Source organism: Pleurodeles waltl, chromosome 5 (genome assembly GCF_031143425.1).
Source record: "Pleurodeles waltl isolate 20211129_DDA chromosome 5, aPleWal1.hap1.20221129, whole genome shotgun sequence".
NCBI classification, from domain to species: domain Eukaryota; kingdom Metazoa; phylum Chordata; class Amphibia; order Caudata; family Salamandridae; genus Pleurodeles; species Pleurodeles waltl.
The window spans coordinates 1,310,847,905-1,310,992,083 of NC_090444.1; the positions used below are offsets into that span (position 1 = coordinate 1,310,847,905).

Consider the following 144,179-nt stretch of genomic DNA (forward strand, 5'->3'; position numbering starts at 1 on the left):
GCCTTTGTTCTGAGGAACAGCAGCATCCCAAGTGTGATGGCCCAACTAAAGAGGCACAGGGTGTGGCTAACAGGTGAGCCTTGGTCCACACCCACTGTTTGTTAGTATATGCCTTCAGGTGTTACCCCCATAGGATTTTGTAAGGCTAAATGTGGTCCCTCAATACTTGTAGGTGACTCTGGCTACCCAAACCTATTGTGGCTGCTGACCCCTGAGAGGAATCCCAGGACGGGGCTGAGGAACATTATAATGAGGCAGATGGGTGAACTAGACGGATCATCGAGAGGGCCTTCGGCCTCCTGAATGGCAGGTTCAGGTGCCTCCATCTGACAGGTGGATCCCTGTGCTACTTACGCGAGAAGGTCTTTCAGATAATAGTGGCATTCTGCATGTTGCACAACATGGCCCTCAAACGACATGTAGGAGGAGGAGACTAGAGATGCCCCTGTGGCAGCAGTAGACCCTGAGGACAGTGAGGATGAAGAGGCTGAGGATGAGGACGAGGACAGCAGAATATCAGTTATCCGTCAATACTTCTAATGACACACAGGTGAGACAGAGCAACTGACCATTCCTGTGACTATTGGTGTATTCTGTATGGCTGTAGCGTGATGGAATTAACTTCCTTTGCATCTCAACTTACTGTCACCTATGGCTTGTCATTTTACTGTACTGATGTACTGACTGCAGACAGCTACAGGTCCTTATTTCTATGCTCTGACAGTGTTCAGATCATTTGCACTAGATGTGAATGTTTCCATAAATCCACATTTTCAAAACATAAAACTAGTAGTCTAGTTGTGTTCAAGGGTGTTTATTGTAGTGCTAAGAAAATGAAGGGAAAGTGCAATGGAATGAGGTGATGATGGAGGAAAGTCCAGGGTATTGTTCCAGTCTGTTTGTAGCACAGGTCTAGTGTCACAGTGGCCAAATGAAGGGGAGCAGAGGCAGTTCAAAGTGGACAAGGTGACTGTGTAGGACACAAGGGGGACAATCAGGAGAGTCTCATTTCCTGGCGGTGGTCTTGGCAAGTGTCTCTGACTTCTGTCTGGTCCGCAGGGAACGTTTGCAGGTTGGTTCACCTTATCCAGTGGGAGGGGTGCTGATGGCACGTGGGTCCTGTGGTGGGGCCTCCTGCCCACTAGCTGCAGTGGAAATGGAGGGCTGGTCAATGGACTGGCTAGTGGTAGGGGCCCGCTGCTGTGCTGTTGCCTCCCTCATGATGTTGGCCATGTCTGCCAGCACCCCTGCTATGGAGATCAGGGTGGTGTTAATGGCATGCAAGTCCTCCCTGACCCCTCCTGCAGCCGCCTGTTCTCCTGCACGTTGTCAAGGATCTGGCCCATCGTGTCCTTGGAATGTTGGTAGGCTCCCAGGTTCTCGTAGAGTGCCTCCTGGTGAGTCGGTTCCCTGGTCCTGTCCTCCCCCTTGCACACAGCAGTCCTCCCAGTGTCTCTTATGGCCTGTGCCTCTGTCTCCTGAACGGTGTGCCCATTGCCACTGACCCCAGGGCCCTGATTTTCTTTGGTATGAGGTGTGGACTGGGGTCCCTGTACAGGTGGACACACTGCTGATTGACGTGTCCTGGGGACAGAGGTGTGGGTACGCTCGGTGGGTGCTGTGATGTTGGATACTGATGGGGGATGCTCTGTGGTAAACTGTAAGTGGGCTGGGATGACCGACTGTCCAGTGGTCCATGATGGGCCAGGTTGCTGGTCCAGATCCTGAAGTCCAGAGTTACTGTCATCACTGGGGGCATCTTCTGTTGGGGGACTGAATAGTTGTGGCACCTTCTCTCTATTGACATCAGCTGGGGCACCTGTGGGGATGTAAGTGTTGTATTATGCTGCATGTCTGTGGCATATTGTATATCCCTATCTTCCCCTCAATCGTTGGTGTTGCCCTGCCACCTTTTGCTCGAGTATGGTGATGTATTGTGTGACTGTTAGTTTCCCCATGCTGTGCATGCTTTTGTGATGGGTGTCCATGCAGAGCTGGGAGGGTTGTCCATGCATTAGTGTAGCATGCAGGACTTGGCATTGGGGTTAATCATAAGTGTAGGTGCAGTATGTGGTATGTGGTGGAGTGATGGAAGTGAGTGAGGGGGTGAGATGGCATGCAGGTATGGTGGATGATTAGTAGTACATATGGAGTTACCAGTGTCCAGTCCTCCGACTATTCCAGCGAGTTCCTCAGGATGCAGTAATGCCAAGACTTGCTCCTCCCAGGTTGTGAGCTGTGGGGGAGGAGGTGTGGGTCCACGGCCAGTCCTCTGTATGGCAAGCTGGTGCCTTGCTGCTATGGAACGTACCTTCCGCCACAGGTTGTTCCACCTCTTGCTGATGTCTTCCCTTGTTCTTGGATGTTGTCCCACGGCATTCACCCTGTCCACGATTCTCCGCCATAGCTCCATCTTCCTTGCAATGGATGTCTGCTGGACCTGTGCTCCAAAGAGCTGTGGCTCTACCCTGACAATTTCCTTCACCATGAGCCTTAACTCCTCATCAGTGAAACAGGGGTGCCTTTGTGGGGACATGGGTGTTGTGTGGTGTGTGTTGAGTAATGTGGTGGGGTGTGTGATGTGGGGTGCATGAGGGATATATGGGTGTAAGTGGTATGTGTGTCTAGTTGTCGCAGTGGTCTTGGTGTCAGTCTGGTGGCAATAATTTGTATTCGAAAAGGGTTGTGGGCAATGTGGGTGTGTGTTTTATAGTGCTGTGGGTGTGTGGGTGTGGTGTGTGTATGAGTGTGGTGTGTCTTTTTAGTATTGGCCAATGTGGTGTTGTTTTGTATGTGGGTGTCCATTCTGAGCGCATCGGTATGCACTGCCAATGGTTTACTGCCGTTGACTGTCTGCCGTGGTGATTTGTGGGTCATAATATGATATGCGTTGTTTAGTTGGCGTAACGGTATGGGTGTTGGGACCGCCACTTTTTCACTGACCTTTGGGCTGGCGGATTTGTGTATGTGGCTGTATTGTGTCGGATTGGTGTGTGTGTGTCATAATATGGCAAACGGATATTTGCCACTGCAGCGGTATGTTGCTGCCGTCACCGCGGTGGTAAGCAGGATTTACTGCCAATGTCATAATGAGGGCCTTAGTCTTTAAAAATGTTTTATCTTTGCTTGTATATGTTGAATTTTTGTCATTTTGGTCTTCTTTCACTCAAATAAATATTGGCTATTTTTCTATACTGGTGCGGAGTAGTTTTGTGGTATTCTCACTGTGCTACTGTGTGTGTCTACAAATACCTTACACATCACCTCAGAGATAAGCCTAAATCTCGTTCCTAGCTACCAGGGGGTGGCCATGGGTTATCTTAGCTGTGGCTCCCTTAACCTGACTAAAGTAAGGGTCCCTACTTGGACAGGGTGCAAACCACTGCCAACTAGAGACCCCATTTCTACCACTGGTGATCATCCTTGAGTATTGGGCTTTTATTTGTATTTTACGTATAGTGATTAGTGTACACTACTTCCATATCGGAGACCATTACACCCCAACATACTGGTTTAATTTTTCTCTTTTTGCAGCTTTTGAGTTTCAATCACAATGATGTCTCATTCTGGTGAACCATCAGTTGGAGCTGCAGTGTTTGAGCATGAGAGGTTGGAGACCTATTCAGTGCCTCAGCTCAAAAAGTGCAGCAAGGAGCTCAAATGTCCAATTAAATTCCCCACTAAAAAGGAGGAGCTGCAAAAGGCGCTGAGGGCCTGATTGTCAGCGAAGGAAACTGATGAGCACAAAGGGAGGGGAATGATAGTGTGGAGGGAGAGAAAAAAAACTTGCAGGATAATTTTGTGGAGAATCAGGATCTACCTGGGAGGAAGGCACCTTCCACGGCAAGCGGTAGTGTTTCCTCAAGAGGTCTGAACCCAGAGGAGCTTAAGGACAGGCTGGAGGCTAGGTGACTTCATATGGAGCTGGAGAAGCTCAAGCTGAAGCATGAGATGGAGCTTCAGTTGGAACTAGCCAGGTTCAAAAGGGAGGCAGAGAAAGAGAAAAACACCATGGAGAAGGAGACAATCACCATAGAGAAAGAATATCACCATAGAGGAGAAGAAAATGCTTTTAGCTCAAGAGCTGAGAGCAGTGATTCAGGACTTACGTGGTGGTGCTGCGGATGCACAGGGTCCCTAAGAGAGAGTTGAGGGCAGGCCTCTGGAAGTATTTCTGGATGGATATTAGTAATGTATAAGACAATAATTGTCCTCAATGATTAATTGATGTTTTCATGTGAGATATATTTCTATATACATATCTATCCCCTCTGTATATTTATCAAGGTGCACCGCTCTAATGTAGGCAACATGCCCACAGATAGGACTTCTTCACCTACGTAGGACTTCCTCACCTACACAGGAAGGATACCTTCATAGAGCAGAAGGACATCATCACTAGACATCGCCACACCTCCAGGACTCCTCTGAAAAAGATGTATGAACATGAACTCTCCAATCCGAGATATAAGTCAAGATCCTCGCTCAAATCATAGCAAACAATATAAGACACTCCAAGGAACAGTGGAGAAAAGAACCAAAGTTACGTTGTCTATACCTACTCGCTTTCAAACGTTTATAAGTAAATCACCCTATTTTAAGTTCCTAGTGCGATTGGCCACAGGCCTTAAAAGTTTAGCCCACCAGTTGAAAGGTAGTAGCAACTTATCTCATCCACACATATCAATTGTAACAGAACCTTTGACTTGCTTATCATCATCTATTGTGGTGCCTCTGCAGGAGATATCCTCTGAAGGGGCATTCACAAAGCTTGGCAACTGCCATCTATGAGATAGCCTTGAGATGGTACTAGACATTGTCAGAATCATGGAGGCCTCAACCATGAATAACATTCTTCATCCTTTGGTGTTATGGTCCATGAATGTTAACAGCCTAAAATCTTTCAGCAAAAGAAATCTCTTACCCACATACCGCATGGGAAACCAGACATAACACTCCTTTAGGCAACTCATCTTACCTCGGAAATGAGAGCTGAGCTCAAAACAGATTGGGTGGGAAGGGGTACACCCTCAGACTCAGCAGGATTGTGCAAACCAGACCATATCTCCAAAGCATCACAAGCACTCTGCACGAAGAGTGGGGTAGCCATACTCGGACACAAACAAATACAAGGATGAGTGGGTGTGATCTGGGCAGATCCTGATGGAAGATATGTAATTGCAAAACTCTCCGTTTAGAACCACAATCTCATATTCAGTCCATGTACTGAACACTAATAAACTGTTATTTTGCCAAGCTCAACTGATTCATTACAGAATTCAGTCATACTCCACATTTAGTGAATGGGGAGTGGAAGGTTACGATTGCCCAATTTTTGATAAAGTCTGGAAAATCAAAGACTTCTTCACCTTAGATGAACATTCCTTAGAGTCACCACATATTTTATGGGCCTATGAAAAGCTTACTGAGGTGCATAATGATTGAGAAAGCTGTGCAACACAGGAAGAATCTTAAGGAACAAAAATAAATTGTGGAGTATAAAGTTATAAACCTACAACAGCAATACAGGCATCTGCATTAAGAAGAAACTCTCGGATTGCTAAGTATAAATTAAATGCTCATTACTCCCTTGAAGCAGAAAATGTTTTACAACTCCTTTGACATGAACATTATGAAAAAGTAGAGAAGTCAGGCAGACTACTAGAAATGCAGTTAAAATAGGGGTTGGCATTCACAACCATACGAACAATACTTAACTCTGATGGCATGCTACTGACAGATCCTATGAAAAGGTGAAAAGCCTCGGGACATGATAAGATCCCATGGAAGTTATATTTATCTGAACCCACTGTATGGCTCACCTATATAAATATATTATCAAATGCCATAATTGCAGATGAGGAAATTCCTGAATCTTCAAAGGGACGGAAATTGTCCTCATACATACAAAGGAGAGTACTGATAACCCGCAGAATGCAGGCCTGTAAGTTTGATTGACAACCTGCAGAAAGTTTTCTGCAAGCACGTTTTATCTAAATTGAATGATTGAAAAAAACATCCTGACTGTGTTACAGGCAGGATTTTTGGCAAATGTAACTGTGCTTGACTAGCTTCCAAACATTACACTGGAAATATATAATCCTTAAGCAGGATCATCTCTATGTAGTTTTCGTTGACATGATGGCTGCTTTTACTTTAGCTCCTACGACTCTACTCTGGGAAGTGCTAAAGAACTACGGCATTCCAAAGCATTTATTGCGAACTTTAATGAAACTTTACACAACAACCCATGCCAGATTAAGATGAAGGGAAATCACAGGGAGATCAAAGAAGGATTCCTATAAACAAGGGTGTCGAACAGGAGTGCGTTTTGGCTGCCCCCCTTATTTAATATTTACATCAACGGGAAGGTGGACTGGTTGAATAAGTGTCAAAATAACACTCCCAAATCAGGGACTTTATCTATCCCTGCCTTAATGTTCACTGATGTGACCCTGGCTAATATCAAGAGCATCTATGGGGTTGCAAGCATTGCTAGATCAATTTTCATACTTTTGCTCCTGTCAAGGTCTTGATATTAAAGCAGTGAAACTAAATATATGGTTTTGAACCCCATTGTTCTTACAAAGGAAGGATGATGGTTGAGGGACTTTCTTTGGAGAGAGTGAAGAGTTTTGACCACTTAGAGTAAAGCTTGCTGACACTCTGTCTTGGGATCCATAAATAGACAAAAGCAAGATATTACAACATACATCAATGCTAGTAATCAAAAGGTAAAAACCTACATCATGCAGGCAAATAATTTATCCTGTCCTGTAGATTTATAGGGCAAAGGCACTAGGAAGGGCTTTATGGGGGCTGCAATATGGGGTTACAGGAACATGATGTCTCTAAAAGTGTTTGAAAAATATTTTATAGAATCATGTTTTAATCTTCCCGATAGCGTCCAACTGTTTCCACTACGCTTGAACCAGCCTTACACATGGTCGACCCTATGGCCAATCTTAGACCACTGTAGTACTGGATAAGGATTTGGTCTGTAAATAAACTTTAATGACATTGAACTTCTTTCAGGGATCTCATTTGCCTGGACAAACATTGCTCTACCCCTCGACTCAGGTTTATTAGAGCATGGTTATTGAGGTTCTACCTTATGGGAAAACCCAGTAATCATAAAGGGAAGCTTTAGGCTAAGGATGAAGATCTGTTACTGACAGTATGTTAGGGAGAAAACCTGTACTGAACAGAGAGCTGGAGGGCTAACTGACAAATCTTCATTTTACAAATGCACTCCAGAATTTGATCCTATATGATTAGAACTGTACCATATAATGCAAAAAAAATGCACATAAAATTTGGAATAGGTATTTTGCCAGTCAATTCCTTCTCTGCAAAATTGTCCAAATAAAAAGTGGCAAAGGAGATCTGCCCAGTTTGTTTCACATCAAAGGAAACTGAAAATAATTTATTCTTCTTCATCTGCCAAGCTCATCGTGCCCTTAGGAAAAAATGCAATATTGCTATATATGGTTTAATGAGCGTAAAACACATTTGAGAGGCAATTAGACTTTTGAAAACAGATAACTGGGAAAAGATTGTTTTTATTAATTGTCAAAAATGTTAATGTGGGCTTGGTCAGTGTGTGTGTGTGTATAAGAAAATCTTAAGTTGAAGCACTGTACTTTGCTTCTAGGTTCTAGTGGGCATTTTGGATTGCATATGATAATGTGTTTTAGTTTTACCATTTTTAAAAGTTATTTACATTTTAAAATCAGGATCTTTGATCTTGAAGTACATTCAATGCACTTTAACAGTACCTTTTAATTTACAATTTTATTAAACGATTTTTATGATTGTATAAATTGTTGAATGTTTTATCGGGAAATACCCGAAAATAAACTATTTGTGATGTTGACAGATTCAATGCACATAACAAATGTATGCCACTTATTACATAGAATTGTTTTAATCATAAGCACCAAATGATACAACCCAAGAAGAGGAAATCTTCTAAAGGCTTTGACTATCAAAACTCTCAACAGATCTATGACTGGGAATGGACAAGCCTATTAGATAGGAAGCTGTCACCAAGGCCGTATAAGACATGAAAAGCCCCAACTGAGGACAACTTCTTGTTCAGCTTTTACAAGATCACAGCAGCCTCGACGATGCTGCTGCTGACCCATGTCTACAAAGAGACGCTAGAGGCAGGGTAACTGAGACTGGAATTTAATCAAGCATATGTCTCCCTTATCCCAAAACATGGGAGAGACCCACTCAACTATAGACCTACATCGCTCTTAAATTGCTATATAAACGTTTGGTGGAAATTATGTCCAACAAGCTAAAGAGGGTACTACCTTGCATTATACAGAAAAAAAACAACTGGGATTCATCCCAGGCAGGTCTTTCTGGAAACATCTCAGAGCACTATTGCACTTGATGTGGCAAACCAGATGCAGCAAAGAAGAAACTGTGGCCCTCTCCCTTGAAGCAGAAAAAGCCTTTTACTGAATGGAGTAGAACTACTTCTTCGGAGTGATGTTTAGCATCGGAATTGGAAAACCACTTATAAACATGGTCCATATCCTGTACAAGATACCCTCACTCAGGTCAACAATAGCAGCTTTCTCTCTAGGACTATTCTGATGAAAAGAGGGACAAGAAAGGGGAACCCCCTTTGGCCACCTTTGTCCCTAGTTGCCTTAGAACCAATCACCATAGCCATTAGGGTAATATAAAATAGAAGGAATAAGATCAGCAGCTGGGGAACTGAAGGTCATGCTCAATTCAGACAACATCTTGATAACTCTGACGTCCGCAGACTCCTCCGTCCGGGAGCTTATTTCCATAATTTCATCATTTTCAAATTGCTCATTCTATAAAATAAACTGAACAAAATGTGGCTTCATATCAATGTCTACTACTATTACTGAGGGAACTCTGAGGAAGTGAATATTCCTTCAAATGGGACCTATTTAAATTGAAATACCTTGGCATACTGGTTAATAGCGACATAAAACACATGGTACAAGATAATATGTCAATAGTAATGGACCAAATGCAAGGGGATTTAGCAAAATGGAAACAGCTATAACTATGATTGTGAGTCAGGGCCCAAATGTTGAAAAGAGTAGTTTTTCACGGTTAAATTTTCTCTTTGGGAGCTTGCCTCCACTCATTCCATGCACTTAGCTAAAATTCATAGAGGCACAGTTAAATATGCGATGGAGACAGATGCCGGCCTGCAAATGTCAATACTCTACATCAATAGGAGATCAGGAGGACTATGGCTTCCTGAGATAGAGGACTACTATGAAGCACATCAGTTATTGCAACTCCAATACTATTTTCATCCTGAGCTGGAAATGTCAGATGGCTACTGACAGAGAGTTATCTTCAAAATAATGCTAAGGTTCCTAGCATTCTGTATAGAAAGTTTACTGACACCAAAAGACCAACAAAATCAGATGCTGCTGTGTACATTCCATGCTTGGAAGTCACTTCAACACTCTCTTAAACAGCACCAACATGGGTTTCTCCATATGGATGTCCCCCAAGTGCACAATGCTGAATTAGGTATTAACAATTCACCCTTTTTCTGGATGGGCTGGTACTCGTAAGGATCAAGTCACAAACAGTTAGGAGCACACCTGCCTAACATCCCAGTAAATGATCAGCCCCATTGCATCATGATAAATGTAGTTTCCTCAAAAAACGAACTCCATTAATTTTAAATATTTCACCTCTAAATAGGTGCAGCCTTTGCTGTGCATCTCTGGACACATATATGTGTTTCTGGGTTAATCCCTTCTTCAGCAGAGAACAAATAAAGCACATTTGCGGGGTGCTGGAAATGCTGCCATTAATCATCCGGTTTCAATACCTCTTCACTGGCATGCCGGTGCCTGCTCCAGAGCTCGTCAGCCCAGTGGCTCAAGGGAGCCTTTTTAAAGTCACAAACAGTTAGGAGCACACCTGCCTAACATCCCAGCAAATGATCAGCCCCATTGCATCATGATAAATGTAGTTTCCTCAAAAAACGAACTTCATTAATTTTAAATATTTCACCTCTAAATAGGTGCAGCCTTTGCTGTGCATCTCTGGACACATATATGTGTTTCTGGGTTAATCCCTTCTTCAGCAGAGAACAAATAAAGCACATTTGCGGGGTGCTGGAAATGCTGCCATTAATCATCCGGTTTCAATACCTCTTCACTGGCATGCCGGTGCCTGCTCCAGAGCTCGTCAGCCCAGTGGCTCAAGGGAGCCTTTTTAAAGTCACAAACAGTTAGGAGCACACCTGCCTAACATCCCAGCAAATGATCAGCCCCATTGCATCATGATAAATGTAGTTTCCTCAAAAAACGAACTCCATTAATTTTAAATATTTCACCTCTAAATAGGTGCAGCCTTTGCTGTGCATCTCTGGACACATATATGTGTTTCCTGGGTTAATCCCTTCTTCAGCAGAGAACAAATAAAGCACATTTGCGGGGTGCTGGAATGCCAGTGAAGAGGTATTGAAACCGGATGATTAATGGCAGCATTTCCAGCACCCCGCAAATGTGCTTTATTTGTTCTCTGCTGAAGAAGGGATTAACCCAGAAACACATATATGTGTCCAGAGATGCACAGCAAAGGCTGCACCTATTTAGAGGTGAAATATTTAAAATTAACGGAGTTCGTTTTTTGAGGAAACTACATTTATCATGATGCAATGGGGCTGATCTTTTGCTGGGATGTTACGCAGGTGTGCTCCAAACTGTTTGTGACTTTAAAAAGGCTCCCTTGAGCCACTGGGCTGACGAGCTCTGGAGCAGGCAACGGCATGCCAGTGAAGAGGTATTGAAACCGGATGATTAATGGCAGCATTTCCAGCACCCCGCAAATGTGCTTTATTTGTTCTCTGCTGAAGAAGGGATTAACCCAGAAACACATATATGTGTCCAGAGATGCACAGCAAAGGCTGCACCTATTTAGAGGTGAAATATTTAAAATTAACGGAGTTCGTTTTTTGAGGAAACTACATTTATCATGATGCAATGGGGCTGATCTTTTGCTGGGATGTTAGGCAGGTGTGCTCCAAACTGTTTGTGACTCTTAAGGATCAAGACTATGTGTAACTTGATATCTGAAGGCATATGGAAAACATTCCTAAATCTGCAAGAGGGGCTTGAAGTAAAACACCAATGTGGGTTTACCTGGTTGACGAGCTACCTAAAGAAAAACACAGGGCAAACACCACAAGAGCTTGGGACCTCTTTTATTCATAAACATCTTATTAAATGGCAAACTGATAAAAAGCTAATCTATGGAATATATAGCTTAATCATTGAGCAGCTTCATTAAAAACCCACATGATTACATCTGAAACAGATCTTGTCACTATTAATTTAAAAAGTCGTATACGTAGGAAGACTGGTACACCTTTTAAACACCCATGATAGAGGGTTGAGAGAGGCCAGGCAGACATCCAGTTGTAGCATATGACCCTCTGGAGTTAGCCTTGCTTCAAGACATGAGATTAATACACATTGCAAAAGATGCTTGGGCTCAGCACTGGCGACAGCTAAAATATGTACATTGTGTAAATGGACACTGCTGACCGTACTGGAAAGTTATGAATTGATTGCTGCATTAGCTGCCTTTGAAAAAACAATCTATAGGTTTTATGATCAAGCACCCTAATTTGAGGAAGTCTGGATCCCTTTCCTTGACAGCCTTTCCTGATCCTGTATCCTCATAGCGTGTTTTTGAGCTGGCATCTAACGTGACTGGATAGCTGTATAAAGAAAGTGATACCAAGATTACTATGGCTTTATAAATACTTCTACCTGGGGTACTTTAGTTGAGATAACTGTGTTTACTTATGACTGATTTTAGATCTAGAACGGATGGGCTGACCACTGTTTCCCAGCTATGAGGAAACTCAACCTGACCCTTAGCCATACTGGTTAGTAATGTTGATAATCTTGGCCAGGTAGAACTAATCTGAATAAAGACTGTGACAGTATACTGGATACATTGGCAAAAAGACCAGACACTCTCTCTCTCTCTCTCTCTATATATATATTTATATACATACATCTCTTTTTTCTAGTTTCATAAAATGTAATCTTTACCATTACGTGAAATACTACGATAATGTTATGTTTATTGATACAACTCTGATTGTAAAAGGGTGTTACAACGAAACTGTAAGAAAAATATTCCAACCAATCATATGAATTACTGTCAACTGCCCTGCCACCACAGCTCTGGCAGCATCTCTGCGCTGCATGTATCTGGCATTGATGGCAGCTCATAGAACTTCCTCCACTACTCATGAGACACGGTACCCACAGTTTAATTGTCAATTCTGGAGGCATGCCGTGCCTTAAAGACAATATTGTGATTTAAACAAGCCAAAACAAAACGCAGCAACTTAAAAACTCTCAAGGATGTCCTGACTGTCTGTTCACTATCTGCGCCACTGCCATGTCGTCCACTCTGAAAGCCACTTTTTTTTCTTACAATGCTTGCTCTAAGGCATCAATGTCACCAGCAGAGGAAAAAAATCAAAAAATTAAATACTCCTACTTTCCTTCAGCCAAGACTCTATCCACTGTTCATCACACCACCTGCCCTGACTAAAACGCCTACATTCAGCTGCATTTCAAAATATTTCAATACTCTATTCTGCTTTATCTCCCAAGTTCTAAAAGGACCTGGCATTGAAATGTTTCAGGAAAACTGTCCAAATTCTCAGATCAGTCATAACTCTTGCTAACAACTTCTCCCTGTGATGAAGAAGAAACATTTTCACCACCAAAAATCCAAGCCCCCTACAACACCTCCGGATATGCAAAATAACAAGCAAAATTGAGGTGTCATAGCAGCACTTGTGTGGATTGTGCCTTCACTTCATTTCCATTCCAAATATCCTGTAAAAATGTAAGCATCACTAACCTTTTTCTTCCTATGCAACCTAGCCTCCATCTCACAGAATCCAATTGGATGACTGTAAGCTTGCTGTCATTGGACCAACTGATTTTTCAGGTGCAAAATGCATCCCCAACTCTCTGAAACACATTTAAAATCTTCTGACAAACCTGATCCTGTGAACCAATGAAGACAAAATCACATTAATAATGCCTTTCTAAACTAGAAACATTTACAAAACAGAATGACCATAGTAAAAACATACTGAACTGTTCAAACTATGAGCATGAACTGAAACACCCCACTTGGCCCTGAAGGTACATACCTAGCAGCTCATACCCATTTGGATGTACTGGCAGAAATCGTAAAGCTAATTTTATATCACTCTCAGCCATGTAGGCCCTGAGCCCTGCTGACCTCACCAGCATTATGGCTGCAGTGAAGCATAATGCACCAAAGTCAATTCTACCATTATAAAGTCATTTTTTGGCTACTCTCCCAGGCACACTTAGGCCCTCGTTATGAGTTTGGCGGGAAACACCCCTGACCGCCGTGCTGGCGACCGCCAAAAGACCGGCAGTGTCAGCAGAATGCAGTCCGCTGTATTATGAGTACAAAGAGCCAGCGGCCAAAAATCTGCCTATCCTCACACACTGCCAGGGCCTCCGATGGCAGAAAGGTGGGACTCAGCAACTCCTCACCACCACACCATCAAAAATCTACCCACAAAATTATGATACACAAATCAGCCCCACGATTATTCAACGGCGGTACAGACAGTAATGGCACCCACCAGCAACAGCCGTATGCTTTGGGTACTTCAAAAGCCCCTCACCTGAGACACATATACACACACTACACACACCCACACACCACTATAATACACACACACACATCCCACTATCCTTTGCAACATCAATTGCACCATAGCTATTGCCATGAACACCATGCACACACTCTACAAACCTATTACCCAAGCCACACACACGCACACAAAACTACACAACCACTACACGCCCACAACCAGGACCCACATGTACACACACACACCACACCACCCCCACCAACTCACCCTCACAACACCACGCACAACACACACCATGGCACCCCCTAAGAACCCCTGCTTCACTGACAGGGAGCTAAGAACCATGGTGGATGAAATACTCATGGTCGAGCCGCAACTGTCTGGGGCACGGGTACAGCAGATGTCCATCTACAGGAAGATGGAGCTATGGCAGAGGATTGTCAACAAGGTGAACACAGTGGGAAACCATCCACGCACAAGGGATGACATCAAGAAGAGGTGAAACGACCTGGGGGGGAAGGTAAGTTCCATGGCATCACAACATCAAATTGCAGTACAGAAGACTGGTGGCGTCCCCACCCTCCACCTCCCAAATACAATGACTGGGAGGAGAAGGTCCTGGCTCTCCTGCACCCGGGGAGCCTAACTGGACTCACTGGAGGACTGGACTCGGGTAAGTCATATATTCTCCCCTACCATGTATCCCACCTGTAATGCATGTCTCGCCCTACCTCTCTCACTATCACTAAACATCCTATCCCATACACATCCAACGTCCCAAATACAACAGTACCCAGAATCCTTGCATGCCCACAACACCCCAAATTTCTGTGAGCACAATCACCAACTCCTGCATGTAATGGATGGTGCACTAAATCACCCACAAGCACCATCAATGCCTTAACTAAAAATGCATCACACCTATCTCGAAGGGCCCCTGCATGCAAGTGACTTGGAATGGAAGCACAACAAACAGGTGGCTAGAGCTGCAAGGGATATGGCAATGACAGCATAGGGGGCAGAAAACATGAGAAAAATACAACAATGGCAAAAACTACGAAACAAACATATATAAAATTACCACAATGCACAACACATTGCAGGAAACCAAATTCTCATTTATGTAACACACAGGTACCACAGTCCATGCAACCCGGCCTGAGATGGCAAGAAGTGCAAGTCCCCCACCAGAAGAAGAAGGCCCCAGTGAGGAGAGTGCATCTGCATGTCCGGACCAAGAGGAATACCCTGGCCCATCCCACAGCCCTGGGCAGCCAGCCTCCAGAAACCCCACCCAGGGCACTACTCAGACTTGTGTAAATGCACATTTTCATAAATATGAATGTAGAGTGGCAGATGAAAACTGAACTTAACAACACTAAGTGGCAGATGAAAACTGAACTTAACATCACCCACCATAGTGTCTAGGAATGTCAACCTGCCAGGATAACTGTCAGCCCTTGCCCACCACAAGTGTCACAGCCATGAAAACTTTCCAGATGAGCTACAGACAACACCCCGTCAGAGGTATGTTGAGAAAAAAAACATCAAAGTTTCACACAGGTAATGATGATGTGTAAAACTACTGTGACCACTCTGTTCAACACTCAGCAGAAGGCCAAAAGTGGATCCCCAAACATCCACACATACACTTACTCCTGGCCACACAGCACTGTGGAGGTACAGTCTCCATCTGCCACTGACATCCATCCCAGTCTAGCTAATATCACCGTGCAACATGTACCTGAGAGTCATTGGAAGTAGAGCTGCATTAGCTGGGTCCTGGAGTCAACTTCACCCCCCTCATCCTCTCCATCACTGTCATCCATCCCCTGAGATCCTACGGGTGGCAGTCCGGCATCTTCCTCTTCCAGTAGTGGAACGTTTCCTCAGAGCCTAATTAAGGAGCATGCAGCAGGCCACTACAATCTGACACACCTTGTCAGGGGCACAGCACAGCGATCCACCGGACATGTGCAGGCAGCAGAATCTGGCCTTCAGGAGCCCAATGGTCTACTCAATCACCCTTTTTGTGCGACAATGGGCATCATTTTACCGGTTTTCTGCATCTGTCCTTGGATTTTTCACAGGTGTCAGGAGCCACGGCATGTTTGTATATCCTGAATCACCTGGGAAGAGGGGTAAAAGTTAGTCCAAAACACACTTTACTGCAATGCAAACAAGCTGACAGTCATGTATGACTGGAAATCTGTGTCACACACACCCACCAATTAGCCAGGCTCTCCCACGCCCCTGTAGTTGTGTCATCATGTGTGGCACACTGATGTTCCTCAGTATGTAGGCATCGTTGACAGATCCAGGGAATCGTGCATCCACCTGTTAGATATATTGATCTGCAAGACAGACCAACTGCACATTAAGGGGGTTATTCTAACTTTGGAGGAGTGTTAATCCGTCCCAAAAGTGACGGTAAAGTGACGGATATACCACCAGCCGTATTACGAGTTCCATAGGATATAATGGACTCGTAATACGGCTGGTGGTAAATCCGTCACTTTTCCGTCACTTTTGGGACGGATTAACACCTCCTCCAAAGTTAGAATAACCCCCTAAGTGAGTTGTAGTTTTTGTGATTCCTGTACACCTGTTCATAGGCTCTGGGGAAATTAGGGGTATGTGGGTGCTATCTACTGCACTAATCACATGTGGTATGTTGGCAATGCTATAATAATTTGACTTGATAGTAGTGAGATCAGGGCTTTGGGGGCACTGGATGTAACTCTGCATGTGTTGTAAGAAGCCAAGCAAGAAATTAGTTAGGATGCTGGTGAACATTGGCTGTGACAACCCGGATGCCATGCCCACTGTCACATGAAATTAACCAGTTGCAAAGAAATGTAGGACTGATAGTACCTGCAATGTTGGAGGGATATCATAGTGGTTTCTTATTGCAGGCATGAGATCAGACTCCAATTGGGCACACAACTCACGAATTGTGTAACGGTTCAGGCGATAATTCAATCAATCAATCTGGTGTTTATTAAGCTACTACTCACCCACAAAGGATCTCAAGGCGCTGCGGGAGGGCGTGCAACACCCATCAGTGAGGTGGTTCTTCGAAAAGCCATGTCTTCAGCTCCTTCGTGAAGTTGAGGAGGGAGGTAGTTCATCTGAGGTGCAGCAGAAGGGCGTTCCAGGCTGTGACTGTGAGGTGGGAGAAAGAGCATCCCCCTGTTCTAGTTTTCTGGATGCGGGGTACTTCTGCGAGAGAGAGCTGGCCTGAGCGTAGGGTCCTGTGGGGTACGTGGAAGTTGAGTCGCCTGTTCAGATAGGCTAGTCTGGTGTTGTGGAGGGCTTTGTGTGCATAGGTGAGGATCTTGAAGGTGATTCTTTTCTCTATGGGAAGCCAGTGAAGTGTATGCAGGTGTTGAGAGATGTGACAGTGTTGAGGAAGGTCGAGGACCAGTCTGGAGGCGGCGTTCTGGATGTTCTGTAATTTACAGGTGAATTTATAGTTGATCCCAGCGTACAGCGTGTTGCCGTAGTCCAGTCTGCTGGTAATGAGGGTGTGTGTGCCGGTTTTTCTGTGTTCGAGGGGCATCCATTTGAATACTCTTGCATAGGAGGCAGAGGGTGCGGAAGCAGGTGGATGTGACTGAGTTGATTTGGCGGTTCATTTTGAGTTTGGAGTCTAGGATGATCCCGAGGTTACTTGCTTAGTTTGTGGAGGTGGGCGGGCATCCGAGGGTTGGTGGCCACCAGGAGTCGTTCCACACGTTGTGTTGAGGGCCATTGATGAGTACTTCTGTCTTGTTCACGTTGAGTTGAAGGCATCTGTTTTTCATCCAGTTGGCGACTGCTCCCATGCCTTCGCAGAAATTGTGTCTGGCTGTGTTGGGTTCGTTGGATAGGGAGAGGATGAGTTGGGTGTCGTTGGTGTAGGAGACAATGTTGATTCCGTGGCTTCTGACGATGTCGGCAAGCAGAGCCATGTAGACATTAAACAGCTTGGAGCTGAGGGAGGACCCCTGGGGAACTCTGCAGGTGGTAGGTGTTGGGTCTGAGAAGAAGGGGGCGTCTCACTCGTTGAGCTCTGCTTGAGAGGAAGGATTGGATCCAGTTGAGAGCCTTGTCTCTGATGCCAGCTTCGTGAAGTCTGCGTATCAGGGTGTGGTGGGAGACTGTGTTGAAAGCCACTGAGAGGTCTAGCAGGATGAGTGCCGCCATTTCTCCCATGTCCAGAAGGGAGCTGATGTCATCTGCTGTGGCCAGGAAGGCCGTTTTGGTGCTATGTTTTTTTCTAAATCCAGATTGGGAGGCGTCAAGGATGATGTAGTCTTCGATAAAAGTGACGAGTTGGCTGCTTTCTCGATGACTTTCACTGTAAATGGGAGCAGGGAGATGGGCATGAAATTCTTGATGTCGGTGGGGTCTGCCGAGGGTTTTTTGAGGAGTGGGTTGATCTCCGTGTGCTTATAGTCATCTAGGAAAGAGGTGTCAACTAGGGAGCGGTTGATGGTGAATCAGAGCTTGGAGGTGATGATGTCAGCGACTCTGTTGAAGATGTGGTGGGGCATGGGTCCGTGGGGACACCGGAGCATGGACTTCATTGTCTTCAGTGTATCTTCTGTGGTGAGGGGGGTCCAGTTGGTGATCGTTGCTTTGTTGGTGTCGGGTTCCGGTGGAGGGGGTTCTGCGCCTAGGTTGTCCTTGTTGAAACTGTCATATATGATCTTGATTTTTTGGTGGAAGTAAGTGTTGAGTCTGTCGCAGAGGTCCTGTGAGGGTGGGATGTCTGTTGTTTCACTGTTGGGTTGGGCGAACTCCTTAATGATGCTGAAGAGTTCCTTGTTGTTGTGTGCGTGTGAGGAGATTCTGTCTTGTATTGCTTTTGTTTTGGTGCTTCTGATGAGTTGGTGGTGGGCGGTGGTGGCGGCTCTGAAGTTGCTTTGGGCTTCTGTGGATTTGGTGTTTCTCTAGATCTTCTTGAGGCGTCAGCAAGTGCCTCTGGAGTCTCTGAGTTCTGCGGTGAACCAGCTGGCTTTCTTAGTGCGCGTGCTGTTGCTAATTTTGAGGGGGGCTATGGTGTTGGTGCAGTCGGTGATCCATTTATGAAAGGTGCGTGCTGTGGTGTTCGGGTCATTGTTGTGTGTGATGGAGGGAGTAGAGTTGGCGAGGTTGGCGGTGAGCTGGTCATCGGTGATTCTTGCCCAGCTTCTGCGAGATGGTTGGTGCTGGGTTCTGAGGATGGTGGGTGCATTGAAGGTGAAATGGATGCATCAGTGGTCTGTCCATGGAAGTTCGGAGGTATGGCTGAAGGTGACGGAGGTTTCTGTTGTGAAGATGGGGTCCAGGGTGTGTCCTGCTGAGTGTGTTGGTTCTGTCACGATCTGTCGGAGCCCTATGCTGTGGAGGTTGTCTAGGAGGGTTGAGGTGTTGGGGTCTTGTAGGTTGATGATGTTGTGGCACTCTTCCATGGTAACCAGATCAACCAGGGGTCTGTAGACAGATGGAGCCCTCCCTCTCCACATGGGTCTGAAGCTATGGGAAAAAAGGTAGATGCATCTTGTGTAGGTCTAATTACTCTCCATTCACCTCTCACATCCATTGCATGTGTATTCCACACACAGGATACAGTATCAGATACGAAACTGGATCAAACCCAGAAAGGGCAATGTGTTGTGATTGCTGTGGAAGGGACATTTAACAGTGTAGGCATACTTGCAACCATTGTATGGGTAAAGGTATTTGTTATGTTACCTCTAGGTCCCTGACGGTAGGTGAAATGGCACTAAGTACACTGCCCCTTTCCTGTTTGGGTTCACGTTTGTTCACAAAATGGCAGCCTTCAGTCATATAGGTTGTGGAGAGTAGTAGGAAGTGACATCATCCTGCTGGCGTATATTGTCATGGCGGTAGGTGGTGTTCACCGCCGTGCAACTGCTCATTGGTTAACATTGTTGTTTATGGGAAACAGGGCCCAATCAGGATCACCGCTGGTGGTGACGGTGCACACCACCATGGTCTACACTGCCATTTTGGGTTGCCTATGCCACTTGACTCCTGCACCTCGAGACAGCCACTACTCCACTGTGTGTGCTGCTGTGTCCTGACTATGGTCCTGGAGATGGGGCGGGGTACAGGGGAACAAGCCCCGGCCTTCACATCGGGGGAGTTGGAGAAGCTGGTGGACGGGGTCCTATCCCTGTATGCAAAGCTGTATGGGCAACCAGAGGACCAGGTGAGTGGTATTCATGCATCCTAGGAATGTGTGCGAATGCATTGGATGGTTGTGCGCGTGACTGTAGAATGTGGGCATGGATAGGTGCAGTGAGCCACGTATGTGGAGATTTAGGGAATGGATGGTGATGTAGTTGGCCAGTAAAGTGGAGGTAGGTCAGTGCAGTGTGGGAGCTAGACCACCAATCAGAGGTACCTCCCTTGATATAGTGAGTGATGTTGACGGATAGTGTCTGGGATGGGTGGGAGTGCATTTGTGCCAACATGCCATTCAATCAGGTATTGACAGCCTACTTCCTTTTTATTTCTACCCCACCTCCCTGTGTTCTTTTGGCCTTGTGTGTATTAGCATCATCTGGCGAGGGAGCAGAGGCACCGGTGAGTGAGGATGCTGCTGCCCACGGGACCCAGGAGGCTGAGACCACCGACAGCAAGGGGACCAGTGGAATGGAGGGCGAGGGGAGCACCATGGGGAGGCACTACCGCTGCAGGCAGTGACTCTGACAGCTCCTCCGATGGCCGCTCCGTGGTGGTGGCAGACCCTTCTGGGACCACCGGATCTACAACATCTTCTGCCAATCCCCTTACCAGCACCGCCCTCTCAGTGGCTACCGCCCAAGTTGCCTGTGCCCGCTCACCCAGGAGGGGGGGCATCTCCTTCGCTGCAGGCACCTCTACCCCTGTCCCAGTCCGCTCTGCTGCCCTCAATGAGGAGGCTATTGACCTCCTGAGAACCATCTCTGTCGGGCAGACAGCCATCATGAATGCCATCCAGGGGCTGGCATCCCAGATACAGCAATGCAATGCCTACCTGGAAGGCAATTAGAACACTGGTAGTGCACCACAGTCAACAATATTTGAATGTCCGGTTCTTTATTGTAGTATCATTCAAATCTTCTCTTTATTCTTTTTTTCTTAAAACAGTACATATTCATAGCAGAAACAGCCAATGCATTTCGTCCTTAGCACAGGACTTCTTCATGGCTGTAATATAATACATTTAACTCCCTTTCAGTGTACACATACACATATATAACAACAAACATGACTAACAGAAAAAAACATTAAAAAACACAACAAAATAATACATATAAAGAATATACATATTTTTAAAAGACAAGAAACATATTCCTAAAAAGCTTTCAAACTTTACTCTTTACCCTATGACAAAAAGAACCTAGCAAGGGAATACTTTGACTTATACAAAACAGAAAATATATATACAAAAAACATACAAATAACATACATAATGACCTATTATGCATAAAGACAAACAATTTGACAACTATAAAAAAAGAATAAAGAAATAAATAAGTATACATATATGAACAAAGAAAAAGGCAAAAAACTACTTACTACCCAGAACCTATAATTAAAAGGTACCCACCAAGGATATCTTACATGATTTTAAACTAAATTTTTTAGAATTTGATTTTTTTTTTAATATCCAATTAATTTATATAACAAGGTTATAAAGTATATACTTATTATTATAAAAACCCTGTTTCACCCTCCAAAAATCTAAAACCCTTATACCAACCTAGTGCAAGAAACATATAATAATATTAGACTTTTATTCAAGCCATAATTAATTGCTTAAATAAAAGAATTTACACGTATCAAATAATTTGACTCCACTTCGGTCTACAATACTCAACAGATCATTTCCCATGTAATATCAAGTGCATCCAAAGAAAATGCCTAGTATAAGAAAAAAGGCTGCATCACGTTTCCAAAAGACAATGCTTACTCCTAATTATCAAAAGTTACCAGCTATGTTTGTTAGCTTAATGATCCGCCATCAATAATAAGAAGAAAGATTGAAACATCATTAATTCATTTGTCAAATAACACTCACTGTCCATTATGGCAAATAAGCTCTACATTTCAATCTATACAATACCAATTGTCTACCACTCACAATCCAATAAGATCATCAACATTATTCTAAACTGGGAGTATATCAACTGCTCATTATACTCATAAGAAACACCTTTAACTCACTTATAGCAGTTACGTATTATTATATAATGTCAAAGACCGAAAACAAATTACTCATGAGACAAGTTATATATGCATATAACAATGTTACTCAAAAACAGCCAACAAAGAAATTCTCACATGGCAAATTATAAATATTTTGTAACTCTCGCCGACAATCATAGAGCAGCAGCTAAATCCATACCTTTCCTTTATCACATATTACCATAAAACGTTAATATTTGCCATAAATTATTTTATGGTTAAAAGCCCTAAATGAAATTCAAAGTGATTAAGATATAACATTGTGCAAAAAGCTTTCACGGTGCCATGGCTGGCCTACAGAGATCTTTTCAGGCGCTGGCCTCCTCTTTGACGGCAGCCAGTGTCCCTGGTTCTTCCATCCCCCCTCCCACCTGCTCTGCCACTTCCAGCACATCACTCCCTTCACCCATCCCAAGCACACATACAGACAGGCATGCACCCAAGGCAACACACAAGAAACTCAAAGAGGAACACAGGCACCACATGTCCCACCATAAGCAGGCACACACCCAACATCCAAGTGCACACACAACAACATCCACTTCACCTACTATGTCGCCCACCCCCTCCTCCCTGTCTGTCACCTCACCATGCACATCCACATGCTCTGCACCATCAGTCACTGCTCCTTCCCCCATTCTCACAGTCACCACAAGCGCTGACATCCACTCATGCACCCCAGACACTCACCACAACAACTTTCACAGACACTTGCTGCACACCCACCAGACCTGCAGACACCTGCACATCCATCTACACTAGCTGCCTGTCTTCTCCCACTGTTTCCACCTCTCCACCCAGTACACACAAACGCACCCACTCATCCATGCAACAGCCATACACCAAACATCAGCAGAAAAAGCATGCACCTGCATCCTCTGATAGCACGCCCACAACACATACTTTCACTCCCTCAACCTCCACTCCCAAACCTGTCTACAAAACTCCTCCATATGCACCTAAGAAGCTTTTCCTTTCCTGTGTTGACCTTTTTGATCCCACTGGCCCACCTGTCTTGTCCCCAAATGCTCCCTTGGCCTCACCAAATCCACTCCTTCCTCATCAGAATCCTCCCCAGTCTTCCCTTCACAGCCCCATGCCCCTTCACCAGGGAGGAAAAGGACATGTAGGAGGCCTGATTCCACTCCCACCCCCGGTTCAAACCCACTCCTACTCCTTCCCAGGGCAAGCACAAAACCCCACCCACTCCGAAACCTAAGCCAAGGTACCCCTCCCTCCCAAGCCTGAGTCCTCACCCCCGGCACTCCTTACCCCTGCTCCCTGAGGTGCCTGCCTGCCCCATTGATGCCCCTTCCCTGTGGGGGCTATGTTCATGGTAGGAGTCAAGTGGGGGCCTTGTGGGCCCAATGTGACAATTTGAGTGGACTGGCCATGGCCTTGTCTTTACTTATTTTTCTGCCCCCAGTTTCTGGTTTAATATATCTGGCCAACAGGCATGTTGGCACAATGTTCTTCCATAGTCCTATGTTTTAATGTGGGAGTATCGTGTACACAGGTATGTGCTTTGTATTTTCTTTCTGTGCATGTGTCAGGTAAGTGTCTACCTCTACAGATTGTGAATCTAGTTTAGGGTTGTGTGTGTGTGCGTTGGGGTGTTGGGGGTGAGGGGGTGTGTGTGTGTAAGGGCGTTGGTGTGCATGTGTGTGGGCATGGTGGTGTGTGTGCGGGATGTGTGTGGCGTGTGGGTGTGTAATTGTCCCCTTCCCTCCCTTGTGTGCTAGGTGGCTGTACTCACCATTGTCATCTTAGTCGGCGGTCACAGTCCTGGAGGAATGTTGCAAGGATCAACACTGGGAAGATTTCCAGTTCACACTCCATGTCAGCGTTGGTGTCGTCTGTGTCCCTACGGTGAATGTTTCCTTATGTACGCCTCACTTCTGCCAGGCATAGCGTGGCAGTGGTTCCGGCCCGGAAATCCTGGCTGTGTGGTGTGTCGTAATACTGTGGGTGGGAAGGGCCTTTCTGCCGGCCTGAAGATGGCCACCGCCGTCATCGGCGGCTCTCCCGCTCTGGCAGTAGCAGCGGTGAAGTGGCTGGTCTGCTCACATTTTCCCACCAGAGTCATAATATGGTGGTCCGGACCGCTACCCTGTCAGTGGTCGCACCTCCACTACGGGCGGAGCAGTCCAAAACCTCCAAACTCATAATGGCCACCTAAATGTTGGGTTAAAGAAGTCCCCTTTTACGTTTTTAGGAACAGGTGCAAGCAGCAAAACTATCAAAACCTCGTTATAGGACCAGTCATCAAGAGGTCATTCCATACTACTGTCTCACACTTTCTTCAACAACTTTACTTTAATCACTTCTGGGTGCTCAATGGCAGAATACAAATTCTTGGCTGAACTGTTAACTCTAGGAGATTGGTAATCTAGTCTCATACCTCTGCAAAACCCTCATCTCACACAAACACATCTTTTTGGGTAGGGTAAAACTGTAACCAGTGCTGTAGAACCTCAAGGTCAACTGGAATATGAAACTTTTCCCAGTGGACCTTTTCATATACTCACATTCTGTTGCCAATGTCCCTGTTGTCTTTCCTGTGTATACCCCACTTGGTTGAAACACTGCAAAACTGGATGCTTTGTCACATATTTTGAACATTCATTCCTGAACTTGCAATACTCCCTGTTACAAAAACCTTTGTTAAAGGTCCAACAGGCTCCCCAATGTGTTTCCTGTACCTTTGAGTGCTATGCCCACCCTATCATGTGTGGACCATCCCTGAAAGGGGTGATGAAGGACTGGCATACCGCTCACTGAATAAGTTGTCAGTGCCTACCTAATAATATGTCATATGATAGATGTCATACACTGCAACCAAAGTTCTGCATTTAGTTTCCCCTCAAACCATCAGCATCTTCTGCTAGCCTCGTCCAGAACTCCTAATCATTTTGTACTCATTCCATCTATTCAAACATTATTTGCTTGTTTATTATGATACCAATGTACTTAAAAAGTGCCAAATCCCTTTTTGGGTATTTTTTGAAATATAGACTTGCGTAGATCAGGATGGCAAATATATAATTTCATTTGACAACAGTGATTTCCATCTCTCTATTCACTCAAATTCTTCCTCCTCAATGACTCTTCTTTTGCTGCCACCTCCCTATGTAAAGATTTGAATACTTCAACATATTCCCCTTTCCAAATCTTTCTGTTTGTGGCTGCCATCATATGGGTCCCAATGGTTTAGCCATTCCCATGTATGAACCTTTCTTGGTGCTCCTATTTGCTCAACAATTTACCTTTATTAGCTCAAACTACCTTCCTTTATTCAACTTGTCAGTACATTCTTCTCATCACATTTTGTAGCCTTGGGTACTTCGTCACTCCTTATACCTACATCCATTACATATGTTCCTTTTCTCAATTCCCCTTCATCACACACTGATACACCTACTTACCCACCTGCAACCAATCTTTTTGTCATAACTTGTCTTACACTTTCTATTGCTTTTCCTGTTACTTAGCTCCATATTTAGGGGCAATGTTGTTGCCAGCACCAAGGTTCGTCTCCCAGCAGAAATCTGTAATCCATGCTGTCAGCCTTTTTAGCACCAAAGACCTCTTGCTCTTTCCATCTCCAAAACACTAAGAAAAAGGCTGTGGAGGAAGATGAGATTCATAATAGGTTAAATGGACAGGCAACGGAAAGATAGAGTAGAGTGTAAAATCTAGAAAACAAGGTGCAGATGTTCCTTAAAAGGTAAGATGAGTTATTGAGGTGTGGTCAAATTGTGCCTATGATGTGTTTGAGGGCCAGGATATTTAAAATTGCCCATGAGGTGGATCCGAAAGTATGATTAAAAGGAGCTTTAGGTATTGCTTTTGATGCCCTAAGATAGGTTAAGAAGGGCAAGATGTTGTGAGAAAATGTCACTTCTCTGCCAAAAATGGCAGTAATAAGTTTGTTAGACAACTGCCACTGAAATATGTGGACTTAGCCAGTAAGCAATGGCAAAGGGTAACCATTGATTTCTTGCTCATTAAACATACTGTGGATGAAAAAATAATTTATATTAATTTTGATGGATTAGAATACAAAGCATGCATAAAGAAGCCCCCATGTAGTTGTGCTATAAAACCAAAGTATGGGTAGACAGAGAAAATATTTTAAAAAGTTGTTGCAAATAAGCAAAGGGGGTACAAACACATAGGGGGTCATTCCAACCCTGGCGGTCCGAGACCGCCAGGGTTGGGGACCGCGGGAGCACCGCCAACAGGCTGGGGGTGCTCCCTTGGGCATTCTGGTCGCGGCGGTACAGCCACGGTCAGAAACGGAAAACCGGCGGTGTTCCACCGGTTTTCCGCTGCCCTTGGGAATCCTCCATGGAGGCGCAGCTTGCTGCGCCGCCATGGGGATTCCGACTGCCATCCTGTTCCTGGCGGTCTTTGCCGCCAGGAACAGGATGGCGGTATGGGGTGTCGTGGGGCCCCTGGGGGCCCCTGCAGTGCCCATGCCAATGGCATGGGCACTGCAGGGGCCCCCGTAAGAGGGCCCCACCATGATTTTCAGTGTCTGCCATGCAGACACTGAAAATCGCGACGGGTGCAACTGCACCCGTCGCACCCCTTCCACTCCGCCGGCTCCATTCGGAGCCGGCGTCCTCATGGAAGGGTGTTTCCCGCTGGGCTGGCGGGCGGCCTTCTGGCAGTCGCCCGCCAGCCCAGCGGGAAACCCAGAATAACCGCAGCGGTCTTCTGACCGCACAGCGGTATTCTGGCGGCTCCCGCCGGCCCTGCGGTTACCGCGGCCGGCGGGAGTCAGAATGACCCCCATAGTGTCAGGAAGGCAGTGGAGATTGTTCATCTGACATGGAGGATTCATTTATTGTCAAGAAAGAGGGGTTGGTAAGAAAATGAAAAAGCAAGGAGTAGTGGATGTGAGGAACAGTGTGGTGACATTTAACGATCAATAACATGGTCAATCCTGTATGGTAAAAAGGGGTAGCAATTTTAGAAATGTTTATTGGCAAAAGACACTCTTTCCAATTCTGGTGATGTAGGAGATGACAAACGCACACAGCAAAGGTGACCTACTGAAGGACTCTCTCACATGGAATTGTCCACTGTTTGAGAGCTCTTTGTTCATTGTTTCGTGTGTCACAATATGTGAAGGACCAACCGGAGTCACAAAAAATTGTTAGACATGGTCTTACATACACTCCTTGGAGTCATGCGTCATCATTGGCCTTGTCACATTCACCAGAGATATTGCTAGTGGGGAGTACATTTATGAGAGGGGAGTTTAATGGAACCTGGGTCTAGAAAACGTAAAAATTCCTATACCTTAAAACCCAGGAATTTCAATTTAATATAAGTGAGCCTAAGGGATGATAAAATAAATATGCTGATGCATTAGACTGACCATTATCCCTGCATTGTAATAGGTCAACATGTTTCAGCTTTCAGAGTGGCCATACTCAGGATCCCATGCTTTCATTAGGACCTAAATCCTTACTTCGCTAACTCCTTTCTATGGTGATGTACATTCATCCATCAGTAAGCAACCATTCTATACCTATCAGCATGGTCATGCTTAACAATATTCACTGAGTCTATGATTTATGAGGGTCCTGTCAATTATGTAGAACAGGGAACACAAATCTTAATTACACTGGAGCAATGCACATATGTTAAGACACAACAAGAAAGACACATGTTAAAAATGACAAACATAGAAGGTGCCTGTTTCCATTCCCTCCTCATGAGGACTATTCATGTAATTTGTATATAACACACATGATAAGTGCATACTGCAAACAACTGCAGATCCATGCAGGTGATCAAGAAGCATGCTGTCCACGCTCATACCTGTTTTTTTCACAAATTTGTTTATTGGCATTTTTCAACTTTACTTTGCTTCATGTTTCTACATTTGTTTACGCTTCATACAACATGGCATGTGTTCTTAATTCATTACATAACTGACATTATATATATTATGCATTGCTGCAACATACCACTTGGTATACATTTGTAGTTATTCAGTTATACATTTCTGTTGTTACGACATCCAAGGTTATCACATCATGTTGTACCTGTTACTTGCTGTACTTTAACTTTATCAACCCCTTATAGATTTGCAGGAGTGGGGGCCCCATAGGGTTTCTGATGTTTATCAGCATGCTCATACAGTGTATGTTGATTTAAATTTAATTCTAGTATGTGTGTTCAATTGGAGTGGTCTGATTAGATACAAAGAGGAGAAAAGGACAGGAATCATGAGCTTCGTATATATGCTAATTTGAAATTGAGGGGGAGGGTGCAAAACAACAAGGGAGAAAAAGATTAACATTCAACATTTGCCGCCAATGGACACTTATGTGGAATACACTTATGTGATTATTTCCAGTCGGGATGGGATTATATTGTTGCGGAGTAGTTTATTAATAGGAGGGTTGGGTCAGGTGTCAGGTTAAGTAAGCATTGTCATTTTTAATTCCAGTGTCAAGGTATATCTGGCTAACTTTTCTTATTCAGTTCCCCCATGCATTGTGTTTTCTTGTCAGGAGGGCGTCTTCCTGTATTACTCCACTTCCTCTTCTGATGGGTGCATTCCCTCATCTCGCAGCCGCAGTAGCATTCCCTCCCAGCTAGCAGACAATGGAAACTGTCTCAGCCCCAAAACCTCCTCCCGCGCCAGTGCTATGCCTTCAGCTCCCGCCCAAACCTCGAAAGAACGTTTCCAGGCCTGTGTCGGTGGCGGGTCAGGTGATTTCCATCTGCGGGTCACTAATCGTTTTGCTACTATAAGTCCCAGGTCTGAGAAGCGTACCTCTGCTCTATGTTGCTTGCTTCTGGGAAATAAACCTAATATGTATGCCTCCCATGTAAAGGGTATTTGTAGTGCTATACAGTCGGATATGCTTTCCTTTACTGCTCTCCAGTAGGAGCTCAAGGTAGGACAGGACCAGAGCATGTGTAGTAAGGTGGTCATTACAACCCTGGCGGACGGTGTTAAAGATGCGGTAATACTGCAAACAGTCAGACGGACAAAAAAAGGGAATTATGACCCTGGCGGAAACCGCCAACAAAGACAGCCACTTTAACACACCGCCCGCCACGGCGGTACAGACAAGCAGCGCGGCGGTCACCGCCAACAGACAGGCGGGAGACAATGTACCGCCCACAGTATCACAACAGGCCAATCCGCCACCTTTTCCGGGGCGGATTCACCGTGGATAAAAACACGGCTGAAACAGCTTTTGCTATGGGAAAACGCTCACCTTCTACACATCCCACGAGGAATGACGACTCCATGGAGCCGGAACTCCAAATACTACCTGCCCTTGTCTTTCTGCTCCTTCACGACCAACAGCGACGTAGGCGCAGAAGATACCGGTGAGTACTGCACCTACGACACGGGGGAGGCAAAAGTTAGGGGGACACCCACCAAACACCCCCACCCTCGCATATCTCAACATACACACCAATGCAGTCACAAAAAGAACAGTAACAACCCACAATCCCCCCGGAAAAATGCAAAGACAATGCAAATTTCGGGCAAACATTATAATGTGCCAATATACATGTCATACAAAAATATACAAATATATGTATTCCAAAATCACTCATATTTACATAAATAATCCGAGAAGTATTGCAGATATGTACACAACAATGTCCGTGCACAAAGAGTCCAAAAATGCATGGGCGAGGCCCACAATAGATACCTGACCAAAATCCGAGAGAACACTGCCGGGGCATCAGATAGAAACACTACAGGCACCTCAGGGGGAAGGGAAGGGTGGCACCTCAGCCAGATGAATGCAAAGCCAGATCCACGACGGGGCTCCATGCCCATTGATGTATCCTGGGGAGTGCAAAGCCACAGTCTCTCAAGTCTCTACAGTGGGTGGCTTGCCCACTGTTCAATCCTGGGGACTGCAAAGCCACAGTCTCTCAAGTCTCTACAGTGGGTGGCTTGCCCACTGTTCAATCCTGGGGAGTGCAAAGCCACAGTCTCTCAAGTCTCTACAGTGGGTGGCTTGCCCACTGTTCAATCCTGGGGAGTGCAAAGCCACAGTCTCTCAAGTCTCTACAGTGGGTGGCTTGCCCACTGTACCATCCTGGGGAGTGCAAAGCCACAGTCTCTCAAGTCGATGCAGGTCCATACTGGTACTGGGGGGTGACTGGTGCCCAGACTGGATGAGTCTCCCCGTGAAAGGTAGTGTCCTGTCACTGTCCCAGCTGCACATGGGATAAGGATGCCTGATGTGGTGGGCCATTCATTCCTACCCGGTGCATTTCCCTGTTCAGCGGTGCTTTGCCATGGCGGTCTCTGGACTGTTCAGCGGTGCTTTGCCATGGCGGTTCTGGACTGTTCAGCGGTGCTTTGCCATGGCGGTCTCTGGACTGTTCAGCGGTGCTTTGACATGGCGGTCTTTGCCCTGCTCAGCGGTGCTTTGCCATGGCGGTCTCTGGGCTGTTCAGCGGTGCTTTGCCATGGCGGTCTCTGGACTGTTCAGCGGTGCTTTGCCATGGCGGTCTCTGGACTGTTCAGCGGTGCTTTGCCATGGCGGTCTCTGGACTGTTCAGCGGTGCTTTGACATGGCGGTCTTTCCCCTGTTCAGCGGTGCTTTGCCATGGCGGTCTCTGGACTGTTCAGCGGTGCTTTGCCATGGCGGTCTCTGGACTGTTCAGCGGTGCTTTGCCATGGCAGTCTCTGGACTGTTCAGTGGTGCTTTGCCATGGCGGTTCTGGACTGTTCAGCGGTGCTTTGCCATGGCGGTCTCTGGACTGTTCAGCGGTGCTTTGCCGTGGCTGTCTCTGGACTCCTCAGCGGTGCTTTGCCATGGCGGTCTCTGGACTCTTCAGCGGTGCTTTGTCATGGTGGTCTCTGGACTGTTCAGCGGTGCTTTGCCATGGCGGTTCTGATACGGACATTGGTGTGTGGCATGATGATCTCCATACTGGACATTGGTGTGTGGCATGACGTTCCATCATTGCCCAGTGGGGCTGTGGCATCCTGGCCCCTCCTTGGCTGTGTCTTGTGCGGTGGTCTCTGGACCAGTGACAATACTTGGGCCCTCCTGGGCTGTGTCTTGTGCAGTGGTCTCTGGACCAGTGACGATACTTGGGCCCTCCTGGGCTGTGTCTTGTGCGGTGGTCTCTGGACCAGTGACGATACTTGGGCCCTCCTGGGCACTAATTCTGGCGGTGGGCTATGGACCCATTACGATACTTGGGCCCTCCTGGGCACTGACTCTGGCGGTGGTCTCTGGACCCATTATGATACTTGGGCCCTCCTGGGCACTGACTCTGGCGGTGGGCTCTGGACCAGTGACGACGGTGCTGGCGGTTGTGTCTGGACCACCGGAAATGATGGCGCACTTCTCCGCCATGACACTCACAACAGGCTGGGCAGACTTCCTCGGGACCTTCCCCACCTTTTTTGGAGTTACAGCTGACTCACCAATCGCCTTCGATCCCATTTCACTTGTTGTCCCACCAGGAGTCATGACACGGTCCCGTCGTCCACTCTCCAATTTCAGAGCCATTACAGGGGGTGGGCTGCCAGTGCCTTGGCTCCGGGTCCTACTGCCTGCCCTGGTGGACGGTGCACTCCAAAAACCTGGAACACGCACCACTGGTACTGGTGGCTTTTTGGCTGAGGCGCTACGATGGGACTGATGAATTGGAGGGGGGTGGTGGGGGCAAAAAAGGTCAATTTGACAGAGGGACAGTTTCTGACGAACACTGGGATGGGTAGCTGGAGGGGGTCTGGGAGTGGAGGAAGAGGAGGTGGTTGAAGGAGGTGTCACTTTAGCTGTTTTGGGTGCAGGTGCAGGTACTGGAGGCTGTCATGAGGTGGATGGATGTTGGGTGAGTGATTGCCGGCGTTTGGGTACTTTGGGAGGGGGCGTCACAGACACACTGGGAGAGGACACAGGGGATGTGTAAATGGCAGTGGAGGTGGTGAGTGCAGGTGAGCGGCGTGTGGTGCTGGGTGTCCTGGTGCGACTCCTAGTGCCTGTAGATGTGGTGCATGCAGGTGTGTGTGTAGATGAGACTGGGAGGAAGGAGGGAGAAGAGGAGGAGGGGGACACAGTGGAGACAGTGGATGTTGCTGTGTCTGTATGGGTGTGATGCTTGTGTGAGTGCCTGTGGGATGTGTGGTGCCTATGTTTGCCTGAGCTACTTTTGGGTGTTGACTTGTGTGCATGCTGGTCTGTAGGTGTGCTTGGGATGGGCTGGGGTACAGGGGATTGAGTCTGGGTGGAGGAAGTTGGAGGGGGGAGGCTGGACACAGGGACAATTGCTGCCATCAGTGCTGAGGCCAGAGATTGCAGGGTTCGCTGAAGGACAGCCTGACCAGAATGAATGCCCTCCAGGAATGCATTACCGTGTTGCAACGCCCTTTCTACACCCTGGATGGCATTCACAATGGTAGACTGCCCAACAGTGAGTGACCTGAGGAGGTCAATGGCCTCCTCACTGAAGGCAGCAGGGGTGACTGGGGCAGGGCCTGATGTGCCTGGGGCGCCTGGGGCGAAGGTGATGCCCACCCTCCTGGGTGAGCGCACACGGGGCGAATGCTGAGGGGCTGCTGGGAGGGCGGTGCTGGTAGGGGGGGTGGCGGCTGTACCTGTAGAAGTGGGGCGCACAGATGGTGCCGCCACCACAGGGGTGCTCACATCGGCGGACGAGTCTGTGTCGCTGGTTGGTGATCCGGTGGCCGACGTGAAGCTCCCCTTGGTCCCACTGGTGTATTCAGAGTCTGTGGTGTGGCCCTCCATGGCCATGTGGGATGCAGCTCCCTCGTGCTCCGGTGCCACTGTACCTCCGCCTGTTGATGCTGATGTACAAAAGGACAGGGAGAGCAGGAAAAGGGGGGGAGACAGAACAAAGAGAGTTTTAGTGCATGGCATACCGCTACTGTTGGCGGACAAGACAGACGCAGCAGCCCCATGCACAACGCCGCACTCCTGCCCTCTGCACATGCAATTTCTGTGATATGGCCTACATGGCATTGGTGGAAATCTGCGCACATGGATGCCACAGGGGCAACTATACCTCAACTTGATAATTTACTGAGGTGGGATAGAGTGCCACATGGCCTACATTACGGAGGGGCCTTGCCTACCTAACTCGCCCTGGCCTAGGGACACCCAGAGCCCACCTCCCCCACCCAGACACCTCCACTGCACGCAAAGTCCGCAGAATGAGAGTGTACTCACCCCCTTGTGTCTGCTGTGATGTCCTTAAGCACCCATCCAACTCCGGGTAGGCCACTGCCAGGATCCGGAACATCAGGGGGGTCATGGTACGACGGGCACCCCTCCCACGTTGGGAGGCCATCCCCAGCTGAGCCTCCGCCGTCTTCTTGCTGCAGTGGCGAATGTCCTCCCATCTCTTACGGCAGTGGGTGCCCCGTCTCTGGTGGGCCCCCAGGGTCCGGACCTCCTTGGCGATGGCACGCCAAATGTCCCTCTTCTGGTGGGCGCTGACCTACATGACATGCACAAGGAAAGAGAAACAGTCATTACCAACTGCACCATCAATGTGAGTGGCCCCCTCCCTACTCTGACCATGTGGCCCATTTATTCCCATGCTTTACTGTAGTATGACTTCTGCCCCCTTCCCTCTTCCACCCAGCCCTGTCCACCCAGGCCTAGCCCCTACAACGTGCTCCCTGTGTACTAACCTGTTGGTCTGGAGGACCGTAGAGTAGCATGTACTGGGGGAGGACCCCATCCACAAGTTTCTCCAACTCTTGTGCAGTGAAGGCAGGGGCCCTTTCCCCAGATGCAGCAGCCATCGTCGCTTCCAGACCGAGGTCACAGGAGCACTAGCAGTGTAGGTCCTCTCCTGTCGAAGGTCAGGTATCTAGTGATTGAACAGATAGAAAATGGTGGTGACGTCCGTGGCGGTGATGTCCGCGGCGGGGCGCATCATAACCGCCGGCGCACCTGTTCATTGGCTCCTGGGATCCATACGGTCCAATGTTAACCAATGCAGCATTGCGCCGCGGTCTACGACCGCCTACCGTGACGGTGTGCAACGCCAGCGCTGTTACCCCACAATCCCATTGTCCCAGTTTAGAGGTCAGGCAGCCGCCATTTCAGGGGCCCACATGGATTCATTTTCAACTGCGTCACACATACTGAGGCCTACACTCAACACACATACAGGAAGGGTTTTGTGTCTGCTGTAGTCTTGTGTGTAACTGTGGGTACATACCTGGAGGAATAGTGACTGGTTCTTCGCTGTTGTCCTTCTTAGGCACCGTCAGCTGGGACATATGAGAAGATGGCGGAATCCTCCGGTGTACCGACCGCTGGTGGACCTGTTGACAATGGAAGAGAGACATTTAATCGTGACCTACCGGTTTGATCGTGCTACAATCCAGGAACTATGTACCCAGTTGGAGCCAGACCTGATGTCACCAATCCGCCATCCGACTGGAATCCCCCCTGACGTGCAGGTGATGTCAGTGCTCCATTTCCTTGCAAGTGGGTCATTTCAAACAACAGTGGCCATGGCATCAGGGATGTCCCAGCCTATGTTTTCCAACGTGTTGTCCAGAGTGTTGTCTGCCCTGCTGAAACACGTAAGGAGATACATCATATTCCCTCAGGTGGAGGATTTGCCTACAGTGAAAGGTGACTTCTATGCCCTTGGACATATCCCCAAGGTCACAGGCACCATTGATGGGACCCATGTAGCTCTGGTCCCCCCCGCAGGACTGAACAGGTGTACAGGAACAGGAAGAGTTATCATTCAATGAATGTCCAGATGGTCTGTTTGGCAGACCAGTACATCTCGCAGGTAAATGCAATGTTCCCTGGCTCTGTGCATGACGCCTACATCCTGCGGAATAGCAGCATCCCTGATATGATGGGTGAAAGAGGCACTGTGTATGGCAATTGGGGGACTCTGGTTACCCCAACCTTTCCTGGCTATTGACCCCAGTGAGGAATCCCAGGACCAGGGCAAAGGAACGCTACAATGAGGCCCATGGGCGGACTAGGAGGGTTATTGAAAAAGGGCCTCCTGTGTGATCTGGCTCCAGTAGCTGTTCCGGCGTGTGGGGGCGGTCACTGTTTGGTTGAGAAAGTTCTGTGTCAGATCCCGAAGGCAGGGGTGATGCACTTATCGTTGCTGCTGTATGAATCGCTTCTCTTCTCTCCTGAATTAGTTGTTCTAAATCTGGAGCGCATTTCGTTAAGTCAGTGCGGATCGAGTTTCTCCTCCGATCCCTCCTGATGCGGCTGCGCTTGGATCTAGATGGTGGTCCCGCTCATTCTGACGCTCCACCAGGTGACAGCTCAGATGTCTCAAGCCATTCCCATGCTGCCTCAGGGGTGGAGAAGAAGTGTGTTTTTCCTCCTGTCACAACACGTAGCTTGGCTGGAAATAACAGAGAGTAAGTCAGGTCTAGGGAGCGCAGCTTGCGCTTCAAGGGCAAGTAGGAGGCCCTATCTCTTTGTACCGCTAGGGTATAATCAGGAAATAGCAAGATCTGCACGTTATCTATTTGGGGGGGAGGGCCGGATCTCACCGCTCTTAGTATAATGTCCCTATCTGCGTAGTGGAGTAGGCGAATGATGAATGGGTGTGGAGTGTTGCCCGATGGTCTTGGCCGGGCCGGGCCGGGATGCGATGCGCACGTTCCACAGAGAAGAAAGGAGTCAGTTCGCCCTCCAGTACCAATCCCCGCAACCAGCTTTCAGAGTAGGTCACAGGGTCGTGGTCTTCAATGCCTTCTGGTAGTTTCACTACCCGAATGTTGTTTCTTCTAGAGCGGCCTTCTGCGTCTTCGACTCGACGTTCTAGAGCTGTGACCCTGGCATGCATGTCTTCCATTTCTGTCTTCAGTTGGCTGGTCGTGGGTATTAATTCGTTTACTGTGGCCTCAATCTCTTTGGTTCTATCTGTGAGATTGCGATGATCTGCGTGGAGAAGGACAAGGTCGCCCGCTACTTTATCAATTTTGGCTTCCAGTGACGTACGGGCGCGTTCCAGTGAGTCTCCGATACGTTCCACTGCTGCCAGCACTGTGTCAAGTTTTTGGCTGTCTTGGTTTGGCGAGTCTTGTATTTTCCCAGTTCCTGCTCCCGAGCGCAGTCGACCCGTTCCGGCCATGGTCCCGCTTATTTGGGGAGGGAGGAGCGAGAGTACTGCTTAGTCTCAGGTCGTTGATGTCCTTTTTGTCGGATATCGTATAAGCTTTGCGCTCTGGTTTAGTTTCATCTAGGCTGACAAGGGGGGGGGTTAGGTGAGTAGTTTGCCAACGGTTGTCTAGGGGATGACAACCCCCCTGCGATAGCACGCGCAGCCCGGTTAGGTGGTTCGAATGACTCCCACGAGTTCACAGAAGATTTTGCTTATTTATCACTTTGAGGGGCCTGGGCACCCGAGGGGAAGGATCTTCTTTTGCGTGAGGTGCTGGCAGCACAGGGTGCGCTTGTTTTTTTTCTTACTTGATTGCCAGGTGGGTGTTGCCTCCTCCCTCTATGTCAATTTCACTGGTCTCCAGGGGGGGTTTCCCGGTGGAATTTAGGCCCATATTGTGGCCCAGGACTGCATTGCTTGTTTTCACCTTTGGCCTGGCGTGCTTCACGGTCTAGTCCATTTATATGGTAATTTTGTGATGGGCCGCTCGTCCCTACGGATTGCCCAAGCTTGCATCTGCCTCTCACACGCAGTTCGGGGGGGTCCTCTGCTCAGGACCAGGACGCCCAGGCCGCTCCTAATGCCCCCTCTTCCCCAGGTGTCCCGCTCCAACTCCCAACATCAGATCGCAGCCCGTGCGGATACGTTCATTCACTCAGCTCGTGCTGCCTCTCACCTGGAAGCCACTGTGTCTTGTAAACCGGTCACAGCCCACGCGGACACAAAGCTGGTTCAGATGCCTTTTTATCCTAGGAGGCCACCAGTTCCTCAAGCATTCAAACCACTCGCCTGCGGTGTGGTCCTCAGAGGCGGAATATCGTTGCCCCGCTGCAGGCCCTCAGGTTTCCGTTCTTTATAACCTTGTAGCTCCGCTCCGATCTCGGGCCCTCGTGCGTTGTCCTCGCGGTCGACTCACGGCTTAGGGTCCGGTCATAGCCCGGTAAGGGACGCTTTGGTTTTTCCTTCTTCTTCTGACCCGCGAGGGTGTAGCGCTATCCAGCTATTTTAAAGCGCCAGGGAATCCACCGCCGGCATGTCCAGCACCCCAGATCCGTAGGGCCCGATCCTGCTCCCAGGCTCCAGACGGAGCCCGTGTCACGCGTCTCCTCCTCCTTCTCATAGCCGCTCCAGTTCACAGTTCAGTGGTCAGGTGTGGCTCGGGGGGGTCACAAGGCCACTTCTGTACATATTTAAAGAGTTCCTCGCTCCTCCAGTGCCAAGGCCCAGGGCCCGGGGCTCCGGCCTCCAGCGCGGCCTTCGCGGCTGCAGCGCCGATTCACCTCTGCAGAGCGCCGAGGGTCCGTTCACGGCGCATTCGGTTCGTCAAGCCTCACCTGTTCCATTTCGAGCCTCGGGGGAGTGGGATGCCCCCCTGCCCACCTTGATTTGAGTCGGATTATCCGGATGCGGTGCGGAGCTCTAAAAGCTCACGTCCGCCATGTTTGGCAGCTTGGCCACGCCCCTCCACACTCATACCTGTTGAGGCACATCTTACCCTAACTTAAAATAAAGAATCAAATCAAATCATTAACATTTATAAAGCGCGCTACTCACCCGTGCGGGTCTCAAGGCGCTAGGGGAAAAAAAAGGGGAGGTTAACGCTGCTCGAACAGCCAGGTCTTTAGGAGTCTCCGGAAAGCGGAGTGGTCCTGGGTGGTCCTGAGGCTGGTGGGGAGGGAGTTCCAGGTCTTGGCCGCCAGGAAGGAGAAAGATCTCCCACCCGCCGTGGAGCGGCGGATGCGAGGGACAGCAGCAAGTGCAAGGCCAGAGGAGCGCAGGTGGCGGGTGGGGACGTAGAGGCGTCTGTTGAGGTATTCCGGTCCCTTGTCGTGGAGGGCTTTGTGTGCGTGGGTGAGAAGTCGGAAGGTGATCCTTTTGCTGACTGGGAGCCAATGCAGGTGTCTCAGGTGTGCGGAGATGTGGCTGTTGCGGGGTACGTCTAGGATGAGGCGGGCCGAGGTGTTTTGAATGCATTGCAGGCGATTTTGGAGTTTGGCTGTGGTCCCGGCGTAGAGGGTGTTGCCGTAGTCCAGGTGGCTCGTGACGAGGGCGTGGGTCACGGTTTTTCTGGTGTCGGCGGGGATCCAGCGGAAGATCTTACGGAGCATGCGGAGGGTGAGGAAGCAGACGGAGGACACGGCGTTGACTTGCTTAGTCATGGTGACAAGAGGGTCCAAGATGAAGCCGAGGTTGCGGGCGTGGTCTGTGGGGGTCGGTATGGTGCCGAGGGCCGTGGGCCACCAGGAGTCGTCCCAGGCGGACGGGGTGTTGCCGAGGATGAGGACTTCCGTTTTTTCAGAGTTCAGCTTTAGGCGGCTGAGCCTCATCCAATCTGCGACGTCCTTCATACCCTCTTGTAGGTTGGTCTAGGCGCTGGCGGGGTCCTTGGTGAGGGAGAGTATAAGTTGGGTGTCGTCGGCGTAGGAGGTGATGATGATGTCGTGCTTGCGTACGATGTTGGCGAGGGGGCTCATGTAGACATTGAAGAGTGTCGGGCTGAGTGATGAGCCTTGAGGTGCGCCGCAGATGATCTCGGTGGGTTCTGAGCGAAAGGGAGGGAGGTAAACTCTTTGTGAATGGTTTGCGAGGAAGGAGGTGATCCAGTCCAGGGCCTGGCCTTGGATCCCGGTGGAGCGGAGGCGGGTGATTAGGGTGCGGTGACAGACGGTGTCAAAGGCAGCCGAGAGGTCGAGGAGAATGAGGGCGACTGTTTCACCGTTGTCCATCAGGGTTCTGATGTCGTCTGTGACTGAGATGAGGGCGGTTTCAGTGCTGTGGTTGGTTCGGAATCCGGTTTGTGAGGGGTCGAGCAGGTTGTTGTCTTCCAGGAAGGTGGTCAGCTGTTTGTTGACGGTCTTCTCTATTACTTTGGCTGGGAAAGGCAGAAGAGAGATGGGGCGGATGGAGGGATTTGAGGGCGACACCCTTGTAGTTACCCATGTAGTCTGAATCAAGCAACATATATGAGGTGTAAATGATTGGTTGATCTCAGGAAAAACTTTTTTGCCACTATAACACTAAGCGCTGTTTGTGTTTCTCTCTTCTTTGCAGACTGCTGACTTGACAGGTCACTACTGGAGTGGCAGAGGGAAGACAAAGACTGGAATGCTCAGAACAGATCATAGTGAAGAAACCAACCTCCCGTTCTTGAAGGGCCGTTAAGCCAAGCAACTATCACTGGGAAAGGGTATGCCTTCTGTAGTTCCCATTTCCTAGATAGCTTCTGGGTCATATGACTCAAAAAATCAGGTTGAAACCTTGTAAGATCTGATGGGAATTTCAGAGGATTTCAAAGAAAAGACAATTAGAAAGGTTATGGTTGACCAACAAAGTCATGAATATTAATTTGAGAAATTAGTGGTAATATAACTAGAATTTCTCTGTTGACAGGAATTAATATCTGAGTAGGATGCTTCTGAGTGGAAACATTTAGGGGTTCCAAAAAACTGGTACTTCAAGTTTCATGGTTCTACAGGTGGTGAGATGCCATGACACATGACATCCTGAATCAGATTGTTGCAGTATACCTGGATGACATACATTTCACCTCTTCATCAGCTGTATTCCAGGCTCTCCAAGTGCATTTTTAGTCATCTGTCTGTTTCATTTTTGTATTACTATTTGTATGCACACAACATTGGCATAGAAGAGGACAAGAAGAAATCAATATTGAAATGGTCAACAAATCAACTTATAATTCACATAATATGTTGTTGATTTTGTAGACTGCTTTTCGCTTTTCATCCTCTGGTTTTCTACAATCATAACCAAATTAGATAATCAACAAAAAGGGCATTTGATTAGTATTTGGCTTTCAACAGCTCTTGTCATTAGACATCCAGATATTTCTCTTATAATCATCATTTATTTAGATATATGTCTCCATCAAAAGCCATTGTTCTGTCCAATGGAAAAGAGATGCACATACTGAATCTTTTTAATTTTCTTGTACTAAAAGGAACTGAACATCACTGTAATAACTATTACAGTGAATTACTAGAAAGAAAATATATGTTTAGTCACTGACAAATTACTTAGAAGATACCAATACTGAAGTCCCCAAATGGATAAATCAAATAAATTGTGATTTCTTTAAAACCCCAGGACCCACTATACTTCCCGTAGCCCTACATTATGCAGCACCAGAAACCTTTAGGTAAACAGCAAAAGAAGCTCACCAAACTATCAACAAATATGGCTGGATAATGTAGAAATGCATGTGAGATATATTCTTCATGAAATGCTGCAGAGTCATGGTATGAGAAACTTTATGTTACTAAGAGGTTTCTGCAAGGCCATGTTCTACACTGGTATAATCATGTACTTTTCACAGTCCACCTTGGTCTTCCCTGCACCCAAAATATGATTTCCTGGTCATTTTGGAGAACCTGATAATAGAGTAAAGTACAAAGGCATGTAACCACCTGTGTGACTGGTACACAAGCAAAGAACGCATATTTAAAACTAGTAGGCCTATTACATCCATTATTAATGCCCCCTTAAGCAGTGTCTCCCTTCTCAATGGATATTAATGTGAATATCTGGCTCCTGTACTACCTGATGGGTAGTTGTTGATTTCTTTTTTTTTTACCAAGATGGAGTCTTTCATACTTTACATAATTTTGAAATTAGTTCGCATGCCTAAAGCACTGAGGCTAAAGCAGTACAGCAATTGTTCACCAGAACAGAAAATAGTATGAGGAATACTTCATGATTAATGATGGAGCTTGTTAGACTTGGGATCCCTGGCTTGGGCTCCCCTAACTTTTTGCCTATGCTTCCTAGGTTTTTGATGTGTGCTGGACCAGTGCTAAAGTGCAAGCGTTCCTATGTAAAATGTATGTGTAAATTGTCTTATCAATAATTGGCATATTTAATTTACTAGTAGGTCCCTAGTAAAGTGTACTAGAGGTGCCCAGGGCTTGTAAATCAAATGCTACTAGTGGACCAGCAGCACTGGTTGTGCCACCCACATAAGTAGCCCTGCAAACATGGCCCAGACCTGCCACTGCAGTGTCTTTGTGTGCAGTTGTAAACTGTCAATTCGACTTGGCAAGTGTACCCACTTACCAGGCCTAAACCTTCCATTTTTATACATGTAAAGCACCCCTAAGGTAGGCCCTAGGTAGTCCCATGGGCAGGGTGAAGTGTTTGTTAAAGGTGGGACATGTACTGATGTGTGTTACATGTCCTAACAGTGAAATACTGCCAAATTCAGTCTTCACTGTTGCAAGGCCTATCTCTCTCATAGGTTAACATGGGGGCTGCCTTTAAATAAATTTAAAGTTCAGATTTCCTTTGAGAGCAGATAGAAATATGGAGTTTAAGGTTCCTGAACTCACAATTTAAAAATACATCTTTTAGTGAAGTTGGTTTTTAGATTGTTTGTTTGAAAATGGCACTTTTAGAAAGTAGGCATTTTTTTGCTTAAACCATTCTGTGACTCTGTCTGTTTGTGGATTGTCTTTCTGGGTCAGTTTGACAGTTGGAATGTTTGTGACTGTCCTCTAGACAGTGACACAAAGAGACCTGTGGTGTAGCCTGCATATCCTGATGAGCCATGTGCTACGAGGGGAGGGAGGAGTGGTCACTCACACCTGAAAGGGCTGTGCCTGCCCTTACACACTGCAGTCTCCAACCCCCTGATGTGTGTCTGGGGCCTGGCCTAGGCAGGATCTTGTGAACAACAGAGACTTTCCTTTGAAGTAGGCCTACTTCAAAGGTAGAAAAGTGTATAAGTGTTGGACCCAAGCCCCCTGAAAATTAGATTACTTCTGGAACCAACAGGAACCTCTTCCAAGGAGAAGAGCTGGAGAGCTGGAGGAGGAGTACTGCCCCTCTGCCTGTGACTGTGCTTTGCTCGGTTGGCCTGCAGTAGCTGCCTCTGTCTGAATGAGGACAGAGACGGACTTTTGTGTGACTTCCCACTGGTGAGGAATCTCCAAGGGCTTGAACTGAGCTTGCCTCCTGCTGTTGAAGTCTCAGGAACATCAAAGTTGTATACCCTGCCCAGAAGAATGCAGGCAAGGAATTCAATTTGTATTTCCTGCCCACACTCTCCCAGGTATAGCAGTGTCACATGGGACGGGGTCCAGGAGACACTAATTTGATCATGCCCAGCGAAATGGGATCCCTGTGGCCGTCCATGGCTCATGAAGGAAGTCCTATGTCCCCCCCACTACAAAATAAAAGGGCCCCTAGAGGATGGTGTACCTGTGACCTATATGAGGCTCAGGAAAGGGGGTCAGATGCCTTCCCAAAACTATTAATTTGGACCCAGGGAATGGGGTCCTCATGGTCTTAAAGAGGACAAAGAAACAATGATGGATCAGAAAAACAACTGACAGTAATTATGATTTCAACCAGAACGTTTAATCATACTGAAATTAATGTAATAAGCTTGGGTTTTATTATTTATCAATTTGGTTGTCCAAGTGGGCCCCTGAACTATACAGATACTAGAATTGATCTATTTAAGTTTGCACCCAAACTCAAGTTGCAAAAATTACATTTGATGTGCAGAAAAAAGCAGAACCGTTATTTTTGTCAGCGGTTGATGAGTTCAACTTGTTGATTGCAGATATAGAGATATTGAATACATTGTAGAATTTGAGCCAGACCTTGATATTGACCCATTAGATCCTAGTTATCGCACTGTGACTGTTAATGAGTTTGGGATTAGTACTGACTTATCTGCAGGAACTAATTTTAAACCTAGATATAAATTAATTCCCCAGATAGCAAGGAACAATATTGATATATTTAGTGATTTGGTGATGAAAGATCTGATATAGTCAAATAACAAAAGAAGCAAAGGTAAACACAATCTGAGTTTTGCAAAACATCAGGCTGTACTTGCACTGCAGAATGACAAGGATAGAATAAGCAAACTCTTTGATGAGTTGGGAACATTGTGGTGCTATCAAGGAAACAATTTACAAGAGAGTATCTCAAACAACTGAATGTCTGAGTGTTATCAAAGAACTGACTTATAGTTCTATGTGAATCTTAAAAATAGATATAGAAATACACTAACTGAACGGTACAATGCAATCATCTAAGAATGGGACACATTTTTGTGTCTGAAGAATGAAACACCTATGATCCCATGCTGTCAGTTCTCTGGGTTGCCCTATTATTTAATCCAGAAATCACCTTTTAGCCTTTTGGAGAATATAGCTACCTACATGAATCATTTCTTACTTCCCTATCGGCAGAATCTTGCATCTTTTGTTAGTGATACAAAATACTTTGTTACCAAGATCCAGCATATTGAATGGGAACCATCACATACTTTGGCAAAACTTGATATCAGCGCAGTATATACTAGTACAAAACACACTTATGGTATAAGTGCCTGCAAGTACTACCTGAGGGCCAGGTGTATAAACCTATTATAACACACACATACACATGTTATTACAAATTATTACCATGTGCCTCAATGAAAATATCTTTCTTATGGAAAATCAACTGTAGGAACAAACACAAAGTACTGTTATGGACACCTGTTTCATCCCCAGCTATACCAGCTTGGTTATGTGGCTGATGGGAGATGCAGGTGATTTGGGAAATGTAGGATTATACTAACTGCATAGAATTATTCTTAATCTATATTGATGACAATTTCATAATTTGAAAGGGCCATGAAAAATAGTTGAATGCCATTTTTCAATAACTAACACCAATGACCTTAACCTTATATTTACTCAACGTTACATGGCACACATGACTGGATTCCTCAACTTCAGGTTAACTATTGTGAATTCCAGTATTCAAGCAAGTTTTTCAGAAAAAGGGGGACATTCCATATTGCATGTGCAGTGCAACCACCCTCCAAATTTTCACTGGAGCATCTTCTACAGCAATGTTTTTTAGAGCAAAATGAAAGATTCAGACATACAGGGTATATGGCAAAAATGCTCAAACAGACATCCAATTAAGCTGACAGAGCCGACAGGGATACCCTATTGTATATTTTCATTTCTTTGTCCCAAAAAACAGAAACCAGTCCACTTCAATAAAACATACAAAATGCAAGCCAAATCACTCAAGGGAAAACACTGGGATAATATCAAGAATAATTATCTTTTGAAAGACAGAGTCATTCCTAATCCCTGCATTCGATAACGGAGATGCCCTTCAATCTGTGACAGACTGGTACATAGCTACCTTACCCACTGGTCTATACCCGGTTAAACCCATCCAAGGGTTCTTTTTGAAAGTGGGCATTGTGAGGCCTATAAGTTCAAATCCAGTGTCAAGGAGTGTGAGTTGCTATTGAACAAACAGTGACATCACATTAACATGTACATCATGTGCAAAACTGAATATATGTCATATGTGTTGTCTTATGCCCTTGCCTCCAAATGATAGATTGGAAGCACAATCTTTCTAGTAGAAAAACATATACTGGAACACATTAGGGAGATACCTAATCATTTTCTGGCACACCTTACTGCCAAACATTTTTGAAAGTCGTGTAAGGACAATTGGAGAGAACTAAAGTATTTTGGGATCAATATGGTTGCCAAAAACTGTCTAGTGATGACAGGATAAATGCCCTAAACATACTGGAATTAAAATACATAATACAAGCTGGATGTACTGCACCTACAGGTATGAAGGTAAGCAAAAATTACATGTACATCTTTAGAAACAAATTGAGGATGAGTGCTGCACCCTGATTGTAAGTACATTGTTTACTATGTCATTTTAATGGCTATAGGAATATCTGGATTTATACACTGGGCAGCCCCTTTTTCATAGCAGTAGCACATTAGTGATTGATCACTCTACCTTTCCCTTTTTTGTAAGGCTCTTTTGTTATAAAGATTAATTTGATAGTGACATGGCAAAATTATATGTTGACTGTACGTAGATCATTCGAGGAGATTATTGACCTAGTTACGTTCCATCAGACTGAGCACCAGATCAACATTATGATTATGTGTAAACAAGTGATCAAAGGATAAGTCTAAGTGATCACTAGAGTCTCAGTCATTATGAACAGAGTATTGGTTGTAATTTGTTTGTGCTCGCTGTATGATGTACAATGATGAATTGTGACAATGTAAGCAGTAAATTACATACGAGTATGAATTACACAAAGCGGGTAGTCTTTTTCTATGCTTACATGTAACATTGTCACAGATCAAAAAAAGTTTAGAATTATGGTTGTTAGGTTGCCGAGTTATGGGTGACATAAGGGGTAGAAGGTCCAGATGACTATTTAAATATTTACTAGTCTAAATCAATGTGGATAGTGATTTGCCACAGCCCCCTCTTGCTCCATTTTTACAGTGGGTTTGGTGCACAGGGCTGATGTATTTCCCCAGTGGCGCTTCATGGCCTCATGCAACACCAGGATAAGCACCCCTCAGGCTGCATGATCCCATTATACTCAGTCCCTTGACAGGCCCCTTTCCAGAGCACATGAACCCATTAGAATATTCTGGTGCCATTGTTTAGTTTGTTTTTTGGTTTGCACACTTTTGAGGAATAGACGTGTTTCCTATTTATTGGCTCCAACTACCATGACCTATTGACTCCTCCTGCTATTAATTAATTCCATTTGCTTCTGTTTATTGGTTCCAACTGCCATGACCTACTGACTCCACCTGCTAATATTATTTGATTCCACCTGCTTCTGTTTATTGGTCCCAACTGCCATGATGTTTTGGCTGCACCCGCTGATGTTAGTTCATTGCACCTACATGCATTAAAGGCAAAAATCACTATGTTGACAGGTGTTCACTCCCAGGGCTTGTTGGAACCTTCCTCTTTCACATGTGAGCCACTTGGCTTTCAGGAACAGCCACACCCTTAGAATATTTAAACTGCAACCAAAACTTGAGTCGGTGCTTAGCCTTGGTCCCAAGCAAGCATCATCGCTGCACTCACCTCCTGAGTTGACCAAATTCATCCAACTTTCTAGTCTTTCTCAGCCAAGCCTCCCTGCAGCTCCTGTGATCATGACGCTGTTGATGCTTCTGCCATCTTAATTTCTAGTGTAGCAATTCCTCTTTGGCTCCCTGTGCTACATCTACGAAGACTTCCTCAGGATTCCAGTTTTAAGTAGGAGAGACAAGGTAAGTACTTGATCACTGGTTAGTGCACACTAATCCATGGATTAAGCCTAAGACGTTCTATAAGACTTAGCTCTGAATAGAGAAAGCTTGTTTTCCGGAAATCGGACACTATCTTTATGTTAATAGCTTTAGCACTCTGAATTCCTTTACAGAGAGGGTAATCTGGGCTTGAATTATATCAGAACTGAAATCCACCCACCTGTAATTCTTGACAAATTGTTGTAAAAAGAACAAGAGAAGATCTATTAGACTGCACTATATATGTATAAAAACTTATACAGAGAACTGAATTCAAAATGATTCTTGGGAGTGACAGAAACCCCAGCCTTAAATCTTGATCTGTACCTGTTCTCATGCAGTACTTGTGGTGAAGCTTGTAAGTGTACAATATTGTGAATATCTATGCAATCTGTGTCTTCTGAGAACTGTTGATAAACTATTCTTCTTTATTTTTTCCAGAGCACTGCATCCACACCAACACAAAAGGTCCAGGGAGTGCAGAACCTCTTATACAGTGTTGCAAGTCAACAGAGTAGGACTGGCACCCCTAGTCTATCTTATCATTTTTGTCCCAACCCCCCCTTCCCCTCAAGGGCAGTGTGGTTCCTTGATTGTGGGCTGCCCTCCGGAGGGATGAGAGGTAAAGCATTGCCTCTGCAGTTGGAACCACATGAGTGTGTGACATGAATGATCAATTTAGATCCTCGTGACTGGTTTGACTATCTACTTAATTATGTACAATGTGGGTGTTCCTTGTACTTTTTCAATGGGAAGTCCATGAACTATGTTGTTTGCACTATGTATGCACTTTAGCTAAGCAAGTGAAATCTGATCAAGACCTGGGCTGGTTGAAATGGCATCATGCTTGTCTGCTGAACGAATACCTCTATGCAGTATACTTTCGCTGGTGTGGCTTGCTTTTTCTATGTGGATCAAGTAACTGAAATTTTGGTGACACACACACACACACATCCACACACACATATATGTGTGTGTGTCACAAAAATGTCCTTCACTCAAAGCCCCACAAGTTCTTATTGATATATACACACAATCACTTGTGACACAAAACTTTCCTGTGTGTGTGTGTTTGCGTGTGTACTTATGGGGCTTTCAGCCTGCTTTCTTCATCCATTGGGCTGTAGTGTCTTTCACATTTTTGTTCCTCCTACTACAGCATACAGTATGGCCAAAAGGGTCAGCCCATGTCAGGCATTCAATGACTTAATTGTGAGCGATGGCATTCTGCTCTTTCACAAGGTGCACATCCACACACAAAATAGTTTCCCTCAGTAATGGGACTACTATGGCTATTCGTAAGACCAAAAATATGTTTGTAGCAAAATGTTTTATCTTGGCAAGTCCTGGCAGCTCCTCAACAATAATGTGTTTTTCAAAAATCATGACAAAACAAGCATTTACAAAGCCATAAAGGCCTTGTTGGTTTGCCAATGCGTGCTTTATATAATGATCTTCTAATGGTGAAACTGATGTGTGATTATGGAGTGTCAGCAGGACCTGCCAATTGAGTATTTTGCTACAGTGTGTACTATGGTTTTACAGATTTTGTTACACTGACATAAATATTAATGATTGGCACATTGACTGAAAGAGGATCACTGCTTCATAGACTACAGAAATATTTTCTGCATGTGGCCAACAAATGAGGTACATGGAATGGTATCTTTGGTTAAAAAAGCTTGTCTTCGTAATGAACTGAAGCTCGGGTGATTCATTAATGATTCTGAAAACTGCTGGGAATTTGTGTGGAATGTTGACTCTAACAGACAGAAACTCCTCTCCAGCCAGGGGATATCCTTGAAAGATTCATCACAGCGTTTGATGTCGCTCTACTGAAGTGTTCAGATTTAAATTTTCTAGCTACAAGTCCTTACCCCCAGGGAGCAACAATATTACATTTCTATTATTATTTTTTCACAATTTGCACCTTACCTAGTAAGTATTTCAAGGAAACATCTTATCAGTTCCAGTCCCAGTCCCCGCCAAACACACACTCTCTGTTATTCAAATTTTCTGTGACTGGCAGAAATCATTTGACCTGACAATCTCCTTACTCTATACTGCTTTAAAAAGAGGCTAAAAACAACTCGTTTCAACGCTGGAAAGAATCAGACACAGTCGCTATTTTGTATCTGTTCAGGCAACACACTAAAAACAGAATGGAAAATTCTCTAGCCTTGCAGCTCTAATGGGAAGTTTTTTTCTGCATCACATGAAAATCTACCAGATGAAGGTGAATCCAAATGTTTTCAGAGTTCTTTCGTAAAGCTTTCACTATCTATGCTGTTCTCTTTACTTGTACTTCCTGGAACCTATAGCACGAGGGGAGTCCTGTGCTACCTACAGTTGTTTCCCCTTCAGTATCCTAAGACTGTAAGTATACACAGAAGTGGAATAAACTGACATTGTATGATCACATTTTGCCTATTTCAAAACCACTCTGCTAGTCCCTTCTAAGTTGTTATATTTAACATCTCTTTCATGCAGTGTAATGTGGAGACTGACATAAGCATACAATGTGTTTTGCATTAAGGCCCCATAAATTCAGATACAAGGGTATTTCCAACTAATGCACATATAGCAGTTATGACATAGGCAGGTGACACCTGATGACATTTATCAAGTAAAAGGTGACTGCTAAATACCAGAATATGCAGAATTTGTGCAGGGGGGTTCTGGTGAAGTAGCACCAAAATCTGCATGTTATTTCCCTTTCAAAGGGAAAAACCTGTAACAGGTACTATTTAGCATAGGTGATAAATCACATAAACATTGGTTTTTGACTTGTAGTCTGGGGAACCCTAGGGGCCCGCAAATGTTTAGAAAATTAAATGTTATTAACCGAGGTGTATGCAAAAAATCAAAATGTAAAATTGAACATTTTAAAAAGTTAAGTAAATGAGAAGGAATTAGCCATTGTATGCTCAAAAATTGTATGTGTGTCTTCGGATTGGTTTGTGGGAGTAGTGCAAATGTGTCGATAAGAATGTAGTATGGACGATGGGTGGCCTCAGTTGAATTCAGAAACCCCCCACCTTGCCATTAAAGTGAAAACGTTGATAATTTTAAATACTTGTTCGTGAATATTTCATAATTTGTGTTTTTGTTTGATGAATACTTGTTTCTGTATCTTTGTGTATGGTTTTGAGGTTTAAATTATTGAAATTGCTTAAGCTCTATGCTCTGGCATCCAGTAATGACTCCATGGGCATCCCCAGATTCCAAAAATGATTCAGTGGAAGTTCCCAGATTCCAGTAGTTATGAAGTGGGTGGTCCACAGAAGCCAATTGTATCATTATTTATTAGGTATGAATATCACAATAAATACAAGTCAAGTTATAAGGAGGGCTATTGTGGCATATCAATGTAAGCCTGTGTTCTTTTTATGTTGTGCATTCTGTCACAACAACATATTTAACCAAAGGAACATGTGTATACAAGTGAGGAGACTACTGACCAATGTCTGCAAGCAAATTCCTAATTCTGAGCTTGTCTAATTTACAGCTCTACAAACATCCCTATTCTTTGAACTACATTCCCAAGAAAACGACGCACTGCTACATTAGCTGCATACCCTTACACAAGTCCCCATTGTTTTAGTCTTGTCTTACTTTCCCATTGTTTCCGTGTGCTGGTCTGATCTAACAGAATTGCTGTAGAGACCATGAGAGTAATTTACAATGTAGTGACCGCAGGGCAGCCGCCAAAAGGTCGGGGGATGCCCATCTGCTAAATCCGTGGCTGTCCTCATCTATTTAGAGCCAGTGGAAGTGCCAGGGTTCCAACAGTTAAGCCTCAGCTGAGTCCATCTGTGGAAACCTTTAACCAATGGCTCATCCGCCAAAAGTCTGTTGGTCAATTTCCGTCAGAACTATCACCTTATTTATGGTGGTTGTTCCCATGGACATGTTTTATGTTTGGGACCATTATGGAAAGTCTGAGGGTCTCAAACAGAAAACAAGAAGATTGACCCTCCCCCTCAACCACTCAGGCACTGGGAGAAAACTCCCTGTTCATCATGGCCATTTTTTGTGTATAAAATAACACCCTCCTGCTTTTAGTTTTTGCTACTAAAAATCAAAAAACATTGCCTAGGGGACATATTTACATGCTACCTGCTCAGCAAAGCTTCAGTGCCTTCACTAGAAGTGCCACAATGGCGGCTCTGCTGAAGGCATAGAGATCATTGCTTGCCTATAGGGGATCTCTAAATATGGCTAGTGGTCTGCCACCAGAGCAGTGGACATCATAACCCCTACCGAACTGGCATACCGGCAGGCCGTCTGCTCACTACATTGTAAATTACCCCCATGTTATTTGGTCTTCCATGCTCAAGTCTGCACTCTCAGCCACCACAAACATTTGGAAGACAACTTTACAAGAATTATTTTCAAAATCACAATTCTATTTCTTGTGTGTGTTTGCCTAGGGTGACCCTGCTCTGCCATGTCACACCCAAGGGACAAAGATATGGTGTGCCTTCAGCTTGGAATTTGGTGGCAAGAGAGTGTAGATGAAGATGTTTCTGTCTTTGCTTCCCACCCAGGCGATGGCGTCATGCAGCTGTAAACAAATCTGACTGAAAAAAACTCAGCCAGAGAAACACAAGGAAAAGAGAGGTCTAGCGGGACTCAAATATTATTATTCTTACAATCTGCGGCGGTATACCTTACCACTGGGACAATGACAACATTTTAAGGTTGAACAATATGCACAGTCGAATTCACAGTAATTGAGTGCTGTGTTCTTTCCAAAAATGAACACACATATTACAGACTTCAAATAAGTTGGCAGGGAATGCTTTCCTAGCACCTGTTTCCTTCCTGGCGTCCAAATCGATATCCACTTTAGTGGGTAAAACACTGCAGATTAATACTTCGAGGCGCGCTCCAACACTTCCTGGGCTCAAATCCAATGTTGGTAAACATCAAGGATCGCCTCGAAAAAATATACTGCGAGCCTATGCGTAGTAAACGAAACCCAACTGAACACCTAGTACCAGATTCGTCGACAGTGTTTCCAGCCCCTGGAAGAGCTGAGAAATGTCGTCACCATCGCATACATTAGCATATGCTGATTTGCTCCCAGTTCTTCTTCAAGCCTATTTTCCAACAAATATCTCAGTAACCATAAAATTAAATTCAGACTGCTCAATTCAAGGCAACTCTAGCGAGAAAAGAGAAAGGGTTGTAGCAGCTTTGCTGAAAAGACCACCACCCTCTCCCGGGTGCCAATAGAGGCCTAGTATCCGTGACGCCGTCCCATTCTCCCTCTCGGGCCTCTTTAAGCGGCCTGCCAATTGTCTGAGCTGAATTGTGGTAAATATGTGGTGGCATTGTACTGCATGACCCCATGAATTGATATGAGACCATTATTCACCTCACAGGGGACCCTTTACAGCCATCTGATCAGGACTCTTTTCAATGGCTGAGGACAAGACTGATTAAGTGCCACAGGTTGAAGTTCTGTGTAGGCCGCTGAACCGTACACTCACGAAAAGGGCGGGATGGAAGGCCCGGCGTCCTGGAAATTAGTGGAAAGTCGCAGCACAGCCTGCTCATATTAAGTTCCCTAATGCTTTTAATACCTCATTAGGCTAAATCACGTTTTCAGATTGGAAACCTCAGAACGTAGCATGGGAACAGGCGAATTCCTAATACAGAATGTTCTCGTGCCCGATACACTCATCTAAACTAACAGAGCTACTTCGGACAATGGTGAAAACGAAAGAAAAATAAAAGCATTGTAATGAGACATTTCTGTTATGGTAGCGCATCAAATACATTTACTGCACTTACGTCAAGTTAAAAATAAGTCTTCGTAAAATGCTGAGATTGTGAGCCTAATTAGCTGGGAATGTTTCACGTTTTATTTTAATATCGAAGCTGTGAGTTTTTAATTGCATTCTTAGAAATCAGGTCAAATGCATGTGCTGCAGAGGTAAATACAAAACCTAATTAATTAAAAAAAAAACTCGGATGCAAGTATTCAATTTCAGCAAGTTCAAACCATAACACACAATACCCTGAATAGATATAGAGTTTTTCAACCAGTTGCACAGAAAACTGTTTACAGCAGTTCCGTGACTTGGAGAACCTTTCACAAACCTAATGATTTTAACACTCATGCTTTCTTGAAGCCGACTGAGTTTATCCATAGAGACACAGCTACCCATACGATAAACAACTAAACATTAAAAAGCCATGACTTCAGATTTTACCCAAAAGACTAGAAGGCCCCCTTGCTGCTGAGAACAGTAGGTGGAGAATTCACTAATTTGCTGCTTAGTAGGAGGATTACCTCATAAAACTTAATCTCAAAAGTATGGTATTTTTGCCCACCTCATGGTGGAGCACTGCAAGTTGCATATTGACTGTTGGAACAAGAACAGTGAAGTACGGAACTGAGGGCTACATGTACGAAAGAATTGTTTTGCGAGTCGCAAAATCTTATGTTGAACAGTGTGAATGACACTGTTTGCGATTCGCAAGGGGGGTCACAAATGCCCTACCTCATGAATATTCATGAGGTAGGTCGCAAATTGCGACTCCCTTGGGAATGGCCACCATCACAGGGATGGTGGCCTGCTGGAGACAGCAGACCACTATGTCTGTGACTGCTTTTAAATAAATCAGTTTTTAAAAAAAATGCAGCCCGTTTTCCTTTAAAGGAAAACGAGATGCATTTCAAAAACAAAAAATGAAACGTTTTTGTTTCATTTTTTCAGAGCAGGTATTAGGACCACTACCTGCTTAGAAAAAACTGTTTTTACTGCCATTCACAAAAGGGTAGGGGTCCCACGGGGACCCCTCACTGTTTGCGAATGGATTAGCACCAGTGTGACACTGGTGCTAATTTGCGATTGTTTTGCGACCGCATTCGCGGTCACAAAACAATCATACATGGGACTGCAACTTGCAATTAGGAAGGGAACACCCCTTCCTAATTGCGAATTGGAATCCCTTTTTGCGATTCGGTAAACAGTTTACTGAATCGCAAAAATGGTTTTCAACATACCAAAGTGCATTTTGCACGTTGCAAATGGCTCGATTCGCAGTTTGTGATGTGCAAACGGCTATGTACATGTAGCCCTAAATGTCTGCCAGTCAACACACACCCTTTGGTATTTGAGATGCAGGACAAACCCATCAATAATCTCTTACAAGTACCTACTTCTACTATGAAGATCTATTATGCCAGGACACTTAATTATTGGGCCAAATGAGTTTGGAACTCATAATTTGGGAATATATTCGAGAATCAATGCTCACACACCGCTTTCCAAATGTTTTCATGACATTTTGGCCCATTTTGCCAGGTTTTTCATTCCCAAGAAAAAAGATCAGGAGCATTGCATTCTTGTCTTGCACACAATTAGCATCTTGGGGTTGTGCCCAGGGTACTTTGAACATATATGGGTTTTGCCCAGGATGCCTGTGTTTCTTAGTCAGGAATGCAAAGTATGTCATCAATGAGTTATATGTGTAAAGGGCCTGGCTGCTCTTCAGGAACACAACAGATATGGCAATGGTATTCCAGAGACCAACGTCAGTCTCAGAGACACACACACTCAACGTGCCATATCTATAGTTATGAACACCGGCCACTATTTCAACGCAAAATGTTCTTTGATACTTGAATAGGCTATACAGTGGACCAAAGCAAGCATAACTGCACTTTTATGTTTTTGATACGCTCACTCAAAAGTTCCTAAACGCTACGGGACCTGTCCTCATAGAGTTCTGGTCCTCACTGAGATGGTGTTTGTCTGGTTTTGTTAGATTTTACCCACAGTGTGAGGACCGGACCGCTCACATCTCTCGCTCTCACAAACACACACGCACACAGGCGCACGCGCACTCACACACACGCATGCGCGCACACACACACTCACAAAATAATCTGGGGTACACATACAGACAAACGACTGCACAGCAGGCACTTAGTAATGTATGGCACCGTTCACATTCCTGGTTAACAGGGTTGAACAGGCAGAGATTTTTAAGCTCATTTTTTTTGTAGTGCTAAACTGCAAATTTAAGAATGCAAATCTTAATTGGCTAAAATAGAAATAGGTATCAAAGGTGTCTTGGGGCACTCGGCAGCTCCGTTTAAGTACAACGCTATGCAAAAATGAAAGCAAGGAGAATTAAAATACGCTTGCAATTTATGATAATTTGCTTTGGTTTTTGCTTTCATGGATTGAAACTGTGAAATATACTTAGCGTTCACACTTTTTCATTGCTTTACATGCTTTCAGATTTGAAAGTATATAGATTTTTAAACATAACTTCCATTTAATGCTTACGATGTTAATCATTTCACGAAATGCCTTTTGAAATTTTGCCGGACCAATAGATGAAACACAAACAACCCTGCTATGCACACTTTTGTCATTGCTTTGACTCTTTTGGGCCATCATACTTTAGGGGGATCATCATACAAGACATTTGGCTCTTGTGAGGTGTTTTTTTCTCAATGCGAAAAGCAAGTCTTTACTTCAGAATTCTTGTCATGTATGGGAGGGAGCACCTGGTTGCACGTAACAGGAGATTTGGCTGTAAGGTTGGCTGGAAGCTATGGAAGACTGAGAAATGAAGCTAAGGTCAGGAACAGGGAAAATGTGTTTGTACATATGGCCCTTACTTCCAGGTTAAGAAATCCATTTGCAGGATAATCTAGGCAGGAGTATTATTTAAGGCTAGTCTGCTAACTTTCTGTTGTGCTGTCTGGCTTCCAGTTTTGACTAGTTAGGCACTGTGTTCCTGTCCCCCTCAGCCCTTTTGTTTTACCCTTTTCCATGTCACTCATGGAAGCAGGGCTTAGGCAGAGTTTACTTGTTTCTATACTTGCTTGTGCTGTCTAACAGCACCTGGAAGTCCTGGCTCTTTTCGGTGCCTTGGATTTCCACGCTTGTATCTTGTCTGGTGTGTGGCTGATAACAGCACAATCCACCAAAACGTTTGATAAGCAATTATAAATCTGACTTGACTTGGTTATGACTCTATTTCCTTACCTGATTGCCAAGTGCGTAGCTACAGTCATGACCCAATATATCTGCTGAGCTTGATGGCTTCCTTGTACTGTGGAAGCAGACAAGCGTCACCCGTCTCTCTCACCCTTTCATTTCCCCTTGTTTCCCTCATTCTGTCTGACTGATGTGCATGTGTCCATGTGGGATGCTTTGCCCCAGTAACCCAGGCCGCCCTGCAGGGTCTGTGGCCCCTTACGGAGCAGGAGGTGACAAGGATAGTTTTATGGAAGGGGCCCGACCCGCTCACCTTCATGCAAACAAGGCATTTATCCGAGAAATACATTGCGATGGAGGTGAGCAAGGGATAGGAGGGAGACAGTGTGCCTCTCCTCTTACTTTTCATGTATTCCTTGTATAGCTGTTATCATGCTGGGCAGCAACTGTAAAAGCAAGTGGACTATCAAGTAATGGATACCTAATGCACATAAGAACATTTGTATGGTGAACTGAAGTGCCTGTGACGCTATTGCAGCTATATGAAAATTAAGCGCTCCAGTTCAGGAAGTTATTTTATGGAACTGTGCATTATGGGAGTTGGAGTTTGGTTATTGAAGTCACATGACTGTGTATTTAAAAAGCACTGGCTCACTCACACATGCTCTTACTTACCTGTGAACAAGGCATGCTGTTGCCGAAACGCGTCAGGATTTTTGTCTTGCTGCTCAGAATTGCTCTTAAATGCTTGGATTTTAACATGGGCTGGTGCCTGGGCTTTTTGTGTTTGGGAGATATTTTCTGTGGGATGCTTCGCCCCAGTAACCCAGGCCGCCCTGCAGGGTCTGTGGCCCCTTACGGAGCAGGAGGTGACAATGATATATATGGATATATATATATATATATCAAAATAGAAGAATTACTCTCATGTTGTTGTTGTTTATAATTTAATTACTAAGATAACGACTGATGTAGAAACAGTAGAAAAAAGACAAGAAGAGCAGCAATAGCCAAGTAAACTTTTAGTAGTGTTGTAGGATATATGGCATGATATAGACTTCTACACTATGTTAACCACTTGGGAATTTAAGATTGTGATCTTATTGAAATGCATTGTCATTTCTGCTTCCCTAACAAAGAACAACAAGACTTACGAGGAAGAGGATTACGAGCAAACAAAGACTTGGCAGTCTCTTCTCTTATCCCATTCCCCTTTTGAACTGATTGGACCCAGGGGTAATTTTTTCTCTCTCTGAGTTGGAATGTTCGAAGTTGGGCACTGAGAGCTATCCATCAATCTGCTTCTGAGAAAAAAATATTCCAGATAGTTCCTGACCCAGAACCCTACCCTCTTTTGGGATTTTCAAGATGGCAAAAGTCTTCATCCACACTCCCCTTGGGCTCTGAGGGTTGGGGTGATGGGTGCTGTGGGGAGTGTACTATGATAAACCTAGTGTCCTCCCACATTTAATACTAAAATCCAATTTGGTGGAGCCATTGTACCCACAATAAATCCTTAGCCAAAAGACTGGGAGAAAAGGTAGGGTTTTCCAGGAATCAGACAGTGGATACGCAAGAATTGTTCTGGCATCCTGCTTCCCTTCCTTTCAAGTGCACCGCCAATGTTACATTTAAAACCCAGAGACAGGGATCTAGCATGGCAAAGGAGGTTTAATCAGCAACCAGACAGTGGACACACAAGAATTGTCTTGCACACCTGTTCTCTATGGTTGAAATGCGCCAAAGGTGTTATATGCAATCCCAGATGTTGTGTCAAGCACTATTTGACAGTCAAGCAGGTTCTGACACTGTAATATCAAAATGGATGCTCACATGCTACACCCTACATATTCAGTGAAGTTTCGATGAGTCATAACTGCCCATTCAAGTCAGCCTTTTGTTTGCTCCTGGGAAGCATTTCACACCTTTTCCACAACTATTGAACTGGTAATCCCTATTTGGTAAAAGTTTGAGAGCAAATGGAAATTAGCCTTTCAAAATGTAACTTTTCTTTAATATTTATAAAAAATCAAATTTCACCATCGAATTGGATGTTTAGGAACTAATAAACATATTTGTTTTTAATAATTTTTATAGCTAGATCCATTTCTGAGATACAATCTTAGGGTTTTAATCTGTACTCTGTTTTTTTACAGAGGACAGCCAGACCTGCCACAGCGAAAAACAACTTTTGGGTGCTAGTAAGAGCATGTTAACATTATACTTCTACATATCCTACTTTTAAATACAATGCATCCTGCCTGGTGGACTACAAGGCCTACATAGGTGAGACTTATATGTTGACTTTTCAAAAGGATGTATTTTGACAGGTTTAATCACAGTGTTAAAACTGCCACTGTCAGGCTACAGTGGTAGGCCAGAACTTATGTTTTACACTGTCACTATAATGGATGTCATAATAGGTGCTGCAATCTACTAGTGGCATTTAATTTACAGGCATAGGGTACATTTTTGTTCCATGTAAGGGGACTTATATGTAAGTTAAATACATCAATTAGGAGCATGCTAATTTCATATTGTTGAAAGGAGGAGCAAAGCCACTTAACCACTAGTTAACAAGGGTAAAATGCACATAGTTCTACAGCCAGCAAAAGCAGAAAGGGAAAAAAATCGTGAGGTACACCACTCAAAAGATGGTCATTGCTACTGTGCCTGTTTCTAAATGTAATCTGTTTCCTTGCTCAACTGTTCACTTAAGGACTACACATGCATTACTTCCAGATACGACCTAATTAAGTAGTTGTGGAACTGATTCCCAAATGGATAAGAGCTTCATTACTTAATGGGGAACTTGTAAAGCCCAGTAACAATATAACAACCTTGGTCAGTATAATAAATTGACTGGCCAATTTGCTGTCCTTTAGATTTGACTACTTAGGATGTATGAAAGCTAAGAATTGCACAGGTTCTGAAAAAAAACTAATGTGCACCTCCCGCAATTGATTGCTGTTAAAGGAGTGCTCCTTCCTTTAACTTATTCCAAACTTGCTTTAGTCTTTTTAATCTATTTTATGAAATAAGGACAACAATAAATCACTCTATCTACAGCATGTGCAAATGTTCATATTAATTTTAACTTCCCCTGAGAGAGATCCAAAATAGATTATGAAATTATGTAGAAACTTGAACACAATGAGCTTTGGTTGTACCCATCTTTTATTTGGCCCCTTACCTCAGTTTGGTCTGACTGCACCTGAGTGTATTCATTTCTAATGTTAATGGCAATTGTAAAATTCTGCCTTTTTTGCATTACCGCCACTGATTTTTTTACCTTTTTCCACACCCCGTTATTGCTGGTTTTAGGACCCTGAATCCTGGGACACCTCTATTCAGTCCACAGTGCATGTGCTCAGGCCGACAAAATAATACTCTTAAAATTGGCTTCCTTCAAATGATCTATTACCTTTCCTGTAAGGCCATGGTGTCATGTAGGTTCCCATTATCCTAATGAAGCTACTGGATTTGGGCGGCAGAATAACATAGATTGTGGGGTATTAAGTACAATTCCACACCATGTGACACCTGTCGGATGAATTTGGGTTTTCCAGATAACTAACAGCACCTCATCTCTACCCAAGAGCAGAGATGATTGCGGCAACCAGGCGCATGACAAGAAAGGCTCCTCAGGGGAATCGTGGTCTAACAGATCTCATCCCTTCCTCTTAGTTACATTAGTATCACACAGGCAAAGACAGACACAGGCAGAATATAGTTCAATAAGAGTTCATTGAAGTAACTGCATCTTAGATAAAATTACATGTATTACAATAACTAGGATGATGAAGCACAATAAAAGCAAGAGTGTGACAAGGAGAGTGAAACTTAAAGATAGTCCCACCATACTGTCACTTGGAGTGATATATAGTTCTCCTAAATGAGCTATGTTAGAGCACAGCGTAATAAGCCCTAATCCACCCCTCAGGTTACCCCCCTGAGAAGTCATCATCCCTCATACCTGAGTAAGGAAGCCTGTTGTCTAGAGAGACACCGTCCCCATGTAGGCCAGGGGTTCAGCAGTCTGAGCAAGAAGCTGAGTCGGGGCAATCAATGATCAGCATGCAGTCGTGGTCATCTGGCTGGAATCTCCCTCTAACGTGTATGGGACAAAGGAGTGTTTTATAATAAAACAGTTGACATTCTAAGAAAGGGTCCCCACATTGGAGTGTGAATGTTTCTGTGAATGTTGGAGACACAGCGTACCACTTTTGCCGGCAACCCTATCTGACTGCAGCCTTGAGGAAAGCACAAAGTGAAATGAATGTCCTGCTAGGAACGTAATGCTTTCCTAGACGAAAGAACAATTAGATAGAGAAAATAAAACAACACTGACAATGTGGCTATTGCTAGAAAAATAGAGCGATACTGAATAAAATGTAACTAGGCTAAAGTGCACAACGAAAGGCCTAGATTGCTAAAATAACATGTCTAATATATGGCTAAAATAGCAATACAACAATGGCAGATGGGGTAGAATTTGCAACAGTGTAATGGAAGTTAAATTCCATATTGGGGACATCAGTGTGTAATTACACCATTCAGACAAAAAGATAAGCTCTGGAAGGGCTGAAGGTTAAAAGCACTGCAGTAACACATAGGAGGGAAATTGTCTTTGTCATAGAAGAAAATCAAATGTTAAATGTTACTAAGTTGCACCTAAAGTCTGCCTTATACGACCCCAGTGTGAGGTGCTTAACATATAAAAAAGTGACATCTGGGAGTGGACATGAACAATTAGAGAACAAAGGGCAGCATTAGCACTGCCTCATTTCACTTGAAGATGCAAAGTGGGGCTGCTCACATTTATTCCTCGAGCTCTTCCTGAACACTGATTGCCTGTGGCACCAGCCCCAGCAGGAGTGAGCCACAGTTTAAAATCTGTCAGAGGTAAGAAGATCTAATCTAAACAGGGAAGTAGTTTCACAGAGAGACAGAGACCATCTTGATGGAAAAAAGGTTCAGAAATTGTTTTTACAGAAAAACAAAGAGGAAGCAAAGGAGGTAGGTATAGTTGAGAAAGAAATACATGTTTGTTTTGGGAAAATTCTCCAGTCAAAAGCTAGTGCACAGTACAAGAAAGTTACCACCACCCCACCACCACTGCAGAACATCACTGAACTGGACCTCACAGAATCCCTTGCTGTAGAACATACCTGGACAGGATGTTACAGAATCCCTGGCAGAAGAGAGAGCTGGTGTCCAGAATCCTGCCCTGAAGACTTCGGAAATGTAGGTGTGACCAAAAAGAAGTTTCCCAGTGGTTCAAGAAAAGTGGGGCTCATTATTTTTTCCCACTTCTGGAGAACTGCAACAAGGTGCTGAGACTTTCCCAGGAAGTTTGCACCCACAGCAGTCAAGAAGGATAGTTTGTCGTGCTCAGAGCTTTCTGTGGAGGTTAAAGTGCACTCAACAGAAAAGGTATCCAGCCTTGTAGAATCCAGCTCATTTACAGCTGTCATTTATGTCTCTTTGGGGGATTATGAGAACCAAAAAAAGTGACTGAGTCTGAAGGTAAAGCCCTGGACTACAGTGAGGCAGCTAATTCATCCCATCAATTAAATGAGGTTGGTGGCTAAGAAGTCCAGCTTTGTTCCACTAAGAACATTTGTCACCAAAACTAATAGCTTCAGAGACAGTTCGGTGATGTAGTATTTGACTTTGAGGGACTCCCACTGGTTTCTACAAAAAGGGCTAAGTCCAGAAGGTCAAACTTGGACCAGGATTAACCATCTGCTGTACATTGCTCAATCTGGGTTAACTTAAAATCACTACTTAGTCATGGTTATGCTATTTTACAAAGGTGCTTTACTTTCTCTATGTGCTTTTTGCCTAAAAAAATAAAAATATATATCTCTAGTTCACCGTAACCGACTGTAATGATGTTGGTGTCTTTTTGCTCATCAAATCTGTTTCAATTTTTCTACATTGATTTGAGAATTGTAGTGCATTGTTTTATTGACTTTGAAATTGTTGGTACGGCCTGAACTTAACAGGTGCTTCTCTCGGGTTTGCTTGCTGTTTCTACCATAGTTATTAAAGGTTGAGTAAAGATTCTCTAAGAACTATGGGCCTCATTACCACTCTGGCGGTGTAATGACTGTCATGGTAAGGGTGGCCGATGGACCACTGCCAATGCAGAAGGCTGAATGTCATATTACGACCATGATGATAACGCTGCTGTCAGACTGCCAGATTTCGACTTAATGTCAGCCTGGTGGTGCTAGCGGTCCTAAGCCACCAGATCAGCGCTGCAAGCAGCACTGCCCTGGGGATTCCGACCCCCTTCTTTGCAAGGGATTTCATGATGGCAATCCTGCCATGAAAAGGCTGGCAGAGATGGGGTGCAGGGTCCCCAAGTGGGCCCCTGCACTGCCCATGCACTTGGCATGGACAGTGCAGGGCCACCCCTAGTCAGCCCTGTTGCAATGTTCACTATCAGCTTTGCATCCTACACACTACAGCATTGTCGCCGGCTCTATTAGGAGCCAGAGACAATGCAGAGGGCCGTTTCTCGCTGGGCCAGCCGCCCGCTGACCCAGCGGGAAACTCGTAATGGGCCCGGCGGGGAGGCCGTAACACTGGCAGCAACCTACCCATAGGGACTTTGGCGGATGGGCTTTTCTGTCCGGTGAAGTCATTATTATCCCCTATATCTTGGCCTAACCAGATTTGTTCTATTAAGTGGGCAGGGGTCACCCCTCCCAAACTAATAATTTAGTTTCTTACAGTAAATCACTATAGTTGAAATTATGAACTTGTGTGTTTCTTAAATTAGCTTTGCAGCCTTGAACAACCTACTAGCCAGTTAGTTGAGAACGGGTGAAACTTGTCGGCTGTTGCCCAAAAAAATAATTCACTGTCATAATTTTATCATAAGAAATATCAACTAATTGAGAAACATTTAATAACAAGCAACTGCATGATAATAAATATTTTATTAACATGACTACATCACTGCTATGTGTCAAGCTCCACTAATAATTATATGTATATAATTTCTGGGGCCACTGTAATAAATATATATATTTTGCCTCACTATATTAAATTTGCCTCTGTAGTTTGCACTTTCCCATTTTATCCTTAATTGATAAATAATGTATGAACTAGGGTATTTATATTAAGCATACCACCTATTTTATCAAGGTGTCTTGCCAGAGAAGACCTTGACCGGAAGGACTATCATTGTTACCAGTTTTAGTAATCTTTGTCAACATCGTACACCAACTATTTGATTTGTTGAATAGAATAGAACAGTAGTGCTTAACCAGTTCACTTCTGTGGACCTCAATGATTCACAATTGGAAGCCAGGGGCTTTGATTTAAACCGCAACAACAATACACAGAAACTCATAAGCAAGTAAATGCTGTATGAACTCAGCACATCCACTTTCCTCTGCAGCTGCATGTTTGAAAATGAGCCGACTGCACACAGATTTGAGATTCAGGTTGTGTAAACAAATCAATAGGTAATTATGTGAAATCAGATGTTCAGGCAGAAGTTGTGAGACAGAAAGTTGTAAATGGATTGACATTGACCTCAGAAAGACAGAGCAGCAATCAAACTTGGTATGAGCAAAGAGACCATGTTTACGTTTTTGCATTTATAAAGTGCATGGCTTCCCCAAGTGCTAGGTGAGAGAGTAGGCAAGATGGTACGTGCACTGTTAGACTGAATTTTCAAATTTATTGTGGAAAGAGCCAAGCTTTAAGCATCTTCCTGAAGTTAAGTTCCTCATCCAGATATCTTAACTCAAGGGGCATTTAGTTCCAGAGTTTGGGGACCAGGTGTGCAAAAGATATGCCACCCCACCTGGTCCTCTGTATTCTTGGAATCTTCAGTAAGCAGCCCTGAGAAGATCATAGGGACATGTTTGAGAGGTAAGGAGATAAAAGACCTCTCAACCTAGGGGGATCCCTTAAAATAGAGTACTTTTTGTGCCTGGCATAGTGATTCTTGAATCAATGATCAACCAATGTAACATTTTTGTAGCCTCTTTCACTGGGTCAGACCTAGGTGTTTTAAGAAGAACTCTGGCGGCCATATTTTGCACTACCTGGAATTTATTTGTAACATATTTTGGCGAGCTCAGATAAAGGGAGTTGCACTATCCAGACGGTATACCACCAGAGATTGTACCACTATTCTTCTGGAGTACTTCAGGAGAAGATCCAATATCTTACAAAATATTCTTAATAAGCAGAAGCAAGTGGCAGCCAATTTTATTACTTGGGCATCCATGACTAAAGCTTTGTCTAGCCACATCCCCAAGTTCTTTGTAGGGAAGCTGGGCATAGGAGGATTCCCGAGACAGTCTGGACAGCTTAACCCTGTCATCACCCTGTTCCCCAAAATCATTAGCTCAGTGTTGTTGCTGTTTAGTTTTCAACAACTTGCAATCCATCTGGCACCTTTTTTCAGGCACGGAGATAGTTACTAATGTTCCAGGTTCAGACCAATCTTTCTGCCACTGAGTTGTTGTGCTCATCTAGGTGATTGTTAAAATCTCCTAAAATTGTAAAAAAGCTTTTTCAACTGCTATACTGGCTAATGCGTCTGGAAAAGCTTCCTTGAATTTGGCGCTAGAGCCAGGAGATCTTTAAATTGAGACTTCTGTAAAAGTGTGGGTGGGAGACAGCATATTAGAAAACTTGAAACCTTCTACATTCAGGGACTGTTGGAGGAGTGGTTAAACATCTAAATATATCTTTAAGAATAACCATGATTCCACCCCGTGCTTTGTCTATATGATCAAGTCTGCAAATATGGTAACCCGAAGGAAGGGCCATTAATATATCTGGACTTGTACTCTTGTGTAGCTAGGTTTCAGTGAGAAACAGAACACCCAATTGTTCCTCCTCTAATAGCAGTCAGATTTCTGTTTTATGGCATGATAAGGACCTGCAATTAACTGGGCCCATTTTCCAACATTCCCTCTCCACCAAAGGGCATCTAAATACCTCATGAGGCTTATCCTGTGCTTTACATGAGTAGCTGCAGGCACAATAGATATTTTCACCATTGCCTACATTATTAAGTGTACATGACTGGGTCATCTGTGGTGGCCTAATTGACAAAAGTTGTTGTGCTGAGTATCTTACCGGGCAAGTGGCTGTTTGGACAGCATTCCGGGCCTCTGGTCCCATTCGGGCGCAGAAGGGCACATACTGGCTTGCCCCTGGCACACGTTTGGCGTGCCCACACCCCAGCCGCCATTAAATGCAGTAGGAGTCTAACAACTAGAGTGCCAACCTATGCAACTCTATGGTTAATGGGAATGGATTATTTACTCTATCAATAACCACCCTCACACCTTCGTAGCAAGCTCCAAAATTGTATTAATATCAACACAACTAGCAGCATAAAAATATCCAGAACAGTTTCAAAACAGTTAAAATGCATAACCATGCATAAACATCTTACAAATGTTTTTACTCAACAGTAGATTGCTAGTACATACATGAGCAGTGTGAATACAAAAAGTCACAGTTCACCTTCAAACATGCTCTGACTCAACTTAGTAATCAGTTTCTGAATAAAACACTTTTGAATTGCTTATGGTTATTGTTTTTGTTGGAAGCTGACTCTTTATACAGTGGACCAAAAAGAGGTACACTGTATAAAGAGTACAAGCAAACCCCAGAGGAATAACAGAGACACAAATGACACCCCAAATGCTCTCTTTTGTGGTAGTGTTGGTAAGCAATTAGGCATATTAGAGGGTAGTGCAAATCGTGTATTGCACACACAAAGGCAGTAAGCGAGACACGCAGTTAATAAAGAAATCCACCACCAATTTATGAAAATAACATATACTTTTAAATAAATTTTGATGCCAAGATCATTGGAATGGGGTAAGTACTTTGAGTTATGAATTTTTATAATTTTCAAAAGATGACACAGCAATTTTCAGAGAGGTAATGTTATCATATGTGGAAAAAATATACTGCATATGGGTACTTAGTAGTGACTTACAGGAACCATCTTATGGAGTTAAGTTAAGTATGGGATAAGGTCCAAAGCAGCACCAACAGGTCACTTTGGGAAGCACTGAGGTGTGTGGGTGTAGAGGTGCTTTTCAGCCTTAGGTGCCCTAATGTTGTCCTATGGGAAAGAAACAGACACTGCATATTGGTACTTAGCAATGACTTACGGGATTGTTCTTCTGGACTTGAGGTGAGTATGGGGTCTGGTCCAAGGCCACATCAACAATTCATCTTGGGGGCTCTGGGGTGTCTGGGTGCAGAGGTGTGTTAAGGTGCCGGTGTCTAATTCACTTCAATGGTGATCAGTCTGGTCAGAAAGCAGCTGCAAGCAGGGACTGGACTGCCAGTCGAGGGGAACCCACAGGTGGGCTGGACCCTTGGGATCTTTGGGCACATAGGGACACTATTGGCCCACTTCTCCTCGGGCTGTGGGGCTTGGGTGCAGTAGTGTGTTTTGGCATTGGGTTCTGGTGCATGAAATACACGTGGTTGGAGGAGTGCCTGCAGAAAGAGGCTGCAGGTGGCATTGTGTTGTCCACTGTTGGCAAATCCAAGGTAGGATTTGGCTCTAGAGGGCCTGGAGACCATGCTTGCACTGTTGGCCCACTTCAACCCAGCCTAGGGGGCATGGGTGCAGTGGTGTTGACTGGTGTTGGGTTTTGGCAGTCCAGAGTCTTCGTGAGTCTTCTATGGTGCCTGCAGGGGACAGAGAACAGGTTCTACTACTCTTCAGGAGATCATGGTTAATTCTTGAAGTGCTGGCAGTCCACCAAGGCTTTTGGAGGCAGACGAGTCGTCTTTGGCGCAAATGTTGAACACAGCAGGCAGGCAGGCAGGCAGGCAGACAGGCAGGGTTGGGGCCAAGTCAGTTGCTGCTCCTTAGTTTTTGCTTTCCGTGGCTCTTCGGGTCCTTCTTCTGTAGTCCTGCAAATCTGAGGCCTGGTATCAGGGGTTCTCCTAAGTACTCAAATTAGGGGTACTAAGGGGGGTAAAGGATAGTAGCCAATGGGCTACTTGCCCCTAGGATCACTACGCCTCCTAGAAGACCACTTACATGGGGAGTGGGCATCACTCTGTCCCAGAATTCCTAATTCCACCACACACAAGATGGTAGAATTCCTAAGGCTGTGTCCATTTCATGCTGGTTACCCTAGAGGTGTGTCCAGCATGCAAATGCAACACCACCTGCATAGCTACTTTTCCCACCTTATCCAGGTGATAAATGGGCCCTGGGACAGGGGGTCAGAATCTCACTTCTGAGGGAAGCCAGATTTGCATACCATGGGGTGTTGGCTTCTTTGAAGCCCCCCGCCTTGGATTGCAGATTTGCAGGTCATCCTTTTGGAAGGGGTGTATTAACACCCTTGTCAGAGCAGGCTTTGTTCCCGATTGCCAGAGAACAAAGGCTCTCACCCTTGGCAAGGTCAAAAACTTGTCTGTTGGTGGCAGACAGGTGTAAACTAGTCTGTCAGGCCGCGAGCAGTTGGGTAGGCTTTCAGGGGGCACCCCTAAGGTGCCCTTTGGATGTATGTATTATTAAGCCCATCACTAGAATCAGTGAGGGTATATTAATATGAGATTTTCAATACCAAACTTTCCTATTTTCAGTGAAGCCGTCATGTAGCTGGGGGGACTCGTATTGACTAGTGTCCAGCTCATGAATTTAAAATGGCTTCCCAGTTCACTTACTATGTCTTAGAATCGACAAAGACTTAGTAGGGGCACATATGCTCATGCAAATATGGCCTCACCTGTAAAATGATTCACCCTGCTATTCCAGGCCGTTCTGAAATGCAAAATCCACATTCATGATGTAGGAATGCCCAAAGCCGAGTCACAAAATGAAATTCTTATGCAATAGGAATCACATTTAAGAAACTGCAAAAAATAGGAGATCGCTATTGCCGATTTCCTAGTTGCAAATCCCAACCGTATGTAGGAAGAAATCGCAACTTACGATTAGACAAAAAAGGCCTTTTAAGAAATGCAATTACCACTGACTTGACCCAGATGGTAACCATGTGCAAACTATAAAGAGAGCCCCAAAATGTATCTGGCTCATTCTTATTGATGTCATTAGACATCCTTGCGAGGCAGATGAGGATCCAGGCTCTGAAAGTCAGGAGGAGGAAGAGACAGGAGAGGAGTTTTAGGGTGAGTTTCACCCTCTTCAACCTGACCGAGGAGATAATAGACAGGTACAGACTGTCTAGCCAGGTTATACTTGACAGGATAGCTGATATACAACTCCAGCTACAGGCCCCCACACTGCAAAGCAACCCTATACCACCCCATGTGCAGGTTTTGCATTGCCTACATCTCCTTGCATCAGGGAGCAACCAGTCAGTCATAGCAGTGGCAGGGGAGTGTCACAGAGTACATTATCAAGCTTCCTCTACAAGTTCCTGGATGTAGTGATTGGTAAGTTGAACCAATACATCTATTTTCCAACCCCCCCCCAAACATTGTGGCAAACAAAACTCAATTTCTATAAGATGGCACAGTTCCCCAACATCACTGATTGCATGGATTCAACACATATTACCAAATGCCCTCCTTCAGCATCAGAATATATTTCCAGGAACAGGAAGAACATGCACTCCATGAATGTGCAGGTGGTGTGTGATGCCTTCTGTGTCATTATTAACCTTGCGGCCAGGTACCCAGCCAGCACACATGACACGTTCATGTTCTGCCACAATGGAATTTACAATAGACTGGCACGGGGAATTCGGAGATGGATTTCTGCTCGGTAAGTTCACCTCAAAACAATTGCACGCACTGGCCAGGAGTGTATGTGTCAACTGACCTATTATTTGCCCCACTCATGCTCCAAAGGTGATAGTGCATATGGCTTATGCCCATGGATCCACACACCTTACCTGATCCCCTGGACATCAAGTCAACACACTAAGGGGGTCATTACAACATTGGCGGTAAAAGGCGCTTACTGCCGTGCAGAAGACCGCCAACACACCGACGCGGCGGCGGAATTCCGCCACAGCTATTATGACACACATCACGGAATCCGCCGAAATTCAGACACCCACACAACGCTGCCACACCAAAGGTCAGCGATAAACTGGCGGAAACAAATCCTCCACCTCCACGCCAACAGAAACACACCCATGCCATTACGACCCACGAATCCATGCGAGGGTCTTTCAACCGCGGTATTCCATTGGCGGTACACACCGCTGCGCTCAAAATACACACACAGCTCCAAAACACCGCCACATTGGACAATTACAAATACACACACCTGATACACATACAAACAACACTCCCACACATCCAACACAATATAAAACACACACCCACATCACCCACAAACCCCTACAACCAGAAATTCGGAGAGAACGCCATAGAGAGACAGCACAGAATAGAGAACCCCATCACACAGAGGCATACTACACCATCACCCACACAACATCCACGCACAAAACAACACATACCACTACACTCACCACACTCATCAACACATACACCACCCCACACCTCACCCACACCACCCCATGTCACGCCAAAGACACCCCCGCTTCTCCGAGGAGGAGCTCAGGGTCATGGTGGAGGAAATCCTACGGGTAGAGCCACAGCTATTTGGCTCACAGGTACAGCACACATCCATAGCCAGGAAGATGGAGCTATGGCAAAGAATAGTGGACAGGGTCAACGCAGTGGGACAGCACCCAAGAAATAGGGAGGACATCAGGAAGAGGTGGAACGACCTACGGGGGAAGGTGCGTTCCACGGTATCCAGGCACCACATCGCGGTACAGCGGACTGGCGGCGGACCCCCACCTCCTCCCCCACAACTAACAACATGGGAGGAGCAAGTCTTGTCCATCTTGCATCCTGAGGGCCTCGCAGGGGTTGTTGGAGGAACGGACACTGGTAAGTCAAATCTTAACTATCACATCCCCCACCCTACCTGCATACTATCACACACCCCCACCCTCACACCCTCCCCTATCACCCCAAATCCTCAATAATGTACCCATAACACCAACCACCCATCCCAACCCCAAGACCTGCATGACACAACTAAGCATGGATACCCATCACAAAAGCATGCCCACTGCACAGAACCAGAACACCCCCCAACCATCAGCACACAAGCCCCCACACAGGAATGCCTGCACTGAGGTACACGCACACCCAACCATTGCGCACCATGAAACACACACATGCAATAATCATGTACTTATCCCCCCGCAGGAACCCGAAGGAACGTCACCACACCAGAGGGTCCAGACAACACCACTCCACCCCTAGAAGAGGCCCACAGTGACGACAGCAGCTCTGCCCTACTGGATCTTGATGACCAGCCCAGACCATCGTGGGTCTCAGGACAGTCGGTTCCCCTTGCCCAGCCACAGCCCAACACCAAACTCCCACCCTCTGGTAACAGCAGCACAGCACCCACCCAGCGGGCCCATACCTCCCTACCCAGGACACGTCAATCAGCAGTGTGTCCACCACTATAGGGCACCCAGGCTAACCCACCACCCCAATAACAACAGGGACCTGGGGGCAGTGGTAGTGGGCACACGGTCCAGGGGACGGAGGCACAGGAACACAGGGGAACTGGGAGGGGTGCTGTGCGACAGAGGGAGGACAGGCCAAGGGAACCTACTCTCAACGAGGCCCTCTCCTCCATCATGGGAGCATACCACCACTCCCAGGAGACGATGGCAACGGTCCTGGACAAGTTGCTGGAGACCCTGCGTCTGCAGGAGGAGCAGTATTTGGGGTTCAGGGAGGAGCTCAGGACCATCGCCTCCACCCTGGGCACCATTGTAGGGGTGCTGACGGACATTAAAAAGACTTTGAGGGACACCGTGGCACTCCAAGGGGCCCCTGACACTAGCCACGACGATGAAATGCCCACCACCTCCGCTAGTGGACAGGACGCCCAGCCACAGGACCACCACACCAGCACCCCACCCCCTGCACACGGACAACCACCACGAAAACGGTCCCTGAGATCCAGGAACAGGACAGAGCAAGATGGCAAGACCCCCGCCAGGAAATAAGACTACCCTGATTGTCCCCACACTGTCCCACTTTGTTACCCTGTCCAGATTGGAACCGCCCCAGCTCCACTTCCAATGGCCAGATGTGCAATGTACCTGTGAGACTAATAGACTGGACTCTGCCTTGAACATTCTTCCACCATAACCCATCCTGATTTCACAACCCCCCTTCATTTTTCTGCACTTAAATAAACACCCTTGAAACACTAATAAAACTGGAGTCAGTCTATGATTTTGAACTTTGTATTGTCAATTACAGTGTCAAAAAGGGTTACCCATTGGAAGGCCAACATACCAATGTCACACATCACAAGCCTTTCAAGGGTGCAAGCTGTTGACATGTAGGTTACCACATTTGTGAAACTGAAATGGAAGGGGACAACTCAATTAACAAATAGTGAGTGAAATGTAGGTACAGGATAGAGGTAGACATGTGAAAGTTAATGTAATGTTAAACCTGAAAATGTACTCACCTGTGTCTCACTGAAAATATTGCTGTATGACTGACTCCCGGTTGTCGTTTTCGTCTTCCTCAGCTTCATCCTCATCACTGTCCCCAGGCTCCACAGGCTCCACAGCTGCTACAACACCGTCATCTGGATCATCCTCCTGCAGAAAAGGCACCTGGCGTCGCAATGCCAAATTATGGAGCATGGAGCAGGCGATGATGATGTCACACACCTTCTTCGGTGAGTAGAATAGGGAGCCACCAGTCATATGGAGGCACCTGAACCTGGCCTTCAGGAGGCCGAAGGTGCGTTCGATCACCCTCCTAGTCCGCCCATGGGCCTCATTGTACCGTTCCTCTGCCCTGGTCCTGGGATTCCTCACTGGGGTCAACAGCCACGAAAGGTTGGAGTAACCAGAGTCCCCCAATAGCCATACACGGTGCCTCTGGAGTTGACCCATCATATCAGGGATGCTGCTATTCCACAGGATGTAGGCGTCATGCACAGAGCCAGGGAACATAGCATTAACCTGGGAGATGTACTGGTCTGCCAAACAGACCATCTGGACATTCATCGAATGATAATTCTTCCTGTTCCTGTACACCTGTTCACTCCTCTGGGGGGGGACCAGAGCTACATGGGTCCCATCAATAGCACCTATGACGTTGGGGATATGTCCAAGGGCATAGAAGTCACCTTTAACTGTAGGCAAATCCTCCACCTCAGGGAAAATGATGTATCTCCTTACGTGTTTCAGCAGGGCAGCCAACACTCTGGACAAGACGTTGGAAAACATAGGCTGGGACATCCCTGATGCCATGGCCACAGTAGTCTGAAATGACCCACTTGCAAGGAAATGAAGCACTGACAGCACCTGCACGTCAGGGGGGATTCCAGTCGGATGGCGGATTGGTGACATGAGGTCTGGCTCCAACTGGGTACATAGTTTCTGGATTGTGGCACGGTCAAACCGGTAGGTCACGATCAAATGTCTTTCTTCCATTGTCAACAGGTCTACCAGCGGTCAGTACACCGGAGGATTCCGCCATCTTCTCATATGTCCCAGCTGACGGTGCCTAAGAAGGACAACAGCGAAGAACCAGCCACTATTCCTCCAGGTATGTACCCACAGTTACACACAAGGCTACACCACTCACAAAACCCCTTCCTGTATGTGTGTTGATTATAGGCCTAGCTATGTGTGACGCAGTAGTAAATGAAGCCATGTGGGCCCCTGAAATGGCGGCTGCCTGACCTCTAAAATGGGACAATGGAATTGTGGGGTAACTGCGCTGGCGTTGGACACCATCGCGGTAGGCGGTCGTAGAGCGCGGCGCAATCCTGCATTGGTTAACATTGGACCCTATGGGTCCCAGGAGCCAATGAACAGGTGCGCCGGCGGGGATGATGCGCCCGCAGCGGACGTCACCGCCATTTTCTATCTCTTCAATCACTAGATACCTGCCCTTCGACAGGAGAGGACCTACACTGCTAGTGCTGCTGTGACCTCGGTCTGGAAGTGACAATGGCTGCTGCGTCTGGGGAAAGGGCCCCTGCCTTCACTGCACAGGAGTTGGAGAAACTTGTGGATGGGGTCATCCCCCAGTACATGCTACTCTACGGTCCTCCAGACCAACAGGTCAGTACACAGGGAGCACGTTGGATGGGCTATGCCTGGGTGGAGAGGGCTGGTTGGAAGAGGGAAGGGGACAGAGTTCATAGAACAGAAATGCATGGGAATGAATGGGCCACATGGCCAGAGTAGGGAGGGGGCAACTCACATTGACGGTGCAGTTGGTAATGACTGTTCCTCTTTCCTTGTGCATGTCATGTAGGTCAGCGCCCACTAGAAGAGGGACATTTGGCGTGCCATCGCCAAGGAAGTCCGGACCCTGGGGGCCCACCAGAGACGGGGCACCCACTGCCGGAAGAGATGGGAGGACATTCGCCGCTGCAGCAAGAAGACGGCGGAGGCTCAGCTGGGGATGGCCTCCCAACGTGGGAGGGGTGCCCGTCGCACCATGACCCCCCCTGATGTTCCGGATCCTGGTGGTGGCCTACCCAGAGTTGGATGGGTGCTTAATGACATCACAGCAGACACAAGGGGATGAGTACAACCTCATTCTGTGGACTTTGCGTGCAGTGGAGGTGTCTGGGTGGGGGAGGTGGGCTGTGGGTGTCCCTAGGCCAGGGCGAGTTAGGTAGGCAAGGCCCCTCCGTAATGTAGGCCATGTGGCACTCTAACCCAGCTCAGAACAGTGGCAAGTTGATGTATAGTTGCCCCTTTGCCATCCATGTGCGAAAAATTCTACCATTGCCATGTAGGCCATATCCCTGAAATTGCATGTACAGAGGCCAGGAGCACGGCGTAATGCATGGGGCTGCTGCATCTGTCTTGTCCGCCAACGGTAGCGGTATGCCATGCACTAAAACTCTCTTTCTTCTGTCTCCCCCCTTTTCCTGCTCTCCCTGTCCTTTTGTACATCAGCATCATCAGGCGGAGGTACAGTGGCACCGGAGCACGAGGGAGCTGCATCCCACATGGCCATGGAGGGCCACACCACAGACTCTGAATGCACCAGTGGGACGGATGGCGAGCTTCACGTCGGCCACAGGATCACCAAGCAGCGACACGGACTCGTCCGCCGATGTGAGCTCCCCTGTGGTGGCGGCACCATCTGTGCGCCCCACTTCTACAGGTACAGCCGCCGCCTCCCCTACCAGCACCGCCCTCCCAGCAGCCCCTCAGCGTTCGCCCCGTGCCCGCTCACCCAGAAGGGTGGGCATCACCTTCGCCCCAGGCACCTCAGGCCCTGTCCCAGTCACCCCTGCTGCCCTCAGTGAGGAGGCCATTGACCTCCTCAGGTCACTCACTGTTGGGCAGTCTACCATTGTGAATGCCATCCAGGGTGTAGAACGAGAGTTGCAACACGGTAATGCATTCCTGGAGGGCATTCATTCTGGTCAGGCTGTCCTTCAGCGAACCCTGCAATCTCTGGCCTCAGCACTGATGGCAGCCATTGTCCCTGTGTCCAGCCTCCCCCTCCAACTTCCTCCACCCAGACCCAATCCCCTGTACCCCAGCCCATCCCAAGCACACCTACAGACCAGCATGCACACAAGTCAACACCCAAAAGTAGCTCAAGCAAACATAGGCACCACACACACCACAGTCACTCACACAAGCATCACACCCATACAGACACAGCAACATCCACTGTCTCCACTGTGTCCCCCTCCTCCTCTTCTCCCTCCTCCCTCCCAGTCTCGTCTACACACACACCTGCATGCACCACATCTACAGGCACTAGGACTCAAACCAGGACACCCAGCACCACAAGCCGCTGACCTGCACTCATCACTCCCACTGCCATTTACACGTCCCCTGTGTCCTCTCCCAGTGTGTCTGTGACACCCCCTCCCAAAGTACACAAACGCCGTCAATCACTCACCCAACATCCATCCCCATCACGACAGCCTCTGGTACCTGCACCTGCACCCAAAACACCTAAAGTGACACCTCCTACAACCATCTCCTCTTCCTCCACTCCCAGACCCCCTCCATCTACCCATCCCAGTGTCCGTCAGAAACTGTCCCTCTGTCAAATTGACCTTTTTGCCCCCCCCTCTAATTCATCAGTCCCGTCGTAGCGCGTCAGCCAAAAAGCCTCCAGTACCAGTGGTGCGTGTTCCAGGTTTTTGGAGTGCACCGTCCACCAGAGCAGGCAGTAGGACCCGGAGCCAAGGCACTGTATGCCCACCCCCTGTAAAGTCTCTGAAATTGGAGAGTGGACGACGGGACCGTGTCAAGACTCCTGGTGGGACTACAACTGAAATGGGATCGAAGGCGATTGGTGAGTCAACTGTAACTCCAAAAAAGGTGGGGAAGGTCCCGAGGAAGTCTCCCCAGCCTGTTGTGAGTGTCACGGCGGAGAAGTGCGCCATCATTTCCGGCGGTACAGACACAACCGCCAGCACCGTCGTTACTGGTCAGGAGACCACCGCCAGAGTCACAGCCCAGGAGGGCCCAAGTATCGTTACTGGTCAGGAGACCACCGCCAGAGTCAGTGCCCAGGAGGGCCCAAGTATCGTCACTGGTCAGGAGACCACCGCCAGAGTCACAGTCCAGGAGGGCCCAAGTATCGTCACTGGTCAGGAGACCACCGCCAGAGTCACAGCCCAGGAGGGCCCAAGTATCGTCACTGGTCAGGAGACCACCTCCAGAGTCACAGCCCAGGAGGACCCAAGTATCGTTACTGGTCAGGAGACCACCGCCAGAGTCAGTGCCCAGGAGGGCCCAAGTATCGTCACTGGTCCAGGGACCACCGCCAGAGTCACAGCCCAGGAGGGCCCAAGTATCGTCACTGGTCAGGAGACCACCGCCGGAGTCAGTGCCCAGGAGGGCCCAAGTATCGTCACTGGTCAGGAGACCACCGCCAGAGTCACAGCCCAGGAGGGCCCAAGTATCTTCACTGGTCAGGAGACCACCGCCGGAGTCACAGTCCAGAAGGGGCCAGGATGCCACAGCCCCGCTGGGCAATGATGGAACGTCATGCCACACACCAATGTCCAGTGTGGAGATCGTCATGCCACACACCAATGTCCAGTGTGGAGATCATCATGCCACACACCAATGTCCAGTGTGGAGATCGTCATGCCACACACCAATGTCAGTATCAGAACCGCCATGTCAAAGCACTGATGAACAGTCCTGAACCGCCATGGCAAAGCACCGCTGAACAGTACTGAACCGCCATGTCAAAGCACCGTTGAACAGGGCAAAGACCGCCATGGCAAAGCACCGCTGAACATAGCAAAGACCGCCATGGCAAAGCACCGCTGAACAGTCCTGAACCGCCATGGCAAAGCACCGCTGAACAGGGCAAAGACCGCCATGTCAAAGCACCGCTGAACAGGGCAAAGACCGCCATGGCAAAGCACCGCTGAACATAGCAAAGACCGCCATAGCAAAGCACCTCTGAACAGTCCTGTACCGCCATGGCAAAGCACCGCTGAACAGGGCAAAGACCGCCATGGCAAAGCACCGCTGAACAGGGCAAAGACCGCCATGGCAAAGCACCGCTGAACATAGCAAAGACCGCCATGGCAAAGCACCGCTGAACAGGGCAAAGACCGCCATGGCAAAGCACCGCTGAACAGTCCTGAATCGCCATGGCAAAGCCCTGCTGAACAGGGCAAAGACCGCCATGGCAAAGCACCGCTGAACATAGCAAATACACCGTCCGCTAGGGTTGTAATGACCACCTAAGTCTTTGAGAGAACATTTGGCATACTTAAATCCCTCTTCAGGATCATCCACAAGTCTGGAGGTGCACTTTTCTACAGGCCACATCCATTCTGCAAGATAATAGCGACATGTGCTATTCTGCACAACATTGGAATGTGGAGGGGACTCCACAATGTCATCATTGAATGAGAATCTGATGATGACTCTTATGATTATCAACAGCCACTTTAGGGACAACATGACAGCACCTATGCGGCTGAGGGATGGGCATTACACACAGAAATCACAAACAACTATTTCTGAGGTAAGGAATGACATGTCATGGCATCAATGAAACAACTCACACATGGGTTAGTGGTTGGTGCACAACCCTGTGACCACCTTTTATTCAAGTGGTTCCAGACAAATAAACAAAACTAAAATTGTATGAACAAATGTACATATGTGATATGTGCCAAATGCAGTGTAACTGGGAACTGTAATGTGGGTTTACTTCTTATGTCTCCTTGCAGTGCTCTGCTTCCAAGATACAACACACCCTGGTCCTGTATCCAAATCAAAATGTAGGTGGTGGATACGCAGAGTGGGGCAGGTCTCCTGAGCAGACCCACCACTCATACCTGAACCTACCACACTCTCAGGTGGAGGTGGGGTGGGGGCAGACACAGGTTGTTTGTCTGGATGTTCTCTAGTGCTGTTGTCACCTACACCAGGCCCCTGGCAACATCCTGGCAGCAGTTTGACATCTCCAAAGACCGCCATGGCAAAGCACCGCTGAACATAGCAAAGACCGCCATGGCAAAGCACCGCTGAACAGTCCTGAAGACATCTCCATTTGTATGTTTATGGTATGCATTGCCAGGCTTCAGGTGGCATTGGCCAGCCGGTTTATTGCCCTGTGTATAGGTCTAAGCGGCCAATATACTGTCAGTGCCGCATACTCTGCAGTCTGTGTTCCCACTCCATTGCACAGTGCCAGCACTCCTGCCCCTAATCACCTGTCTTGTTCAGACACTGCAGTTCCCCGATTACCCTGCTTTTCTTTTTATTCTGTAGGCACTGTGTCTGCATGATCCTTAACTCCAAGCCACCATAGATGCCTGGTGTTGTTGCAACTCCAGAAGTTGGCAGAGTGGGCATGCTGACAGGCCTGGAGTCAGCTGTGGTGTGCTCCCTTGTGGAGGACTGCTCACCATCACTGTTGGAAAGGGCAGGTGATGGCAGTGTTGCTACCTCTAGGTGGACATTGCTCCCTGCCGCTGGTTCTGTGTCATCTGGGCTGTGATCTGTGAGACATATATGCACACATTACTAATCAATAAATTATATTGCTTAGGACACAACCATGTTGTGACATTACTATGTGTGTTTATGTACTTTTAGAGATGTGGCTGATTGCCAGATGTGGACATTCACACACAGTACAGCATGGGGATGGAAAGCACTACAACTCCCATGATGCATTGGAGCAGTGGGTCAAACACCTGAGTGGAGTAGTCCACACTGTGTTGTATGTGCTATGGTTTGCCTAACAGTATAGCCTGGAAGAAACCTGAAGGTATGTTACTTACCCTGGCTAGAGCCTTTCTGGAGGGAAGTGTCGATGTCTCCTACTCAAGTGACACTGACAGGTCCCAGGGTTCCCTCAATGAGGTGCTTCATGGCAGTCAGGGTGGGTTGTGTGGATGGTCCTCCTCCTGTCAATGCTCCTCAGCCATCCTGCTGGCCAGCTTCTCCTTTGTCTTCAAACAGCAGGTCATACCGTCTTATGCGCAGCTCAGGTATGGTCCTCTGGGAGACCCCTAGGAGTTCACTTTTTCCTGGATCTCCAGCCCGATTTTCTTTTTTTGTGCCTCAGGAACCCAAAAAATCTCTTGCCAAAGAGTTATCCCATTTTTGTGACACATTCCTCAGTGAGGACCTCAAGTTCCCTCTCAAAAATGTAACTTTTCGCCTTCTGCTGCCTCCAGCTTCTTTGCTCTCCCCTGCAGCCATGGTGTGGTGTGCTCCTCCTTCACTGTGTCTGCAGCAGTCTGTCTGGACCACACCCTGCTTCCTGTAGCTATGTCAGGCCGCTGGGGAGTGGCCATGCCCTGTTAATCAGTCCCACCTGGGATTTGAGATGCATTTTTGGCTAGATTTCATAAATTGTGATTTCTTATTAAGAAATCACACATTTGTATTCCTTATTTACCGATTTCCCATTTGCAATTTCTACTCTGTAGAAATTGCAAATAAGGAATTGCTACATATGTATATGGGGTATTGCGATACGCAAATAGTGATTTCTATGGAATCACTATTTGCAAGTCACAATTTAAGAGCCTCGGTGTCTTGTTTTGGGGAAGGAAGTTTGGCATTGGTGACCTGGTTAGCAGGAACCCAGTGACATTCAGTCAATGTTGCATCAAAAGCCAGGCAAAAAAATTGGGGACTTCTGCAACCACAACCCAGTTTCCTACAGTTGTAATTTTTTTTATTGATTTTATTAATGCATGCATCGAATATATAGAGGAGGCAATTGAGTAATATTGCTACATGCTGAAACTATTGCCCTCATAAGATGAATTACTTTATATAGTTATGAAACTCAAAATGCTATAATGATTGACAGGAAATAATGATTCAAAATCCTATGGGTTTGTAGACCACATATTAAGAACCACTGCTCTAGTGCAGAGAACAAAAGGGTGCGTTTTTGAGAAGTCTCCTGAGTAAGCGTAGGGACTTTTCAGGGTTGTTTTTTATACCCAATGACTTAATACAAAAGACTCCTCTGAAGATGAGCGTGAGGATACTATGATTGAGGCAGGAATTTCCCTTTGCTGAAGTGCAAAAATTGTCATTGAGATTAACAAACGTAATATGGTTCTGTACACCATTTGCCTTACGTGAAACTATTCTTCAATGTTTTTGAGTTGACTATATACTTTATCAGAGTATGGTTCCCAAGAATTAAGCTTGTAAGTTAGCATTCATTATATGTATATATATTTTGGCTTCACGTTCACTTTTGACATTTTACTTTTTCTTTGCTTACCATGTAAACCTGTGTGCAGTATGACCTTTAGTTATTTATTTGTTCCTAAGCTCTTTTTAGTGTATGATGTGCATTATTACTTCCTTTGCCACTTTAAAAGTGGGAACATTTTATTATCTGGTGTTGGTTTGGCTTATGATTTATTTTGTGTCTCAGATTCTCACCTTGAGAAGTCAGACACTTTGAGCTGAAGTGATTCCTCTCACCAGTGCATAATGCATCTTCTGCACCTATCCAATTCATTGACCGAGGAAGTATGTTTGATTTGTTTTATACACACCTCTCATGTTGGCATTCCTTTACTTACCAACATTAGTAGAAAGGTGCACCTGTTCAGCTTACACCCCTTTATCCTGGATCTGATGTAGGATATGAAGGTAACTGAAATTTTTCCAGTTTCTGTTGCAAATAGTAAATGTGTAGTGGAATCTACCAAAATAATTTTGTGTTGTTAGTTGGAAGAAATTAAGCAGTGGACTTCTCAGAAATTTTTTTTTTCCTCCAGAAATTGGAGGATGTTCAGTTGCCACTAAATATGTTTTTTGAAATCCTCTGAAAAGGCATGACAATTTGTAAGTCTAGAAGAGAGTTGATCTTGATGTAATACTAACTCTATTGACCATTGGTTTGAAAAGCTGTATAGTCTCTGAATGCACACTTAATTGTTCGGTTAGTATAATTGTGAAGACTGATAAGAAAACAAGTGCAGCCTGCAAAATCTCCAAATGCAGGGCAACAGCAGTTCTACTGATAGAGTTTTTCCACCCATCGTAAGGCCCTTATGATTGGCCTGGATTTTGGTGAGATATTTAAGAGACACTGAATAAAGAACAATACCATTGGGTTTGTTTTTTATTTAGTGGCATATATGGCATCTATTACAAGTTAACCCCTTGGTAATTGACACTAATATTTAACGTAAAAAATATTTTACAAACTATTTCCAAGCTGAAAAACCTGATCTACGTTTGCCTATACTTTACCTTACGGGGCAATCTGTCACCCGTGTGATCTACCCATGGTAAAGAATAGACAACTTTGCCCTATACTTCACAATGCAGAGATCTCTGTCTTGACTGCAGAGATTTCTCTATGGTAAAGCATAGGCTACTTCTTCCCATAGGTTACCATACAGTGATCTTGTACCACCTCCAGATTCTCCCTGTGGTAAACTATAGGGAAAAGTAAAAAAGTTTATTCAACATGGAAAACATTTGTAAACACATTTTCAAGTAAAATATTAATGTCAATTATTTTTATGTAGTTATTTTAAACATTGAAGGAAGAAATGCTACATCATTTTTTTGGATTAAAAACGTAAGGCCTGATTACGACTTTGGCGGTTGGACCATCAGACTACCAAGGCAGCGGTTCCAAAAAGACTTCTGATTCAACGGTCTTTTGTCCTGCGTATTATTATGTTACCTCTGGCCGAGCAGCGGTGTACTTGATGGCCGTGGGCCGACGGCAGGTGCGGCCAGCAATACAAGGTATGTTTTTACATTTACGCTGATCCAGGTGTATACATTTTGACCAAAAGGTACACATATGCATGACACTTGTCTAAAAATATGTTGTGTATGTACCATTCTATTGATATTGGCTGGGTCATATATTCTCAGTCCAGTCAATGACAGTAAATTTAAAATTGTACTCACCTGTAGTATTTTCTTTTTTTTCATGGGTGAAGTTTCTGCCATGAAAGGGGGGGCTGGATGAAGGAGCCCTCGGTGGAGACTGAAGGGTAAATAACGAAATAGGGTGCTTCATTCTGCCATCTCATACTAGGCAGTTTCGCCCGTAACCGTTAGTTTGACGGAACACCATATCGTAATATGTGCGCCAGTACCCTTGCCTGTGCTGCCGTGGGGCAGCTATTGTTCCCCAGCCGGAGTCAAGATGGGCCGGTGGATGGCTGGCAGTGTTGGCGGGACTCTAGCAGTCTCAAGTTCAGCACCCCACCAACATCAAAGTATGGTGGTCGGACAGGCAACATGGAGGCAGTCAACCCGCTGCCATACTCGTAATCTGGTCCTAAGTATATTAAAATACATGAAAATGATTTTTCTCAAGGCTAATTTAAAAAATAAGTTCCCACATAAACAAAAATAAATATTTTTTTATCATGCATTAAAAAGTATTAAAAGATGTATATAAGTAATTATAAGGGATTTAATTATCATACATGAAATTTTGTAATCCCAGCATAAATGCACGTCTCTAATTTCTATATAGTCAGTGGCTTGTGATGTACCAAGTCGCTGGATATAAAGAAAGGACATCAGAACTTGACTACTGTAAGGTTATTATAGTCGAGCTCGAAAGAGCCAGCAGCTGAGATGAAAGGCAGGTCAGGTGATAGAGCATATTTGAAGCACCTGTTTAAAGCAACAAAAATGGAACGTTGCTTTTCTTTTTTTCTGCTCTATTTTAATAGCTCACAATGATAAGCATTGAGAATATGTTTTTTCTTTATTCCTTCCTTAGAAAAAATCTAGAATTTATTTGCATGTTTTTACACATTTGAAACTGCTGCAGCTTCTGTTTTAACTGACTTGTATATAACTGTTTCTAATATATTTTTGAAACAAATATCTAACAGGATTTTGATGTGTTTAATTTTCCACTAGAGGTTTTATGTTTATTCTTCATGTTTGCAAACACGCTGCAGTCTTTCATATAAGAGAGCTATGCACCAACATTTTAAGTGCTTTGTGGGAAAGGTGATGGTGTGACCATGTATTATATGGAATGCAGTATCCTCTGGTGTACAAGATAAGGATATTGCAAGTCATCTCAGAGTTCCATAAACTTATAAAGGAACTTGGCCTTGTTCCTCTGTATGGTTATGGAGCCCCTCAGTGACTTGCAATATCCATATATTGTACGTCTGAAAGTACTTTATCTCTTATATATATATAATAAAATCTAGTGTTGCATACATTTCTACATGCAAAATTGTATTTGAATATTTCACAATTAAATTAATAAGCTGTACTATTTTTATTTATTTTTCGAATATTAAATTAGATTAATTTATTATTTCATCTATTTGAATAAATATAATTTGCATTAACATTATTTCATGAAGGCTTTTATTCTAAGCCCCTAACTCCAATGATTTCTATGACAGGGAGTTGCAGTACCAGTGGCTGGACTTGTGCGGTTTTGGACTTCCGTCAGCTCTGAGCTTAGTAACTTATTACTGTTTTGTGTCTCTTTGTAGCTGTAGTGTCTATAAAAGTGAGGTTTAGGACGAGGAATGGGCTTACTCTTATGTAGGTGGGCAGATTTCTCCTCTTAAAACCCTTCCTGGCCTTCTCATAACCTTTCCTTACTCCTTCATAACACTCTCCCCTTAAGTAGGAAGTAGTCCTTATTTGCCAGCCACTCCACCCTGTTTGTCCCACATTTACCACCAAAATGCTTACTTACGTGTGTAGAGACTCCACACTTTGAGCACTAGGTGTGGAGATCTCTGCACAGAAAAAGATAGGAGAAGCCTATTCTACAAAATGCAATTTGTTAATGTGCCCAGTTGTCGCCAATATTCTGGTTGAAGTGATCATAACAGCTATGTATAGGGGGCGTGGCCAGCAGCTGATGAAGCTGCACGTGTAGAGCGGCTCTCCGGGGCCGAGAACGGGACTCGGACCGAATCCTAGCCATCAACCAACCCCGAAAACCCCATCAAACTCGATCCCAACACTGGCGGTCCCCTGTACAGTTTTCAGAGCAGTGGTGGCATCCCCGAACATCTAAGAAAGAAGAAATGCGATCGAACCCTGGAGCTTCAGAAAAATCAAGATGGCGGCCGCAAGGGGAACCGGACCCCGATTTGCAGAAATAACTAAGCTCCTCGACTCTAAGACGCGATCTCGACAATCCAACACCCCAAACCGATGCAGGGAGGAAGCGGTGACCCATAAGGCCACATTAGGAGAAAGGAGAAGCACAGCAGCATTATCGAATTGGTGCGGGCCCTGAGGCCCAAAAACTCAAGGCGGAATTTACACTGTGGCGAGGGGGCACACTGTGACGCCAGGCTCCCGCGGGTGGCGGCGCCCACTAGGAGCTCCGGACTCGACGCGGCTGGGGGCATACAGCATCGACTAAGACCCTGGGCGAGCAGACGGGACCTTCTGCGACCGAGAATGGGATGGCAACCCAGATCCCACAAACCTGAGCAACTAACCACCCGGAGGCCGGAGAGACGACAATGGAAACGGGGGAGCAAACTAAGCACTCAACCAACTCAAGCGCAGTGAGTAACCAACGACCATAGCACCTACTAGAGGCATAAACACCCCCCTCCCCCAAAGGGCCCCAGAGAGACTACTCCAGTATCCCCACAGAAGCGACCGGGCCCCAACATCAGAACTAGTAACATTACCCTAAGCCAACCCAGTGGGGGCCCCCACTTCGACAGCACCGACTGGGACCCTAAGCGAACAGAAGAAGTCCATCCGCGGCCTAGAACGGGATCGCTGCCCAGATCCCGTAAACTTGAGTGACCAGAGATCGGAAAGACGGCAATGGAAACGGGGGAACAAACTGAGTACTCAACCAACCGCAGTGAGTAACCAATGATCCAACCACCTCCTAGAAGTACAAACCCCCCCCGTCGTCGTCGTCAGAACTAATAACATTAACGCTCTAAGTAGCCCTGTCGAACTAAGAGAACGGCACTCCGACTGCAACTTATTTTGCCAACCAGCGTCCCGGTGGGCAGCGCCGCCGCGTTGAGGACTGCACAAAACGCTTACCCCCTCGCTTAAAATCCTAATCATCTATCTGGCTAAAGTAACGACCTCTAGAAGGGCTGCTCTCTGAAGACCATAACCGGACGCCCACACCCTAACCTGCCGCAAATAAACGCCCTCACCGCTACCATTACAGGACAAAGCTAACAAAATGGGCAAGCCCAAAAAATGAGATGGTCAAGACCAAGAAGAACCAACAGCAGACAAGACACCCGGACAATCGCTCCACTCAGCTTCCCAGAGCACAACAACTCAACAAGAAACAACCCTGGATACAATCCTACAAGCCATAAGGGAATCTCGCGAGGCACTCGAACAAAAAATAGATAATCTAATGGTGGACTTGTCACTGCTGAGAGACGATCATCGAAAACTCACAGAAAGATTCGGGGCCACGGAAAAAACATTAAACGCGGTGACGTCTACTCAAAAGACATTGACTCTGGAGACATCCGATTTAATATCCAGAATCAAAACCCTAGAATCCAGAGCCGAGGACGCCGAGAATCGATCCCGGAGGAGCAACCTGAGAAAATCGGAATGCCGGAAGGTATGGAACTCTTGGCATCAGTCCCGCCGGAGGGCTTTTTGGCATTCTTTGCGATCGAAAGAGCAGACCGAGTCCCCGGCAGACCACCTCCACAGGGAACCAGACCCCGCCCGATAGTAGCAAAATTACTGCACTTTAAGGACAGGGACTATATCCTCTCGCAAACTTGTATTAAAGGGGAAATCATTCTATACAACCAGCGTATTATGGTATTCCCTGACTTCACCAAAGAAACTCATACCCAGAGAGCTTCATACAAGAACCATAAACGAGCCCTATGCGAGAAAGGCATCAAATATGCAATGCTCTTCCCGGCTAAACTGAGAGTTGAACACGAGGGCAACTCCACAGCTGGTAGGAGATTGGCTAGAAACCCTAAATATCGAGTCTCTGAGCGAGCTGAGTGGATCATCCCGCGCCCCGGGCAGGAAACACGGTAGATCATCTAAAAGAGCACTACAAACTGCACCCTCCAGACACCAATCACTACAAGGAATGCGCGAAGCAGTAGATGCAGTAGCGGCCCTGAACAGAGGAGCACCACATCGCTCGCAAACCTCAGGTGATGCCTCGGACCATGACTCGAGCTGTGGGAGCCTTTCAATATCATCCCAAGACACATGCACCAATCTACCAAAAGTGATCCCCAGAATGGCGGAAGATCTCATCTAACCCTGCAAGAACCGGTCAGTGATCACTCAAACTACCAAGCGATCACCCTCTATATACAACCCCTGTAGAAGCTAACCTTCTAGGCAACCTCCAGTGTACAGTAAACCTCGAACACTCACTCACGGGCAGCAAATATATCTTAGCCGGGTCCCCGGAATGTCCCGGGGTGTAAGCTCTCGGCCCTGACGCGCCTCCCACCTCCAATAGGAAATAGGATAGTTTATATGGTTTGGACGGGGAAAGTTTTGTCATCCGGTCCTGGGGAGAGGGAGTTGGGTAAAGTTCGAATTAGAGTTGGGAATGGGACAATTCATGCAAACACAATCACTTTAGAAGGCAGATCTCAAACTAAAGGTAGGATGACTAACTTAGCCTCACTTGCCGCAGAGCCCATGAATAACTCTGCCAACACAACCAAGATCAACCAAGATAATGACTACTCACTATAAGATTATAACCTGGAATGTAAGAGGCCTAAATAATATGTCCAAACGATACAAAATTCACAACTACCTCAAGCGAAGGGGGATACACATAGCCCTATTACAAGAAACTCACCTGACAGAGCAGGAAGTTAAAGCCCTTAGCAAAAGATGGAGAGGCCAAATAATTGCTACTAACTACTCAGCCTATGCTAGGGGAGTTCTTATGTGGATCCGTCCCGGGGTCCCTTTCCAAATATTCCACAAGGTTATCGATAAAGAGGGAAGATACGTATTAGCAAGTGGAAGATTAGGTGGCAGAGAAGTGACAATAGGAGGAGTATACGCCCCCAACCACGACCAAGGTAAATTCCTCGACAGGTTATCGCTAGAATTAGGTGCTTTCCTGGCTGGCACAAATATAATCGGAGGGGACTTTAACTGCATCACCAGTAACTCCCTGGACAGATCGCACCCCCCAGTATCACAATCCCAATCACTGAAAACGGCAAAGCAATTCATAGAATGGCAGCAACACTGGCAATTAATAGACAGTTGGAGAACACTTTACCCACACTCTAGGGACTACTCATACTACTCACCTGTACATGATCTACATGTTAGACTCAATACCATCCTGGTATCCCCTGAAATACAGAGCGACGTGGTATCCGCGGAATAACTTAGCCGAACGATTTCTGATCATAACCCCCTGATAGCTTCATTGGCCTGGGGCAGAGAGAGACCGACAATCCCAACTTGGCGCCTCAGAGCAGAAATGCTCGAAGACGAAGCGTTTAAACATACTTTACATACAGATATCGGAGAGTTTTTCAAACACAACGAGGGTACGGCATCTACTAGATCCATTGAATGGGAAACTTTTAAAATAGTTATCCGGGGAAAATGCATTGCTGAAAATATAGGGGCCCGAAAGTCAATCGAAGCAGAACTTCTTCAACTGGAAGACTCTCTTAGAGACCTGGAAAGATAGTGCCCTACACAACCTGACTTACACCTTGCAATAGCGGCTACTAGGACGAAAATTCACATAACTGCCAATACACTTGCCTGCTTCAATTATAAACAACACGTAACCAGACTACACTCAGAGGGGGACAAAGCTAGCGCTTTACTTGCCTGGCTAGCGCAAACCCCAAAAAAACAAACTGTAATAGTCGAAATCGAAAACTCACAGGGCACACACGTTTGCACCCAAAAAGACATTAAGGGGGTCATCCTGACCCCGGCCGGCGGCGGTAGCCGCCGGCCTGGCTGGGACCGCCAGAAGACCGTCCCGCGGTCAAAAGACCGCGGCGGTCATTCTGGGTTTCCCACTGGGCTGGCGGGCGACCGCCAAAAGGCCGCCCGCCAGCCCAGTGGGAAACACCCTTCCACGAGGAAGCCGGCTCCGAATGGAGCCGGCGGAGTGGAAGGTGTGCAACGGGTGCAGTAGCACCCGTCGCGAATTTCAGTGTCTGCTAAGCAGACACTGAAATTCAAAGTGGGGCCCTCTTATGGGGGCCCCTGGAGTGACCATGCCTTTGGCATGGGCACTGCAGGGGCCCCCAGGGGCCCCACGACACCCCTCACCTCCATCCTGTTCCTGGCGGTCGAAACCGCCAGGAACAGGATGGCGGTGAGGGGGTCGGAATCCCCCATGGTGGCGCAGCAAGCTGCGCCGCCATGGGGGATTCCTCAGGGCAGCGGAAAACCGGCGGGACACCGCTGGTTTTCCGGTTCTGACCGCGGCCATACCGCCGCAGTCAGAATGCCCTCAGGAGCACCGCCAGCCTGTTGGCGGTGCTCCCGCCGACCCCGGGGTCGGAATGACCCCCTAACTCTGTCTTCCAAGAGTACTATGCATTCCTATATGCCCCCCCACTATAACACTGACTTCTACCCAGTTACTTGAATTAGAGTCCCTCACCACCCCCAACCTGCCAACAGCAGACAATTCGGCTCTAGCGACGCCTATATCGATTGCGGAAATAAAAACAGCAATCCAAAGCATGGCCAGAGGTAAAGTACCAGGAGCGGATGGGCTTCCACTAGAATTCTATCACCAGTATCAAGACCTACTAGCCCCCCACCTCTGCGCATTGTATGCAGAAGCATGGAACAGTAACTCTCTCCCACAATCCACCAACACTGCTATTATGATCCCCCAACTAAAACCAGATAGACCCGCCACAGACGTCCGCTCTTATCGCCCTCTATCAATGCTCAATATAGATTACAAAATTTTAAGCCGGATTTTAGCTGATAGATTACTCCCCCATATGCCATCATTGATTCACCAAGAACAATCGGGTTTCATACCCAATCGTAGCACATCCCAAAATATTAGACGCCTCATATCAATACTCCACTCTTTGCCCCCGAATTTACCACAAGCGGCGATCATCTCGGTAGATATTGAGAAGGCATTTGACAGCTTAAGATGGGACTATCTGGAACAAGCTATGCTAAAGTTGGGGCTGGGCAGAGGATTTGTAAGGTGGACCAAATTATTATATACCAACCCTACTGCAAGAGTAAAAACAGGCAACTACATTTCCCCTTCGTTTCAGATTGGCAGGGGCACAAGACAAGGATGTCCATTATCCTCCCTTCTTTTCGCAATCGCAATAGAGCCACTAGCGCATATGGCAAGAACAGGCCTCCATTATAGGGGCATCCCAATAAATAATTGGACTCACCACATTGCATTATACGCAGATGACATGTTGCTCTTCCTACAAAACTTAGAATCAGATTTACCTGGGGCCATGAGAATGATGGACAGTTACGGTGCTGCCTCCGGACAGCGGATTAACTGGAGAAAGTCCGCCATTTTACCACTACAAAAAGAGACCCCGGAGCCAAATGACACAAGAGGCCTCCCCTGGTCACCTAACACATTCAAATACTTAGGAGTAAAAATTTACCACTCAGTAAATGACCTACTAGAAGGAAACATACAAGTAGCAATCAGAGGGATCAGAGCCAGTATGCGCTTTTGGGAGACATTACCAATAACAGTCACAGGCAGAGTAGCTCTTCTCAAAATGATAGTGCTGCCCAGACTGCTGTATTATTTCTCAACTATCCCACTCATAATCCCGAAAGCAGTATTCAAAGAGATAGAGTCCATGTCTACAAACTTCATCTGGGGTCCGAGCAGACATAGAATGGCACTAAGAACACTCCAGAGACCTACAGCTGAGGGTGGCCTTGCCGCCCCAGATATGGAGTTATACTACTGGGCAGGACAACTTCAATGGGTCGCAAAATTAATAGGTAGCCCTCAAATTGAGGCGGGGCTACGCCTTCCCTTAAACTGCCCCATAGACCGGATACAGGGCATACTACTGAACCCCCGGAAAACCAAACAGCTGCTCCCGATAGAATGGGAGTCTGCTAGACACTGTTGGTCTCAACATCTGAAACGCTCCCGCATTAATACCCCTTACACCCCGGAGGCCCCACTGTCCTGCATGATCCATGTCTCAGGGAAGCAAAGTATATCAGGCCTCAACAAACTAATTTTGCATAATATTACTAAACTAGGAGACCTATACGGCGGAGGGAAACTCCTCACATACACTGAGCTACAAACACAATATAACCTCCCCCCGGTTTATTCATTACCCACAACGACATTAAAAAATCGCTCAAAAAACCTGGAGAACTGGAATCCTTGAACCCCCACTCATAATAGCAGCAATACTATTTGCTCCATTGGGGACCTAAAAGGGGTAGTATCCAGAATCTACAAAGCGCTACATGCCTGTACATGCCTACCCCTAGAAAAACTTAAAGACAAATGGCAATCGGACTTAAATATCACTTGGGATGAAAAGCAATGGGATCAGATCATATCTCATATCTATCCAGTTTCCAGAAATGCCAGGTTCAAATTAATAAACCTATACATTTTTCACAGAGCTTACATGACCCCACACATGATCTCCAAAATCTACAGAACAAACTCCTCAAGCTGTCCTAGATGCACGGAGCCAGCAGCCAACCTTCACATATGCTCTGGAGCTGCCCCCAACTTAACACATTCTGGGAAGAGGCCTTTGCTAAAACATCAGCCTGCACCGACAGATTATTAATTAAATCCCTGGCAGTGGCGCTACTGGGGGACTTTCCACGCCCGATAGCTCTTAAAATCTCCAACAAATTTATAGACCTTGCTCTAATCCTAGCAAGAAGGGAAATAACTACAAACTGGAAATCACCAACGGGCCCACAAATATCCAGATGGCAAAACTCTTTAGTGAAGTGGGCAGAAGCAGAAGGAAAGTCACTGCTTCACGAGGCAATACGCGAACTCCGACCAAGGGATGATGCATCCCAATGGGAATTAATCCTGGAAAAATTAAAATCACCAAATGCATTCTCCGAAGAAGCAAACAGCACCGCTACGGACTCAGATACAGACTCCAACGCCACACAGGAAACCTAATGGCTCTGCGAGCGAGGACAGAAACAACTAACTACCGAGACCTGCCAAATGTGAATAATTTTTATATAAGTAGTAGCATGAGGGGAGGGAGGGGGGAACAGTTAATCTAAGCACTGTTACGATAATATTGTTGTTATTGTTATATTCAAAAATTGGAATAAAATCTTATTAAAAAAAAAAAACAGCTGTGTATAAGTGTGTGTGGGGATGTTTTTAATGTGAAACTAATAATTTCTAGTTCAAAGTGAATGACAATGTTTTTGAGATAGTAATGGTTAGTTTTAGATTTTATGTGACTTAGGTGTTCATATTATGTTGCACATTGTAAGGCAGAAATACATACAGTAAAGCTATGTTAATGTTGTGGTACTCACAGTGTACGGTGTAAATTTGTGTGAATAGTGGAGGGCAAGATTTAGATGTGCCACCCATCATTCATGCCCCACATCGAATCAATCTTTACAGATTGTTTTCTGTTGCATAATTCTTTTTTTCTGTTCTTAATGTTATCGACCAATAGGAAGGCTTCCTCATTGTGTGTTATAGTTAAATAATCAAAAGGATTTATATCTTGGAATTTTTTAGAAGCAGCAACAGTTTTAGTTGTGGATTTTCTGGTTTTGTAATATACTCAGGAATGTTTGCTGTGATTTTTGTTAATAGTTGCAAATGGGTATTGTGAAATAGTGCTTCCTTCCCTGAGGTCCTGCAAAACATTTCTAACTTCTATATCCATCATGTTTGGTGGCTGATTATGGCCCTCATTACAACCCAGGCAGTCGGTGATAAAGCGGCGGTAACACCGCCAAGAGGCCGGCAGTAAAAAAAAATTCATCGTGACCACGGCGGAAACCGCTCACACAGACAGCCACTTTAACACACCGACCGCCACGGTGGTAGCAACAAGCACCACGGCGGTAACTGCCAACAGCCAGGCGGAAGACAATGTACCACCCACACTATTACAAGAGGCCTATCCGCCACCTTTTCTGGGGCGGTACCAACGACATCAAAAGCACAGTGGAAACAGGGCACAGAAGGGAAACAACTAACTTCTGGAGATTCAAGGAAGAACTACGTCTCCATGGAGCCCGAGTTGAAGGTGTTCCCCATGCTCGTCTATCTCCTTCTTCACCATGAATACCAACGCCGGCTAAGACGACCACGGTGAGTACTGCCGCCTAGCACACAAGGGAGGGGGGAGGAAAAAGTGAGTGACACACATGCAACACGCAACACCACCACCCCCAACACCATACACACAAACATTACATATCCACCCGTACCCCTCAGGAATAATGCAAGGACAAAAGGAATTGATTAAAGTGAATATAATAAGATAAAATAATAGAAATACGTCCTTCAAAATCAAAACAGTATATACATATATACAAATGGAGGGACACTACCCAGTCCACAATGTCCGTGGGCCACAGGGCCACATCACATAGGCCAAGGCCCCACTTGACTCCTGCATCAACATGGAGAGAACACTGCAGGGGCATCAGGTCAAAAATACACAGGCACCTCAGAGGGACAAGGAACAGGGGGCACCTCAGCTGGAAGATGGAACAGATGGAAGTTGGTGCTGGTGGCTGTGCTGGTGTCGGGAATGCCCGTGGTGGGGGGAGGCTCCAGCCCTTCCCCTGCAGCCTCAGATGAACCGCCATGGTTGGTGGTGGGGGCACAGATTCTGTCCCTGCACCTGGCCTCCTGACCTTCCTGCCCGCAGGGCCAGGCCCCTTGCCCTTCCCATCTTGTGGTGCCTCTTTGTCCTTCACCTTGGTGGCCAGTGGTGCCTCCTTGCCCTTGCCCTTCACAGCTGGTGGTGCCTCCTTGCCCTTCATAGCTGGTGGTGCCTCCTTGTCCTTCCCTTTGGCAGCTGCTGCTGGCACACAGTCAGTGGTTATAGCTGGTTCCCTGGAGCCTCTCCCACCTGCAGTGGCTGCCTACAGTACTGTGGCCGTGGACTGGGTGGCTGAGGTGCTAGCCTGGGTTCTGACCACCCCGGCCTGACGTGAAGGAGGGGTAGGGAAGAGGTCTACGGCGGAGAGGAAAAGCTTCTTAGGGACACTGGGGCGGTAAGAGGGTGAAGGTCTGAGAGTGGAGGAAAAGGGAGCGGTTGTAGGAGGTCTCGGTCTGCTGTGTTTGGGTGCAGGTGCATGGACTGGATGCTGTTGTGAGGTGGATGGCTGTTGGGTATCTGAGTGCTTGCATTTGTGTACTTTGGGAGGAGGGGGCACAGACACAGTGGGAGAGGTCACAGGGGACATGTGCATGGATGTGGGGGAGGTGACTGCCAGTGAGGGCTGTGTTGTGATAGGTGTGATGGTGATGGGGTAGTGGATGAGGATGTAGTGCATGCAGGTGTGAGTGGAGACGCTACAGGGAGAGTGGTGGACGAGGAGGAGGAGGGGGACACAGTGGAGGAAGTGGATGTTGGTGTGTCTGATTCTGGATGGTGTTTGTGTGAGTGCCTGTGGGATGATGTGTGGTGCTTGTGTTTGCCTGAGCCACTCCTGTGTGTTGTCTTGGGTGCATGCTGGTCTGAATGTGTACTTGGGATAGGTTGGGGTTCAGGGGAATGGGACTGGGTAGAGGAAGTTGAAGGGGGGAGGCTAGAGACAGGGACAATGGCTGCCATCAGGGAGGAGGCCAGAGCCTGGATCGATCTCTGTTGGACCGCCATGACAGAGTGAATGCCCTCCAGAAATGCATTTGTTTGTTGCATATGGCCTGCCAGCCCCTGGATGGCATTCACTATGGTTGACTACCCAACAGAGATGGATCGCAGGAGGTCACCAGCCTCCTCCTCAGGGCAGCAGGGCTAACTGGGACAGGGCCTGAGGTGCCTGGGGCGAAGGAGATGCCCACCCTCCTGGGTGAACGGGCACGGGAAACTCGTTGAGGGGCTGCTGGGTGGGAGGTGGTGGTACGGGGTGGCGGCTGTACCTGTAGTTGTGGTGGGCACAGAGGTGTCTGCCACCAGCAGGGAGCTTCCCTCGGAGGAGGTGTCACGGTCTGAACTGTCCCCTCCTATCTCCGTCGTGGTGCTCCCCTTGCCCTCCGTCACACTGGTGTCCTCACCGTCAGTGGATTCGGCCTCCTGGGCCCTGTGGGATGCAGCTCCCTCTGTCGCCGGTGCCTCTGCTCCTCCGCCAGACGATGCTAATGCACACAAGGACAGGGTGATAAAACAAAAAGGGGGATACAAAGGATACAATTGGTCAATGGCTGCACCAACACCACTGTTGGTGTACACAGCACACTCACACAGGGAACAAGCCTACGCACTATGCAATGCACTACAAGTCACAATGCCCTAGGACAGGCATACCTAAGGCCAATAGCAGCACACCTGAGGCCCACAGACCCCTGCCCAGTAGTGGAGGCTTACTAGCTTGGTTGGAGGAATTTCACATCAGAACCCTGCCCAACATGGGACCTACCATGCAATGTCCTGCCTGGCCTTGGGGCCTCCACAGGCCCACATCCCCCACCTGGAGACCACCCCACCATGCGCAAGTAGTATATTGGGAAACTCACCCCCTTATGGCTGCTGTGGTGCCTGCAAGTGCCCATCCAGCTCCGAATAGGCCACTGCCAGAATGTGGAACATCAGGGGGGTCAGGATTCGACGGCACCCCTTCCTCGCTGGGAGACCATCGCCAGCTGGGCCTCTGCTATTGGAGGCCCAGCCTCTCAGGTCCTCCCACCTTTTGCGACAGTGGGTGCTCTGCCTGCCGTAGACCCCCAGGGTCTGCACATCCTTAGCGATGGTACGCCATACCGTCCGGCCTCTTACACTCATGGCCCACCATATTCCTCACATCGCCTTACACTCAACCATTGCCCACCATACATTCAGCATGCTACCCAGGACCCTTCCACCTCCCCTTATACGAGGCCCTCACACACAGCACTCCATGCATTCATGCCACGTGCATCATGCTCCTAGTGTACTCACCTGTTGGTCTGGAGGCCCATACAGCTTTCGCTACTGGGGTAGGAAGCCATCCACCAGTCTCTCCAACTCCGCAGCGGTGAAGGCAGGGCCCTTTCCCCAGTGACTCGAGCCATGGTCGGTTCCAGACACAGGTCACAGCAGCATTTGCATTGTAGGTCCTGTCCTGTTGAAGGTCAGGTATCAAGTGAGAGAACAGATTGAAAATGGCGGTCACGTTCGCGGCAGTGCATACCGTCACCGCCGGCGTACATCACCATTGGCCACTGTAACCCATAGGGCCCATAGACAACCAATGAGGAGTTGCACGGCGGTACTCGACTGCCTCCCTCAACAGCACACAACGTCTGCAGCATTACCTCATTTCCACCTGTCCATCCACACAGGACAGGCGGACGCCATTTTGGGGGGGGCAGGCCATGGCACCTAACAGCGTCACAGTACACATAGGCACCATTTGGGCTTATCCAACAACATACTGTTTCAGTCTCAACATGCAATGTAGTGTACATTTTGGAAATTTGGAATACTGACCAGATGCCCATCATTTTGCCCCCTCGATTGCAAACGCTGCAGATGAATAGGAGATGGAGACATCCCCCGTGTACAGACCCCTGGTTGACTTGGCAACAATGGAGGACAGGCACATTATCCTCACATATAAACTTGACAGGGCCACAATCCAAGAGTTGTGTGCCCAATTGGAGCTAGACCTGATATCTGCTATCCGTCACCCCACTGTGATCCCCCCCTCTTGTGCAGGTGCTATCTGTGCCCCATTTCCTGGCAACTGGATCTTTCCAATTGACAGTGGACTTTGCAGCAGGAATGTCACAGCCAATGTTCTCAATAGTGCTTACAAGAGTGTTGTCAGCCCTGATGAAACTCATGCGCAGCTACATTGTTTTCCCCCAGGGGGAGGATTAGGCCACGGTGAAAGCTGACTTCTATGCAATGGGACATATCCCCAACATTATTGGGGCAATTGATGGTACACATATTGCCTTTTCCCCCCCCCCGCCGGAGAAATGAACAGGTGTTCAGAAATCAAAAGAGCTTTCATTCGATGAATGTTCAGATAGTGTACCTGGCAGACCAGTACATCTCCCATGTCAATGCAAAGTATCCTGGGTCTGTGCATGATGCCTTTATCCTGAGGAATAGCAGCATCACATATATGATGGCTCAACTCCAGAGGCACCGGGTGTGGCTAATAGTGAGCCCATGGTTCCCACACGGTATATGTTGGTGTATGGATATGGGGTTGGCCCTAAGGGTTAGTGTTTGGCTATCAGGTATCCCTCAACATTTGCAGGTGACTCTGGTTACCTCAACCTCTCATGGCTACTGACCCCAGTGAGGAATCCCAGGACAAGGGCAGAGGAAAGTTACAAGGAGGCACATGGGCGAACCAGAAGAATCATAGAGAGCACATTTGGCCTCCTGAAGGCCAGGTTTCTGTGCCTCCATCTGACAGGTGGTTCCCTGTGCTACTCGGCCAAGAAGGTCTGCCAGATCATCGTGGCATGTTGTATGTTGCACAACCTTGCCTTACGTTGCCAGATGCCTTTTCTGCAGGAGGATGAGGCTGGAGATGGGCATGTGGCAGCAGTGGACCCTGTGGACAGTGACGAAGAGGAGGCAGAGGATGAGGATGTGGACAATAGATCAGCAATCATACAAAAGTACTTCCGGTGACACACAGGTAAGACACTTTAACTTCTCCTTCCATTGACAGTTTTGTATTGGATATTGACACTGGCAGGCTGATATTTCCTGCCATTTACTGTACCCTTTGGCATGTCTATTTTCAGATATCTGTGCCCCACTCTGGCTCCTGGTGTATTGACTGCAGCCAACTACAGGTCATACCTATGTATACGTTACTGTACAGTTGAATTGCAATGTTTACAGCTTGTTAAACGAATACATAGTTCAATCAATTGACAGACGCCATGCTTGTATTTTTTACAAGGGTGTTTATTTATGTGCTCTTAAGTGGATGGGGTATTGCAATGGGCTGGGGTGGTGGTGTAGTCCAAGGGGGCATAGGAAGTGGAGCAATGACAGTTCAAGGTGGACAGGGTGACATAGTGGGACACAAGGGTGACATTCAGGAGAGTCTTATTACCTGGTGGGGGTCTTGGCTATGTTCTCTGGCTTCTGCCTGGATAGCAGGGACCGTTTGCGCGGTGGTTCTCCTTCTGCAGGGAAGGGGTGCTGATGGCCTGTTGTTCCTGTGGCGGGGCCTCCTGTCTACTAGCCTCAATGGAGGTAGAAGCCTGTTCATTGGTTTGGCTAGTGTCAGGGGCCCGTTGGTGTACCACTGCCTCAATCATGGTGTTTGCCTTGTCTGCCAGCACCCCTGCAATGGTGACCAGAGTGGTGTGGATGTCCCTCAGGCCCTCTCTGATCCCCAGGTACTGACCCTCCTGCAGTCGCTGGGTCTCCTGCAACTTGGCCATTATCTGGCCCATCGTCTCCTGTGAATGGTGGTATTCTCTCAGGATGTTAGTGAGTACCTCGTGGAGAGTATGTTACCTGGGCCTGTCCTCCCCCTGTTGCACAGCAGTCCTCCCAGCTTCCCTGTTGTCCTGTGCCTCTGTCCCCGAACCTTGTGCCCACTGCCACTGACCCCAGGTTCCCAATCGTCCTGTGTTTGTGGGGGGGGCCTGGGGTCCCTGTAGTGGTTGACACACTGCTGATTGACGTGTCCTGGGGACAGTGGTATGGGCCCGCTGGGTGGGTGCTGTGCTGGTGTTTCCTAAGGGGGCAGGCTCTGTGGTGATATGGGACTGTGCCTGGGTAACCAACTGTCCGGAGGTCCCTGATAGGCCAGGTTGGTAATCCTGATCCAGGCGTGCAGAGCTGCTGTCATCACTGTGGGCCTCTTCTGTGGGGGGACTCGATGTTGCTGGCACCTCCTCTCCGGTGACGTTGTGTGGGGGACCTGTGGGGATGTAAATGCAGTGTTATTGTTTCTGCGTGTGCCATCTTGTGCATGTGTATGTTGCCCTCTATGGTTGTTATTGCCCTGCCAGCTTTGCCTTGTGTGAGTGGTGATTTTGTGGGCTAGGTGATTGTCTCAACTGTGCATGCTTTGGTGATAGTTGTCCATGCAGGTCTGTGATGGGTGTCCATGCATTGGTGTTGCATGCAGGGCTTGGTTGTGGGAGGGGTGGGTTGTGATGGTAGGGTGTGTGGGAGGTAGTGGAGTGATGGAAGTGAGGGTGAGGGTGGGGGTATGTGATGGCATGCAGGTAGGGGGTTGAAAGCAGTAAAGATTTGACTTTCCAGAGTCCACTCCTCCTGCTACTCCTGCCAGGCCCTCAGGATGCATGATTGCCAAGACTTGCTCCTCCCATGTTGTTAGTTGTGGGGGAGGAGGTGGGGGTCCACCTCCAGTCCTCTGTACTGCTATCTGGTGTCTTGCTACCACAGAACGTACCTTCCCCCGAAGGTCGTTCCACCTCTTCCTGATGTCATCCCTTGTTCTTGAGTGCTGTCCCACGGCGTTGACCCTGTCCACGATCCTCCGCCATAGCTTTATCTTCCTAGCAATAGATGCCTGCTGCACCTATGATCCGAATAGCTGTGGCTTTACCTGGATGATTTCCTCCACCATGACCCTTAGCTCCTCCTCTGAGAATCTGTGGTGTCGTTGAGGTGCCATGGGTGTAGTGTGAGTGGTGTGTGTCAGGGTGTGGGCTGATGTGTTGGGGTGTGTGCTGTAAGGTGCGTGGATGGTGTTTGGGTGATGGTGTTATGTGGCTCTGGTTCTGTGGGTGCTCTTGGTGTCTCTCTCTCTCTGTTGGCAATGCTTTCTAGTCATAAAGGGTTGTGGGTAGTGTGTGTGCGTGTTTTATAGAGGTGTGGGTGTGTGGGTGTGGTGTGTGTATGTGTGTCAGGTGTGTGCAGTTTGAATTGTCCAATGTAGTGTTGTTTTGTTAGGTTGTGTGTATTTTGAGCGCAGCAGTATGTACCGCCAATCGTTTTCCGCGGATGAATGTTCGCCGCGGTGATTCGCCGGTCACAATGTTGTGGTCGTAGTTCTGTTGGCGTAACGGTGTGGGTTTTTCTAACGCCAGTTTATCACTGACCTTTGGGCTGGCGGACTTGTGTGTGTGTGTCTGTATAGTGACGGATTGCTAAGTGTGTGTCATAATATGGGTAGCGGTAAACCACCACCGCGGCGGTATGCTGGCGGCAGTCGGCATGGCGGTAAGCAGAACTTATCGCCAATTTCATAATGAGTGCCTATGTTCTCTAATGTTCTATGTTACATCATTTCTCGTCATAGCTCTCCCATGCCGTACATTTGAATAATACACTGTGCATTTCCAGTACATACTTTCTATGCTAATGCTTTCTTGATTGTAAATATATCCCTCTTGAGACAGGTTTCCATTTTGTGACATAATTTAAGTGCCTCTCTCCGCCATTATGTCTGTGAGTAATAGACATACTTAATCAAATGCTTGTAGTAACAACATTTTTAGTTAGCATTAATATTTAAATGTGCATTGCATTGTTTTACATTTTCTACTTATGGAATTGATGTAATTCTATTTTGAAGAGATCTTTGTTGAAGTCTTCATTTATTTTTTAAAGTTATGGGACAGATGCTTGATTTTCGCTTGTTTAAAAAAGGTTTGTTAGAATTACATTTTTGTAAAATACTTTTATATATTTATTGGGTTTATTTCACACAGTTTTTATTTTTAAACTATAGAGGGATTAGGGTGTTTTCATTGCAAAGTTATACCTACTTGCTAGTGAAAGTGTGTTTCTGAAATTTGTAGTTTAGAAAGGTTTTTCTTTTATTTTTTGACTCCACACCATCTCAAGAGAAGCAGCCAGACTAGTCCTCAATCACTTATTCTGGGCTTGACCACATTTCACCTAATGGAACTCCCCTGGCTCCCAATACACAAGCACACACACTTTGAGCTCCTCAACCCCATGTACAAAGCACTTCACATTACAGGCTCTGCCTACTTAAACAGCCATGTACAATTCCACCAGTCCCTCAGCTCCTCCACTGCATCAGACCCTCCCTAGGGAAGACCCCCATGCATACACAAAAGCAGATCTGGAGGTCATGCCCTCTCATACATTGCTTCCAAAGCTTGGAACAACCTCTTACACACCAATAAAGCCTCCTCTATTCTTGAATTATGCAAGAAGCTGAAGACCTGGCTCTTTAAGTAAGCCCTCCTAAGGTTGGCCTCACACACCTTCCACAGTGCTAGGATACCCTTACAGGTGATAGCACACTATAAAAAGGCATGTAACAGAACCTAACTGAACATATTTCAGATTTGCTCCTCTGCTGTTTCTGATATTAGGGTAATACTCATAGAAAGCATTCTATGAATTTTTGTGTTTAAGTTTTAAGTCGAATTTTGCTGTTATTTAGTTATAACTAATTTAGGTCATGTGACTTACATTTTTGGTGTTGACTTTCTTTTTGATAGTTGGATTTTTCTTTTTCGGTGTGCAGAATCTGTGTTAAATTCTTCAAATCTTGGCATTTTTGCTGCAAATTCGTTGATGTTTTGTGTGTTGTCTATAGTAATTTATTTAGAAATATGTTTGCATTGGTTACTTAGTTTAAAATTTAAGGGCCGGATTATGAGTTTGGTGGTTGGACTGCCAGACTGCCATGGAGACGTTCCCAAAAAGACCACTGAGTGGATGGTCTGCTGCTGTATTACAATGTTATCACTGGCCCACCGGAGCTAGCACCACATTTTCTTTGATTCCACCATCTTGAAACAGGTGGTCTATCCCGCCAGAGTCGGCTCAGTGGAACAGCACATCACAATGTGCATGGCAGTACAGTTGTCTATACAGCCCTGTGACAGCTGCTTTTCCACAGCTGCCATCAAGGCGGGCAGCGGATGGCTGGTGGTGTCAGAGGGACTCCAGGTGGTCTATAGTTCAGCAAACCGCCAACATCGTAATATGGCAGTTGGACCTCCGCTGCCAACATGGCGGTCTCCAGACTGCCAAACTTGTAATCAGGCCCTAAGTTTTTTGGTTGTTTCTTTTTAGATATTTGACTGCTTTCAGTTTACTCCTCATTTGGTGGACACTAATTAGTGCTTAATTGGTAATAATATACAAATATTTATTTTTTTAATTATACTTTGTTTATGTTTATTTGTTACATTTAATATATAATATGTTTTATTGCTCTTGAATTGCTTGTTTTTTTAAAAAATCTTGGTTTAATGTTGTCTTCATTTTAATATTTAATGGAAAGTTGATATGTTTTAGAACATATTTATAAATATTTGTGTTTATATGTTAAACACAATAATTTCAATATTTATTGTGTTATATAGTAGTTATTTTCATGATATTTTGCCACTCAATATTGCTGTTTTTGATTTTTGGGTAGTGTTCCACATGTTTAAGGTGAGTGCATTTTTTTTGTATTTCTTCATTTTTTTTATCGATTTTAGGTTTTTTTTTATATTATTTAAGGATATTTGTGTTTTTCTTGCATAGAATTATGATATTTTTGTAATCAATATTTCTTGGCAATATTTTGGTAAATCATTATTGTTATGGCTGTCTTCCACAGGTTCCCGTCCTTTTTCTATCTTCTGAGGAGTTTGGACTAAACTCCTGACAACTACTGATTTCTCGAGGTTTTTATAAGGATGCTGTTTTTCCTTAGAAATTTGTCAGTGTCTTGTTTGGGTTTTAGAATAAGATGTCAGACAGCAGTAAAAACATAAAAGAAAGATAATCTATTTTTATGAAAATTATCCAGTATGGTTAACCTGATCTAAAACAGTTTAGTGAAAGAAAATAGTTGTGATATAATGTATCAAAAAGACTGGATTGTAGCATTTTAAGTGATAATATTCTATCTACTTTCCTCATTACTTTGTCATTCTGACACACTTCTACTGATGTTTTTGTCCAACAATATCCAACAATATTCTGGGACTAGAGAAACTACTATTACTTCAGTCCTAGAATATTTGAAAAAGTGGTTGTCACAATTTCTAGCCAATGCATTCTTCACTATACCACAATGTAGTGTAAAATACAATATTTAATGTCCTCTGTGTCTGCTGTTTTTAGAATAGAGTGAAGCTAAAAGTCTGCTTTCTACCTAGTGCTACAATTCTGGTTGTGCTTGTCACACATTCTAGTCATACTGTTCTTCATCATAAAATAACGAAGAATGACATGTAACATTAGGGTATTAATAATGTAATTGTTTTCAATTTTTTTCACTAGAAAGTATCTTCCCAAAAAACTTTTGTCACGCTGTTTTCAACTACAGATTTTCCATTTATTTTTGACCAGATGTTTCCACCGAAAGACCTAAGACTATCCAAAATATCAGAACTGCTTAGATGTCCAGGACCTGATTATGATTTATATTCTATACAACTGCCACCGTATCAAGATAAGCAATACTAGCTCCAGGTATTTTATAGTGTTACCTACCTAACTGAGATGTAAAGTTACAAAGTGAAGGAATGAGTACTGAGTATGCTCTCTGAGATGTTAGATATTGTTGCAGTTTAGTTCACAAACGGAAACATTGAAGTATGTTTTTTAAACAAACAATCTTATTGCTACTTAAGTCAAGAGAAAACACCATGGTGTCCTTACCTATAATGTCTGCAACTTGATCTACCAACTTATTAGTCCACACATCTTGCTAACACCTCCAAGCCCACTAGTCTTTATAATCCAGGTAAAAATGCTCTTCAAACTCGTCCTGCGATGCCTTTGAAAGCAATACAATGGAGCACACATTCGTCTTTCCAAAATACACCTGTCCTTGCTCAAAGTGATATTGCTTCTTCACATATCAGACCTTTGTCTATTAACATCTTGGTACTCTGGAAATTCTGAATCAATCACTAATTCCAATAGCGGCTGCTTTGGCCCCAGTTGATATTATTATCCTTCCACATCGGCTTCCTCCAAAACACATCGGCTTGCTCTAAAACCTTTGTATAACCCAGCAACCCCAAATTGAATAAAGGAAAATTCTCTTTTTGGTTTCACATTTTAGATACCTGAGGGACTGGCATCACTTCATTGTCCACAGCATTTCCCTGATGTAAATCTGATGTAATACACATGGTACATGTATTTAAACTGGATGAAACAAAAACTAGCAGATTTTGCCACTTCTTATGGCATTATCTATGGTTTGTGCCATTCTTCTCTGTCCATCTCACCCAGATCCAATTCCCACTTCTTTCTGAGGTTGTTTTAAAAATAAGGTAAGTGTGAATGGTGAGCATGTAACATTTTGCTAACATAGTTGTCAGTTATAAGCCATGCCTCTAATGGCTGTTTTCTAGGAGTATCTCTATTTCTCCCTATTACTGAGTATTCCACTGTTAGGCACCTATATAAGTGGTGTCACTGGAGATCAAATTCTGTTTGGATTAAATGTTTCAGTATTCTTCAAATAACTAAATAAATCAGGGACTGAATTGAGAGGTCAGGTGAGCTATAGGACTCTGAGGTTATTCACAAATGTCTTATGAAATGTGTGAAGTAGCACTCCTGTAGAATTCTTTCTGTAGTCCTAGATGGCTTTGTGAACTGGCCCCAAAACATATAAAATGGGAATGTGGTGGGATGTTCTGGGAATACTTATATTCAAAAGTACAAAAAGAAAGTATTATGCTTAGTATTCCTCCTATATTTTGACTGAGAAATATTTTGTTACCATGATATAGTGGTCAAGATATTGTAACTACAACAATATCATGGGCAAACATATTAAAAGAATATTGTAACTTTTTTACAGTAATATTGACCTTTAGAATATAATTTACTGTAAGATTGTTTTTATTATTGTGTTTCATTATATTGTTTTCTCTTTCTCTTTTTTCCTTATATTACTTTGAAATTATTTTTCAATAATTTTAATGTGCAAACATAGGTTGCTGGGTTTATTTGAGAATGTAATAATTTCTTAAGCATTCTACGATAAATAATGTTAATTAAGTAATTTGCATTGTTTATATGTTTAATAAAGTACTAAAGTGTTTAATGCATTTTAATTTCTTTTTCTGAGGTTTGTTGTACCATTAACCGCAATTGGGCATGTGATGTTTATGTTTTAATTAAATATCAATTAACATTAATTAACATTGATTGATTAATACTTTATTTTTGATTGTTATTTGCTTCCCTTTCGCTTATCCATATTCCCTGCATCTACCGAAGCAGAAGTGGAGGACCCTTCTTCTCTCACATCTCAGCAAAAAGCCTCCACACTCATATCCTGACCATCGCCTTGTTTCTGGAATTCCGAATGGCCCTCAAGACTTGTCTGCTTGAATACGCCTCTGGGAACTGCAAGCGCTTGGATACCGTATAGAGTGATTAGTCTTGCATTATAAATCCCGATTGATTGATTTTTGTTTTTTTACAAGGTTATTATTTTAGTTATATAATAAATATGTGTTTTGGGCTAAAGACATTATTGGGGAGTTGGGAGGGTAGTGTTTAAATAAAGTATGTATAACATGGTATGTATTGTTTAAGTATTAATTATGTAATTTCATTATTTGGAAATTTCTACATGTTTAACTTTAATTAATGAAAACATCTATAAAAAAGTTTATATGGTTTTTAGAGAATTATTTTAATTATTTATATATGGATTGTGTGGTGCATTGTGGTTTGGGTGGGTATTTTTATTGTTAAAGAGTATACAAAGTATTGTTAAATTGCTGAATATGTTATATTTGTAATGTTTGAAATTATTCATTTGTTTACATGTTTTATTATTGTATACTTATTTTGAATATGGTATATTGGGAGAATGGGTGGGTAGTAAAAGTGGCTAGTCATTTCTAAATATTTAATTTATAATTAAATAAAACAATAAATTTTTTCCAAAACAGATTATATTGCTTTTATTTTATGTCTGTGTGTTTTGTTGGAGGGAGTTAACCACTTTAGTGTGGCTGTCAACTTGTTCCTGACAGCTGCACTACGTCCATAGTGTGGCTGATGGGAAAGTGTCAATGGCTACACATGAAAAGAAAATGCATCTGATGAAAGCACCCAAAGCATATTGTTTTCAAAATTTAAAGTCGAGACATGAGTAAAAAGCTTCCATAGTATGAGTTTGATATTTTTTGTTTGATTTGACATTCAGTATGCACAATGCACTTAAATCACAGTCTCATCAAATGAGGTGAAAGCAGGCAGCACCATCAGGTGGGAGTCTGCTTCCACTTTCAAGTCTGCCCTTGAGCATCAATCAATAATAAAGAACAAGCGCTGGATAGGGGCCGATGTCCCCTTTCTAGTGCAGTCACTTTCAATCAGATTCCTGTTTGGAGATTACCCTCAAAGGGAAATTTCCAAGCAAGAACTCACCCCATTATATACATGGGATGTTTTCTTTTGCCGGTGGCAGTGCCCTCCAGGACATGGGCCAGTGCTCTGCCTCAAGACACAACAGTCTCTCTGCTCCCCATTGTGGCAGATGGGGAAAGAATGGGTGTGGGTGGCCCACACGGGCATTGGGCCCAGATCCCAACCCAGAATGGGTGCAACATTCTTTATATTCCCCTGGTAGCAGATTTGGTTGTTTTTTGAGGGGCAGAAAGCCCACTGGACACCAAGTATCAGGCTGTGGGTGACTCCATCCCAGAATGGGCCCAACAGCCTTTCTATCCCTCAAGCAGCAGGTTTTTAGGAGGGTTTATCCCTGATCGGCTGGATGGGGAGGGGGCAGAAAGCCACTAAACATCAGGTAAAACCAGCCACAAAAAAAGGTTGGGGGCAGCCCACTCAGGAAGCTGGCCTGGCCCTCATCCCAGGATGGGCTGAACAGTTTTTCTGCCTTCCCTGGAAGACAGAAAGACCATTAGACACCAGGGAAAACTGGCCTAAAAAGGGGTGGGGACCACCTGATGCTGGGGTGGTGCTCTGACCCCAGACTGGGACCAACAGTCTTTCTGCCTCTCTATGGGAGCAAAAAGACCACTAGCCACCTGACAAATGGTGCAAAAAAAGAAGCGGTGGGGGTGGCCCATTGTGACACTGGACTAACTCACACCTAAACAGGCTGTGTCCAGTCCCCACAGAAAGAGCTGCATACTCCCCTGTGGTGGGCAGGAAGGCAGGACATCTGTGCACTCAAAAGACCCTTCTTTGAAGTCTTGCACCATTTCAAAGGCACCACTGGGTATAAGCACTGGACCTCTGACAGCTCCACTTCAGTGCACGTCTGGGCCTGTGGATACTCTGCCAGGAAGGGCTGCTGTGCTGCTACAAGAAACTGCCATTCTGCTGAGCTGCTACTGTTCTGGACTTTGGCTTTGCTGAGCTGACCTGTTGCCTGCTGCCCTCTTGCCTGAGAGTGAGACGGACTGGACCTCAATCCCTACATTCCAGAACCAAGGAAATTCCAAGGGCTTGCTGGATTGACTCCTGTTTATTGAAGTCTTGGGACACAAAAAACTTCCAACTCACATGGCATGTTACAACTCCTGAACTAGTCTTCAACCAGCTCCTGACCCCCACGAGGCACATATTGACTCCGAGGTCCCAGGAAGGGGGTTTTGGCTCCTGAAATCAAGCTTTTGGGCTCTTCGCAACTGTGGACTGGCCCACTCGCAGTGGAATTGTGTGCTTACTTGAAGAATCAGCGTGAGCCACAAGTAGTTTGTCTCTTTGCACAGTGAGTGTTGTCGCCGCTCCAGTCCCCCTGTCCATAACACCCAGCTGACTCTTTGCACCAACGACCACCATCAGTGACGCTCTCCTTGCACCCAGCGAACTTCTTCCTCACAAATGAGACTCTTGGCTCAATTTTTGAGAAGGTGAAACTTCAGTGGGACTTACCTGGGACTAGTCCATCAAGGTCCGCTTGAACTTTTGAATTTACCCGGTCTAACACAGCCAGTTATCCCTGGTTGATTCCTTTATGCATTAAGCACCATATTGCATTTTGATCTTTTCTCTACTTATTGGAGTTTTGTAATTTGTGTCTTTTTTTGTTCATAAAACTGAGATCTATTTTTCTAACCATGTAGGATGTCCTTCTGTGTGGTGTTTTCACATTTTTACTGTTTGAAGTGTTGCACAAATACTTTGCACAGTGTCTCTGAAGTTAAGCCTGACTGCTCTATGTCAAGCTACCTGAAGGTGAGCTCAAGCTAATTTATGGTGTGTATCTGACTTTTCCTGATTAAGACTGTGGTTCCGTGTTTTGTCAAGGTGCATACCTCGGTCAACCAGAAACCCAATTTCTAACACAGAGGAAGTCTAGATCCAGCGTGGCTTTCCTTAGCTGAACCCATGCCTAAGGTCCATATTGACAAGTGCATGACAGTATTTAGCTATAGCTTATGTTTCGCATACACTGAGAGGTGTACAAAAGAGGTATTTGAGCAGCCTTAAGGTGGAGCTCGTGGATATTTAGAATGTCTTTGTGGAGAATTTGTATGATCTGAATCAGAATAGACCGTAAGCTGTTAAATGCAAAAATTAAAGAAACAAAAATTCTATGCATAGCACATTGGATGAATCACTTACTGAAATATAATGGATTATGTTCTATGAAAAAACAATATGGTGACAGATTGATTGCCACATTGGTTGATGTTTCTGACAGATAATGGTAATAGAGACAAATGGGTGATGTTGGTGGCTGATAGAGTGAAACGGCATTGAGTGAGCAGGACTTGATAAAAGAATATTTAAAGAAACAGGTAGACCATGAAGTAATTCCAGGGTGGCTGAGTTGTGGTGGACCTGGGCAGAGGCCTCTAAGCTGACAATGGGAGATTGGGGATAGCAGAGAGGGAAAAGTAAGGGAAAAGTTGGAGTTGTGCCCTAAAGTTTTTCATGTACTCATTGAGGGAATTTGCATGGGATTCTGATGAGGAGGAGAGTTGAGAAAGAATTTGGTGTCTGGGTATGCATGGTGAAACAGATAGGAAAATGTATTATCAGGCATTTTGCAGTGTTCGCGACAGGAACCAGAAGGATGGGGTACTTTGATGTTTGTGAATCAATGTCTGACATTGAAGACATTCTGAAATATGTACAGGGTTTATTATATTATTGATCTAATTGGCAAGAATATCAGTTTGAGAGGGAGGGAACCACCAGAGTGGTAATAGGTTTATTTGAGTGTGTGTATGGAAGAGAATGATTGCCATGTTAGATTGTCAAGGCTGATGAGATGCATTTTTTTCTGGTTGAAATTAACATTTTTGAGTGTGACCACGAGCGTCATTAACACAGTTCATTACTTCGGTCCCTTTCCAGTGGATCAGTGGAATGTGTTAACCAGGAGAGTGAGGCAAAGTGCAATTAGGTGTGACTGATTGAGGGAACACTCAACTGTGTGAACGTGTCCGAGTTGTGGAGATGATGAATTTGCGTAAAGTTAATCAACCTGATTGTATCATTTGTTTGAATAGACAGAGGGGTGTGTAGTGATTTTGGACCAAGAAGTGGACAGTGTGAAGGAGAAAAAGAATAAGGCCCATATTTATACTTTTTAGCACCGCATTTGCGCCTCTTTTTGACGCAAAAACGGTGCAAATTTACAGAATACAATTGTATTTTGCAAGTTTGCGCCGCTTTTGCGTCAAAAAATGATGCAAATGCGTCGCTAAAAAAGTATAAATATGGGCCTAAGTATTATGATCAGAATTAAACGGTACACTGTGTGACAGTGTGAACTTATTTGTTGTAAGCAAAGAAGTTATGATTCATTGGAAGGAGGTTGCTGGTATTTATGAAACAAGCGAGAGCTGTGAAGATAAGAAAAAGCCATGCGGAACTCGAAGTAGAGAGCGAGTGAAAATTGAAGAGAAGGTCAAAGGCTTGCTTGTATGTTTTGTTCTAGTCACCTTTTGTGTGTGTGCGTGTGAGAGTCAGACAGAACGAGTGTGTTGTGTGTGATTGGTGTTAGTTTATTTTGATGGGGAAAGAACATGTATGTGTGTATGTATGTGTTAATTGTGTGTTATTATTGAATGAGGACATATATTAATTGTGGGTTGTTATTGAATGAGGAGACATTGCAATGCTTCTGGTCCTGTACTATTTTAATATGGCGGAATTCATGTGTGGGACTGGAGAAAATGTGTTGCAATAAAATGGACTGACTTCCATCACCTTCTTGTTGTGTTTGCCACAGCCAGTTAGTTACCAGTCATAGGATCTGCAAAAGATCGACATATTATGCCCGTTTTCTGGTGTTACCCGTGTGAACCGGTACAAATTTGGCACCGACGATCGATTCGCACCAAGGTTGAATGTTTATAGTTCTGTGTAAATATTTCTGGCACAGCACAGCCTTCTCTCCTGGGCTGAACATTGAAGAGGCCTCTTTTGTGCATGCATAATTCGAGTTATGAGTGCTTCTGAAAGACGTTTTTAAATCACCATTGTATGAACAGAGAAGCACATGCACACTTTTCTTGCATGGAAGCAGACCAGGGTCCAAAATACATAATGCCCCCGCAGCAGTATTTCGCAGCTTATGTTTAAGATTGCAGGTAAAGAGCAGATATGTTGTCATCTGTTGCTTTTCAACCACATAATAGGAGTTGTTCCAAGGCCGTTCCTTTCACAGTGGAAACAGGTGCAGATGACACTTTTCAGGATTCGAGTTGCATCTTCTTTTATTTTAAAAAAACATCATAATTAACAATTACGAAAACAGTAAGACACTTGAAAAAGAATTAAAACAATTGTTCCGAAATTAAAAGCAAAATTCCAATTTGTGAGCATGGTTATATTAAGAGCTGTAGCATACAAAGAATTGTCGTGTGTTTGAACGAAGTTTTTATTTGTCTCAAGGCTTTTTGCCATGATTATGGGCCTTTCAAAGGGTGGAAACGAAAGACAGCGAAAGCACACAATGTTGCAATATATACAAATATTTAGTTTTGTATTCAATTAAATGTTCAATGCAATTATAAGTGTCAATATTTCCCCTTTCTGATCAACTTTATCAGACGTGAACATGGTTTTGTTATTTAGTGACTGCATTTAGTTTTGTTACTAAGCCCCTTTTATAAGATGATAATCATGTGCCTTCTCCTTGACATGCCTGTTTCTACAAGTTTGGACAAGATCACTTCTGGGGTAACAAGCTTGTGCAGTATGGACTTGTGTTAATGAGTAAGGCAGCATAAATCAACCTACCTGTGCCATGTTGATACCCTTTGCATAAAACAGATCTCACCATACACACTCTGTGGCACATGCACAAAACAACTGTGTGGTCACAAACCTTGAGATTCACACAGTCAAAAGATTTGCAACCGCAAAATTGTGTTTAACCATATAGGGCCATATGTACGAACACATTTTCCCATTGACACAGAATGGGAAAAACCCTTTGCTACATCTGGCCCATAGTGAATAACTTTTATGTTTCACAGAAACTTTCCGAATCGCAAAGGGGGGTTTGCAACTCATTCCAATTCTCAGTTAGAAGACATAAAAGGGGAGCCCTCTTCTAATTTTGATTTGTAGTATTATGTATAAACGGTTTGTGACAGCAATTACAGAAACCATTGGGAAATGACTGCACTTCATAGGAGATGGTAACTGATTTGCAAAGGGGAATTTGTCTATGTTGAACAGATTGTATCTAGTGATTTGGGAGGAGGGGTACTTGGGGAGTGTAGGCAGTGTAGCCAAGGACCACTGTCTGGTTCCCCACCTTCGCCTCCCTCCTGGCAGGAAACCACTGCCTGGTCTGCACCAATGTACTTTCAGATGAGAGAGCATAACTTAGCTGCGCCATTATGCCCTCTAGAATGTAATCTGCTTTCTATGTAACATGTGTAAATGGCTTTTCATATAAATGTGGTGGGCTGAAATGCACACTAGTAAAGTGCACGCATGAGTAAAATCCTGGCAATGTTTCATGCTAAACGTTTTATTAATCATTTCACAAGTTATTACAATATTTTAGAAATATTATTTCCATAATCAATTTGTATTCATTATGTTTATGAGAAATGTGTGGAAAATCATTTAAATCAAATGTGCATTTATGTCTATGTTAGTTTGGCCAGAGTGAAGGCCAGAGTTTCTTTCTGTGTTTAAATCTTTAACATGAGGCTTGTTTTTCTGCATATTTTCCTAAGTTGTAATCACGATAGTACCAATGAAGTTTATCGGTGGTTGTAGATAAAAGGGGCTGAGAAGACTTGTTATCAAGGTCGGAAGGAGTAACATGGAGTCAGTAGCTGAACTCCCCTCCACATTTCTGCGCACAAGAATGATTCAACTTAGAGAGATCTCACTTAAAAGGATGAACATATCAATTTAATGTGTGATTTAAAACATTGTTGTTTCAAAGGAAACTTTTGGCTGTTATGTCAGCTTCTGAAAGATTTAAGACCTAAATGTTGTATAGTCAGTTGCAGATTTGGATTCCCTTCGCCCCTTGATCAGAGCTGATTTCTGAGAGGTACAGACTTCTCTTTTCTAATTAAACTAAGTGGCTTCATGTTGCTCACATTCCTCTTGACGAACTTCTACAGCGGTTTCTGTAGTGCTGATATTTTTCTCTGAAATTTACATAGGCATTAGAATAGTTGGGAACTTAGATGAAATGGCTGGGCATAGGAAATTAAATCTGAATTCAAAGAACCATACGCTTTTCCTTAATTTCTATATTGTGGCTATTGAAATATTTGTCTTCCGTATGTTGATAAAATCTAATGTGGTACACCACTTTAATTAACCTGTGGTGACTCTTTACATTTATGGCATGTCTTTGAGACTCATTTCTGTAAGTTTGACTTTGAGTATGTAATAAAGCCCATTTAAACTTCAAGTTGGTCTCTGAGGTCGAATGTATGGCCAAGTGGGTTGCACTGTAATTAAATATGAATAATTTGATGTGAGCCTTCGCACTCCTCAAATTTGGAAAAGATTCCTCGGACCAAAGAATTTAGAATTAATGTGAACCACTGGATCAGATGTTAGCAACAAGGATGGTTGTATTTCAGAAGTGAGGAGAACCTGAACCATATTCTGGAGTACTTAGTCTCCAGAGTCCAATCCTTAATGCCCACATTTGGAGGATCAGCGAAATTGCGGAGAACCAGAAGAGAGTTGTGCTGGTGGCTGAGGTGTGACTATTAATAGGATTGTGAATTGCAGCAGTTCGTATTTAGTTTGTGGTGACTGTGGGATTGGGTGGTGTCTCGCAAAGATGTTTTGTATATTGTGTGAGTGTGGTGATTTATAAAGAAGTGGTTATAGGGTCCCATGTGACCCAAGATCATGGGATAGTTTTAAAAGGTGCACAAGACACAGTATTAAATTGCCTGCTAACTATTCATGTTCGTTGTGAGACGTCATCAACCGCAAAGTTAAGATAAGGTCTTACTTTGTGTGAATGTGAGGTGATTGGTATAGTGGATCTTAATGCTAAAAATAAACTAATTAATGCCCAGAGTGAAGCTGTACTGATCTGGATGGCACCCCACAGGTTTAGCTTCCATTTGAAGTGTTTGGAAACTTTCTTGTGTATTTGAAAACTATTCATTCTTTAGTGGAACAGACAAAAGTTATTGTATTGTATTTTTATATGTGTGTGAGATTGCGGAGAGTGTGCATGCAGATTGTGAAGGAGGGGGAACTGCTGCAAGGAGTGAGGTTTACGTCACGGAGTGCAACGCTGGTATAGGTAGGCTAGTGTGGTGCCATGCTGTTATTGTGAATGATTCAAAACTTTATGATAGTTGTTGACATTGTTTAAAGAAAAATTACATGTTTTAAAGTAATGCTAGATTTGTTTAGAGGCGATGTTCATATTCCCACTAGGGAGGGTGAGGAGTTGCCTCCTGAAGATACCTCAGGTCATTATATGGCAATTAATGTAGGGCTCTACACATGTCTGGATTGGTCAATGGTAAAAGATCACAAAAAATAGAAGCTCCATTGACATTTCCATGATATGACACATTTAATTTGCGAAGTTTTAAACATTTGAGGAGGGTGACATGTGAAATGAAGCCACCTCTTAGACCCCCACAATATGGAGCACTTAATACTTGGAAACGTGCTGCTCATGCCAGAGAAAAAGAAATGCCATGTTAGGGCAAGGAAAGCCATATGTACCTATGCAGATGCAAGGTGGGTCGCTGAACAGAAAACATGAACTGACTTGATAGACCATTGAAAATGCTGAGGGAGAAAAGGACCAGAGAAAGACTGGGAAATCAAACTTGAACAAATCAAAAGAAATTGATGATACAGCAGAGGCTATTGGTATTGAGTTGGTGCATAGGTTCCTGGTTGGGTTGTTATCAGAACATCCACCCCATATAATAAAGCCAGAGGTCAGAGTGGAAACAATGGTACTTGTGACAGTGGTCCGATTACATTTGCCACATCCCAGCGTAGATGACTCCTAGTCCTGTGGAAGCCGTCCCATCTAGCATAATTTATGAATCAAGAAGTTGAGGGTTTGAGAGAGTGTCCCAGTTGACCATACCGTGAGCACTATTGATGCACTTACCATTGCTGTAATTATTGGTCCAGATATTCCTGTGTATAAATCATCAGGATCTGGAAAAAATACTTACACTCTGACTGTACCCAACACTGTTGGAGGAAAGAGCAGAGTTCCAAATAGTCCAGTTGTTAGGGAATTTGTCCCTTTGATTATAACGCATTCTAGCTCCCCAAGTGGGGCAAGTGCAGATACAACTTTGAATATGTAAAGATGCACATCAATAGGTACTTATCAGAAAGTGCCTACCCATGCAACTAATGAATGGGGACCGCCTTTAAATTATGGGAATGGTGCCCAAGGAAGTGATACAATACCTAAGATTCTTGAAGTGAATCGACCCCTCTGTGCAAAGGAAATAGATGATTGGGTGAAAGCTTTTAATGAAAGTATCACATCTAGAGAAAGCGTCAATACAGATGAGAGTCAAGGCACAACTCATCATCTCCAAAAGAAAGAGCTGTGAATGTGATGAAGCTTGAAATAGAACTGATGAAATGATTGTTGGAAATCCTGCATTGGTACAATTAATGGCCTATAATGAAGATGAACTCACATATATATGTAGGGATATCAGAAAACAAGCAGGGCAAGTTTACGATAAATTGTCAGAATTGGCGCAAAAATATGAAGTAGATTTAAATAAAATGAAAACTTTACAAAGAAGCTATTGAGTGTGTTTCAGTGAAATGGATATTAATTTTATGAGAATACGGGGCATGAAAACTCAGATTAAAGAACTAATTCATAATATCAGGAAATTGAATGAATCAGACAAGTAGGAGACTAAGGGCCTGATTACAACTTTGGCAGAGGTGGTTAATCGTCCCAGATGTAAAAGGATATCCCGCCTGCTGTATCACGAGTTCCATAGGATATAATGGACTCGTAATACGATGGTTGGGATATCCGTCACATTTGGGACGGATTAACCCCCCTCCGCCAAAGTTGTAATCAGGCCCTAAATCGGCAAAAATGAAAGTGGTAAAGAAATCTATGGGTGAACCACCTCCGGGAGCAGCAGGGGGGTGTTGCATTCTTTTCCTTGAGAGAAGTGACTGGTGGAGGTTATGTACATGTGCCATGGAGCAGAAGTGATCTTGCATCATTTACCAATGATATCTCAGTTAAGAGAGGAGCCAGTAGAATGGTACAGACAGGTTGAAAGATTTAAAATAATTTCACAGGTGTTGTGGGTTGATTTAAATATGTTTTTTGACATCATTGTTCCGAGTGATTTGTGGACGCAGTGTAAGTTAGCTGCCCAGTGGCCTGGGATGAAATCAAATAGAAATTCAATTACAAAGGGTCCTTCTCCAGCAGTTATGGAAAAAGTATCAGCAGGTCATAATGTTCCTGAAAAGAAAGGTGCCTCCTCGAGATATTGATTGGGTCAAAACTGACAGAATGACACGAGAATCAAAGGAGTCAGTCCATGCTTACTATGAGCAATTGTTACAGGCATTCAGATATTACAGTGATATGGAGACATTGGAGGCTAAGGATAAGGGACGTTCTGTGTCGAGTTTTGTGACAGGGTTAAGGCCAAAAATCAGTATGATGATCCAGCAACATTTGTATTGTTGGCAGAATAAGTTGATTGACAAGATTTTGTGGTACGCCAAATACTGCCATGATGAGATTGAGATGAAGCAGAAAAAGTTTAAGGGAAAGCTGATAGTCGCTCAGATGAAAGCAGCCCAAAGAACTTGCCAGATGCCCCAGCTGCAAATAATGTAGGTACAATGCAGGGGGTATATCAGCAAACAAACCTACCCCTCTCAGGAAAAACAGTCCAAGTTGTTGGGGGAGAAAATAAAAAGATTTCAACTCAAGAAACTGCCCAGTTACCATAAAAATAGGGTCCTTTGAGGATGAACAAAAGGTCATAATATGCAATTGCAGTCCAATGATTCTCTTGGGAAGAGATTTTCTGTCCAAGATGAACTGTGTTATTTTTTGCAGAAATTGAAATACAAACCCCAGGTGAGGAAGCTGTCTTTACGTTATCCAGAAATTAATCACGTTGTGCTTTGTTGACTTTGCTAACATTTGATGATTTCCCTCCTGATTTGAGAGAGACAGTCAAATATGAAGTCTAGGATTTTTCAGGGAAAGGATATCTGACTGATAAAAGGTGTTGAACCTGTACAATTTACTGTCAGTACAAATACTGAATTCCTGAGAATACCACAATGCAATTGGACTTCTGAAATGATTGCTAGAATAACTCCTGTAATCAAGTCTTTGGTATAGCAAGGAATTTTGAGGGACATAATGGGCAGTCCTTGAAACTCTCCCATTAAGGGTCTTCAGAAACTGCGTGATAAGTACAGGATTGTACAAGATCTTCGAAAAATAAACAACATTGTTGTTCCTTGTTGCCCCATGGTACCCAATCCAGCTGTGATATTGTTGCAGATTCCATTTGAGGCTGAGAAATTCACCATCATTAATTTGTGTCAAGCCTTCATTTTGATACTGTTGCATGAGGACTGTCAATTCCTCTCCCATTTCGGTTTGGAAATAGGATTTTGGCATGGTGCTGAGTCCTACAATGGGTATACCGAAAGTCCTTCTATTCTTAACCAGATTTTAAGGAAAAATCTAGAATCTTTAGTTATGCCCTGTAAGTCAGTCCTAATCCAGTACATTGATGACATAAGTGTGGCATTGAATACTCAGGAAGCCTGCTAAAAGGACACTATTGCATTTTACTGAACCATCTGGCAGAGAATGGACATAAAGCGTCCCTAGGAAAGTTACAATATTGTCAAGAAGAGGTCCAATACCTTGAACATCATGTTGAGAAAGGAGTGAGAAAAGTGTCACAAGAGAGAAATTCAGCTATACTGAGAATGAGTCTACCAACCACACAGAGAGAGACAGGATCTTTTTGGGAATGGTGGGCTACTGTAGACAGTGGATACCCAACTTTTCCCTGGTGGTCAAACATTTTCAGAGGCTGACACACAAAATGTGTCCGGTCCGGTACCATGGGATAATGGTTGCCTCATCACGTGTCTAGAGCTGAGAGAATATCGCTGTCATGCCCCAGCTCCAGGGATGCCTGATTTTAATAAATCTTTTGCACTTTTTTCAGTGAGAGGGAGGGCTGTGCTCTCACTGCTAACACAAAAGCATGAAAATGCCAAGAGACCTGTAACTTATTTTTCAACCACGTTAGATCTTGTAGCTTCAGCACTGCCTGGTTGCCTTAAAGCAGTGGCAACGGTCAAAACTAGTATTGAGAGACATGAGCATATTGTTATGGGTCACCCTTTAACTGCTTACATTCTCCACTCTGTCAAACTATTGTTGACTAGGACTCTCCACCTCAAAGGCAGCCGGCTCACTAAGTCTGAGCATGGTAATTTTGGCTGCGGAAAATGAGACTGTCAAATGTTGTGGTGTTTTGAATCCTTCTACTTTATTGCCAATATTAGGCCAAGGAAGTAATGATGACTGTGAAGGGGACCATGATTGTCTTGATGTTACTGAACTGTGCACCAAACCGAGACCAGATATATGAGATGAACCATTACCTCAATCTGATTTTGTCGTTTATGCTGATGGTTGATATTTGAGAGACAGTAGAGGAGAAGCCTATGCTGGTTGTACTCTTTTTGGAATTGTTGAAGCTTCCTGGCTTCAAGGAATATTTTCCGCCCAAATGGCTGAATTGATTGCTCTTACAAGAGCATGATGTCCCTCTGATCAACTGAAGGTGATAATCTTTAATTATAGTCAGTACAGCTTTTGTGTCATTCATGACTTCAGAGAACTGTGGTCTCAGAGAGGGTCTATGGCATCTTCTGGATCTCTGATCCAGAATGGCGAACAAGTGAGCCTTCTTGACGCATTACAATTGCTTAAGCAAGTCGCAGTGGTCAAGTGCCTCAAGTCACAGTGGTCAAGTGCCCTGCACATTGTTCTGGAGATGATCATGTGACTTTGGACAATAGCTACACTGATGAGGTTGCAAAATACTATGCTCATGGTGTTTGTGCATTTAATGGTGAATTTACAAATGAGGAAATCGATGAGACTGGCTTTAACCTTTTGTTGCTAACAGCTTGTACTTGGGATGAAGCAAAGAGGCTTCAAGAGGAAGTGTCTAAGGAAAACAACAGAGTTGGATCAGAGCAGGTTGTGTCAAAAGAGATGATGACATTTGGGTCTTGATGGATGGAATACCAGTGTTGCCAAATAGTCTGTTACCACCTATGGCTAAACATTTCTATGGTCCAGCTCATATTGGCAGGGATGCTATGGTGAGGCTGTTCAGATAGACTTGGTTCAATCCTGAATTCAGATTGATGGCTGTAGTGTGTCACAGCTGCATTGTGTGTCAACAGAACAATATTGGGAAGGGAACTACAACTACATGTAGTCACATAGGAAGGTCAGGAGGTCCTTTTAAGAGGATGCAGCTAGACTTAATGGAGTTGCTTGTGTATAATGGGTTAGAGTATGTTTTGGTTGTTTTGTGCATCTTTTCCTGTTGAGTTGAGGTGTATCCAACTAGAAGAAACAATAGTCTCACTGTAGCTAAATTGATATTGAGGGAACTCATTCCACAATTTGGCTTCTCAGCATCTTTAGAATCGGATCAAGGAACTCATTTCAATAATCAGGTCCTGAGATTGTTGTGTGCAGCACTACAAATGGATCAGAGATTATATTGCAGCTATGGACCTGAGGCTTCAGGTCTTGTGAAGTAGGTGAATGGCACGTTGAAATCCAGATAGGCAAAAATATGTGCTTTGACATCTTTGAAATGGCCTGATGCTCTGCCTCTTCAGTTGTTGAGTCTTCAGAGTGTACCTGATCGAAAGACTGGACTTTCCCCCACAAAATCATTATGGAGAGGGCAATGAGGCTGCTAGTTATTCCTGCGAATGCACTTTTGAACATTACAGATGATATGGTCCAAGATTTTTGCAAAGGACTAGTTCACATAGTGCATTCTGTCTCATATCAGGTCAGAACAGTCACAGCCCCTCCGCACCCCGAACAGTGCCATGACCTCTGTCCCTGTGACTGGGTCTTGGTGAAGAAACACATCAGGAAGACGTGTCTAAAGACCCTTTGGCATGACCTTACCATGTAATCCTAGTTACAATGACTGCTTTGAAGTGTGGAGGTCTCCCCAAATGGATTCATGCTTACCATACTCGCAGAGTTTAATGTTCCCTTGATACGACAGTACCAATCCCCAAAGAACCTGTGGTGAGAGAAAGGCAACAGGAGCAGGTAAGTCAAGCTGTTGAGGACCAACCTAAGCATGAAGCAGCGCTTGATCAGTCTGAAAAGGGTCTTGAGCAAAGTACAATCAAAGCTGAAGCAGAAACAATTGAGTTTTGTCCTGTGGTGAACGACTCAAACTCAGAGTCAGATCCTGATGAAGGACCTAGTGCTGGAAGAAAGCAAGTGGAAGCTGTAGATCAATGGCCTAAAAGGAAAGAGAGAAAAAATGAGTTTAACTAGAGAGCCTCTACCACTGACGATTTCTGAAGAGACTGAGAATGCTGACCTAAGCGAAAGTGAAGACGAAGGTGTGGCAGTGAGAAGATCAAAAGGACTTGAGTGGACCTACCTACTTTGGAAATGATACAAAGTTCTAGGACTATTGGGATCAACATACAGGCTTGGCTGAACCTCCATGAACTGAACATTGTGGTCGAGCTGTATCTTGAATTTTCGTTGCTGTCAATAAATTTGGTCTGTGCAAACATTAGGAACATTTACATTGATTGGGATAGGGAACTGAGAAGTATACCGAGGCCCCAGTAGGAGAATTTGGTTGTCATTTAGAAGAACACGGTAAAGGGCTAAGGAAGTCTGATGAAGATTTATACCTTTATTTTTGAATGAACTTCGAACTCTTGTACTCTCTTTACTATTAGCATTGGTAAAATTAACGAAAAAATATTTTGCTGCTGTTTGCGCACTTGCTCGATGATAGATCTGATTCTGAAGACGTAATGGAGCCAAATTAGGGAAATAGAGGAAGATACATAATAGATGCTTTATTGCTTATTTTGATTAGTAGTGTTGCTAATAGGAACAGTTTTGCCTGCACCGGCTGTAGAAGTTATCTCCTAGCGTTTTCCAGCAAACTCTTAGCCCTAAAGACACTAATCTTTATTTGTTAGATACAAATATTACGCTTAGACACATCTAGAGGAGTTTATTCAGCAAATGTATATTTTAAGCTGCTATATGAATTAATTAATATGATAAATGTTGGGAACTGCTACGTTTGCCTGCAGTTACCTACTTCTGTGTTGGAAGGTGTCACATACCACATTCCGTTGACTTATGGATTTCTTGCAGTCATTTATTGAGCATATTTTGAGGGAAGATTTCAATATTATTTCTCAAATTATGATTTAGTGATGCCAGAAGTTCCTTTTGTTTAAACGTTTGACCAAGAATCTTACTTTAAAGGTGCCGAAATAGCAGGGAGATACTTTATATCATTGAAGCCTTTAGAAACTGCATATGCACACAGACACAGTCTGACCAGTTATATGACCGAGATAGAAAAGACAATTTTGAATTTAGTAGCAGATTGAAGGAGGGAATTGGAATACAGATCCAAAATAGATAAAGCTCTCAGAGCACAATATAAGTGGAATAAGGAAGAAATAGAACATCAAGTGCAAGGGGATTCACCAGCTTTAACTTTAGATTTGGCAACGCAGGGGGAAACTATGAAGACACATTGATCAGAGCTCTATACACCTGTTGTTCATAGGGAAGAGTGATTGTAAACACGTTTTTGATGTTTTTGAGACAAAAGAGTGAATTATTTTTGGATAGAAAGGATCCTGTGATTCCTAGAGTATATATTATCTGTAGACAATATGCATATTTTAAGATACCAAAAGGTTGGTATGGTATGTGTTATCTAGCTATAGTGTTTCCAAAGATCTGTCATGGGGATCATCTTGAAGATCCTATGCGGAAGATGAAAACTACAACTAAGCGATGAGCTAGTGGAGCGGGGATTGTGGGAGATATTTTTGGTGTGTTGATTCCATCTGTAGGAGTGATTCTGAACAACCAGAAGATTAGAAAGTTGTCTATAATAGTGGATAAGTTAGCTACCAGCCCTTCGAACTCATTGTTGTTGGTAAACACAGAGACGGTGGTGATAAGATCAATGAATTTACAAAATCGACTTGTGCTAAATTTATTGCATACAAGAGAGGGCGGATTCTGCTGAATGCTGAAGGTTCAGCAATGTTGTGCTTATATTCTGGATAAGAATAAGGATTTGTAGAAACATATCTGAAATATTTCAGGATTGACAAAGGATTTGAAGGAGTTGAAAGTGACAGGCGCCCGGGGAGGTATTGGAGAAGAATTTTCCGCTATAGGCAGATGGTTTGGGAACTTGAGAAGTGGAGTTGGAGGTTTTATTCTGAAGCCATTGTTGGCTATTGCGAAAGTTGCAATAGTTCTGTTAGTTAGACATAAGGTTTTCCAGAGAATGAAGATTCAGAAAGAAAGAAAGAGGAAGAGTGCAGAGGTTGAGATGGAAGACAATCAGTGTAAAAATGATGATGCTATGAAATGACTGGAGGAATCCAAAGGGAAGTTGATAAAGACAAGAGGGTTTTAGAGAGTCTCATTTGAGAAGAAGTAGGTTTGTGATGACTTAATATGTCATTAGAGGGGGTGGTTGTGAGAGCATAATTGAGCTGTGCCATCATGCTCCTTAGAATGTGAAATAAAGGGGTAATCAGCTTCCTATGTAATGTGTGTAAATGGCTTTTCATAAAAACGTGGTGCAGTGAAGTGTATACTAGCAAAGTGTACGTATGAGTAAAATCCTGTGAATATTTCATGTAAACCACATTTATTAATTATTCTGCAAGTATGTTTGTTATTTCCATAATTAATTTGTACTGATTATGTTTATGAGAAATGAGTGGAAAGTCACGTAAATCAAATGTCCATTTATGTCAAGGTTGCAAACATTGCCTCATCTCAAGGTTCCCTTGGACCCATGAGCGCGAAATGAGCTGATCCTTTATATGGATTGTGCCAGCCACCCACACTCTAACCTTGTGCACCAAGAAGTGAAGGCATAGCATTACACTTTGATTTTAAAACAGGAGAGAAATATACACCTGGGTAGTGGCTGAATTGCACAGTATGAAACCAGAAAACCTGGGATCAATCCTAGCCTCCCCGCTTGACTAAATTGTGGAAGCCTATAAAAATAGTTATTTGACTGTGCCTCCTTTGTCTTCATAATTGTATCTGAGAGAACCCTGAAGGATGTGATTTCAGGATGTGCTCTGTAAGAAAACATCTCTAGTGTTTTATTTATTAGACCATAATGTGGTTCCATGTATTAGAATCTAGGCTACATGGAAGTTGAACATGGCAACACCTATGCCTATTAGTTTACTAATGGATTTGTCATCAGGGTGGGGGTAAGTGTTTCTAACCTCATGTTCATTTTTACTAAGCGCCTCCCAATTCAGTGATATAATATGATCATTTTTTAATTTTGAAGAGACTATCATACATTTACGTGCCAAATATTTTCATGCATCAGCTCGTGCACGGGCTTTTAAAGCCAAGCCAGGCCTTTTGCTTGGCTCTAGTTCGGGTCTACCTAATAATTTGGTTGCTCCTCCCCTCTAGTGGTTCATAAATTAACAGGACACTTGTAAGGTGGGGCAACAAATATGCTAGCTCAATGTTGCTAGCATGTAGGGTATTTATGTGTGGGATATATCAATTTGTGTTTTGTTGATATTGATAACCCAACATAAAGAGTTAAATGTCCCTGCTTAAGGAAATTTGTCCAGCCAGAGAATGCATCTCTTGGATCTTAGTGGTCCCAGGGCAAAGAGAGAAGTGATTTTAGGGCATAAGGAAGACTGATCTCTTCTGGAGGCCCCAGTCTGAGATGGGTTTTACTCTGGGACTGAAGGAATGGATAGCATATATCTGGCATTAGGAACCAGAAGGCAAACTCCCAATGGATATCCTTTTGGTGAAGGATGGTGTTGGGCTACAAGACGTTAATTACAATCTTGGCTAATAGTAAATAGGCAGCCAAGTCAGTAAGGGCACCAGTGGGACCTCAGTTTCATGCCCAGGTGGTGGACTGTGCCACAGACTGAGCACATATCCTGGTTAACAGCTACATTCACCTAGACAGGGTACATGGAAGGCTTTACTGTTTAGTGAATTTAAAAAAGGATATAGCTAGAATAGATGCTCACACTAACCTCACATGATTATATCATTGTCTCACCACTTCACCTTTTGCTCTCATAGGACAAAGTGGGAAGGCTCCCAATGAAGCCACTTGGCAGGTGACATCAGGGAGGCAATCCCCTGTTACAGGGTGAGAGCACATATCCTGGTTAACAGCTACATTCACCTAGACAGGGTAAATGGAAGGCTTTACTGTTAAGTGAATTTAAAAAAGGATATAGCTAGAATAGATGCTCACACTAACCTCACATGATTATATCATTGTCTCACCACTTCACCTTTTGCTCTCGTAGGACAAAGTGGGAAGGCTCCCAATGAAGCTACTTGGCAGGTGACATCAGGGAGGCAATCCCCTGTTACAGGGTGAATGATGACTATGAGAGGCAGATGTTTATATGCTGCACAGCCTATATCTCCTACATTGAGTGGATGTATAATTTCTTATGTGAATATTGATAGCAGCACCCATGACGTTTTCCGGCATAGCAAGTGTAATGCATGGAAAATGATGCAGCAAGGTAAACAGTGCAGAGAGGGACTCTGTAGTGTTCTATGACGTGATGTTATGATATACTGTGTGCAATGTCCATGAAGTCACGGTATTCTCTATTAGAATGTGAGGAGTCACCTGACCGAGCAACGGCAGTTGAATGAGCAGTTGCCTGAACAAGATGCTCTTCCAGAGTGATTTCTATTGCAGTGAATAAACATATGTTTATCCTCATCACGGCTTGAGTAATTGCTACAATATGACTGGTGGTGAGCTGAAAGGTTAGAGACTGTGGGACCCACGTGGAAATTCATCAAAAGGGTAAGGTGTACTTGCCTCTTTAAATTGTGTGTTTTCAAACCTACTACTGCATCATACTGCATTGTCGGGAGTGTCTTCGGATTGCAGGGAAGTGATTAATTTTACTTGAAAGTAAAGGACATTGAAGCAGTTGTTGCACATGCATGACATTTTCTACTGCAAAGACATGTAGGGTAGCGTTGCATAGCAACACTAACATTTGCACGTATTGACGCAAGTGTTGCTGTACCACCACATGAAAGGCAGCAAAGGTAATAAGCACAAATGAGCGACAGTCTAGTTGATGCTTGACGCAGCATGTATTGCCACAAGCATTGGCGTACAACCATATTGAATAAAAAAAAGGGACAACCCATGGGTACCCATCGACAAGGGGTCAAGGTATTTGTAAAAGAAACACGGGTCCCTGAAGTGGACAATTTTACAAACCAATGCACCAAAGAGACACAATGGAGTCTATGTTAAATCTAATAATGGCTAATATTTTACATTTATTGAACATAAACAGAGATTATTGGGTAAAATCAACATAAAGTGAGAATGGAAATGACAACAAAATATAGTCTAGCACTTAGGCATTCCTCAGGTGACATGAAGAAATGTACAATAGTGAAGTCACAATTGTTAGATACCCATGGTCATATCAACATTATGAATGAACTGACTCCAGTCTGACTTTTTTAACATAGGCTCCACTGTGTCTCTATTGTGCATTGGTTTGCACAATTGTCCACTTGAGGGACCCGTGTTCCTTTTATAAATACCATACTGAGTGCGTCAATTCAACCAGCGGGAGTCCGCCTAGCTAATGTGTGACATAGCACGTATTGCTGCAGTCTTCGACATGCTGCCATTTTGGAATAATATTTTCCAAATAGCAAAATCAGCTAGCAGATGCATGGAGAAAGGTTTACATGCATAGCTGTGTGGAATGTGAAATTGACCCAGTGCTCTACGCATTATGGTGATACACACAACTGACATGTTCAACAAGTGAGGCCTTCATTAATGTGTGGTAAATTTACTTGTTTACTTTAAATTTTTAATTTGTGCAGTTGATTGCATGTTATGCTGATGTGCACACCTGCTTGTAAGGAGGAGTATATCTTTAGTTTTTGTGTGCATATTTGACATTAAAAAGAAAGGTATATTTGATTATGCATAGAACAGTGACGCTCACACCTGCTATTTAGAAGGAGAGCATCTTTATAGGTAGAACGTTGCACATTGTAATGATGCGCACACCTGTAATGTTGTGACATGCCAATGTTATTGGAAAAGCATTATTCATTATTTAAAAAAATACGCTAGCTGTTACACCCAAGGTACTAGCATTCAGCTGATGTTTTGTTTTAGTCACAGCATATGTGTACATTTTGAAGAAAGAGGGGGTATCCAGCTAGTTAGGTATCAATGTGACATTGATACATTATGCAGTTGGTTACACCACCATTTTTAGAGGTTCCTGGAAATCTGCCAATTTCATAGAAAAATTGGTATGATGCTTTTATAATGTACTTAGTGGCAAATGGGGCATCATGTTATCGTCTGGAGAGAAAGACATTTCTACTGCTTCGCTCACTGGGTTTCGAAAGAAGGTCTCTATATAAACGCCTTCCACCACTTGTAAATAATGAAGTTGAGGATGTGGATGAGTCCATGGAAACAGTTAAAAAAACTGGAATTAGGTTTGACATTCAACCCTCTCTTCAGTGGTGAAGATGTTGAGACGTACATTTCAATACTTTCAAGGCTGTTTGCTGATTGTCAGTTTGAAGCATTTACTGACCAATCAATCAGAGATCAATACATTTGCTAGTGCACAGATAAGTCCATACAACAGAAAGTACTCTCAATGGCCAATGCTTTTCTTGAGGAAACCATAAGAACAGCAAAAGTCCCCATTACGAAACTGGAAGATATATTGGCAAAAGCTATAGGGGTGGTGAAAACTAAAGAGGACAAGTCAAAATAACATGGGGTGACAGTAGGTTGTTTTTTCAACAACCAAACATATATTTTAGGTGTGGGAACCCAACCTATACGAAGAGTAACAAAGCATGCCCTGTGAAAAATGTGACGTGCAGGGTGTGCAATAAGACTGGCCATTTTGCTTGGGTGTGCCAAAGTAGTAAACAAAGTGGGAAGAATTTATTCAGAACAATGACATGAATGTGAATGGTGCTGATGTGAATAATGTTTCTGAAATTGAAGGTGACAAAGTAGACCAAATATAAGATGACCTTAGGGATGTGGTAATGGTGGTTATGGAGGGTTCAGTCGTAAGTGGCAATCTTGCCACGATTGTTGTCCCTAACACTGAAAAAGGTATTGGTGACAAGGGTATTAAACTGATAGTTGACCCTGGGGCCAGAATCACAATGATCACCCTAGAACTTTTCAAAGAAACATTGTGTATTAGGCCATTAGAACCACCGGACAGGTCGCCAATGTCATACAAAGGATGGAAGATTAAGCTTGCAGGGTACTTTGAGGACAGTTTGGAATTTAGGGGTAGGAAAATACTAGGAAAGATTTATGTGGCGATCAAAGGTCTATATTAGGTTGGTTCAGCAAAGATTGTTCCAAATGGTGCTGAGACCAGGTACCATGGGTCAAGTGTCAGTTGTTGAGTCAAGCAATTTCCCAGAACGACTTGTGAACCAATTTAATTCAGTTTTCAAAAGGCAGTTGGGCACTATCAAAAGATTCACTCACCAGATCAAAGTCAAGGATGGTATAATTCCAGTGAAACGTAAATTGAGAAGTGTGCCATTTAGTGTGAGAGAGAAATCAGAATAGGAACTGACAACTGTGTGAGAAGGAGATTATTGTTCCAATTGACTCCTCTTTACGGTTGTCACCTTTGGTTGTGGCACATAAGAAGAACGGTGACTTAGGAGTATGTGTAGATCTATGAAGCTTGAATAAGCATATTTGGATTTATTGGCATCCCCTCCCAAAGATCACTGGCCAAATGGTTTTCCAAACTTGATTTGGCAGCAGCCTATCATCAGGTTGATCTTGATCTATCTTCAAGACATCTTACAAATTTTGCATCACCTATAGGCATGTTTCAATATTGCAGGATGCCATTCAGGCTGGCGTTGTCGATGTTTTGATCTATGGAGCAAAGAGAAAAGAGCACGAAAATAGTTTAACAAAAGTGTTGTCCATAATGTAGATGAGAGGCGTGGCATTGAAAGTTGAAAAATATCAGTTTTTGAGAAATAAAGTACAATATTTAGGTCATGCAGTGTCTGAGCAGGGGGTGGAGCCAATGCCTGGACTAGGCAAAGCTATTATTGATACTTCACCAGTAGACAAGACTGGAATCAAGTCTTTTATTGGTCTTTCTGAATTGTATTTAATGTTCATATCAAACTATCTACCGAAGTAAAACCATTGAGCCACATGCTGAAGAAAAGAGCTACCTTTGTTTGGGGCAAAGCTTGTCAAGAGGCTTTTGAGGGGCTCATGTCTCAATTGGTGGGTTCAAGGGTTTTGAACCCTTTTGATCCAAGGGTGCAATATACTGTCACAGTGAAAGAAGCAGTTTTGGACTAGGAGCATGCTCACCCAAGTTAAAGATGGAGTAGAAAACACATTGGGATATGCTTCTAGAGTACTGAAGGAATCTTAGATACATTTTTCACTAATTGAAAAAGTTATTAGCCTTTTGGGGGGCCATTAGGACATTTCATCCATATATGTGGGGTGACTGATTTATCTTAAATAGTGATCACAGTCCACTAGCATCCATTCTTTCAGGATAAAGAATTAAAGACCACACATCACGTATCTCTAGGCTGTCCACTAAGTTGTTGCAACATGAATTTGAGGTCTTATATCTTCTTGCAAACAAAAATGTCAGACCAGATTACTTATCTAGATTTCCGGTCGAAGAAGTAGATATAGAAATAACTGAGAAAGAGGTGCAAGGGAACTGTTTTATAGAGTCTATTGTCTTAGAAAATGTGTGCTACTAGTGACGTCAAATGGAGGGACGAGCTGAACAAAGACGTATTTGAATTTTGTAAAGAAAGGGTGACCTAAAGAGAAGAATGTACACTATCAATTTTGAACGTTTGCGAAAGTTTCTACTGAATTGTCAGTGGAAGATGGTATTCTAATGTAAGGTGGGAACTTTGCAGCCCCGGACAGCTTGAACCAGAGAAATATGGGTGGTGCACATGAGGGCTATTGAGGCAAAATGCTCACTAAATGCAGGGTACGTGAAATATTTTGGTGGCCTAATATGTGCATACATATTGATGAGCAAGTAGGAGATTGTTTGTGTTTTGTAATAGTTGTGAAAGAGGTCTCAAAACTAGAAACCAACCTTTGCAACCTGTTGAGTGCCCTCCAAGTCATGGGGCAAAGTAGGCATTGCCCTTTTCAATTCATTACCATCTGCTTCTAGATTTGTTGTTGTCTTAATAGACTACTATTTAGAGTGGCCAGAGGTTTGTTTTAAAGGGGATCCCACATCATACAATGTCATTGATTTCTTGAAGGTTGTGTTCTTAAGGGAAGAGTTCCCATCATTTCTTGTTTCTGACAATGGTGTATAATTTGTCAGTGAAGAGTTCAAAGTGTTCCACCAACACAGAGGCATCATACATCTTAAAAGCTCACTTTATCACCCACAAGCAAATGGTTTAGTTGAGCGCGTGAAATGTGTGTTGGGTAACTGTTTTCAATTGTGTTGGGTAGATGTGTTAAACAAAATGTGGTACAGTCCATGTTATAGTTCTATCGCGCTACTCCTCATTCATCCACAAATGTTTCACCATTTGAATTATTGAGGCAGGAATCCATCCTTCAAAATCTGCCCCGGGTGGATATCACAATGGATAAAGCATAATATGTTGGGGAATACTGACATTGTGGTAACACAAAACATTCAAGGAGTTGAAGTCAATCAACAGAAATAATTTCACTCAAGAAAGAGTTCTTCTATGTCAACTGGAAGTAGGTGATAACAAACATGTTAAAGTTCCTATTCATAAAAAGAAAGGGCAGATGAAATATACCAACCCAATGTGGTTAAAGTCAATAAGTGAAATTGGGGGCGTGTTGGGAAGGTGGTAAAGTTTAAAACTGGCAGTTTAAATTTCACTGAGAATCCCACAACAGACCAAAAAGGTCTGATGACAGTATTCTTATGAATAACCTGAGGGTTTGACAACAGTGATTTGTGTATTTGCAGAAGCAGTCAACAATGGAGGCTGCCTATCAAGTATCGTTGAGTTGTCAAAGGTGAAATTCAAAAATGTTGGTCACATACATGTTTCTTCAGATATAGTATGTGGCTCTTGTCCTTGTATCTAAATATTGTGGATATATTGGGATTAGACAGGTAAAGTAGAAGATGAACCTATGTTTTGCGGTAATGTTTTATTATATAGCGGGAAAGGATAATGTAGTGTTCAATGCCATGATGTCATAAAGTACTGTGTTCCATGTCCTTGAGGTCATGATGTTCTGTATCAAAATGTGAGGGGTCACTTGTTTGAGAAACAGCAGTTGTCTCTGAGCAGTTGCCAGAACAAAATGCTATACCAAAGTGGTCTCTGTTGTAATGAATGCACCTATGTTTAGCCTCATCACGGCTTACAGAATTATTATAGACTCACTCCCTTCCATTTACCTGCGGCTACATTAACCTGAGCTCTTTGTGAATGGACAGTAACAGTGTACAGAATGGGGAACAGTATGTATGCATGCACACCAATATATACTGATTTGTTAAATGGTGCCAAAGTCATAAGCACACCCAAAAAACTAGTTCCTTGGGGAAAACTCCTAACAATGATGTAGTAGTTATTATATCTTCAAAAACAAGCAAACCATCCCTATTAAATTGACACAATCACCACTGGAGCAAAATCCTATAAGGACACCACAAAAACTCTGATTCACCTAAAATCATTTTATTTAATTCATATTTGTTTATGAAAATACATTATATGTGTTTTGGTTTTCTATAAATGATTCATTATCCCAAGGAAGTATCTCAATTAATTATAGGCTTTTCCATTGCCCAGACACTCAATTAACTCCTTATAGCAGCACTGAAAATATACTTTATCATTGCCCTCCCCACATAATTTACAGCTAACTTCTTTTCTTGACATTCTTCAAACCATGTTTACTAAAATGCTTTAGCGCCCATATGCTTCTAAAAAAATAAAATATGAAACAGAAATCTTGCCATTTCAACAGCCAACTGCAAATCATGTCATTGCTCAACTGTTAAATGCAGTACACTAGTAGGCCTTTCTGGAGGTTCCCTGCCTTTACGTCCTTCATGTTATCTGAAAGGTACAATGCAATAAATCACAAAAGGTTTGTGTTAGACTTGGCATCCTTGGTGTGGTCTCCCCTAACTTTTTGCCTCTGTTTCCCAGGTTGTTAATGTGTGCTGGACTCTGTTTTTGCTGTTTTTGTTACTCGGGGCACTTTACCACTGCTATCCAGTGCTACAGTGCAAGTGCGCCGATATAAAATGTGTATGTAATTGGATTTCCATGATTGGCATATTTGATTTACTGGAAAATCCCTAGTTCAGTGCACTAGAGGTGCCTAGGGCCTGTAAATCAAATGCTACTTGTGGTCCTGCAGCACTGGTTGTGCCACCCATATTAGTAGCCCTGTAAACATGGCTCAGACCTGCCACTGCAGTGTCTGTGTGTGCAGATTTTAACTGCCAATTCGACTTGGCAAGTGTACCCACTTTCCAGGCCTAAACCTTCCCTTTTCTTACATGTAAGATGCCCCTAAGGTAGGCCCTAGGTAGCCCCATGGGCAGGGTGCAGTGTATGTTGAAGGTAGGACATATACTAATGTGTTTTACATGTCCTGACAGTGAAATACTGGCAAATTCGTTCTTCACTGTTGCAAGGCCTATCTCTCTCATAGGTTAACATGGGGGCTGCCTTTAAAAATGATTAAAGTGTAGATTCCCTTTGGGAGCAGATAGACTTGTAGTAAAGTTGGTTTTGAGATTGTGTGTTTGAAAATGCCACTTTTAGAAAGTGAGCATTTTCTTGCTTAAACCATTCTGTGACTCTGCCTGTTTCTGGATTCCCTGTCTGGGTTAGTTTGACAGTGGCCTGTTTGCACCTCTCTCTAGAGAGTTACACAAAGGGAGCTGGGGTGTAGCCTGCATAACCTGATGAGCCATCTGTGCTAAGCGGGGGAGAGGAGTGGTCACTCACACCTGAAAGGGCTGTGCCTGCCCTCATACAATGCAGTCTCCAACCCACTGGTGTGTGTCTGGGGCTTGGCCTGGGCAAGGCATGATTTCACAAACAAGAGAGACATTCCTTTGAAGTAAGCCTACTTCAAAGGCCAAAATGGGTATAAGAAGAGCACCCAAAACCAGAGACTTTAGATCTCTTCTGGACATCAAGAGGAACCTCTGCCTGGAGAAGAGCTTAAGAGCTGAGGAGAAGTGCTGCCCTGCCTGTGACTGTGCTCTGTGGATCTATCCTGCAGTTGCTGCTTCTGCCTGTGCAATGGGGCAAAGACTGGACTTTGTTGTGCATTCCTGCTTGTGAAGACATCTCCAAGGGCTTGTTCTGAGTTTGCCTCCTGTTGTTGAAGTCTCAGGGCCATTAAAGAATTCTCCTGCCAGCAACTGATCTCTCTGCCGAGACTCGTGCCCTGCCAAGTGGTGCCTTATCCAGTTCCTGGGGCCATGGAAGGTAAAGCTGTCAGATCAAGACTGTAAATCCACGCATGGATGCGGCTAAAAAAACGATGCGCCGCCGGCTTTGCGGCAGAAATCAACGCTCCACTGGCATCGCGGCTGGAAGATCGACACACGTAGCTGGAGAAACGATGCGCAACATCTCCTGATGGAGGCTGATAACGTTGCAACCCACATATCGCGGTTTTGCTGATACCGTGAGGCAGGATTTTTGACGCAAACCTTGCTGGGAGTGGAATAATGACGCAAAGCCTGCCCGGACCCGAATGCTTGCCCGGATCAACGCATCGCTCTCCTGCGGAGAGGAAAAACGATGCACGCGACCCGACCAGAGGAGGAGAAATGAGGCACGGTCTCGCTTGCAGGTGAGTAATCGATGCATCGCTAGCCTTTTCTGACACACGCTCACCCATGCGTGTTGTTTTGACGATACCCAGGTACTTTTCAAAGCAAACAGTGTTTTTACTGTTTACAAAAGGATTTAAGACTCTTTTGGCTTTTAAAATTAATAACTTGACTTGTGTATGTTGGATATTTGTCATTTTGGTCTTGTTTATTTAGAGAAATATTTCCTATTTTTCTAAACCTGTGTTGTGTCCTTTTGTAGTGTTTTCACTGAGTTACAGTGTGTTTTGGAACAAATACTTTATACCTAGTCTCTGAAGTTAAGCCTGCCTGCTCGTGCCATGCTACAAAGGGGGTTAGCTGAGGGTTATTCTCCTTTACCCGTATTAGAGTGAGGGTCCTTGCTTGGACAGGGGGTAACCTGACTGCCAACCAAAGACTCCATTTCTAACAGTTTGTGAATCATAACATTGTTTTCTCATTCATCTGTAGTGCTTTTTCTACATATTTTTCCTCCCTTAATTTTATTTTAAATAAAACATCACAGTTGCTTCTTGCCATTTGATTCCGTGCAATTTCCAAAAAATAGAATAATTTACACTGGTATTTTATCTCATAACTGCGAAATGTATTTTACATTAAAAAATTTACACTTTGGCATATATATTGGTACTTCATATATTCATTTCATATATAAATAATGACAGGCAGTTGAGCTACATAGTGTTTTCTATGGGCCTCTTTAAAGCTCACAGTGCTTACAAAGGCTTAGGCATGCAGCAGCTTCTTTCATCCGTGACCTATGCATGAAGGTGCAGGTAATTCACCACTTACTGTTCCAAACAAATAGGTGAAACCTCTTTTCACCCTTTGGGCAAGGTAAGTGAGGGGCATCAAATACACCAGCTTTTGGTGGAGGATGTTGGCTTATAATGTCCTCCTGAACGGTGTTTGTATTACCCCTACATTTTTTTATAATATTTTCAGCCTGTGTTTGCAAAAATGTGTCATAGGAACTGAGACATGTTAAAGAACCACCCAATTGATCCCTAGATGTGATTTAAAACAACTCTTCAGATGTTCGTGAACACTGGGGCTGATTTAAAAAAATACTTTGGTAAACCCTTCAGGTCTAGCTCATGTTTTTAGTTACAACACAGAACTATTGACTTTGCCAAGTCACTGCCTGGGGGCACCGGGCCTGCAAGGAAAGAGCAGGGCAGCACATTGACCCTGCAAAGAGGGATGGGGTACACAGAGGGGCTGCACGTATTGGGGAATGGCAGCACAGTGATACAAAGATGGGATGCAGGAGGACTGGGGTGGCAAAAGAGGGTCTCAAGGGGTATGGGAGGACACTCAGATGGACACCAGAGACAGGGCTGGGATACAAGTGGGACAGGGCCACAAAATGCCCAAATGGTTGCAGTGGCATACATAGAGAGGTGATACATAAGAGCTGAAGAACACACATGGGGGCTACAAGGGTGAGCAAAGTTGCAGAACAAAATGATTGCTGGGTTGAAGGGACACACACAGGGGCACGAGAGGGGGAACAGGGAAGGACACATTTGCTCCAGAGGGGCTGAAGGCACAATTCTAGGGTGCTGAGAGTCAACAAGGGCACTGCAGGAGGTATGGAGCCTAGTACGGGGGTGGAACAGGACAGCACACTACAGGAAGGCAAGGGTACTCCCACCATAACATCAAAACCAAAACATCCACCATCACATGTTAATACACGCTACAATGTACCATTCACCCATTTCATATCCATACCACCACCATTATAGGCCAAAAGATCCACTGCCATACATCTACAGACTAGTCATTATGTGCTCACCCAGCTCGTCTCATATGCCAACACACTCAGCATCCTTCTCCAACACAACCACTGTCAGATGCCAAGAAACTCTCTATTACACATACATTCACCATCTGATGTCAACAGAAATAACTTTATAGGCACATAAACCCACCTGCATATGTCCTCAGAAGCACAATGAGATCATAATACATTCATCACCATACATCCACACAATCAGCAACATTCGTTAACACACCTACAATGATAGACCCATAAACCTACCATCATAAGTCCACACAACCAACATCATATATCAACATAGCCACCATTGTATGCCAAGACACTCACCATCATATTTCAATACCCTAGCGCAGGGGTCTTCAAACTGAGGGGACAGACCCCCCAGGGGGTCCTCACGCGATCATTGGGGATGCATGCTCTGGTCAAAGGAAGCATTATGGTGATAATAGGGCTTTGTTTTAAGTTGAAAAAAATGAGCAGCAGTGAACCCCTCTGCAATGGGCCATCACTTACATTTGTTGTCATTTATATCCAAGCTGGGAGTATGTATTAAAAGGGAAGGTAGTCCAAATACTCTTCAAGACCCCCACTTCTAAGACTCACACTGTGAATACTTGTACACATTAGCAATGCCTGCCTAACCAGAATAGTGTGTTTGGCATCATGTATTTGATTGCATTTTTAAAACAGTAACAGAATTTAACATAAATGTTTAAATAAGTGTACACATTTTTAAACATTGCCAATTTAATAGAATTGTGAAATATTTGCAAGGACCAGATTTATATTCACTGTGGGAATGGGTACAGTGTTGAAAAATGTGAAGTCCACTGCTCTAGTGTGACCACCTCACTCCAGTTCATTACCAACAGTTTCTCCAGTTCGGAACTCTTTACCTAAAAATCATTGATTTCAGCTGTTTCAGATGAATTAATTCAATGGAAGCAAAACAAGACTACAACACAGAGAATGCATTAGGCTATCGCACAGAAGTTCGGGACTGGAAACAATTACTCCACAGCATACCCATCATCATAACTCAAAACTCCCAACATGATACATACACACAAAACAATATACAAAGGGACATTTAAATGTCCACATAACCAACATCATAAACCAAAACATCAATCATCATACGCCAACACATTCAAAATCATACATCCACACAAACACTATGTGACAATACACCTACCCTCACATCATCAAACTAACCATTACATGCCAACCCACCCAACCTCATACATCCACATCATACAACAACGTGTACCATCATATGCCAACGTAACACAACCATCATCATACATCTAGACAACTTAAAATATGTCAACACACCCACAATCATACATCCCCAAAGCCAACATCATGCCATACTGAAGAGCAAAACAGTGAAAATACATAAAAAAGTTATATTGAAAGGAATTTAGGTTTGACTAATGTTAAAAGTGGTGTTGCCTTAACAAATAAAAAGTCATGCAATAAATGGTGTTAGCTTCACCACGTGTCAGAACCCCGCTGTGCTAAGTCAACATTAATTTGCACCCAAAAAGACAGTCTTTGTTATGTCATTCAACTTTTCTAACTGAAAGTAACACAACAGAATATGAAGCATCATTAAGCACTTTATATGTAAACACAACTACTATTATACATCCAAATGCCAACAAAAGAGGACCATAATATGCCAACATGGCCATTTTCATATACTTGTCTTTCCTCTTTCATATGGCAATGAACCCTCCATCATACAATCACCCACTCAACATCTTAAATGACATACTCACAGGTACATGTCTTAACCACAAATATAGGTTAAAACACAGAGGCATTTGTGTATCATTACCTAAGCACATACTCTCATTAACCTCCATCATTCCTGTAACAGCCATAAGCACCACACACACACACACATTGTTTGCACACTAAACAGTATACACTCACATGTCCCTTATCTGAAACCACACTGCCATATCCACATACCAACATCAACCAAGACATGTACGTACACCCTCCTTCAAATGACCACCATCCTGCAAACCACCTAGCCACCATCATAAGCAAAGAAGTTTAGCACTGTACATCAAAACCACATATTCATCATATGCCCACACACCAACCATCTCATGCTAATACTCCGACCATAATACATTCACACAACTAGCATTTACCAATGCTTTTCATAGTCACTCCAAGAATTGACTCACCCCACCATGCATCATTTCATTGTGCTATGACCATAATCAATGATTTTCAATTTAAGCTTTATCAGGTAATAACAGGGATGGCAGTCAAGTTTGACTTAGTGTGGCTGGTGAACATTTTTTTAAATTAATAAAAAAAATCACTTAAAAACTAAAGTTGAAAGGAAGTTATGGGAGACAAATATGTTAAAAGTGGATTAGAGATCAAACTAAAATGTTAAGATATTCAGATGTCAAGGTGCTAGCTTCACCTCTCAGCATCCCCATACGAAGTCAAGCTCAACTCCCACTTCCAGCTTGGATTATTCGGTACATCACACACCTTTTCATGCAAAAACCCATGCACTAGGCAATATAAAACACCAAGAAGGCATCATACACCAACACCTGCCCACCATATATTCCTTCACACAGTCAACCCACACACCATATCTGCATCCACCCAACTTCATATGACAGTACAGCCATAATCATACAGCTATCAACCCAACATAATATATGACCTTAAAAGCACTGTTATATTTGCACACCAGCATTATTTATGACCATACACCTCATCACAAAATCAATCACACAATCACATTCATAAGCTCACACTTACACCATGTAACCAACAGATCGGGTACTGCACCAACCTATACCCACAGACACACTTTTACATGCCAGCAAACCTACCTGCATACATCCAAGTACATAGTACATGCTCAAAACCCTAATACAGCAACAAACTTACCATAATACCAAAACTCAATAACTGTAATGCACCCATTTAGTCTCTATTAATTAAAGCCCTACAGTGTGACTGCAAGAACCTAGCCATACAATTATATATCCTTCTACTCACATACAAATACAATTAGCAATTTGCTCTAACACATCATGTTTCGAGCTTACTCAAGTAATAATAGAGTTAACAAAGCCGCCATTACATAACCACACAGCAAGAATTTTACAACACAAATAGCATCATAATCCAAACACACCATTGTATATAAATCTACCAACATACACCATCCCACTACCATTTAATGCCAACTATCATGCACCCACAAAGTCTCCATTTAATAATGCTCCATAGGGTTACTTCAAAACCATTCTCACATAATCATGAAACCTTTGCCACGGCTATATCACAATAAATGACTCTCTAAAATGTAATAACATAAGAGAGATAAATTAAGTTTGACTTAGTACAGTGGGGTGGGGGGCCACAGGATGAAGTTGGAACTTGATTCGGGAATTTCCTAACATTGTAAAAACGTTTGGGAGATTGGTGCTGCCAGTATGATTATGAAATTCATATTCCATAGGAAACCATAAAATAGTTTCTAACTAACAAGCGATATTCTATACTCACTTTAACTGAGTTTCCTGGACAAAAGTTAAGGCTGGCAGTCATTGGGGAGTGTCAACGTTATCTGAACTTTGGCTGCACACACACAGAGAATGCATTATATGATAGCATTTCAACAATGAACTACATTTGCCAGCAGGCAATTAACTTGAATTTTCTCTTGACAGATGATGGCTATCTTGGGTATCTGGGCACAACTTCCCATGTGGCCCATGGCTTCTATACTAGACAGTTGTGAAGCAACGTTGCTGCAGACATGACCATGCTAAATGCATATTGGATGTCCTTGTCAATACTCATTGCTTTCCTATATATTTGTATTGAAGAACATTTGTAATTTAGAGAAGTATTAAGAAAGGTATGTTGTAGATAGAAACACACTTTGAACTATTTTCTAGACATCTATACAAACATTTCTAAGGCTGTTAGGGTTGGTACATTTGCTAAAAGTTATCCTGTGACAGAGAGTCAAGTAGAAATTATAACTCATCTTCCATCAAGAGTGCAGAGAGTTGAAGCATGAGTTTTCTGGATTTACAAGAAATGATCCTCTGCTTCATAATTTTTCTGCCCTTAGTAATCAGATGTAAATATAGAAAATCACACTTTTATTTAGAAAAGTAGATGTTTTGCCTAATGCACAGCCCTCAAGATCAATTAAATTATACTTCCACATTTAATCTGTTAATAACTCAGATTAGATGGAGAGAAACATAAAGGACTGTGAAGTTAGTGGAAGGATATCTTGGCACAGATGATGAATCCTCCTATTACGTGTGAGGAGTTCATAGAGTTAGTGGTGCATATAGATTGTTTATCTCACCATTTTTCAGAAAAGAACATAGTAGAAGGTAGAAGGTAGAAGAAAACAGTGTTAACAAAACTCTTGAGCCAATCAATTTAGACTGCATAAGTGGGCTCCTATGTAAAAAAAGAGGGGGCAAGAAGATGTGTAAATGGTTGTGATGTGTTGTGGAACGGTCAGGGCATTTTCAACACTTCAGAAGTAAATCCATGATATTTAAGAATCAGATGTCTCTGACATTGCCCACCCAAAGCCGGTGGAAAACTAAATTACTTGAAAATGAAACAAGCTATTTGGTCAGTGAAGAATTTACGTGAGTTCACAGAAGGATAATGAATACAATGTAGATTACACTGTGATTTACATGATAGTTCCCATGACGGTGATTCTATAAGATGGCTAGGGGAAGCTGATTTCGATGCTGTTAGACTGAGGCTTCTTGAACTATTTTCTGGACATCTATAAAAATGTTTCTCAGAATGTGGGTTGGTACATTTGCTATAAGATGCCATTTGTCAGAACAGGATTCCCATGATGATTTTGTAAGAAGGTCAGGAGAAGCTGATTGTGATGCTTTTAGACTGGGGGGCTTTCGGAAATTATATGGATAATACATTTGTTTAATCCTTGCAGATTCCAGTAATCAAGAAAAATATACCTGAAATCAAGCCATTTGATTGGTTCTAATCCAGCCTTGGGTATTGCAAGGTTTCAGACATATGTGATTTCTTTAGTTTGTTTCAGAAATCATCCTAACATAATTCGATTTGATTTGATAGATTCTGCTCATATTATGGTAATATTTAGAATACCCTGGTTGACATTTCCTGATCCATATATTGATAGTGCTGCCAGGACAGATGAAATGAGTTTAGGCTATTGTCAGATTGGTTGCATGATTTCAAGTAGTTCCAGAGAAAACCACCCTTCTAAAGTACTTGCAGAGGTCATTGGATTGACAGCTATTGGATGTGCTATAGCTTTATTCCAATGATATGTAGAATTTAGCAATGTATTATCCCCATACAAAAGTTATGAATGCAGAATCAATTAAGAACCAGGTACCCAAATTCCTTGTATCTGAGTATATACACTTGCTGAATTAGTGACAGAATTTCCTACACAGTATCTGGATGAAAATTTGGATTACAGGTTTATTATGTCACTAGTATCATGCCTTGCCCCTTTTATTTTTCATTCGCTAAAAAGGTGTGAGCTGAGAACATACAAAGACTACAGAGCTTTCATGAAAATTATATTGAAGAATCATTACCCTTTACCATTATTGTCATAAATAAGATCAGAATAGTTAGAGCATTCACAAAGTTAGAGCTCAATAAAGCCTATCCTCTAGGCACGGTTTGAGAGGTTAATGAATGGAAGCAGCATTCCTTACTATAATTGGATTGTTTGAATACTTGGTCATGCCTTTTGGACTCTGCGGTGCTTATTTTATTCATTGAGAAGTTTTTTGGATGTGCTCTGTAGTGTCTATTTAGATGCTCTTGTGATGTCCTCTGACACATGAGAAACTCACACATGCCATGTTAAGGCTGTATTGCAAGGGTTAAGAGAGCATCACCTTTTGCTACAATAAATAAATGCCTTTTTCATGCCACTACTTTGGATTTTTGGGGAACATCATTACACCTGAAGGCATTAAGGTGGATGAAAAGAAAGTGACAGCAACTGTTTAACATCCTATACCAGCTTCAGTCAAGTCAGTTCAGAGCATTTGGGCTTTATTGATTTTATGGGAGGTTCATTCATTGTTTTTTAGAATTAGAAGATACAATATTAAATTAATAGTACGTAATTAGTGTTTGTTAGGTTAAAAGCATCAGGCAATTTGTTTATTGAAATAACATGTTCTATCCCCATTAGCAACAGCTCACTAATGAATACCCTTTCAGTGTGAGGTAGATACTTCTTATGCAATTCATCTTAAAAAATACAGACAATGGTCACTTTCTCCCAGTTACTTAATTTTCTAAGCACATTTCATTGGCAAAGGTAAATTAAATAACAATTGGCAATGTACTTTCTGTCCATTAAGGGCTTCTTTGAAGAATGGAAACATTATTTGATCAGCGCCAAACGCACCAAGCTATACTTATCACTGAAGGCTGCAGCTCCTGAAATCAGCCAGAGCATTTTACCTAGACAACTCAGATGAACTTCTTTCTCTGACTATGATTTTGTGATGAACTGTCAACCAGATCCCAAGAATGGGAAAGATGATGCTTTATCACAACACGCTCAAAGAGTGGATGAAAATCAGTTGACATAATTATTTTTTCTACAAAACGTCTTGTAAGATCATTCCCTTGTTCAAATTAGTATAGATTAATTTCTGAACAAAGTATGTGCAGAAAGCCCAACTATAGACAACAGAGCTGGTTAATAGAACACAAAAATGGTCATGAAAATGATGGCTTTTTCTATTGAGTGAAAGCTAGATGTTTACCATCAGATAATTTAGAACAATAGATTATGAACTGGTGTCATGATTCAAAGTTTGCGGGACATCCTGAAATTGATAAGACTGTAGCAGTGAAGAGATATTTATTGCTGGTTACGTTTATTTACTGATGTTAAATCAAAATGACCAATCCCTGCCAAATTAAGAGTCCCCATAGTATATCAGTGGGTTTATTGAGACCTTTGCCTGTTCCTTTTAGACCTTGTTATATGATGTTAATGATTTCTTTTGTATCGGTTGCCATCACTTACTATTGTGTGCATTATGAAACAACAATTATGTTACATGTAATCATGTGATACTTTCCTGGCTCACTCTTCTCTTTCTATTTCCATTTGTTTTTCCGTACTATTCTCTTTTTGCTCATATCCACATACTGACTCGCAAAATGTGAATGAGCATCGCATAAGACTGTTTGCGTGGCGCAAACTGCGATTTTCGCAGTTTGCACCATGCAAACGGCTTCCTACACCTGGCCCTCAGAGTCTCTGAAGCAATGTCCAAACTCAAAAAAATCAACTTGACTAAAGGATTTCTTTGTATTCTGGTGTAATCTCTTGCCAATAATAGTTTTGATAAACTTGCTCTATTTCCAGTCTCCTAATTCTCAGGAGAGTGCTTGTTACGGGAAATACGTCTTTCCTTAATGTCTGTTTAGCGGTATCTTGGATTCCCACTCAATAAATCATGCTATTTCTTATTGTCATAAATTATTTAAAAGACAGAGCTCTGTTTTGTTTCATTTAAGCGATTAATATTTCCTAAATGGAGTCACTTGCTTGAAAATTTCAGAAGAACCCAAACTGTTTTTTTTCACCTTTCCTATTTTCTCTCTTTTACAGGAAATATAGGATGGTCTACAAAAGATGGTAGAGGAGAACTGGGACTCTGCAGGAAACTGACAGGAGGGCGAGGATCATCGGAACTCGGCTGGAGGCTGTCCTGAGGACGAGAAATGCTGGAATTCGACTGGAAGCTGGTCAGAGAATGAGGAACATGGGACCTCGACTGGAGGCAGGCTGCAGAACAAGGAACTTGACTTGCACTGGAACTTGACTCGGAGAAGGCTGGAGGACAAGGAACTTGACTTGACTGGAAACCGATGAGCAGAGCAATCGGTTCGAAACCAAACAAGGCCTCAGACTCACAAGCATCCTTAAATAATCAAATGTGCCCATTTGCCTTTTGGCAGTTGATTGCTTGTTAAGGAAATAAGCAATTATCCTCCTGAATGTGGCACATGTTTAATGCAGATAACATTGTGAAGAGCACATATTTTGGCAGATACGGATGGCACAAGGTTAGCAGGTGTGATACAATGCTCATAATCAACAAACATTGGTTCTAATAAATGAGACATTTAACAAACATTGGTTATTGCATACTTGATATTCAAGGATGTAATGAACATATAAGCCTGAATGTTGCAAGCAACGGCATCTTACTGTAATCGAGCTCAGGGATGTGCTAGTGTACCCACAACACCCTGTTTTTCTGCACTCACAGCTTTAATTGACAGAATGCAAATCCACCAAATGAGCATGTTCCAAAGTGAAAAGTATTTAAAAGACTGAAGGATGGGACTGCACTAGTGACAGTGCATGTAATTATTGGTGTCCTCCTTATTTCTTTTGAAACATCTGCCTTTGTATTAGCTATGTGTGATATTTTGTTCACTCAGGCTACCATGACTACTACCTATTGTGCCTGTTTACACCCGATCAGGATAACTTTCAGATTAATTGATGTGATTTACTAATGTCCACTGATAAATGAACACCGGGATAATGGATGCTTTGGATGCAGTCTCTATGTTATGTCTTTTTAATGCATGTTTGAATTGCTGCTGGTATACAATTCTCACTTTAGGCCTGATTGAGATCTTGGTGAACAAGGGCACTGTGTCACAAATGTGACAATACCCCGTCCGCCACATTACGATTCCATTATGTCCTATGGAAATTGTAATTTGGTGGATGGAATAACCATCACGTTTGTGACAGAGTTAACCCATCTGCGAAGATCTTAAATCAGTCCCTTTGTCAGTCTTCAGATACAAAAGGGATTCTCTTCACATCTTTATACACTATTTGCTTTCAACTTACTATAATGAATTCAATTGCCATTGGGCCAATCCTTATGGGTCAATATAGACTTTCTTCTGCAGATTTGTTAGCCTTGTCTTTTAATCGGAATTCCACACGACTACAGCCTGTTTTAAATACTCCTTGCAGTAAGGGCTTGGGTAACTTTAATTTACCTATTTTTTTCATTTTTATACAAATTTGTATCAAATGGTGGTGCACTTTATCCTACTGATTCAATGTTGAATTGAACATTTAATTCAACACCTTTCACTACAGAAGGGTTTACTTGATGACCTTTCTGGCTCAGTAAATCTACTGTTTGAGGATCTTAGCATACTTTGTCCAGATGAAGGCCCCACCTGTAAATAAGTGAACATGGCTCGGAATAGCCACTTAACAATGTGTTGGCTGGACACTTAGGGGGTCATTCTGACCTTGGCGGTCCATGACCGCCATGGCGGAGTGCGGCGGAAGCACCGCCAACAGGCTGGCGGTGCTTCCTGGGCGATTCTGACGGCGGCGGGAAAGCCGCGGTCGGAAAAGGGGAGCACCGCCATGGGGATTCCGACCCCCTTCCCGCCAGCCTGACACCGCCAGAACCAGGATGGCGGGAACGGGTGCCGTGGGGCCCCTGGGGGCCCCTGCACTGCCCATGCCACTGGCATGGGCAGTGCAGGGGCCCACTAACAGGGCCCCACAAAGATTTTTCACTGTCTGCTGTGCAGACAGTGAAAATCGCGACGGGTGCCACTGCACCCGTCGCACCCCTTCAACTCCGCCGGCTCCATTCCGAGCAGGCTTCATTGTTGAAGGGGCTGTCCCGCTGGCCCGGCCGGCGGTCTTCTGGCGGTCGCCCGCCGGCCCAGCGGTAAAGCCGGAATGGCCGCCGTCGTCTTTTGACCGCGGAGCGGTCTTTCGGCGGGAACCGCTTGGCGGGCGGCGACCGCCGACCGCCGCGGTCAGAATGACCGCCTTAATGTACCATATATGAACCCAAATTTAACAATGGATCATTGTATCAAAGTAATCTGTGAAACCAGCCAACATTCCATTTGTCTTTCACTAGTCAGCAATGCACTTCTTACATTCAATGTCACATTTCACTAGCCTGGTACCATCACATGGAACACCAATATGTTTTTCTAATGTTCATGGAAGTCAAATAAAATTGGAAGAACTAGGTTCTACATTTAACTTTGGTTCTATCTTTCTGATTACATGTTTACCCAGATTCCCAGGAATATCGCTCATCCCTTGTTTGTGTTCTTGTTTAATTATTGCCAGGCAGAGGAAGAGACTATCTCAGTCTATAATGCCTCTGTGTTTTCAAACCCATATGCACTATAAATACTCTGGCCTACTAGAATGGAAATATCTGAATACACACTGTCTCACTTGTTGCAATCATTTCTCACAGACGTTTTCACCATTTTGATAATTTAGATAACAGTGAGCTTATACTGGGATTAGCTTTTATCAGATCTATTTAAATTGTGTGAAACAATCATTCTTAGGGGAAAACGGATTTTGACAGTGGCTGGTCTATATAAAAGGTTGTTTTATTTGCAAACATAGCTCACTATAATATATCCTTTGGCTGAGCTGTACATGCTACGAATGCCCATAACACTGTATTAACAAATTAACTTTAAGCCATCACTCAACCCTTAACATTGCCCTCCCCTTAATGTTTAACTTCCGTCCTCTATATTAACCTCAGCACCTTATTGCTTGTACCCTGATTACTCCCACTTCTTTAGAACAAATCTGTCAACTTCCTTTCTATCCTGCCCACATCTAGCCCAGACCGTCTCCGTTTTCCTCATTGTTGTTTTCTTTCCTCCTTTTTCTCTGTATTTAAACCTTCTTTGCTCCCTCCCTAAGTTAACCTGAACTCCCTTTTCTGTCACCAGAAAAGCACACTAAAGAGGTGCTCCTTCTATCCTCCCTTTCATTTGGCAGCCATCTGTCCCCACGAGGTCTCCAATTCATCCATCACATTTATCAAATACGCCCTGTTTCCAAGAAGGTAGAATTGTACCCCATCTTGCCTGAACAATATCCACCATTTGTACTAATGGTCTCATGCTAAACTAGCTTCACATTCCTGGACTTACAAAAAACTGAAATCTCTCTGTTAACTTCCTTGCACACCTTATTTATGGCTACCTGCTTGCAAGCCTCTTGGTAGAAACTGGGTCTAAAATATGTCTTTGCACTCCCATTTAGCATGCACAGCCTTCAAGTTCTTTTTATTGTCTTCAACAGCTCTAGCCCAGTTAGCCGTACATGGTTTTTCTCTTCTAGATGAATCAATATCACTTAATTCCACAAGCCCTTTCACTTAGCTCCAAAAGCTTAAGTATCCTTGAGCCTGCTTTAAGACTCCTACTCCATGACACACCCTGATGCTTTCTTGTCATTCAAACTCATCTACTGGCCATAAGATGGCATTTGTGCATGCTCTTCTGCCCACTTCACAATGGAGAGGCCTCAATTCCAGATAATCTTCTTCTGCCCCCCACCACCTCTCTGTTCTGTTAAGAGACAAGGCAACCTGTTGTCAATACCCTCTTCTTCTCAGTCACTTTGACTACACATAGCCCCAGACCTTTGGTTTGCCAACTTCCACCTGGCCAAACTCTTCAGTCTCTCCTCAACCTATCCTAGTCCAAGACATTCAGTCATCAACTATGTACTACATTAGCATATCCCATACCCTGGTAGAGGCTAATCCCCTCCGTTTGTCCCCCTCAGCACTGCTAACACTTGCGTGCCTGTCACCACCTTCCATACTCATGCCTGAAATAATGCCTTGTCTCTACACCCCTCAATTCCACATATTTCTGTATGCTACCGTTGGTCAAATATCTTTCCTGCTTGATGTCCCCAAATAAATAAATAAACATGCATTTCCTTTCCCTTCTGGCCCTTTGTACTCTTAAGCACTCAAACCCATAGGCTGTTCCTTCCTAGGTTGTACCTCATCATTTATATCTTTGGAATATCTTTGGAATTGCTTGACCCCACCACCTCTGACAC

The 144,179-nt window shown here is 44.4% G+C and overlaps 2 long non-coding RNA genes across 2 annotated transcripts; both read left to right on the forward strand.

Moving 5' to 3' along the window:
• Positions 1 to 10,783: 10,783 nt before the first annotated feature.
• LOC138297381 (uncharacterized) lies at positions 10,784 to 46,750 on the forward strand. Its single transcript, XR_011204069.1, has 3 exons — positions 10,784 to 10,806; positions 39,110 to 39,245; positions 46,609 to 46,750. It is a non-coding gene; the product is annotated as an uncharacterized lncRNA (long non-coding RNA).
• Positions 46,751 to 57,325: 10,575 nt separating this feature from the next.
• On the forward strand, positions 57,326 to 103,184 carry LOC138297382 (uncharacterized). The gene is made up of 3 exons (XR_011204070.1): positions 57,326 to 57,425; positions 101,071 to 101,193; positions 102,967 to 103,184. It is a non-coding gene; the product is annotated as an uncharacterized lncRNA (long non-coding RNA).
• The last annotated feature ends 40,995 nt before the right edge of the window (positions 103,185 to 144,179 follow it).